General features: G+C 49.1%; 2 protein-coding genes and 1 pseudogene across 4 annotated transcripts; 2 read left to right on the forward strand and 1 right to left on the reverse strand.

The window, feature by feature from the left end:
• Positions 1 to 14,124: 14,124 nt before the first annotated feature.
• Positions 14,125 to 30,079, forward strand: LOC133361158 (regulator of G-protein signaling 2-like). The gene is made up of 5 exons (XM_061580031.1): positions 14,125 to 14,372; positions 19,792 to 20,009; positions 22,203 to 22,264; positions 24,308 to 24,474; positions 26,025 to 30,079. The coding sequence occupies exons 2-5, from the start codon at positions 19,882 to 19,884 to the stop codon at positions 26,214 to 26,216; spliced, it is 549 nt and encodes a 182-aa protein (XP_061436015.1). The 5' UTR covers positions 14,125 to 14,372; positions 19,792 to 19,881; the 3' UTR covers positions 26,217 to 30,079.
• On the reverse strand, positions 15,848 to 80,249 carry LOC133361157 (far upstream element-binding protein 1-like). Of its 3 annotated transcripts, XR_009757334.1 has the most exons (22): positions 80,093 to 80,249; positions 77,708 to 77,846; positions 77,265 to 77,303; positions 77,072 to 77,111; positions 75,927 to 75,976; positions 74,727 to 74,798; positions 73,424 to 73,481; positions 70,599 to 70,851; positions 69,531 to 69,629; positions 68,522 to 68,611; positions 67,190 to 67,292; positions 66,304 to 66,404; positions 64,515 to 64,689; positions 62,601 to 62,764; positions 60,684 to 60,802; positions 59,401 to 59,492; positions 58,077 to 58,217; positions 56,364 to 56,441; positions 54,874 to 54,936; positions 52,103 to 52,368; positions 44,095 to 48,976; positions 38,260 to 43,399 (listed from the first exon to the last, which is right to left on the reverse strand). XR_009757334.1 is itself a non-coding variant. In XM_061580029.1 (21 exons), exons 1-21 carry the CDS (start codon positions 80,204 to 80,206, stop codon positions 15,863 to 15,865), a joined length of 2,280 nt encoding a protein of 759 aa, XP_061436013.1. In that variant the 5' UTR covers positions 80,207 to 80,249; the 3' UTR covers positions 15,848 to 15,862. The 3 variants fall into 3 exon arrangements, 2 of the variants coding, with proteins under 2 accessions (XP_061436013.1, XP_061436014.1); XM_061580029.1 differs by lacking the exons at positions 38,260 to 43,399; positions 44,095 to 48,976 and adding an exon at positions 15,848 to 15,886; XM_061580030.1 differs by having other exon boundaries at positions 38,260 to 48,976.
• A 9,371-nt stretch (positions 80,250 to 89,620) lies between these two features.
• LOC133361218 (synaptotagmin-17-like) lies at positions 89,621 to 110,911 on the forward strand (annotated as a pseudogene).
• Positions 110,912 to 117,184: the final 6,273 nt, after the last annotated feature.

Genomic DNA, 117,184 nt, shown 5'->3' on the forward strand with positions numbered 1-117,184 from the left:
TCTCGAGAGCCTTCGGGCAAGGGCGAGAGAGATCGAGAAGGTGGGCGGGGCGAGATACGGAGCCAGCCCCAGTCTGGCCCGATATAAGGGGGGCACTGTGAGGGCTCGGGGTTCTTACTGTTGGAGAGGCAGGAGATCCACGTCAAGCTTGAAGAAGCCTACAGCCATGCGGTCCAGGACCCCGCTCATGGTCCGGACCGGGATAGTGGAACCGTGTCTAGTTCCACCATAGCGTGGTTAGTTGGGTGGTCACCACCCGTGAGTGTGTTGTGTTAATAGCCTGGAGTATGTTGTGTTAATAGCCTGGAGTATGTTGTGCTAAGAGTTGAATAAAACGTGTTGCTCCCAAGACAACGTCTGCGACTCAGTTGGACTCACTACACTTATTGGCAATTATGGACTCAGACTATTGTCCTATGATCTCATAGAGTCCCTGGCACGTAATAATATCACTATAATACGATTCCGCATGTGTACCGAGGAATGCATGAGTCTCAAGACTCTTTTCAAGAGGGTCCTACCAGGTTTGTTTTGCAGTAGGTGACGATGCTGCTACTGCGTGTAATCCCTATTGAATTTTGTACGTACGCGTTAAACCGTACGTTGATCTTTCACTTCGCACCATACGTAGCCAACCGTGCTGATCGAATGTTAGCATCTGTGATGTTGTTGAGCCAATGCCAGACGACAAAAAGGAACCGATTCAGAACAGGGGGAAGATGTTAGCTGACTCGCCTGGTATGCCGTAGGTCATGGGTTCGATTCCGACCCTGACGCCTCCTGTATATTTGGAACTTGCGTGTCTCTCTCTCATCATCACGGTGGCTATTAGATGTTTACTACCTCGCCTGGTATACAGAATGTCGTCGGATCGATACCGACTATGACGATGCCTGCTCTATATTTGGAGTTTGCGTGTCTCTCTCTTTCATCATCACGGTGGCTAGGAGATGTTAACTAATGCCCTTAGAGCGTTTGGCGGCTATACATTTCTACACGATGAGCCGCTTCGTTCAGCTATAATTTGTGATAGCCAGGTGGTCACTTCTGAAAGAGAGCTACACAACAGGTCAAATAAAATGAAGAATGTAGTGTTACTTGAACACGTAGGCTTTCACGATCAATATCGTCCATAATAGAGTTTTTGTTTGCTTAGATCGCGTAAATATATAAATGTGTCGTTAACCCCGTCACCACCCGACACAACCAACTAGAAAGGGCTGTCACGGAAACAGAACGTGGCAAATTCGTCGCTAGTACAGCACTAGTGTATAGTAGTGTATAGTGAGTATACTAGTACAGCACACTGGTGTGTCGGAGAGACCAGCCACAACATCTACAATTTGAGTACGACGTTTCACCATACTGGCTGTACTAGTGTAGTGACATACGACGTCACTACTGTGTCGGGACTGTACGAGTGTAGGGACACATGACGTCACCACTTTGTTGGCTCGGGATGGGTGCTGTAGGCGGGTGTCACGGGGGTCGTGTCAGGCCGTGACACTCTGTGTGAACCCAACAGGACACGTGACCCGATAAAGGGGGGCTAGGGGCACCAGGGGGGAGCTTTGGGGTCACGTGGTTGGGGGCCCCGACCTTCTCGAAGGATCGAGAAGGGGGGCGTGGCCTGGGGCAGAGCCGGCCAGAACAGAGAGCTGGGCTGTTCAACCCCGGGATGAAGACGCCATCAACAGTCTTGTGAGTATACTCTTTGGTTCTTTTGGTAAAGTCAAGTAGGTATAAAAAATGCAATAAATGTAATCACGATGTTTCGGGCGCAGCACAAGCGCCCGTCAACAGGTGGGACAACCACAGCAAGAAAACAATTGCCGAAACGTGATTAAAATGTAGTTTTTAATATACATACCTACGTGACTCTACCGAAAGAACCAAAGAGTATGGATCCCTGCAGTCACGAAAACTTCAAATCTAGTCTTGGGAGTCTCCAACCTTCGTCCGTGACGGGGCAGCTCGTCACGCTGTGTAGTATTCCTATTCCCCGAGTGTTAGTGAGATTAGGAACGGTGGTCACCACCCTGTGTATAATGTTCCAGTTGGTTATTATGCGTTCATAAATAGTGTTGCCTCCAAGTTGAGTGTGCGCCTCAATCGAACCCACTACACTAGTGACGAATTGGCCACGTTCTGTTTACGGGACAACCCTTACTAGTTGGCTGTGTCGGGTGGTGACGGGTTTAACGACACATGTATATATTTACGCGATCTTAGCCTATACAAACTCCACACAGAAAGGCGCCCGAGTCGGGAACACGTAGTAGTCTTTCGCGACACAATATCATCCATTAAATAGAGTTGTTTTGGGTTAGATCGCGTAAATACGCGGCACAAGTGTCGCCACCCCACCGCCGCCCACACGCCGCGTGTTTTGTTCGAGAGCCCAAAACGCCATCATCATCATCGTCGGGGGGGGGGGGGGCTCGCGAGATCCATTAGCGGCGACAGAAGGTGGAATAAAAGCTGTCTCTGTCCCCACCCCCCCGTTAATTAGCGAACGCCACGCGTCTACAAGCGTCATTTGCTTAACGACAAAAAAAAGAGAGAAACGGCCGCGAGGGCGACAGATGGACGCCGTCGGAGGGCGCGGGAGGCACAGCAGGTGGCCCCATTCATTGCGATTATTTGATTTAACTTGGGATTTTTTTTGCTGCCTCTTGAGAGGGGAGTCTTTCCCTTTTGACATGCCTCATCCTCCTCCTCATCCCCCCACCACCACCAAAGACAAAGATCCCCCGTGTAGCCTTCAGAGATTTGTTGGCGCAAGTGCTGTTAGCGATTAGCAGCACCGACGAAGAGCGGAACCGTGGCGCACGACGGGGTGGTTGGCCAGCGACCACGCCCGGCCGCCTTTGTCTCCCCAGCGGCGATGTTGTTACCGCACCAGGTACTCATTTGAGGCTGAGTCGACCTAGGCGAGGCCCACGACCAGTTCAGATAATCGCCACTGGTGTTGGCCATGAGCGGAAATCGAACTCGTGTCGCTGGGTTCGTAGTGCAATGCGCTATGGGCCGTCCATAAATGACGTCACGCGATTTTGGACGATTTTTGACCCCCTCCCCCTTCGTCACACGGCATCACAAAAAGTCAGACCCCCCCTCAAATATGACGTCACAAAGCTCTGCCCCCCCCCACCCCAAAATGAAACATGCTTCAAATCGCTTTAAACTATTGTCATTGTAGTGCGTATTTCATGTGCCGCTGCACTCTGATGTTGCAGGAGACAACATTTATTCAAAAGTCAATTTAATTAAGTAGAACGTGTTGTCTATATTTATTTAAAGTTGCGCATTTTGATGTGACGTCACATTTCTCAACCCCCCACCCCTCGTCACACATCGTCACAAATGTCTGACCCCCCCCCCCAGGTGCGTGATGTCATTTATGGACGGCCCCTAACCACTACACTACCGCTCCCCCCCTCCACCACCACCGCTACCCGCCGGCTATGACCACACACGAGCTGGAGCAGTTGCTGCGAGTGTGTGTAGTGTATAGTGTGTGTACGTGTGTGTGTGTGTTGAATATGTGTGTGTAGTGTATAGTGTGTGTACGTGTGTGTGTGTTGAATATGTGTGTGTAGTGTATAGTGTGTGTACGTGTGTGTGTGTTGAATATGTGTGTGTAGTGTATAGTGTGTGTACGTGTGTGTGTTGAATATGTGTGTGTAGTGTATAGTGTGTGTACGTGTGTGTGTGTTGAATATGTGTGTGTGTATTGTATAGTGTAGTACGTGTGTGTGTTGAATATGTGTGTGTAGTGTATAGTGTGTGTTGAATGTGTGTGTGTAGTGTATAGTGTAGTACGTGTGTGTGTATGTTGAATATGTGTGTGTAGTGTATAGTGTGTGTACGAACGTTAAACTTATTTCTTGCCGTACGTAGCCAACCGTGATGTGTGTGTACGAATGTTGAACTTCTTTCGTACCGTACGCAGCCAGGAAGCAGTTCTAAAATATGAGTTTGTCAATCTCGATGATGATTCAAAAGTGCATCACAGCTCCCAGTAATTTCCTAATATCGCAAGGGAAGAGCGTTCCAGACGGCCGCAGAAGTGCATCTGAAAGCGGCATGTGATGCGGCTGTGACGATAACTCGGCTTAAACATTTACACACCACACACTCGCTACCCAAATCAGCGTGGCGGTGATTTGAGTAGCGAGAGAGAGAAGGTGACGCGATCGTTTTGCTGACGAATTGAGCCTCGCCTGGGGACTTGTGTTCAGTCACGGGTTTTGCATAATGTTCACAAACATTTTACCTTTTGTTTTTGGCAGGTAACTCGGAGATGTTGACTACCTCGCCTGGTGTACAGGAGGTCCTGGGTTCGATCCTGACCCTAACACCTGCTGGATATTTGGAGTTTGCGTCTCTGTCTCCCTCTCTCCCCGTGGTCGCGTAGATTTTTCACCGCTTTCTCTTCTGGTTTCCCCCCCTCCACATTTAAAATCAACGTCGCGCGTTTGGACTCTTTGGCTGCTGCTATACATTTCCAAGTGATGATGATGAGCCAACTTCGTCGAGTTATCATTTGTGATAACAGCAGCTCAGTAGTTAGGCCCTTCCTGGTAAAATACAAAAAAACGTATATGTTAGTTTTATTTTAGTTGTACAAGTGTAGTTAAGGGGCAGAGTTCTGCTGTGGCAACACACGTGTTGCTGATTTAATATTGGACTAGCTGTACTACCCGGCTTCGCCCGGGACTTGTATCTACCACGGCCGGCCGCCTTTGTCTCCCCAGTGGCGATGTTAATACGCTACAGCAGTTACTCGTTTGAGGCAGAGTCGACCTAGGGGAGGTTCAAATAATCGTCACCGGTGGTGGCCGTGAGCGGGAATCGAACTGGGTTCGCCGGGTTGGTAGCGCAGCGTAGCGTTAAGCACTACACCCACCGCTCCTCACACACCACACACGCACAGACACACACACAGACACACACACAGACACACGCAGACACACACAGACAGAGACACACAGACACACAGACAGCACGCTAACCACTACACTACCGCTCCCCACACACCACACACGCACACACACAGACACACACACAGACACACACACAGACACACACACACACACACAGACACACACACACAGACACAGGCAGCACGCTAAGCACTACACTACCGTTCCCCCCACACAACACACGCGCGCGCGTCCATAGGTACACATACACGCGCTTGCTGCAGACACACACGACTTTCAGGGTGCGTACGGCAGTAAACGACTGAAATAATAAAGCGGCAATGCTGTGTAAGGAACGCCTTAGACCCGCATTACACATTTGTGTAATGCGAGCGTAAACACACAAACACACACAAACACATACACAATACACACACACATACATGCAGACACACAGACAGACACATAACACACATACATACACACACATACAAACACAGAAACACATACACATACATACATAGACACACACATACATACACACAAACACATCCACAGACGTACATACACACATACAAACAGGCACGCAGACATACACATAAACACATACAAAAAAACCCACATACATACACACACACATACATACACACAAACACATGCACACACATACATACACACATGCATACAGACACACAGACATACACATAAACACATACACACATACACATGACCCGGCTTCGCCCGGGACTTGGATCCACCACGCCCGGCCGCCTTTGTCTCCCCAGTGCCGATGTTAATACGCAACACCAGTTACTCGTTTGAGGCTGAGTGGACCTAGGGGAGGTTCAAATAATCGTCACCGGTGGTGGCCGTGAGCGGGAATCGAACTCGGTTCGCCGGGTTGGTAGCGCAGCGTAGCGTTAAGCACTACACCCACCGCTCCCCACACACCACACACGCACAGACACACACACAGACACACACACAGACACACGCAGACACACACAGACAGACACAGACAGACACACACACACACAGACACACAGACAGCACGCTAAGCACTACACTATCGCTCCCCACACACCACACACGCACACACACAGACACACACACAGACACACACACACAGACACAGACAGCACGCTAAGCACTACACTACCGTTCCCCCTACACAACACACGCGCGCGCGTCCATAGGAACACATACACGCGCTTGCTGCAGACACACACGACTTTCAGGGTGCGCACGGCAGTAAACGACTGCAATAATAAAGCGGCAATGCTGCGCGAGGAACGCCTTAGACCTGCAACACATTTGTGTAATGCGAGCATAAACACACAAACACATACAAACACATACATACACACACATACACACAAACACATACACACACATACACACATATACACACACACAGACATACACATACACACAAACACACACATACATGCACACAAACACATACACAATACACACATACATACAGACACACAGACAGACACATAACACACATACATACACACACATACATACACAGAAACACATACACACACATACATACACACACACATACATACACACAAACACATGCACACACGTACATACACACATACATAGAGACACGCAGACATACACATAAAGACATACAAAAAAACCCACATACATACACACACACATACACACAAACACATACATACACATACATACACACATACATAGAGACACACAGACATACACATAAACACACATACACATGACCCGGCTTCGCCCGGGATTTGGATCCACGATGCCCGGCCGCCTTTGTCTCCCCAGTGACGATGTTCACACACGACAGCAGTTACGCGTTTGAGGCTGAGTGGACCTAGGGGAGGGCCAGGTCCGTTTCAAATAATCGTCAGCGGTGGTGGGCGTGAGTTGGAATCGAACTGGGGTCGCTCAAGCAGCTTAATGACTGTTTGTACAAAGAACATATAAAGAATCGATTATAATAACCAGGCAAGAGTCCACATTATAGACTGCCAGTACACGCACTCAGCTTCATAAGCAGGCTAGAGTGTACATGATAGAGTGGCAGTACGCTCACCGAGCTTAATAAGCAGGCTACAGTGTACATGATAGACTGGCAGTACGCTCACCCAGCTTAATGAGTATTTGTACAGTGAACATTAAAGTAATCGATTGTTGGCGCGTTGGGTTTAAAAGTAATATTAATAGCACACATTGTGGTGGGGGTGTAGTGAAGAGTAGGAAAAACTTTGATGAATTTACCTCAGAGTGGCGTGGTGGGTGTCGAGGCCTAGTAGCGTGCAAAGCCTGCGGCCTCGCCTAAAATTGTCGGCTTGGAAGAGGCAGGGTACGGGTGGCGTGCCTTCCCCCCCCCCCCCCTCAGCGCTCCAACAATACTGTGTAATGGCTATTATTTAATTAAATACGGAGCTTATGAAAGTGGCGAAGGCGTGGCTAGCCGTTGCCAGGGGCAACCGTCGTCCAATGAAAGTGCGTATGGGCCGAAATCCACACACACACACACAGACAGACAGACATTCACGATTTTATATATATAGATGAAGCGGGCGGCAGTAACCTGCCTTTCCTAAGACAACTACCAGAGCGCCAGCAATGAAGCCAGATCGGCAGGGATTTGAGCCTGGGCAGTGCCAGGATGCGTGGACAGAGCTCTATTGTATGGAAAAAATAATAGGCGGTGAACCTTTCTCGTTGTTGTGATCGTCGCTCCTCCGCCCTCCGTTGTTGTTGGAGGGCGACTGCCTCCAACTGCCCAGTAGCGTCCTTCACGAGCCTCCTCCACAGAGGCCGATCTTGACACCGCTGGTACCAGTCATCGCCAAGTCCACTCAGCTCCACGTCCTCCTGTACCACATCACTCCATCTCTTCTCTAGCCCGTGCCGCGCCCGTTTAGCCCCCTCGATCCGGCTGAACAAAAGCTGTTTAGGCATGCGGTGGCTGGACATGCGGGCTACATGACCCAGCCAACGCAGCCTTGCCTGCCGGAGGAGCTCACCGATGGGACTTTGACCAGATCTTTCAAGGATTTGTGAGCTCCTCACACAATCCAGCCTGGTTAAACACAGGATGGATCGTAGGCAGGCCAACCTAAATGTTTCCAACCGGCGAAGATGCTGCATTAAGGGGGTCCACACCACACACACTACATACACCACACTACACACACACACCACATACACACCACACACACTACACACCACAACACACCACACACAACACACCACACACAACACACACACTACATACACCACACTACACACGCCACACTACACACACACACTACACACACACCACACACACCGCATACACTACACACACACCACACACACCAACACTACACCACACACACACCACACACATACCACACTACACACACCACACTACACACACACAACACACACCACACTACACACACAACACACACTACACACACCACACACACTGCATACACTACACACACCACACACACACACCAACACTACACGCACACCACACTACACAGAACACACACACTACACACGCCACACTACATACACCACACGCCACACTACACACACGCCACACAACACACCACACACAACACACACCACACTACACACACAAACACACACACCACAGAGTCATCTCTCTTCTGTGCTGAACAGCCTCCAGACTGTGACAGCAAATATTGACTCTTACATCGGGAGGCGGGTGGCTGGGGACGGTAAGGGGACGTGGTAAGGTCGAGAGCATTAACAGTACGTACACAAGAGACAAAGATCACCCGTATAGCCTGTAAAGGCTGTTGGGGCAAGTGCTGTTAGCGAGCACCACGCCCGACCGCCTTTGTCTCCCCAGTGGCGATGTTTACACACCGCCCCAGTTACTCATTTGAGGCTGAGTCGACCTAGGGGAGGCCCAGGACCGGTTCAGATCATCGTCACCGGTTTTGGCTAACCACACTACCCCACACTACACTACCACTCCCACAATACACCACACTACACCACAGTATACACACTACACCACCGCTCCCACAATACACCACACTACACCACAGTATACACACTACACCACAGTATACACACTACACCACACTACACACACCACACTACACCACCACACTATGCACACTACACCACACTACACACACTACACACACCACACTACACCACACTATACACACTACACCACCCACACTACACCACAGTACACACACTACTCCACACTATACACACTACACCACCACAGTACACACACTACACCACACTATACACACTACACCACAGTACACACACTACACCACACTATACACACTACACCAGACTACACCACGCACGCAAGACAACTTTCTCCATCGCTTCTGTAAAGACCGAATTGCAACTCCCATTGTTTGACGAGGTGAACACGTGACGAGGCCGTCACCTCCATTGCTGGACGAGGTGAACACGTGACGAGGCCGTCACCTCCATTGTTGGACGAGGTGAACACGTGACGAGGCTGTCACCTCCATTGCTGGACGAGGTGAACACGTGACGAGGCCGTCACCTCCATTGTTGGACGAGGTGAACACGTGACGAGGCTGTCACCTCCATTGCTGGACGAGGTGAACACGTGACGAGGCCGTCACCTCCATTGCTGGACGAGGTGAACACGTGACGAGGCTGTCACCTCCATTGCTGGACGAGGTGAACACGTGACGAGGCCGTCACCTCCATTGTTGGACGAGGTGAACACGTGACGAGGCTGTCACCTCCATTGCTGGACGAGGTGAACACGTGACGAGGCCGTCACCTCCATTGTTGGACGAGGTGAACACGTGACGAGGCTGTCACCTCCATTGTTGGACGAGGTGAACACGTGACGAGGCTGTCACCTCCATTGTTGGACGAGGTGAACACGTGACGAGGCCGTCACCTCCATTGCTGGACGAGGTGAACACGTGACGAGGCCTTCACCTCCATTGCTGGACGAGGTGAACACGTGACGAGGCCGTCACCTCCATTGCTGGACGAGGTGAACACGTGACGAGGCTGTCACCTCCATTGCTGGACGAGGTGAACACGTGACGAGGCCGTCAAAGTGCGTGGCGGTGATTTGGGTAGCGAGAGAGAGAAGGTGACGCGATCGTTTTGCTGACGAATTGAGCCTCGCCTGGGGACTTGTGTTCAGTCACGGGATTTGCATAATGTTCACAAACATTTTACCTTTTGTTTTTGGCGGGTAACTCGGAGATGTTGTCTACCTCGCCTGGTGTACAGGAGGTCCTGGGTTCGATCCTGACCATAACACCTGCTGGATATTTGGAGTTTGCGTCTCTGTCTCCCTCTCTCCCCGTGGTCGCGTTGATTTTTCACCGCTTTCTCTTCTGGTTTCCCCCCCTCCACATTTAAAATCAACGTCGCGCGTTTGGACTCTTTGGCTGCTGCTATACATTTCCAAGTGATGATGATGATGATGAGCCAACTTCGTCGAGTTATCATTTGTGATAACAGCAGCTTAGTAGTTAGGCCCTTCCTGGTAAAATACAAAAAAAACGTATATGTTAGTTTTATTTTAGTTTTACAAGTGTAGTTAAGGGCAGAGTTCTGCTGTGGCAACACACGTGTTGCTGATTTAATATTGGATGAAGCAGGCTGCAGTGACCTGCCTTTCCTAAGCCAACTACCAGAGCGCCAGCAATGAAGCCAGATCGGCAGGGATTTGAGCCTGGGCAGTGCCAGGATGCGTGGACAGAGCTCTATTGTATGGAAAAAATAATAGGCGGTGAACCTTTCTGAGTGTCGTTAAGATGTTCAAACACCAAATAGAAACCTTCTTCAACGTAACAAGTACCGCATTAAGCACACGCGGTGCTTGTGGTGAAACTGCAAACCAACATGCTCTGGTCATTATTGCAGGGGTGGGGAACGTCCAGGCCCGCGGGCCGTACGAGGCCCACGAAATCATTTGGGCCTGGCCCTGCCAAGGAAACCGCAGGCGGGACTCGAAATCCAATACATCTAGGAGCAAACCTGGAAAAGCAGTTGCGAGTAGCAACATCATCAATACCAGCTAACATCACACGCCTCGCCACTGGGAAGCAGTTCCAGCCATCGCATTAGGGGTGAGCTAATTAAATGTTTGACCAAATATAACAGGTACATTTTTAAGTTGATAATTTTGTATGGCCCGCGAATGATGTTGTAAATATCATTCGCGGAGGAAAAGAGCAGACTGCAGCGTATCATCCGCACTGCGGATGATACGCTGCAGTCTGCTCTTTTCTTGAGGACCTGCACACTTTGAGGACCCTGATGCGAGCGAGGAAGATTGCGGACGATTCCTCGCACCCTGGATACTCTCTGTTCCAGCTACTCCCCTCCGGCAGAAGGCTGCGGTCCATCAAGACCAAAACCTCACGTCATAAAAACAGTTTTTTCCCATCCGCTGTTGGCCTCCTCAACAAGGCCAAGGGCTTAAAATGACTTTTACACTTAAAATGACTGTTACACTTACTATAACATTTTATCTACATAATTACACCTTTCCATACTTACAACGTGTAATCTTATTTGTATTTTTGTATTTTAAGATTGTTTAATACGGCTAATTAACATTTTACATTTCACATTTTATAAGGTCTACTTATTCATAATTTTAAAGATTTTAGCCCTTTAGTATTACTTATACTTTGTAACGTTAGTATAGTTAGAGTGTATACCTTTTATATAAGATTCCTACTTTTTCAATGTATGCACTGTCCCGCCATAGTGAATTCCTTGTCTGTGCAAACTTACATGGCGATTAAAACCGTTTCTGATTCTGATTTCTGATTCTGATTCTGAAATGGCCCTTGGCAGAAAAAAGGTTTCCCACCCCTGATGAATGGCATTATCTTTGAAACGGATTGGCCTACACCAGAGACAGCAGCCTGCTTTATGGCCTAGTCTCACTAGTGTCAGACCAGAAAACGCCAAAATGTGAACAGCACAGAGACAATGCCACTATCAGAGCATTTATAGCTCGCGTGAGCAGCTATATTATGAGACCCTTTGTCCAGCTTCATAGTATGAAAAATGAGAATCGGGTTTTAACCTTTCTAGCAATAAAACAGGAGTGGTGTTAAGATGTTCAAACACCAAATAAACACCTTTTGCAAGGGATCAAGTACCGCATTAACCACACATGGTACATGTGGTGAACATGCAAACAGACTTGGCTCTGATAATGTTACATGCATTGTCTTTGAAACTGATTGGCCTACAACAGAGACAGCAACCTTCTTTATTGCCGAGTCTCAACCAGTGTCAGACCAGAGAGTGCCAAAAGGCGAACAGCACAAGGACATACTCTGGTTCTTTCGGTAAATTCACGTAGTTAGAAATAAAATCAAACAAATCACGACGTTTCGATCGCAACACAAGCGGTCGACTTTACCGAAAGAACCAAAGAGTATGGATTCCTGCAGTCGCGAAAGCTTCAAATCAAACACAAGGACAATGAACTATCATGCATTTATAGCTCGAGGTGAGCTGCTACATGGGACCTTTTTTGCCAGTAACAAAAAAGTATGCAGACATGTTTCATTGCAAAAAGTTTATATTTGGTGTTTAGACATCTTAACACACCTGTTTTATTGCTAGAAAGGGTAAACTTATTCTTATTTGTTTTCATACTTTTGTAATGGTTCGATATAGGTGCACACACTCGTGTGGAGGCAACACTATTTATTTAACACAACTGTTACACACTTTACATGTGTAGAGGAGTAATATGGGGACGTGACGTCATGCGCGCTGTCTAGTGCGATGACGCCATGGGACGTGACATCATGCATGCTGGGCGGGGCGATGACGTCGTGTCTCCTCTAGGTACTTAAGGGGGACCCCGTGACGAGAGCGTGGTCACTGTGGGAGCCCGGGATGGTGGATGGTTGAAGAGCGAGCCAGGGGTAGAGCTGAGAGAGAGTCGATAGAGAAGCTGGCGGTAGTCATGGGAGGTGCTGCTCTCCCCGGTCGGTCGGTCGGTGTTGGCTGATTCCCCGATCCGACTCGAGGGAGAGAGACCGGAGCTAGCCGAGCTAAGAACAGAGAGAGACGGTTCGTGCGAGTTGTCTAAACCCTTAATAAATAACTGGCGACGTGGGGCTTCGGTCTTCACGAGGCGTCTTCATCCCAGGCACGAACAGCCCCGCTCCCTCAGCGGCGCCCGCTTATGAGCTCCCCGGCGTGGCCTGGCCACACCCCGGCCACGCCCCCCTTCTCGAACCCTCGAGAAGGCTCTGGACCCCAACCACGTGACCCCAAGGTCCCCCCTGCGCCCCTGTCCCCCACCTTGATCCGGTCATGTGTCCACTCAGAGTGCCACGGCCTGCCACGACCCCCGTGGCACTCGTCAACGGCCTCCGCACTGCCCGACCCGGCAGTGGTGTCATCTGAACCGACCCGACATGGTAGTCACGTCATGTGTGTACAGACCCGACATGGTAGTGACGTCATGTGTGTACAGACCCGATATGGTAGTGACGTCATATGTCACTACACTTTGATACTGGAAAAAAAAACACATTCCTGCGGAGGGAGCTAGTAGGAACGTTGGGTTGCTCGGTCAATGGCCAGGGTCAACGGCGGCGTGGTGTATTCCGTAAATATGGCCGACTGTGAGGGCGGGCACAAGCCGGCGTGAGTAGGTTAAACGTTGAGCTTTATAAGGGCACCACGGGGTGACCAGCCCCTCCCCACCCAGCCCCACCCGTTCCACCCCCCACCCAGCCCCTCCCTCCCCACCCAGCCCCTCCCTGCACGACGGACAAACGGACACAATAATCCCCTGTGGGCTGGTGTAACCAGGAGGTTCCTAGCAGTATAAGGTCTCAGTGTTCTATAGCTCAGTTTGTGGGCCATACCTGGTTGGTAAAATGACAATAGAAGGCAATCCAGTTGTTCGTTTCGTTTAAAGTTTCATCAGGGCCAGAGCCCAACCCCAACACCGCACCCACTCAAACGAGCTCCTGTCTGCACAAGTGGCGTTTCCCCTCTGAAGAGGTCAAACCAACCCCCACCACCCCCACCACCACCCCCACCGCCCCCACCACCACCCCGACCACCACCGCCACCCCCACCAACCCCACCACCGCCCGACCTCTCCCCCCCCCAGGGGGGTTGGGCCAGGCAGGCGAGGAGGCGGGCAGATTGGCCGCCCCGTGAGTTGTCATTGGCGGCCCCGTGGTCTATAAAGAGAGGGGGGGGCGAGCCGCCTCTCACAGCCGTGGAACACGCCGGGTGTCGTGACGGACGTGCAGGGTGCACGATCTCTCTCCCTGTATCTCTCTCCCCGTCTCTCTCTCCCCGTCTCTCTCTCCCTGTCTCTCTCTCGTGCCCTACAGGGCATCCCTCTGCTCGCCCCCCCCCCCCCCCCCAGCAAGGTGAACAAACTCACGACTCGTGCCGTCACCGGTAAGGGCCACCGCGTTCGCGAATAGCGCGACTCTGTCTGTCTGTGTGGGGGGGGGGGGGTTATTGGATGGTCGGGTGAGATCGCGAATGTACATAGATAATGCGCAAACTCCAAATATACAGCAGCAGGCATCGTCAGGGTCGTGATCGAACCCACGACCTCCTGTATACCAGACGAGGGAGTTAACATCTCATAGCCACCGTGATCCTTAAACTCGCCACCACCAGCCGACACAGCCCACCAGTAAGGGGTTTGTGTCACGCAAACACAAACGTGGCCAATTCCTTACTTAGTTCATCACTAACCGGGTGTGTGTTGGAGAGTAAACCCACATTATTACAATTACAATAATAGTGTAGTGTATAGTGTAGTGTATAGTGTAATATACTAGTTCATCACCAACCGGTTGTGTATTAGAGAGTAAACCCACACTTGTACAATTATAGTGTAGTTTATAGTGTAATATACTAGTTCAGCACTAACCAGTGGTGTGTTGGAGAGTAAACCCACTACAACATATACAATTTACCACAACAACAACCACAACAACAACCCAAACAAACCCTCTGTCGGGGATAATATTGGGCTCGAAAGCTTCCTACTACGACCACTCCGTGTTAATTGCACCATTTGTTTGCCTGTTCACCGCAAAGTACTGTGTGTGGTGAACGCAGACTTGATGTCCTTGCAATAGGCCTATGTCTATTTGGTGTTTAACTCCTGTTGTTACTGCCAGAATGGATGTACAACCGATTCTTATTTTTTCCCATCATTTTGATGCTGCCAATGAAAGGTATCCCACGATATTACTGCTCGACCCGAGCTCTCGGTGTTATGATGCTTGCATTGCCCTTGTGCTGTCCGCCTTTTCGTGTTCCCTGGTCTCACACTGGTGGTGAGACAAGGCTATACAGAAGGTTGCTGTCTCTGGTGTAGGACATTCAGTTTCAAAGACAATGCATGTAACATCATCATTATTATTGTCACCAGAGCCATGCTTGTTTGCATGTTCACCACAGGCAACGTCTGTGGTTCATGCAGACCTGACGTCTTGCAATAGATGTAGTTGGCGTGTCTCTCTTTCTCTCTCTCATTATCATCACGGTGGCTAGGAGATGTTAACTACCTCGCCTGATGTACAGGAGGTCGTGGGTTCGATCCCGACCCTGACGATGCCTGCTGTTGCTGTATATTTGGAGTTTGCGTGTCTCTCTCATCATCATCACGGTGGCTATGAGATGTTAACTACCTCGCCTGGTCTACATGAGGGCGTGGGTTCCATCCCGACCCTGACGATGCCTGCTGTTGCTGTATATTTGGAGTTTGCGGTGTCTCTCTCCCCGTGGTAGTCGCGTCGAGTTGTCTCCGGGTCCTCCAGTTTTCCCCTCCATTTAGAATCAACGCCACGCGTCTTCCAGTGTCTTGGCTGCTGCTCTCCATATCGACGTGATGATGGTGGTGGTGATGATGAGCCAACTTCGTTGAGCTATCACTCGTGATAGCCAGGCCGCTTCTGAAATAGAGCGACAGAGCAGCTCAGTGGAGCCTTAACTGGTAAAAATAATAGTTAGAATTTGGTTCTGTACGTGTCTCTGTGTCTCTATGGTTCTGTACATGTCTATGTGCCTCTATGTGTCTCTATGGTTCTGTACGTGTCTATGTGCCTCTATGGTTCTGTACGTGTCTCTGTGTCTCTATGGGTCTCTATGCGTTTGGAGTATTTGGCTCCTGCTGCAATTGTCTACGTGATGACGATGATGACAAGCCACGTGGTAGAGCTGCTGTCATTCGTGATGGCCAGGTCAGGGCGTCTGAAAACCAGCGACACAGCAGCTCAGTGGAGCCCTTGCCTGGTAACAATAAAAAAATTACCTCGTAGTTTAACACCTGTTGTATTGCCAGCAAATATAAAGCCTATTCTTGTTTTTCTCATCACACTGTATTTATGCTGAACGCACACACGCACGCACGTACACACACACACACTTACACACAGACGCAGACACACACACGTACACACGCACACACACGTACACACATACACACACGTACACACGTACACACATACACACACACAGACACGTACACACACACAGACACGTACACAGACACGTACACACACACACGTACACACACACGCACACACATACGCACACACACACAGACACACATACGCACACACGTGCACACACACGTACACACATACAGACACACACACAGACACACACACATACGCACACACACACAGACACACATACGCACACACGTGCACACACACGTACACACATACACGCACACACATACGCACACACGTGCACACACACGTACACACATACACGCACACCGAGATATACCAGCTCAGCCACTTTGGTCGCATCGATTTAACAAGCTACCGCCCAACATCGGACGACGCGACAAAGACAAAGATACCCCGTGTAGCCTGTAACAGACTGTTGGAGCAAGTGCTGTTAGCGAGTAGCACCTACGAATGCCGGCACGGGACACGAAGGGGTGCGTGGCCAGCCCCATGCCCGGCCGCCTTTGTCTCCCTGTTGGCGATGCTTACACATTGCACCGGGTACTCATTTTAGGCTGAGTCGACCTAGGGGACGCCCAGGACCGCTGCGCCCACCGCACAACTCTGAGCGGTGATTCGACTCATCTAAGTGGGGGTAATGAAACATTATTATTATTACAGGGACTCCTCAAATTAGGAACGAGTTAGATTCCAGAGGTCTGTTCGTAAGTCGAATTGTTGGCGTCCAATGTTACTCCTGTCGATTCCAAACGTGTTGTACGGCATGTACACTTCTTCTTCTTCTTCTTCCTAGCGTTGTTCCCGCTGTGGCGCAGGGTCCGCTTTTCGGCATTGTCTTCTCCATTTGGCTCGGTCCAGGGCATCTTCAGGGGATGCGTTGACCGTCTTCATGTCTTCCTTTATTCGGTCCATCCATCGCTTCTTCGGACGTCCGCGTGGACGGCGGCCCTCTGGCTCAATACGCACGGCAGTCTTGGCCACCGATGACTCTTCACTTCGCATCACATGGCCGTACCACCGAAGCCTTGCCTCAAGCATCTTGTCCGCAATGGGGGCCACACCAAGTCGCTTCCGAACGTCTTCGTTCCTGACACGATCCCATCGAGTGAGCCCGAGGCTCCATCTGAGCATCCTCATCTCCATGGTGTGGAGAGCTTGTTCGTGTACAGTTGTGGCTGGCCAGCACTCGGATCCATAGAGTGCCACCGGTCGGACGATGGTCTTGTATATTTTCCCCTCAGCCTATCCGGCATTTTCCGATCACAGAGGATTCCGGTGACTTGCCTCCATTTCATCCACGCCGCATTGACTCGTGACCTCACATCAGTCGTGATGCTACCATCTGAGCTGATGGTGGAGCCCAGGTACTTAAAGTCCGTCACTTTCTTCAGATCTTCTCCGTCAATACTGATGGTGCCGTCGGTTTGGGGGCCACACTCCATATACTCCGTCTTTTTGATGTTGAACCTCATCCCGTTTTCGTCCAAACGTTCCTTCCACAGGCACGTTTGTCTTTCCACTTCTCCTCTCTCTTCATCTGAGAGAAGGACATCATCCGCGTAGAGAATTGACCATGGAAGGGGCGTGTGCAGGTCGGCAGTGATCGTGTCCATGCACAGGATAAACAGGAGTGGTGACAGGGCCGATCCTTGGTGCACTCCAACGCTGATGGGAAATGGCAGTGATAAGCCCACTGCACACCTGACTGCACTGGTGACGTTCTTGTATAGGAGTTGCACCCAATGCACGTAGGTTTCAGGAACTCCATGGGATCGAAGCGAGTGCCAGATGAGGTCGTGGGGGACCCCGTCAAATGCCTTTTCAAGGTCGAGGAACGACACGTGCACAGCTTTGTTCTTCTCTCTGTGCCTCTCCAGCAGGAGCCTCGCCGCGAATATGGCGTCTGTAGTGCCACATCCTTTGACGAAGCCGCATTGGTTGGGTGATAGGGTGATGATGTTTCTAATCCTCGTGTCCAAAACTCGCTCAAAGATCTTCATCGCATGACACAGGAGCCTGATTGGCCTGTAATTCGAGCATTCTGCCACGTCCCCTTTACCCTTCCAAATTGGAACCATCGTGCTGGTCGACCAGGCTTCTGGGACCTCACTGGTGCTCGTGATGGTGCTGAAGAGCTGGGTAAGGAGGGCAGCACCCTGCCTGCCAAGGATCTTCCAGGCCTCAGCAGGGATATCGTCCGGGCCAGTCGCTTTCCCATTCTTCATTCTCTTGATAGCTTGTTCCACTTCGGTGATGGTGATAGGTGAAACCGGACCGAGGACGTGTTCAGCGCTAATAATAGGTGGGTGGGGAAATTCCTGGTTGCAGATTCCAGAGAAGTAGTCGCTCCAGCGTTGAAGGATGGCGGGCGGGTCTCTGAGAGCGCTGTGATTCTCATCCTTTATGCATTTGACCTGTACGGCATGTACACTAAACACGGGAAATTGCTTTAAAAGTTGAATAATCTCCTGTAGATGTAGATGCCACTGGTTCTTCACGTTCTGCAGATGTAGATGCCACTGGTTCTTCACGTTCTGCAGATGTAGATGCCACTGGTTATTCATGTTCTGCAGATGTAGATGCCACTGGTTCTTCACGTTCTGCAGATGTAGATGCCACTGGTTCTTCACGTTCTGCAGATGTAGATGCCACTGGTTCTTCACGTTCTGCAGATGTAGATGCCACTGGTTATTCATGTTCTGCAGATGTAGATGCCACTGGTTATTCATGTTCTGCAGATGTAGATGCCACTGGTTATTCATGTTCTGCAGATGTAGATGCCACTACTGCCATCTATTGTTTGGCGGTTGAACTTACGACTCTCAGTCCAAACAGGCAACTGGATATACGGACCAGGTTTGTTCATATCTCTGAAAGTTCGTAAGTCGAATGTTCATAAGTTGAGGAGTCCCCTGTATATTTGATTATTGTATATCGTGGTCTGCTATCGGCCCACATCCACATCACGTCGTTACCCTCTCACGGTTTCGCACTCTCAGTCTTCGCTAAAACATTTGCAGCCACTACAGCTCCGTAGTAACTCCCGATTTGCAATGTCATTGACGCATTCTCCCGTGAAATAAATACAAGGGGATCTCTACGTCCCCCCCGTTCTTTCACCAGAGCTACTACTCGTCATTCGAAGCGAATTATGTTTCGCTGCGTTACATTACTGCGTCACAGCACTACGTTACATCACTACGTTATATCACGATGTTACATCACGATGTTACATCAGGATGTTACATCATGACGTCACATCACTACGTTACATCAGGACGTTACATCACTACGTTACATTACTACGTTACAAAATATTGAGTTTTTTTTACCGAATTCGAAACTAAAAATGTCTCTTCTTCTTCTCGTTGTTCTGACAGCGCCGCCAGTAGGGCCCGGCAATTGGCACTTCTCTCGATCTTGGCGAAGGAACGCTCTTCGTGCCACGACGTCAGAGGAGCGCGGGAGCCATGAGGAAGCTGCTGTTCTTGAGGAGGCGTGGGGCCGCCGCCTCCAACGACAACAACAGCAGCCACCACCACCAGCAGCAGCAGCAGCAGCACACGGACACGGCGCTGTCCACCACCAAGCCTCCGCGGTGAGTCCAGTGAAGCCTCTCGTGGAGCCGCCACCGCCAACCGGCCACCAAGCACCTCACGGCAGCGGCCGATAAGAGAGTTCAGTGGGCCGACCGCCTCGTTAAGGACGCTGACGTCAGTCTGGGGGGTTTTTGAGGGCTCGTCCGAAGAGCCACCGTTGAGTTTCACTCGCGTCCCCTTCCCCATCTGTGTTAATGGGTCAGGGGTAGGGGTTGTTCTACCCCCATGTTAGTTTTAACGCTAAGGGTTGTTGTTGTTTTTTTACTTGACCTGGGATTGTGTTGCCAAGCGCTAGCCGGGCCCCCCGTCGTGTGAATGGCGCCGCAGTCCGACTCTCGATCGCCCGCGCTAACGACGCCGATAATCCAAAAACTTTACCATTTTCCACGGATCTCTATGCCAAAAACCACTCGTATACATTCTGAACAAATACCAATGATCGACTGATCAATTATGTGCGTGCTCAGTGATAATAACACTTTCCTGCTCCCGCCCAGCAAAAGAGTCCGCCCACTAAGGGGATGACAGCAGAGCCACAGCCAATCAACATCAATCAAACTCCGCTCCACTGTTGTAAAGATATTGCAACTACTGTACTGTAGAGGCGACTGCATGGATTTCGGATTAACCGGAGCAACATATTTGTTCGGTTTAAGCACCACGTGCCTTGTAGTAAATATTTACAATAATAACAATGTACAACTGTTTGTAGATTATTAATTTGGGCTTCAGGGGAAAATCCACAAATTATGAATTCCCACCTAAATGTCAGGTGCACGGTTAACCCGCAAATCGGATAAACCATGCACGGATAATTGAGAGTCTTACTTTACTCTTTGGTTCTTTCGGTAAAGTCACGTAGGTATTAAAATAAAATAAATAACGACGTTTCGGGCGCAACACAAGCGTCCGTCATCAGGTGGGAAAGCATGGCCTGCTGCTGATGCAGACTGTTTTATTTTTATACCTACATGACTTTACCGAAAGAACCAAAGAGTATGGATTCCTGCAGTCACGAAAGCTTCAAATCAAGTCTTACTTTACTTAGCAGGAGAACGAGGGAGGGGCAGGAGACCGTGGCAGCTGCTACTTGGGAGGTTTGCGTCTGCATGGCGATTTGGCGTTGGGCACGAACAGGATAAGCAAAAGTGCAGTGGCCCTCCCCAACAGCCCAGGGGGTTACTACGCTGACGATCGCGCTCATCACACACACAAAGCGCTTGCCACGAGTGAACCGCGATACCTCGCCGATCTCATCCGGGAGCAATAAACCATCATCACACGAACTCCGGTCGTCATCCTCATAGCGGCCGTTGACAGACCATCGAACAAAGGCGGTGGTCACCGCAGCATCGTCGCACGGCGCTTTCAGATGCGCTGCTTCTGCGGCCGTCTGGAATGCTCTTCCCTTCCAATATTAGGAAGCCACAGGGAGCTATGATGCACTTTTAAATCGAAAACTAAATTCTTCAGAACTGCTTTTTGCGTTTAGTTTGTTGTCCTTCGCCCACACCTCAGATCAGCATGGTTGGCTACGTACGGTGCGAAATAAATTGGCGGTGGTGGCAGCGTTGGCGGCAGCGTTGGTGATTGTGGTGGTGATTGTGGTGGTGTTGTTGTCGTAGAGGTGGGAGATATTTTAGTCGTGGGAAACGCGAGGTTAGGAGAGAGTGACCCCCCCCCCGGGTTGAGAGTAATTGGCTGCTCTAAATTTCCACGTGATAAGCCAACTTCGTCGAGCTATCATTTGTGAGGATCGCTTCTGCAAAAAGAGTTACACAGCCACACAGTAGTGGGGCCCTTCCTGGTAAAACAAAAACCTTTGTTTAATTTTATTTTAGTTTTACAAGGGTAGTTAAGAGGCAGAGTTCTGCTGTGGCAACACACGTGTTGCTGATTTAATATTGGATGAAGCGGGCGGCAGTAACCTGCCTTTCCCAAGCCAACTACCAGAGCGCCAGCAATGAAGCCAGATCAGCAGGGATTTGAGCCTGAGCAGTGTCAGGATGGGTGACAGCCAAACGTAAATGTTCATGTTGCAGGCCGTCGTAAATTGGACTGAGACTACGTCTTCTTTAAAGTTGAAGGAGATGACGCGAATGAACGCCGGTGATGACGCTTCGTCGTGCCCTGTTCCGTTCTTAAAGGCCACGTTGTCTTTGCTCTCTGTCTCTCTCTCTCTCTCTGGACAGGGTGTCCGTCAAAGAAGCCAGAGCGTGGAGCGAGTCCCTGGACCGACTGCTCAGCCATAAATGTGAGTCGAGATCCGAGGCTCTGGAAACGGCTGGGATGCGTGGCGAGATTGCGGGACCACATGCGCTCACGCTCGCTTGTGCATGTATGTGGGGGGGGAGTTGTGGTGCAGCGGTTAGCGCACTGCGCTACGAACCGCTGCGGCCCGAATTCGGTTCCCACTCGCGGCCCCCAACACCGATGACGATTATCTGAACCGGTCCTGGGCCTCCCCTAGGTCGACTCCGCCGCAAATGAGGGCCTGGTGCGGTGTGGAGTATACATTGCCACTTGGGAGACAAAGGCGTCCGGGCGTGGTGCTGGCCACCCACTCCCTCGTGTGTCGTGCTATTCGCGAACAGCACTTGCCCCAACAGTCTGTTAAGGCTATAGGGGCGATCTTTGTCTTAGTTGAGATTTTTTGGCGCCGTACGTAGCCAACAGCCACCACCGATGAGCACAGTTGGCTACGTACGGTGCTCAAAGAAGTGCAGCACGCACGCACAGCTGTGCTCATCGCAGGCGCCTCAACCTGCCGTATCAATGTGCTGACAGGAGATCAAAGCCCGATTTGATTATCTTGGCCTCCTTAGCATTTCTCACACACACACATCACATCGCACCCGCAGACATCTGTAAAAGTTACGGCATTTTGACAAGTGGCTGGATGACGGCGAGCTATAGAGGCTGTGTCGATAACACTTCGATGACCACCCTGGTCAGCACGACTTGGTGACGGTGTGAGGCATAGATGAGTGGAGCACAGAAGTACAGTACAATATACATTTTCCCGCACTGCCGTTTGCTGCCTACAATGTAGCTCGAAACTACAAACTATTTATCTTCTTGGTTCTTTCGGTAAAGTCACGTAGAAGAGAAGTAATAAAATAATAAAAATAAAACATAATAAAATAAAATAATATTATTATATTATTATATTATATTATTTTATTATGTTTCACGTAGAAGGGAAGTAATAAAATAATAAAAATAAAACATAATAAAATAAATTATATTATTATATTATTATATTATTTTATTTTATTATGTTTTATTTTTATTATTTTATTACTTCCCTTCTACGTGACTTTACCGAAAGAACCAAGAAGATGAATCCCTGCAGTCACGAAAGCTTTAAATCGAAATTTACAAACTATTTTTTTATTTTACCAGTTAAGGACACACTGAGATGTGCATTTTAGAGTATATTGCTGCTATACATTTTCACTTGATGGTAGGCCACTTCGTTGGGCTATCATTGTAATAGTCTGGCCAGGGCTTCTGAAAAAGAGATAGACAGCCCAGTGGGCCCTTGCCTGGTCAAATAAAAAAAATAGTTTAGTTTAAGTTTAGTAGAGGTTTTTTCAGAAGCGACCTGGCCACTAACGATAGCTCAACGATGTGGCTTATCGCGTGTAAATTTATAGCAGCCAAATAGCTTGAACGCACGTTGATTCCAACTGTGGAGGGAAAATCCGGAGGACCCGGAGAAAAATCCACGTGACCACGGGGAGAGAGCGACACTCAAACTCCAAAAATGCAGCAGGCGTTCGGATTGGTATCAAACCCACGACATCCTGATTACCACCGTTAAGATGTTCAACTACTGAATAGAGACACCTATTGCAAGGCATCAAGTCTGCACTGCCCACACAGATTACTCGCGGCAAAACATGCAAGCAACCATGCTCTGATTAAAAAAAAAATCACGTACGCATTTGTCTTTGAAACTGACAACAAAGACGAAGCAAGTATCAGAGGATTTGTAGCTCGGGTCGAGTGGTTGTACGGTGTTTGAACATCTAAACACAACTCCTGTTTCATTGGCAGAAAGGGTAAAATCCTACTCTTGTTTTTTTCCATCCAGCAATGATCCAGCCTCAATCCGCTTGGCTTGCGAGATTCTGACGCATTCCCGCGGGAGGACTTTAGGTCGACGGGCGCGTCCGGAATGTCTCAGCTTGGTGGCGAGCGTAACGATTTAAGGAGTTGTCGTCTTTTTTTTTCTTCTCTCTCTCTCTCTCTTCTTCCGGGGGGCCGCGGTTTAATTTTTTTCCTTCCACAGATGGGCGGGTGGCATTCCTCGCTTTCCTGCGCACGGAGTTCAGCGAGGAGAACCTGGAGTTCTGGCTGGCGTGCGAGGAGTTCAAGCGCATGAAGGCCGAGTCCAAGCGCCTGGCGCGGGCACGCAAGATCTACTCGCAGTTCATTGCCAACCATGCTCCCAAGGAGGTGAGCCAAATAAGAGTCGGGACTCCGCGTGCGTGCGCGTGGTGTGTGTGCGGAGTGGTGGTGTAACAGTTAGCACGCTGTGCTACGAACCCCGGCCACCAGAGTTCTATTCCCGCTCACGATTGAAACCAGTGACGATTATCTGAACCGGTCCTGGGCCTCTCCTAGGTCGACTCAGACTCAAATGAGTACCTGGTGCGGTGTGTAGTAAACATCGCCACTGGGGAGACTAAGGCGACCAGGCGTGGTGCTGGCCACCCTTCCCCCTCGTGCGCTGTCCTGGCCTTCATAGGTGTTCGCTAACAGCACTTGCCCCAACAGTGTGTTCAGGCGATACGGGGGATCTTTGTCGTTGGTGTGTGCCTGGCCACGTTTTCCATTTATGGAATGCATTCCCGGGTCCAACTTTCTTACGTAACAAACACAACGCGTTCATCAATGATGACACCTTAAGAAGGAAAAAAAAGTGTATGTATAAATATTGTATACTAGGCAACATTCCAGACAGTGTCCCTTATTCAAAGATGACAACTTGTGTGCGTCAGAACGCGATGGCTTAAAATCTGACTGTCTACTGCTGTGTGTTGTGGTGTGGGGAGCGGTGGTGTAGTGGCGAGCTCACTGCGCTACGAAGCCCCGTGACCCAAGTTCGATTCCCGCTCACGGCCAAAACCAGTGACGATTATCTAAACCGATTCAAGGCCTCCCCTAGGTCGACTCGTCCTCAAATAAGTACCCGGTGCGATGTGAAAAACGTCGCCACTGGGAAGATAAATACGGCCGGGCATGGTCCTGGCCCACCCACCCCCTCGTGTGCCATGCCGGCCTTCATAGGTGCTCGCTAACAGCACTTGCCCCAACAGTCTGTTAAGGCTATACGGGGGATGTTTGTATTTTTTTGTGGGGAGTGGTGGTGTAAGCGGTTTGCGCTGTGCTGCACTACCAGCCCTTTTTTTGTTTTGGTATGGAGATATGAAATGTTTTCACTCGTTTAAACTACTTTTAAACAATTTTTATTTCATCAGGGAAGGCCGACTGAGCTATGTAGCTCTTTTTCAAAAGAGACCTGGCCACAAACGATAGCTCAACAAAGTGGCTTATTGTATGGAAATTTATAGCAGCCAAATACTCTAAATGCATGATTGTAAATGTGGAGAGAAAAACATGGAGAAAAAAATCTATTCGGCCATGCGGAGAGAGACACACGCAAACTCCAAATATACAGCAAACGTCAGGGTCGGGATCGAACCCACGACCTCCTGTATACCAGGCGAGGTAGTTAACATCTCCTAGGCACCGGAATGACGATGATGATAGAGAGAAAAGCAAACTACAAATATACAGCAGCAGGCATCGTTTGGGTCGGGATCGAACCCATCTCATAGCCACCGTGGCACCTTTAAGTATCAACTGGATGTATGTACATTGAACTTGTTTTGCACCACCGTACGTAGCCAAGGACAACCAAACGAGCAAGCGGAAGACAAAAAGCGAGGTTTGTCTCTGCAATATCCCATTTCAATGTCACCATTTATCCCACGCTCCCGCAGGTGAACCTCGACTGCCTGACGAGGGACGCTACGGAGGCCGGGCTCCCGGGAGCGGCTCCGGGGGCGTTCGAGCCGGCGCAGAAGCGGATCTACGGCCTCATGGAGCGCGACTCGTACCCCCGCTTCCTGCTCTCGCCGCTCTATGCCCGGCTGTCGGGCCGGGCCAGCAGCTACGACGATGACGATGCCTGAGCGGGGCGTTGCAGGATTTGGGGAGACACCACCCTGGGAGCGAGCGAGCGAGCATCGTCGTTCTGCCGAACTGTCGTTCTGGGCGGGAATGGCCCCAGCCGCGATGCATCACGGCTCCACCGCTGCGTTCACCCGAGGGAGGGAGCCGCGATTGAACTTTTCAGAGGTTTATTTTTTTATGATTATTTTTAGTTTCTCCCCCGTTCCTCGATCTGGGCGAGCGAACGCACTCTCCGCATGTGTTCGCGGCATGGTGGTGACATTGACGAAACACCACAAAGTCAAAGATCCCCCGTGTAGCCTGCAACAGACTGTCGGGGCAAGTTGTGAGCAGCAGCGCCTATGATGGACAGAATGGCGCACGAGGGGGTGGGTTGGCAAATACCACGCCCGGCCGCCTTCGGCTCCCCCAGTGGCGATGTTTACTACACACCGCACCGGGTACTTACTTGAGGCTGAGTCGACCTCAGGGAGTCCCAGAACCGGTTCAGATAATCGTCACACGGTGTTGGCCGTGCGCAGGAATCGAACTCGGGTCACCGGGGTTCGTGGCGCTGCACCACAACCGCTCTCCACCCACTGATGAAACGTGAACAACACCAACAAACAGCCACCATTCGCCACTAAGTGGCGCGGTGACACTCACCAAGGTGCCTGCGCCAGGCCAGGTGCACTTATGAAGAAACGACCTCCCACAGAAGCAGCAACACGGCCAGAGTCAAGTCCCCCAAGCGTCCTGAAGCTGAAATGCGAACCTCAGGCCCATGCACTACCCATTGGGTAGTCCAGAGCCTGGTGGTGGAAAAAGTCCATCACATTCCTGCGGTGCGTGGGAAAACACCACACCTCTTCACCTCGAATGACAACCGGATTCGTGGCTTCCATAGAGGTTCATCATCATTGGTGGATTCTGGGGGGACGAAGATCTGAACGCATGTACAACATTCCCCCCCCCCCCCCCCATTTGCGAGGAAACGCCCCGGCTCTGCCTCGCCGCTGTGGCTCAGACAATTTCTGTGGAGGTGGCGGCGGGGAGGGGGGGGCATTGAAAAATGTTCAGTTTGGCTTTGGTCTCTTAAAAAAAAAAACTGTGATTTGAGTATCGAAAGGGAGGACAATTCCGCGCGTACCGCCCACAAGAGATGAACAACAAACAGAGGTCGACTGTCACCTTTATTGTCACGGGAGGAACGGGAACCTCCGTAGCTCTCGGCCACTTTGGGAACACGTGCGTGTGTGTACGTGTCTGCGTGTGTATGTGTGTGCGTGTGGGGAGCGGTAGCGCAAGCGGTTAGCGCTGTGCTGCACTACCAGCCCAGGGACCCGAGGTTGGATTCCCGCAAACGGCCACCAATGCCGGTGACGATGAATCTGAACCGGTTCTCGGCCTTCCCCTAGGTCGACTCAGCCTCAAATGAGTACCTGGTGCGGTGTGCAAACATCACCACTGGGGAGACAAAGGCGGCCGGGCGTGGCACTGGTCACCCACGTCCTCGTGTGCTGTGCCAACCTTCATCGGTGCTACTCGCTAACAGCACTTGCCCCAACAGTCTGTTAAGGCTACATGGGGATCTTTGTCTTTGTGCGAGTCAGGACACCGCGGGCGGTGATCCAAATGCTGCTTGTGTTGACACTCGCTCACACACGCACGCACAAAACAGCAGCCCGACTGAAGTCGGAGAGACAGCGGTGAAAGCGGGGGATGTGGCAACGCCACAAAACGAGTTGTCATTGGGAGATTGTCGATAACCAACCAATGATTAAATGAACCCGATAATTGTCGAGGCAAAGAACCACTCCGTTAAGCTTGACATACTTTGTTTGGGCATTGAGTCACAGGCCACTTTGCACAGCAGTACAACTTGTATGTACGAGATCTTTTTTTTATTCCCAGTATCAAAAAAATGGTGATAAAAATAAGAATCGGCGTCATGTCCTTTCTGGCAGTAAAACAGGAAATTGATAGCGGCCAAATTTACTCTAAATGCGTGTGTTTATAAATGTGGAAGGACAAAATCGGAGGACCCAGAGAAAAATCCAAGTGACTTCAGGGAGAGAGACACGCAAACTCCAAATATACAGCAGCAGGAGTCTGGGGTCGGGATCGAACCCACGACCTCCTGTATAGCAGGCGAGGTAGTTGACATCTCACAGCCAACGTTAAGATGTTCAAACACTAAATAGACACACACCTATTGCAAGGCATCATCAAGTTTGCATTAAGCACACAGTCCTTGTGGTGAACATGCAAACAAACATGGTTCTGATCATTATAATGTTTTGTGTTTGAAACTGGTTGGCCTACACCAGAGACTGCAGCTTTCTTTATGGCCTTGTCTTTGCAAGCAGTTGTAACAGGATAAGATGAATCCGTGACAGAATGAATGATACATTATGTTAATGTTTAGGCCCATATGTGGAATAATTGGACATGGCTTTGCCCATATAAGGAATACTTAAACAGGAATCGATAGATTTTTGTTACGATACAAAGCTTGATCCATGCTTGATCCGTGCTCGAGCACCGATGGAGCACAGATAAAGCATGAATGATATCTGGATCTAAAGTGACGATTTGTGGATCGAAAAAGCCCACATTAGGCCACCCTTGACGCTGATTGGCTTCCTTATACATTAACATAATTTATCATTGATTCTGTCGCGGATTCATTGTATTTTGTAACAGTGCCCTCTCAAAACCCCCCTTGCAAATCCCACCCACCACTGAATGGGGAAGTCGCTTCTGTCGTTTGGAACTCCACCCCCTCTCCATAATAGAGGTGCATTGCATTTCAAGATCTGGCTGTCGCCTGCTGATGCTGGTTGTAATTATTGGCGAAACGTTGTACTCGAATTGTAAATGTTGTGGGTTTATCCATAACAGGTTTTTGGGTTGTAACTAATTGTCACGTTTTGTTCACGTGACAAACCTTGCTAATTGGCTGTCGAGTGGTGGTGAGTTTAATGACACATTTATATTTACCCGATTTAACTCAAACACTTCTATTATGGTTCACCCCCTCTCTCGGCAAACTCCACCCCCTCCCCACACACACAGACACACAGACCTGTATGAGTCTAAGTTCTAGACCGTTTTTTCTTCCACTGAAGGTTCGAGACCACTGTTCCCACACAGCACGCTAATCTTGTGCAGCATCATGAGGTTAAACGTTGCATTTAAATGCGGTGTAAATTTTAATTTCCATTGCATCGTTTTCACATACAATCGTCAGTGGCACCATGATCTTGTGTGTGTGTACGTTGAATTTCTTTCGCACCGCCGTATGTAGCCAACCGTGCTAATCGGACTAAACACAAAAAGCAGTTCTAAGAAAATAAATGAGTTTGTCAATTTAGATGATGATTTAAAAGTGCATTGCTCCAGGGGCTTCCTAATATCGGACAGAAGAGCGTTCCAGACGGCCGCAGAAGCACATCTGAAAGCACCACTCGGTTAGCCAGAAGCCACGGTTGTGGTTGTTGACCGCACAGAGCCAGGCCGGGTATTTTTTTTTATGATCCGTTAAACTGGGTAACGTATTTGCTTAGAACACTTGCCGATGTTGGTGGACAGAACAAAATTGAGGCCCTCGTTTCGAATGCCGAACCACCCACGCACGCTGGCTGCATAGCTGAACCCTCGTTAGCAAAACACTGGGAACGCAATGAGCTGCTTTATTTAATTACCCTCACCAGATGTTATTGTGTTTTTTATTATCTCGAGAACATTTTGTCTCTGTTGTTACGTACGTGAAACTCAAGTGTAGATCTGGCTGTGCCAACCTATGCTGCGCTCGTCAAACGGTGACATGTTGCGTTCGTGTTACAGCATTTTGTACATCCTGAATAAATTTGAAAAAAAAACCAGCTGAGAGAATTACCCTCCGTCTTGGTTGACCGTGCACAATGTATGTCCCCTCGACCAAAATGAGTACAGGAACTGCTCTACTTAGGACTTAGGAACGAGTTCGGTTCCAGAGGTCTGTTCGTAAGTCGATTTGTTCGTAAGTATAAACGTTACTCCCGTCTATTCCAAAAGTGTTGTACGGGGAATGGCTTTAAAAGTTGTATAATCTCCTGTAGATGTAGATGTCACTGGCTCTTCACGTTCTGAAAATGTAGATGACACCACCGCCATCTATTGAACTTATGTATCGGTTCAAACAGGCAACTGGACGTACGGACCAGGTTTGTTTATATCTCTGAAAAAGTCGAATGTTCGTAAATAGAGGAGTCCTTGTACGTTGAATATTCTCACCATTATTACTGGGTCAATGAGGAGGCTATCATGGAGGCTCAATGCTTGACCGATAAGTATTAGCCTGCCTGGAGAGGAGAGATGTTTTAAGGTGATTCTTTCCCCAACGATATAAACTGCAAACTATTTGTTTATTTTACCAGGTAAGGCCCCACTCAGCTGCTATCACAAATGATAGCAGGTCAGCGAAGTGGGCTTATCATCATCGTAATCACGTGGAAATGTATATCAGCAGCCAAATGCTCTAAACCCGTGATGTTGGTACGAATTGTGGAGGGAAAAAACCGGAGCAACCCAGAGAAATACCCACACGACCACGGGGAGAACGTGCAAACTCCAAATATACAGCAGGCGTCAAGGGGTGGTATAGAACCCACGGCCTCCTGTATACCAGGTAAGGCAGCGAACATCAAGCTACCGTGATGATGATGAGAGAGACACGCAAACTCCAAATATACAACAGGCGTCAAGGGGTGGTATAGAACCCACGGCCTCCTGTATACCAGGTAAGGCAGCGAACATCAAGCTACCGTGATGATGATGAGAGAGACACGCAAACTCCAAATATACAGCAGGCGTCAAGGGGTGGTATAGAACCCACGGCCTCCTGTATACCAGGTAAGGCAGCGAACATCAAGCTACCGTGATGATGATGAGAGAGACACGCAAACTCCAAATATACACAAGGCGTGAGGGTCGGGATCGAACCCACGACCTGTATACCAGGCGAGGTAGTTAACATCTCCGAGCCACCGTGGAGCACCAGTTGAATGCCTGACATGCATCCCTCCCGCTGCTCATGATCTTTAAATTTGACGCCAGCACCAGGGTACACGAAGTGGCTTTCGTGCAACTAAATTTTCGGATGCTCTATTTGAGGACACCTCCGCGTTCCGACACTTCTTGCTAAACGTGAACCCGACACGGGGAATGTCCAGCGTGTTGCGTGGCTACGTAAGAGGTGCAAAGGGATTACTCAGGCTCGCACGATTGGCTTCCCGATAGTATAGATGGGTGCCTCAATCTATGGCAGGACACAAAGCAGGGCTGTGTGTGTGCGCGCGGAGGGCAGAGGAGCGACGCTCACAACAATGAGCAGAGTGCCGGGTGGATAAAACACAGCAAGTTGGCACAGTGGGGGGTACAGGTGGTGCATCGGCCAGTCATCTCAGTCAACCCATGGAACCTGGGTCTGTCCCGTGACCTCCTGTCAGCGGGTGTTCGACGCTTCACGTGGCCTTAACGTGCACATAGACTGGCACAAGCGCCGTCACCGCCACTTAGTGGCGAATGGCGGTTGCTGTTGTGCGCACCTTGGGGGCGTCCATAAATGACGTCACGCGATTTCGGACGATTTTTGACCCCCCCCCCCCTCGTTACACGGACGCACAAAAAGTCAGACCCCCCACAAATATGACGTTATGACGTCACAAAGCTCCGCCCCCCCTCCCCCCAAAACCATATATCCATTTTGAAAATAAAACATGCTTCAAATCGCTTTAAACTATTGTCATTGTAGTGCGTATTTAATGTGGCGCTGCACTCTGATGTTGGGGGAGAAAACATTTATTAAAAAGTCTATTTAATTAAGTAGAACGTGTTGTCTATATTAAAAGTTGCGCATTTTGATGTAACGGCACATTTCTCACCCCCCCCCCCCCCTCGTCACACATCGTCACAAATGTCTGACCCCGCCCCCCCCCCCCCCTTAGGTGCGTGACGTCATTTATGGACAGGCCACTTGGTGAAGAGTGTTGCTCTATGCCACGTGGACACGAATCTCACAACTGGAGCATAGAAAGTGGTGAGGATGATGCAGCCGCAGGTGACGTCAATCGTGAATCATCGCATCATCATCATCAATGTCGTCATCATCGCCGAGCACGTGGGGGCCATGACGTGTCGGGTTGTCTCTGATCGCTATTGCAGATACACAATATGCCCTTCTGGAATAACGTTTTTGTCGATTCACAAACAGAACACACCGCAGGCACCACTCATCGTCTCCGAACTTTATTATGTTCATTGCTGTTGTTATTGTTGTCTATTCAACCGACGGGAGGAAAGTGAACGGGGCAGACCTGGTACGTACGCTTGATTTCAGTGTCAAATATTACTGGTAGGAACGAAGTGGACCAGCCTACAATAGATTATATCGTCCGTCCGATGTCCGATTACGTGTAGCAACATCGCCCCCTACTGAAAACACTTGGCATGACCCTAGAGAGGCTTTTTGTTTTCTCTCTCTGCCTGTGTCCTCTCTTTGGAATTTTCACACTTAAATTCTAACTCAGCAATCTTTGAAATACGTAATCAACCGGGCTATGGGTTGTGTTGACCAACTCTCTGTGTTGCATTACATTACATTTCGATATTTTACTAGGTTATTTAATTTTAGTGTCTTTCTCCTAATTTTCAAGCTTGCGTACCGTACCACGTCGTCGTCCACTCATTGACATGCAAATTTTTTCTCTGCCCCCTCCCTCTCTATATTTAAGGCCTCGTCACAGAAACGACCTCTCTCTTTCTGCCGATACGTGTTCTCTCTGTGTGTCTTTGTGATGTCTGTCTGCTTGTGTGTCTGTCTATAGTTTTCTGGTTAGATTTTTGTTGCCATTTCTTTTATACCTGATGATGATTGCTTGTGTTGCAATCGAAACGTCGTAGTATGCTATTATTTAATTTATTATTTTATCTTTATACGTGACTTAACCGAAAGAACCAAAGAATAATTCCTGCAGTCACGAAAGCTCCAAAATTGACGTTCTACTTAATTAAATTTACTTTTTAATAAATGTTTTCTCCTCCAACAGAGTGCAGCGCCACATTAAATACGCACTACAATGACAATAGTTTAAAGCGATTTGAAGCATGTTTTTTTTTTGGGGGGGGGGCAGCTTTGTGACGTCATATTTGAGGGGGGGGGTCTAACTTTTTGTGACGAGGGGGGGGGGGGGTCATAAATCGTCCAAAATCGCGTGACATCATTTATGGACGGCCCCTTACGTGACACAAACCGTTACCAATTGGCCGTGGGGTAGTGGTGGCGGGTTTATCGATCACGGTGGCCTGCGGATGTCAATTACCTCGCCTTGTGTGCAGGGGGTTGTGGGCTCCATCCCGACCCTGACGATACCTGCTGCTGTAGATTTGGAGTTTGCGTGTCTCTCTCTCATCACCATCACGGTGGCTAGATGTTAACTACCTCGCCTGGTATGCAGGTTATGGGCTCGATCCCGACCCTGACGATGCCTGCTGTAGATTCGGAGTTTGCATGTCTCTCTCTCATCACCATCACAGTGGCTAGATGTTAACTACCTCGCCTGGTGTGCAGGAGGTTGTGGGTTCGATCCCGATCCTGACGATGCCTGCTGCTGCTGTATATTTGGAGTTTTCGTTGGCGCCAAACCGCGACGAGACCTCTTTGCGACAGCGTTGGCATGAACCACTCTCGCTGCCATCCCAGTAGTGGCGCGTCTCCAGCGGTTTGTCGGTCCACGAATTACGGGGGGTGGTGGGTGGCGCCATACCCGAGGGTCGAGGTCCTCACTTGGAATGTCCACCGCCAACAACCAGTGCGCTATTCGTGTGTAGTGTAACACATTCCTGCAGAGGGAGCTGCTAGGAACGTTGGGTTGCTCGGTCAATAGCCAGGGTCAACGGCGGCGTGGTGTATTCCGCAAATATGCCTGACTGTGAGGGTGGGCACAAGCCGGCGTGAGTAGGTTAAACGTTGAGTTTTATAAGGGCACCACGGGGTGACCAGGGCACCCTCCCCACCCAGCCCACCCACCCAGCCCACCCTCCCCACCCACCCAGCCCACCCTCCCCACCCACCCAGCCCACCCTCCCCACCCAGCCCACCCCTCTCCACCCTCCCCACCACTCTCCACCCAGCCCCTCCCCACCCAGCTAGTGTAGTGTATTGGGGCCGTCCATAAATGACGTCACGTGATTTTGGACATTTTGACTCCCCCCCCCCCGTCCCCTTCGTCACAAAAAGTCAGACCCCCCTCAAATGACGTCACACAGCTCTGCCCCCCCCCCCCCCAAAAAAAACATCCTTCAAATCGCTTTAAACTATTGTCATTGTAGTGCGTATTTAATGTGGCGCTGCACTGTTGGAGGAAAAAACATTTATTAAAAAGTAAATTTAATTAAGTAGAACGTGTTGTCTGTCTGTATTTAAAGTTGCGCATTTTGATGTGACTTCACATTTCTCATCCCCCCCCACCCCCCCGTCAATCGTCACAAATGTCTGACCGCACCCCTAGGTGCGTGACGTCATTTATGGACGGCCCCATAGTGCAGTGTATTCATTCATCACGCAGTCAGCGAAGGACTGCTGTGCCAAACGCGTGACCTCCTGCGACACCGTTCGCATGAACCGCTCCCGCTGCCATCCCAGTAGCGGCGTCTCCGCTGTCGCCAGCGATTTGTTGTCCGGGGGGTGGTGGGGGGACCACGGGGGAGGGCAGCGACATTCTCTCTGAGGGTGCGGTCCTCACTCGGAACGTCGACCGCCAACAACCCACGCGCGTTCTTCGAGGGGGGCTCTGCTTGCAACCCTTCTAACACACTCGTTGTATGTGGCTGGGCACTGCGTTGTTGCGACGTTTCTAATGCATGCAAGTCGAGTGACCTTTTCCCATTCTGTTTTTGTTGGTTAAACACGTCGCAGTAGGCTGTCGCGACCATGGGTTACGTCACGTAAATTTTTAACTATTTTTATTTCACCATGTGAGGCCCACCGAACTATATCGCTCTTTTTCAGAAGGGGCCTGGCAATCACAAGTCACAGCTAAACGAAGTGGCTTATCGCGTGTACATGTATAGCAGCAGTCAAATACTGTAAACGCGTGTTTCTCAGGTGCTAAAAAAAAGTTGTGAATCCAAATGGCAATCATGGCAATTCCAGTTTTACCACGATGGCCTTTTCTTATATATCCAAGTGTTAACATCAACAAATTCCATGTATTTTGAAACAAAATGATGAATTAAACGAGTAATCAAGGTTCAGTATATGTCAAAAAGTGAACACCTGGTTTCATTAGCTCAATTAAGGGAATAATTAAAATCAGGTGTTTAAATAACTAAGTAGACCTTCAGGGGTGAGTTTCGGAGGCCCCACCCGATATGAAGATCAGGAACTTTGTGAGTTTGGTCTTCACCATACAGGTGTGGAAACAGGTCATGCTACGGATCAAACAAAATGAGGTCTTCAGAAAGAGTAATTGACGCTCAGTCAATTAAGGACCACAATCACTACCCAGGAGTGGTCGTCCTACCAAAATCTCTCCAAGAACAGGAAAATCATCCAAGAGTCACAAAAAAGCCCCAGAAAAACATTCAAGGATTTGCAGGCCACTCTCGCTTTGGTTAATGTGAGTGTTCATGACTCAACTATCGGACAAATAATTAATAACAATGGTGTTCATGGAAGGATAGCAAAGCGAAAACTGCTCGCCAAAAAGAACATTGCTGTTTGGCTGCTTTTCGCCAGAGCACATCAGAGGATCCACAAGACATTTAAAACAATGTTCTCTGGACAGACGATTCACAAGTATAACTTTTTTGGCCTCAATGAGAAACATTGTTTGGCAAAAATCAAACATTGCTTTCAAACACAATAACGCCATCCCAACCGCAAAGCATGGTGGTGGGAGTGTGATGGTTTGAGCTGTTTTTGCTGCCTCAGGACCTGGACGGCTTATCCATCGCCGACACCACCATGCATTCTGCATTGTATCAGAAGATTCTAGAGAATGTCAGGCCATCTGTCCGTGAGCTGACACTGAACCGAAAGTGGGTCTTGCAGCACAATCATCCTAAACATACAAGCAGATCTACAAAAGAATGGCTGCAGAAGAAATTCCGCGTTTTATCATGGCCTAGTCAAAGTCCGGATCTAAACCTCATCGAAATGTTGTGGCAGGCGACCCTCAAATGTCCGAGTTGAAGGAGTTCTGTAAAGAGGAATGGGCCAAAATTCTTCAAATCCGATGTGAGAGATTGACCAACCGGTTACAGGAAATGTTTCGTTGCAGTCATTGCTGCTCAAGGGGGTATCACCAGTTACTAAATCTAAAGGTTCATATACTCTTTCACACATGGTTATTGAATGCAGAATCATGATGAATAAATGTTGAGTTTCACTTTGTGTCATTTGTTTAATCAGGTTATTTTGTTAAATGTATTATTAGGACTTAGATTCATAGATTCAATAACATTTTAGGTTTGAAATATGTGAAATGTGAAAATCCTAAGGGGTTCACAACATTTTTTGGCACTGTAAATGAGAGAAAAGCCGGAGAACCCAGAGAAAATTCCACGCGACCACAGGGAGAACATGCAAACTCCAAATATACAGGTGTCAGGATCGAAACCCACGACCTCCTCCATACAAGGCAATGGAGCCAAAATCTCCTTGCCACTGTTATGGCGAGGAGGTATGGTTTGTCACGTAAACAAAACATGCCAATTAGTTACTAGTTCAGCACACACGAGTTGTAAGAGTACTGTAGACATTTCGACCAGCCCTGTCAGGCGAAAGCCAGAGTTGTGGAGAAATCCTGTTACGGAGTTCTTAATAAAGAAACGGAGGGTCATTATTTTGATTAATTTATAAACGAATATTCATTTCACGGTCTTGTTCGGCGACCCATAGGTGGGTTCACGCCCCAGTTTTGGAACCGCCGCTGAGCTCGCGGTGGCTAGGGGATGTTAACTACCTCGCCTGGTATACAGGAGATCGTGAGTTCGATCCTGACGCCTGCTGTATGTTTGGACTTTACATGCCTCTCCATGTGGTCGCGTGGATTTTTCTCTGGGTCCTCTGGGTTTTCCCCTCCATTTAGATACATGCGTTTAGAGTATTTGGCTGCTATAAATGTCCACGTGATAAGCCACTTCGGCGAGCTATCAATAGTGTTTGCCAGGTCGCTTTTCGAGAGATCAATGTAGCTCAAAGTTTGTTTTAATGGAGGCTCCCTTCTACTAGTAGTGGAGGCATCACAGGTATGGATCTTTAACTTGAATATTGATAAGACAAACTCCCAAATCGAGAACTTAACTGAATGAATACACAAGACAAACTTGCTGCCTTAAGACCAGATCCCAACCATGGTCCATCCAGTGCTCACGTTGCTGCATCGGATTCCGGTTGCCAAACAAATTCGTGATAAGATCGCAATCATCACACATACAAAGTGCTTGCCACAAATTAACCACGATACTTCGCCGATCTCAAGGAGCATAAACCATCACGCGAACTCCGGTAATCCTCGCAGCAGCAGTAGCTTTTGGATAACCGTCAAACAAAGACGGTGGTCACCGCATCACTCGGAGCAGTCAGATGCGCTTCTGCGGCTGTCTGGAACGCTCTTCCAAAATTAGCAAGCCGCTGGAGCTATGCACTTTTAAATCAGCGAGATTTAAAACTAAAATTATAACCGCTTTTGGTGTTGTCCTTCCCCCACACATCCGTTAAGCACGGTTGGCTATGTAGTGCGAAAATACGAACATACCACCACCGCCTATCAAGCCACTGGAGCTATGCACTGTTAAATAAACGAGATTGAAAACTAATTTCTTTAGAACGGTCCTTCCCCCCCGCGCCTCAAATGAGCACGGTTGGCTAACGAAGTGCGAAAGTTCACTCAAATCTGGGTTTTCCTGGCTTGTGGAAGGCTGCCTTTCTTCACATAAGCCACACTGCTGCACACTGCTACAGGAATTTGCCGCAATGCATCGAAAGCTACAGAGCAAAACAGATCGAGAGAAAAATAATCGTCAGTCCCCAATTTATTGATTTCACACATGGACAGACATACAAAGGAGAATGATTTCATGTCCTAGGCAGTTAGTTCATTTAAGCATTTTAATTATTGCATTTAAGACTCGAAACATTCAACTTTAGCCAACGTGTTCAATAACTGGTAAAGCTACGAGTAAATTAAATCGCAAAAAGACTTCCTAACACTGTCCATATGTATGTGCGGTTCTGCATATTCACTTCTAATGCAACTTTATAAATTGAAATTCAGTGATCAATATCAAACAAAAAATTTTCACTCAGCATTTTTGTTAACATGCCATCGTGTATACGACTCATACTTTTAGCAATTTTGGATAAAATAACGTAAACGCAAAAGTGTTGCACGACTTGTTTTAAAATGTGTTCATGCATTTAAATAATTTTAACTTCAGTTATCTCGAAATATTTGTATGTTTTCCACCAACCTGAGAGATGAACGTTTCTGGGCAAAACCTTTTTTTTTTTTACCCCCAAGGACTCCTAAGCATTTCAAAATTGGTGTCATTTTTTAAGTGGCAATAAATGTTGTGCTGGCAAGTGTAGAAGCGGGAAGGACACAGTTGACGCTACACACAAATACTTCCACAAGCCGACCTGCAGACTCAAAAAAATAAAGGAACAGTCCTGTTGGTCTCACACAAACAATGCAGAAACACACTTCAGTGAGGAGGGCGAGTGGGAGATATAAGAGGCGATGAAGTAACCGTGCAAGGGTTGAATCGCGTACGGCAGGAAAGAGAACTTCCAACGTTCATCCAAGGGGCATTTACCACCAGCGAATGATATTTCACCACGAGTTTACCCAAGGAAAGCTTGACCGACTCGCAAGGGACCTGCTCTTCAGAGCAGGACCGACTACTCTCCCAGCCTCAGCTCTTGCGCTCGACGCTGGGAATGGGCTTCTCAAGCACTCCACCAAAAAATTTGGAATGCCTTGCCGGCAGTGATCTGGCATGCTATGGGGGGGCGGGGGCTCGGTGTGTTTAAGAGGGAGCGCAAGACTCACGATTTTATCACGGCTTTAATTGCAAAGACATTTCATTGTCTTTGCATTTTATTTGTGTAAAAATTTTCAATAGCCGAGTGGAGGTCTTATTACATTTAAGATAAATACGGTTAATATCATTGTCAGGAGGGTCCTGCCAGGTTTTTTTTGCAGTAAGGGAGCGATGGTTGCTGTGTAACAAGAGTTATTTGTAGATACGTTTCAGCTTTGGGATTTTCTGGCCCAAACCATGACATGAAATGCGTTTTTTTTCTCTTTCGCGAAATGTAATTAACCACCGCTTAAGTGTAATCGGCACAAATAATTAAGTACATTTGGCATTGGCGCCATTGTTATAGCTCAAGGCGTTGTTCATAGATGGATAGTCTGCCAGAAGGGGGTGGAGAGGGGGTGGGGGCGCTAAGTAGATTTTAATTCAGTAATTTGCAAGAAATTTTTCACAATTGGTAAGTTGTACCCATGACGCCAGCGCGAACACTCGTGAGCTTACCTTTCTTTTTTTAGAACTGTCATGGAGATAATTAATTACCAAGCAGACGGCGAGTTAAAATGTTGGTCTATACGTTGTTGATTTACTCCAACACACCGGTGGGCTGTAGTTAACTTTGTTTACACGGCAAACCTTACTAATGGGCTGTTGGGTGGTGGCGGGTTCATGACACATATACTTACGCAATCTAACCCAAAAAACCGTGATAAGTACAGTTTGGTTCTCCTATAACGTGGTGGTGGTAGTGGTTACATACCTGAAGAATACTGGTAATATATTGTTATAATATAGGGGGTAAAGCACGCAAGATACGCACGCAAGATACGCACGCAGGCTGAACAAAGACTGTGGGCACGTGGTGGGGAGAATTTAGATGTATCCAGCAGTATCCAAATGTCTCCTGCGATGATTCTACCCCGAAAAATCTGCTGCACGACCACTTATTTCTACTTGCGCGAGGTAGTTCCGTTAGCTCGGATTGCATTATATATCCATTTCGCATCCGTGTTACAAAAACCGTGTTCTCCAATTACATTCATCACATTGTCTAAATCCAATTTGCGTTCTGAAAGCGACACGCGGCGTTATAGAACAGACTGTGTACACCTCACTGGAACTGCATTTGCAACAACCAAATGGGCGCAGTGTCCATACGCAAGTGAAGGTGACGCTGCCGAGGATTGCATTCGCTTGGTGGATAATTTGTGTCGCCGTGTGGGAATTTTGGTTCGTCTTAAGTGATTTTGCTCTCTTGCTACAGGATAGTGAAAGATCCACCAGTGGACGCAGGTCACATGGACCCCTCCGTGTAATTTCCATGCTCGAGTTTTTTTTTTTAAGATGTGTTTTATGCACGCGTTTGCGTCTGCAATAATTGGTATGGGGAAGTGGTTGTGGTGTAGCGGTTAGCCCACCGTGCTACTAAACCGGTAACCTGGGTTCGATTCACGCTCATAGCCAACACCAGCGACCATATGAACTGGTCCAGGACCTCCCCGAGGTCGAGACTCGGCCTCAAATGATGCGGTGTGGAGTAAACATCGCCACTGGAGAGACAAACGTGGTCGGGTGTGGTTGCTGGGCACCCACCCATCAGTGTACCCGTGCCAAGCTTCATAGGTGCTGCTCCTCGCCAACAGCACTTGCCCCATCAGTCTGTTGAGGCTATACGGGGGATCTTTGTCTTTGCAGTCATCGGTGATGCAGTTGGACCCTTAAAAGGCGCCCAAAAACGCCTTAATACTTTGTGAGGCTGTTGCCAATTCCCTTTTTTTAGAGGTTTTTCATTTGTGTGCTGAGAAAAATCCCACACCGCCCCCAATAAAACTACACCGCACCTTTCTGGAGGAAAACGCTGCCGCACAACTGGTTATATTAGCCTGTCTGCAACCTTGCTGCACAAGCATATCACTAGAAAGGCACCAAACCATGCTGCCAAGGCAGGTGCCTAACATCATTCTCTGGCAGTGGTAATGGGCCCCCCCCCTATGGTGTAAAGAAAAGCCCTCTCCGTGCGATGCTCCCAATGGCATATACATAAAATATATGGCAAGCAGGAAACATCGACGCCTTTACCGTACGAGTCCCTATGAAAACCGGTCTACAGCTCTGTGTCACTGCTGTGCACGGTTGGGAATGGCCACACATTCTTGGTGATCGAAAATGACATGGCCACAAGCAATTCTCTTTGGAGCTGTGTACATGCAATGCTGTACACCTGTTTGTTGTTAAATCTCCAATGCTGCTGCTGCTGTTGCGTAGGTTTCCACAGGTTGTGCTGTATAGCTATCAGATGCTTTTTGGAGTTCGGCATTGAGATTTCACTCCGCACGCGAGGAGAGCCTTATCAGTTATTCGATTTCAAGAGGAGGAGCTTTCCCAAGTGTGCAGAGAAAAACAAACGTCGGGAGATAGTGCCGCTCAAACCTGAAAACGCATGGGAGAGAAAACGAGGTGATGATGATACTAACACTTCACTGTAAACCAAAGGGGGTCTCTTGTGTGTGTGGTGCAGGTCAGAGCTGTTGGCTCTGTAATTCACCATTCCACTTAGAAAAAATATATGGGCAGCTCGGAGACCAAGCATTGGAGGGGTGCCCAGACCAGTCAACCACGGGGATGGCGGGGGGGGGGGAAGCCATAAAGCCCGATATGGTGGTGACCACAAACCAAGAGCGGGTTTGCCCTTTACAAGCCGAGGTGCGGCGGTGACAAAACCGAATTGGCCGTGACCACCTCCTGGGAGGGACGTGGGGAGCCCCGCTGAAGCTACGTTACTTACACGCATCGCGAAATTCCCCGTGCGGCTTTGCCCGAGGTCTCGCTTGTTAAAACGGCGTTATTCTAAGGCACGATAAGCAAAGTCACAGGGCGTTTGAAGATGATACCCAGCTGCTGCCCTGGCCACTATTTCGCTTTCGGTCCGTACAAAGGTATGGTGCATCTGTCAAAACTTGCACTTACTGGTAGCGCACGCACACACATGTATATATTACACATGTATACACATCATGTATGACAAAACCTTAAAATACCGCAACGTGAAATATCCAACCAAATACCCATAACTCAACATGCACACACTACATCAACTATTAACGCAACTGAAAGACATTCAAATTGGCTCTAGCTCTACGAGGAGTTTCAAAAACACTGTGGAACTAAATAAACATTACGACTTTCCATCCAGTAGCACAAATGCGAACGATTCATTGCTTTTAAACTGCCAAGTTTAAAGATTATCTGAAAGACTCGCAGGCACGAACAGGTCACAGCCAGAAAGGCTGCCGTCAATTTTGGTGTAAAATTACCAAATAATTTTGATAACTGGCACAATTCACAAAGCTGGGTAGTGGCACATTTAAAACTTAAGAGAACCAGGCAATGCATCTGCCAAGCACTGACGACAATTACTAACTTGATGGGCACGTGGGATTGGTCCCCCTGAGGTACGAGGGCTTGGGAAAGGAGGAGGAGGAGGCATTGAAATGCACACAGTAGTTAAGGAAGAAATAATCACAAGTACTTTTTTTTCCGTTTACGAACTTTTCGGGGGCATATATGCACAAGGCATTTGTCAATAGTTATTTTTTTAAATAAACACTACAAATAACATTGATAAAAAATAAACACTTGCATTATTGTAAGCATATTAAAACATATTTGCTGTGGAAAGTTAGCATTTTCTAGACTATAACAAGAGATTTTAAACCGGAAGAACTGGACATTACTTTGAAGATCTAACATTTTACATACTTAAGACAAGCATGAAATATAAAATCAGCGCAATTGGAAAATACTGCAACAGCACTTCAATAATACTTCAAATGGCAACAGCTGTATTGCACATTATAACTGCAAAGACTTTTTAAGAATCATACATTACAGATATTCAATTCGTCACTGGATAATTGCAACTGTTAAAGATACTCTACATAGACTATAACGGCAAGATTCAATGCACACTGTTACGAACAATGCGGCATAAACATTAAGGCGGCGGTGTTAGAAATGCACAAGTATGATTGTGACGATTAACTTTTGTCGAGTCCATACTCACAGAACTCCCTATGGGGGGGGGGACGGCTCCAAGATTGGAAAGCTACTGCAACATCTGTGCCAGAACAACAACGCTCGCTGTGCCATCGCGACTCGACACCACAGCAGCAGCACCACCACCACCACGCTGACCCGAAGCCACTCTTTATCACTTGTTTTTAAATACTCGTCAATTGAAGCAGGTTTTTTTAAAAGAGCAATGCGGAGGGGGAGGGGGGAACAAGCCAACACGCTCGTATGCATTCACAACGATGTTCGATCTTAAAATCTTCGATTAAATTTAACGAAAAAAACTTTTGGTACTTGGCGCATGTGAAAAGCAACGCTTTGCAGTCTCTACGGCAACATAGGCAAAACAGCGACATTCTAACGTGAAGTTAAACAGGACATCAAAACACAACCTGCCGAAACTTAATGACAGTAACTATGCTCAACCGAGCGGTCATGCTTTTAACGGCACATCACTCTCACCTTGATGCGTAGATGGCTCAAAGGTAAATTAACAAAACTGGACAAGATCTAAAAAAACATCTATGAAATACGTTAAAGCGTTTCGACTTGGCGTCAAACTGAAAGGTAGCAATTTCACAGTTGTCTTTGGCCACACAGACCACTTAGGAAATGGAATGAGACAGCAGCATCAGGCTGGCGTCACGGCAAACCGTTTATCAAGTTATAAGTTGCGTGACGGAAATGATTACGAGCTAACATTTGTTTAAAAAAAACGTCAACCAGGTGACCACAACTCACCTTGAGAGAAACTTGAGAAAACAGCCTAAAAATGGAATTGAAGAGACCAATTGAGATGAATTGTACTGACGCAAAAAAATATGCAGTTACTGGAATTCGACTTTTCTTTAAGATATACTTTGCGTAAAAATGTTTTACTTACACCGATCACAGGCAACAGCATTAAACTAATCTGTACGATTTCCGCTGACGACAGCATTTTTCTAGTGTAACAATATCTACTTTCATAGGCATTGAAACAACGTACTACTGTTCTCACGAAATTAGCACTATGCATTTGAAAGACTTTGGAAAATATTACATTCGTCAAAATTAAACTCTCTGAATAAGAGAAAGCATACATTGGAACTACGATTGCACTGCATGCTGTATATATGAATACATTATATTGAATACTAAAAAATGCACAGGATTCCAAAATATTGTAAACAAAATCTGAAATTTTAAGTGCACATGCATACGTTTCAAAAACTGTCCTGCATTAAAACAGCAAATTATCGAATGCATGTCATCAATTTAAGGGCACATAAACAAAAGCATTAGTGGCCTTTGTTACCAAATTAAAATACTGTGGGGGTAAATTAAGCTATGATACTCACCTCCCTAAAAAACACGAAATAAAAACAGAAAATAAAGACTATAGTTAGTAATCAAAGCATTGATACACTGTTGACTTCAGCAATAACTAGTAGGTAATATTAAATGTGAATATATCTAATGTTAAATTGACTGGGCAAGACACTTTATACAAAAGGGCTAATAATGTAAGCAGTGGTAAGGTAAAAATTCACAAAAACTGTAGCATTTTTCTCAATTAACTGCACGCAAAACAATACTGTGACTAATTCAAACTATTAAGCAAACTACTGCCACTTTCAATCAGTCACAAGCATGGCATTATACTCAAAGCACAATGACATTGTCGAGAAATTAGTCATAAAAGTCTGCAAATAACTCCAACATGTCAATAATTCTACAAAATGGCATCAAAATGCATTCAATAAGCATGGAACTTCGGTCACAATTATCTAAATATGCATCACAGAGTGTTAAAATAAGTCCGTCGCTTTACACCAAGTCCGAGGCACGAATTAAAACTGTAGAATTGGACAACTGTAATCAGCGGCCGCGACGCATAACCACTTTAACGCCGTCAATGTTTTCAAAACGTTAAAAGGGACGCAGAGCGACCCGTCAAATACTCCAAAGACGTGCATGGGGCTTAAGTTAGCGACAGGCACAAATTACTCGCCGGCGTGAATTAAAAACTCCAGACTTTTGACGATGACTGCAACCAAGCTCGACGCTCAAAAAAGCGGAGTGACAAAACTGATTTTAGCGCGGCAGACAGTAAAACATCACATCTCCGATTAATTAGTACGGTCGGCTATGTACGGTGTGTGAAAGTTCACACAAACATTGGATGGATGTAGCATAGCTAAATTTGGAGCCACAGTGGCGAGACGTTACCTCCCTTGCCTGGTACATACAGGTCATGGTTTCGATCCCGACCCCGACGCCTGTTCTCCCTGCGGCCGTCTGAACTTTTCTCCGGATCCTCCGGTTTTTCCCTCCACATTAAGTCACAACATCAAGTGTTTAAAGAGCAATTGGCCGCTGCTATAGATTTTAAAGCGACGAAAAGCCCACGACGTTGGGCTGCTATCGTTTGTGATAGCAAGGTCGATTCTGATAAAAGATACACAGCAGCTCAGGGGGCCTTACCTGGTAAAATAAGAAAGTTTATTTTTAGTTTACCTGGAAAGAGGCCAAAAGCCTGCACTAGTTGTGGCTACAGAGTCCCCGATAACCCATTGTGGGGGTGGGGGAGAGGAGGAAGGGGGGGGCATCATCGCCTGTTTCAAGCACGTTGCCTCCACTGGAAAAACACTCGCGGCACACGGGCGGGGTTCGAACAGAGAATCACTTTGCAAAGTGGAACATAATATAAAGCTTTTTCAATTTACGTTTCGGCATGAGGGCCGCGTAGTTTCTTAGATGTTGCTGAGCAGGAGGCGAAACACACGTTTCTTTTGATCATTTCCTACATGAGTGTGTTGACATGTTAAGTTTAAATCAATGAATTTCAATCTGGTGTCCACTATTAAGATTGGGGGAATTCACTGTTTGTATTACCTGAATCATGAGGACCAACATAATTATTGTTACTAGTTCCTTCACATGACCAATGACAGTACATTAAATGCTCCACAATCTTTACACATTGAGTTGGGCCCACCACGATTCGATTGTCTACAGAGAAATCGGCAAGAATTAATTTTTCCAACTCAAGCGGCCACCCCATTTCTCCTCGAGTCCATGGACGAGAGCGATCGTAAGCTGTACAAAGACAAGCCACTTGTTGTGCATTATTCTACTTGTAGGACCACGAGTTAATGTCCTCGAGGATAGCCCAATGCTGGTGGACACGATGGATATCTCTCTCGTTAATTGACGCTATCGGAAACCTTTCGTTTAACATAGGCTTTTCGCTGGGTACGGTGGAGTGGCTTCGCATAGCTCACGGATAAGCCACACAACATATACATGCGCCCAAAGCTAAATTAAGTGCTCCAAATGTCCCTGCAGCAGTTTGGCACGAGGAGGCTCTTGCGTCTCTGTACAAGGCATCCCATTGTCCTTGTAAAGGAGAACATCATCTGTCAATCCAATTTTACGACTGATTTGGTGATAAAATGTCTACACGTGAGATCACCAACACCAACGTTTCACCAATAGAGTTAAACTTAAGCTCCTTAATAAACTGTGCTCACACACGCACACATACGTGCTGCATATATAATGCTCAAGCTATGTCTAGACTTTACAAGGCAAACAAAAGCTTAGTAGGAATCTTAAAAAAGCTCGCACACATACATGGTAAGGTAAAAACTTTTGAGGCCAATTTTGCAACCGGCGGCAGCGGCATGGAAAAAGACCTTTTACGCGTTAAAACGGCCTCGGAAAGAGGCACAAGGCACATCGCATGGCAGGAGACACGCACTGGAAATGACTTAAAACACGCTGCAGAGAAAGACGAAAACGGGAGAGACCTCACTTTAATAGAACGCAAACACACTGCACGGAGCAGGGGGTGGTGGGGGGGGCAGGTAACACACCGCAACGTCACACAGTCGCAGCACCGCCAACGAGCACCGACTCGGGGGGGTTAAAACCGGGGTTTGTTTTGGGACAAACATATTTATTCAACGACATAAAACGCATCATACACACAGTCGTGTCACATTCTTTTTTTTGCTACGGAACCTCCCAGCCCTTGTCTGTGTGACCGGTGCTGCCGCTCTGTCAAGATGTGGTGCGCGGTGCGACTGCCCCCCACCCGCCCATGGCGCCATTCCTGAAACTGTTGTCCCACCGTATAAAATGTCAAAGGTTGAGGTGGTGCTGGATGGACAAGGACGTGGAGGGGGGGGGGAAGGAGAAATGAAAAGAAATCGGCAAGAAAATAACACCCTAAATACAAAAAAAATACCTCAAAAGAAATCCCCGTGTTGTAACCGAGTGGAATTACCGCGACGTGTGGCACACACGGGCAACCACCCAACCCCCCTGTGTGGCTACTCTATTGCTCAACGAAGTTGAAATTAAAAAAGGTAAAAGGTGGGGCGCCCTGCAATTTCCTGCTGCTACCTCTGCTGGCAAAAGGGGGAAGGGGAGGACACCTTCCACCGGGTGTATTTTGGTCTACTCCTCAACGCTGGCAACACGTCTTGGGGAAGAGGTGGGAGTAACCCACACACTTTACTCCACCCACACAGACCTGCCTAATCGCCGAGTCGGGAGATCGCAGATCGAACCGGCGACCCTCTGGATTGCAAATGCAGTGCGCGTTAACCATTACAGCGTCCTATGCGGGCGCGTGTGCACACTGCGCGCGTTGTGTATTACTAAAAACGGGATTTCAGTTGGAATGTTTAATAAGAAAAAAAGCCACTCTTAACCAAGGTTCAAAAATCCGTGCCTGACAACCCAGTGCTGTCCGCCACAGGTTGGGGGTGGGGGCCTGGGGTGCACTAAAAGATTACGCTGCATAGTCTCCTAGACGTTGCATCGTCGGTAGTTGTACAACCACGCACGGTGCTGTTGGCACGACGTCCGTCCGTTTTTGCTTTACTTGACAGGGAGAAGCTTCTATCAAGAACCGAATAAATGCACGAGAGAAAAACTGATGGGGCGGCGGGGGAGGGGACGTCGGGTTTCCAAACAGCAACGAGTTAAACACAACCCGACAAGGCATCGAATGGGCGTGGGGGCGGGGAGCTAGTGTCGGCGTGAAAAACCTACGCGCACAGATTTACTACACCACGTTCGACGGTGCCTCGCACTGCAGTAAAAACACTGCCGACTGCCAAAACAGAATTAGGGTTTAGGGGATCACGCGGTGTAATGGACGAGTTCACAGGGGGGAGGGTGGAGGGACCACCAAAACGGGGGGGGGGGGGGGGAGAGAAACTTGAGGTGAGGGATGGGGCTGCCTCTTAACCCTATTGCTAAGAACAGGCAAGCAGCAGTATCTTGCACTACCCACGCGTTTACCCCCTTATCCGTCCCTTCCCCATCACAAAAAATAACCTAATGCTGCTCAACTGGTTCACCGAGCATAATGCCGATAACAAGAGAACGAAGCAAACGCTGGGGATTGAAAATTAACGGTGCTGTGATAAGGCTTCCCCGACTGCATTTTTATTCAAACAGATGTTTTCTACAGAGAAAGGGATGAGGGAGGAGAGAAGCCCCAGCATGGTGAAGCGTGTAGGTGTGCGGTGTTTGTTTTTGTACACTTTCTATTTTTTGTATAAAACTGCAATCCCCAAACGGCGCGCACATCAGCCAACAGCAACGCCCCCAAAATCTACTGGCCCTGCACAACACGAACACACACACACACAAGCACACGTCATTAATGCAGCGTAGTCGATGCGGGAGACACGGCGAGGAGACACGGGGGGGGGGGGGGGGGGGCAGTGTGGCCCTTGGCATCTCCATCTGCTCCAAACTCTGCACACACACTCTCGCACCACCTGATCATATCACGCACACACGGGTTAACTTCTCTTGCTAGGTCAACTGTCGCCACACACATCGGAGGGGGACATCCTGTTACAAGCAAAAGCTACTGTTGACAACGCGACGTCCTCCTTTGCCCTTGATCATTTGCCATCAGACGTTGATGGCAAATTACTCCAGCTGTGTTCCTGCTCATGCATTTGCAAATAATTTCCAGCCACTGCCTGTAAGCGAATATTAATAGCATCCCATAAAAACGCACAGAGACAATCCTCAAGGCTTTTATACTTGTTTGAACCCAGGAACAAACCTGATTCTTAAGTCTTTTTTTTCAACGGTATCCTGCCAAAGCCTTTTAAAAGTAGGGAAATAATATTGTCATGTGTAAATCCCAATGGCGTTCAGGAGATCGATTATAATCAATATATATATGAATTATCCGGCAGCTTCAGGGGGAAAGGAGGTACCGGATTTTCAAAAACGGCAGGTAAGCACTAATCAGTAAAGCATTAAAAAAGCTTATTTCTGCACATTCTTAGAAAACATGTATTTAGTTGTTGTGTATGTTTTTTCGTGTTTCCATTTGTTAATTGTGAAATTGGCATGCCTCCGATGGCTGGGCCGTCTCACATTGACATGCCAATCTCTCACATTTAGGTACAAAATCCTACATAAACTCTTGTTGCAGCAGCTCTTTCTCCTACGACAGCAGTCCTCCTGCTGTTTGTTTCACACCTGATGACGGTTGCTTGTGTTGCGATCGAAACGTCGTGATCTATTATTTTTACTCCCTACGTGACTTTACCGAAAGAACAAAAGAGTATGGATTCCTGCAGTCACGAAAGCTTCAAATCAAGATTGACTACTATAAAAAGTTACTGTATTTACTGTACCGTACTCACTACTTAAATCTCGGGGTCATGTACGTACTACTACGCTCTTGTTTCAACAACATGTGTTTGACGATCGCCGGACTGGTTACAGCCTTTGGAAAGGTTCTTCCCGGGACTGCCGGATAATGTTGTAAGCCGGATAATCGCACGCCGGATATGAATGATCAACATTCATTTGCAGGATTTTGCTTAGCATTGGCATGTTTTCACCAAAACCAATTGCATTGTACGAGTTTTTTATTGTTTAGCTACGGAAGAAAACTCATGCTGGACAAGGGGAGAACATACAAAGGGCGCCACTGCCCTCCTCGTGCTGTGTCAGCACTGTCAGCCCTTGCGGCACCCCCGACCTTAAAACAACCTCACCAACCCCACTTTTCCTCCCGACCCTCTCAAATGAACGAACAGCACAAAAAGAACATAATTCAACAGTGCGCGGCAAATGGCCACGGCAACACCACCTGCACATGCCTGTCAAGGGCACTACCACACATTTAGCAACGGAGGGGGGGGACCAAGGGGAAAGGTTAAGAATCTTGAGTGCCAACAACTGTAAGAGAGGTCCATAGTGATGGTGTAGGCGTTGATGTTGCTGCTGTTGCCACCCAACGCATATTTTGCCGCTTCTGGCGAGCACTTGGAACAGTCGCCACAATGCAACTGTTTCTATTGATGTTGCTAATTTAACCGCTAGTGCCGCTCGCCTGCCGCGGGTTTGCCGCGGGTTTGCCGCTGCTAATGATGCAGCAGCTGCTGCTGCAGCTCATTACAAGGGCGCTGGCGAGTGGATATTGCTGCCATACAACTACGGATGCTGCTGTTACCAGCTATTGAATGTTGCTACTGGTGACATGGCTGATAAACATCGACTAAAAAACACCACTGCAGTAATACCTCGATATGCAAATATTCCATATATGCGAAGGTTCAGTATAACGAACCTTGGATGCGTTACCATTACATTACATGGTAGCAAATAAAGTTATATATCAAAAACACTGAAATATATAACTCTTACAACTGTCCATCGACAGTACGATATAAGAATAAATTGTAATAGCATTGCGCATCACAATGGGTCGCTGAGTGTTTACATTCTCTCGGCCAATAGACACTGCAGCAACCCACCAAGTTACGTTTGGTGGGCAATGCAACCTTGTGACTGCACCCAAGACTACACCGGTTAATTTGAATTTATCTTACAGTACAGTATAATTTAATTTATTTATTTTTATTTTTTACTTTTCACCTACGTTACTTTACCGAAAGAACGAAAGAGTAAAGTCCATGGTGTTTCAATTATTTATGTCAGCTTTTAGTTTAATATACAGTACAGTATAAAATATGTTATCTTCAATATAAATAGTTTTTGTTTACCATAGGAATGGAAAGTGATTAAGTGTTTATAGTATGAAATGGTAAGCTACGAGAGGATGGGAACACATCGTCATATTATTAACGTTATACGTTATTCAACATACGACGCTTTGGGATACGAATTAAGCTCCAGGAACACATCCACTACGTATAGAGATATCACTGTTTTACATCAACTGCTGCAAATCCTTATTTTGCTGCTGCTGCCAAAACGGCATCCGTTTCTGCTCCATCTAGCGACGACGCTGATGCTGCTACACAATTAATGCTGCGGATGCTTATTAGATTGCTGCTACATCTACTAGTGACACCTGCTGCTTGTAGAATGTGCACTCATTAAAGCTGTTTATTATTTAGCTGCTGCACCTATTGATGACACTGCTGAAGATGGTTAGTACATTGCTGCTGAAGCATTGATGACAATGCAGCTACATCTATTTTTCTGCCGCTTCTATATCCATTTCTGCTCCATCGACTCATGATATCTACTGGACATCTCATCGGGATCCTCCAGTCTAAGTAAAGATTCGGATTATGATATTGCTGCATTAAACTGCTACTGCGTCTATTGCTGATGCATTGGCAAATTATACTGCTGCTACATTTGCTGCTGCTACTGCTTCTACTGCACCTTATTAAAGACACTGCTCAAGATGGTTATTACATTGCCGCTGTTACACCAGCCGCTGCTACCAGACGCCCGCGGTTACCGGTGGTGCCTGCTGCCCGGGCGGGGGAGGCTGCTGATTGGCCGGCGACGAGGGGGCGGCGGCGGCGACACCGGGTGGGCCTGTGACGGGCGCGGAGCCGGGCGGGCCCTGGAGCTGCCCCTGCCCGTAGTAGGATGCCTGCTGCCGGTAGTACTCGGCCCACGCCGCCGAATAGTCCGGCTGCGGAGCGGCCACCGGCGGCGCCGATTGCGCCGCCTGGGCAGCCTGGGCCGCCTGGGCCGCCTGAGCCGCCTGGGCGGCTTGGCCTGTTGTGGAGGTGGGGGGGGGGGTGGAAAAAAACCCACACGCAACTTATTAATGGGGTTACACGTCCAGCGCGCGTTTCCGACGTTTCCACGCGCAGTCCTGCGGTACTTTCGCAGCCCTGGGGAAATGTTGCCGCGTGTGTATCCCGACTGATTTATTTGCGGTTGGCGTATATTTTTCGAATTTGCTAAATTTGTATGGAACGGGGAGGCGGTGAACGTACAAAACGACACTGGCACACACACAATAGACTTTTCCTTATGAATTACTAGCTTGACTTCCCGGCTTCGCCCGGGACTTGGATTCACCACGCCCGGCTGCCTTTGTCCCCCCCCAGTGGCGATGTTCACAAACCACACGAGTTACTCGTTTGAGGCTGAGTCGACCTAGGGGAGGCCCAGGACCGGTTCAAATAATCGTCACCGGTGGTGGCCGTGAGCGGGAATCGAACTCGGGTCGCCGGGTTCGTAGCGCAGCATGCTAAGCACTACACTACCACTCCCCCCAAACGCACACGTACGTCAATAGGTACACATACATACGCTTGCTGCAGTCGCACAACTTTGAGGGTGCGTACGGCAGTGAACGACAGAAATAATAAAGCAATGCTGCGCTAAGAACGCCTTAGACCTGCAACACATTTCTATGGCACTTTACTCGCGGAGGGTTGAGGGTGGGGGATACGCTTCCGCATGCGCGGGTCACATGACAGATGTGACGTCACAGCTCACTTGCCGTGCAAAATATATGCATTATTGCACCCTCCCAACCCCCCCACAAAAAATATACAAAAGTCAATTTTTATAATTTTTGCATGGTGTACAATCTGGAAAGTACCCGCCTGGAAAATTTCAAGTTTGTTGCATGTCGGGAAGCACGCTAAACATTTTGAACAAACACACATTCACAAATTTCCCTTTCATATATATAGATGTCCACGGTCATCTTGAAACGTCCGCAATGAAGCGGGAGGGCATACGATTGTTGAGGTTAATCTACACCCACGGACGATGACCAGGGGACGGCCTGCTGAATTTAAACCGCGAAGCATATGGAACAAGCGTCAATCGAGCTACCCATGGGCCACATCACCGCCCTTTATAATGTATTGAAGTAGACGGTGCCCACAAATCGCTTGCAGTTATGAGCTACTTCGGATACCTCACAAAATGGACAATTGGTTAAAATAATGATGCTCGTTATTCGTACATTTGTATCTCCGAACCACGTTGGGTCAAGGGGGGTAACGCAGCCCACCGAGCTAAATAGCTTTCTTAATTTTGGAGCTTTCGTGACTGCAGGAATTATTCTTTGTTTCTTTCGGTTAAGTCACGTCTAAAGATAAAATAATATTATTTTAATTTATTATTTTATCTTTAGACGTGACTTAACCGAAAGAAACAAAGAACTAAATAGCTTTGTCAGAAGCAACCTGGCCACAAATGATAGCGCTCACCAAGTGGCTTATCACGTGGAAATTTACAGCAGCAACATACTTTAAAAGCGTGTTTCTAAAACGTGGAAGTAAAAACTGTAGGACCCGGAGAAAAATCCACACGACCAAGGAGAGACCATACAAACTCCAAATATGCAGACGTCAGGATTGGGATCAAACCCACAAACTCCTGTATACCAGGCGAGGTAGTTAACATCTCGCCACCATGGCACCCCTATATAACAACACACACTTAGTAGTTTTATTGGTGGTGCAATGGTTCACGCTGTGCTACGAGTCTGGCAACCCCAATGAGTAACTGTTTCGAATGCTTCTGCTACGTGCAGAAGACCACTCAAACTTTGTCTCGTTTGTTAAGTTATCATAGCTTCATTACTCTAAGAGGGGTCATTCATATATCATATGCATGTAAAAGATGAATATCACAGGCAATATTTTGTGCAGGTATCATTTGCATAATAACATATATTAATACATGTATTCACGCATAGTTATGTAGCTAATGAAGAGGATATGTGGCGATGGTATGTTTAGCCATTAAAATCCCCTGGACAAGAAAACCCAATCAAAAGGCTGAAACCTGAGACCTCACAGCCTTTGCGGCCGACGTGGCCATTATGAACCATCCAAAAGAACAAGACACTCAGCTTCGGGTTAAACCCTGGCGCTGAACACCCCGGTGGTCATTACTCTTTGGTTCTTTCGGTAAGTCACGTAGGTATAAAATAAAAATAAAAAAATCACGACGTTTCGGGCGCAACACAAGCGTCCATCATTAGGTGGGACAACCACAGCAAGAAACAATTGCTGAAGTGGGAAAAAGAGCTGCTGTAACTTGAGGCTATACAGGTAAGAGAGGGGGGGAGGAGCCAGGGAGGAAAGATAGAGAGGGGGGGTGTGGGGTAGGGGGAGTGGAGTGCTGACAAGTGGAGCTCTACTGGAAGGGATTAAAGGGCGAGCAGAGAACAAAATATCGGGGGGGGGGGGGGGGGGTCATTGTGGACCCAAAGGAGAGTGGTTGGTGATAGCTAGAAATCAGCAAACTTACCCTGCTTCTTGTAGTACTCTTCCCAGGCTTTCGTATAGTCAGTCTGGCCAGCACCAGCCTGCCCTGTGGGATGCATTCGCGTGCGCACACACAGATGGTGTCAAAGCAAGGCTTACAGCCAACACTGCAAACAATGACACTGCTACAGGCAAACGAAACCCGGCTCTTACTGCTGTTGTCAGGAACGACTAATGCAGAGCCTGCTCCTCCTGCCAACACAAATGATTAGAATGCTGCTGCCACAAAATAATAACAATGCTACCTTTGCAGCTTACTCCTGCGGCTGTGCAGTCAGAGTAATTATTGATGCAGCTACTAATGCTGCCAATGAACCAAATACCAAATAATTCACAATGCCATAAACCACCACTCCCATGGCACCATCGTATTCTCAACTCCCAAGATCTCCCTATCACCTTAAAGGTAATCCAAGAATTTGCCTCTGCCTATCTCACCCCCTCCCCTTATCTTACCTCTCCCCCTTCCCGTCAAGTGCTCTCCGCTCGAGGATCCAGGGCCTTTTGTAAAAGAGCAGCTAATAATGATGAGAGTTTTTTTGGGTTAGAGCACACAAGTATAAAGTTGTGTGATTAATCCACCACCACCACCCGACATCCAACCAGTAAGGTTTGAAAGTAAATCGACAACATCCACAATTTTAGTACCGTGACGTTTCGCTGGTAATTACATCCGGCATTATCGGGCGGGTTAATGACACGTTTATTATGCTTACGCAATTCTGCCCTGTTGAAATTTTAGATCAACACTTGTGACTGTCCCCTCCATCACCGTCTCCTGAAGTGTCGTCTTCATCGATAAGCAGTAGGACAACGCGGTTGCGCTGCGTAGCTCTCCGATATGTTCTCAGGTTGTACCGCGCGTCGTTTCGGAACGATGTTTTGACGTCTCTCGCACGTGCAGGGTGCGCCTTCTTCAGGAAGCGAATTTAACGTAACTGAATTTCAGTTCCTGAAAAGGCTCCCAGCGTGCATCTTCATTCATAACTCCAAACCGATTCTTATTTTTCATACTTTGACACCGACACAAAAGTCCCATGGACATAATTCATCACGTTCGTACATTCCTGCATAATATCTCAGCAGTGTTGGCCCAGTCAATCATAATGGCTCAATACATTTGAAACATTTGGTAGAAGCACACTTCTTATAGCGCAGGAATATCGCAAGGGCGCCATCTTTCACAGGTGGATCTAGTCAGTGGGGAGCTATGTTGCTCCATGTAACCTTAATGAGTAATTTGTAAAGAACTGTTTTTTAGCATGGACCATGATGCTAGCACACAATGGCCTAGTATTTATGGTTAATACACCCACGGTCATGACCAGGGTGGCATGCCGGATTTGAACCGCATGCTACAGCTGGGCCATGTCACCGCCTCAGTGTATCCCGAGCTTCCTCGGTGCTGCACGACTCAATAGCAACCCCCCCCTTGCACTGAAACACAGCCAACTGGTCATCGCTTTTACTTACCGACTTTTTTGTAGTATTCCTCCCATGCCTTGGTGTAGTCGGGCTGGGCAGCTTGGCCAGGGTTTTGGTTCGGATCAGCTGTTAAAGACAAGCATTTAACAGGCAAGAAGGTGAAGGTGTTTGTCAATGCCACTGATGCCAATAGAGCCAGTGACAAGATAGCCTATTTTCCTTTGCCCAGTGGCCATGTGTCAATACTCTGTCACACCCCACCAAGTAACGGCCATGCTCGCATAATGACGCGAATTGTATACAACGCGATGAATGTAATTGGGGAACGCCTATTGTTATAACACGAATGTGAATTGTATCTATAACGCGATCGAGCGAATGCAACTACATCACGCGCAAGTAGGAATAAGCGGTCATACAGCGGCTGCCTCGGCATAGCATCATCATCATAATCGCACAAGGCATTAAGATGCTTCTAGCTGCTTTTACCCACGCGCCTCAGAATTTGTTCAGCCTGCGTACGCATCTCACGTGTTATAGCAGACTGTGCTTTACCCTATAATATATTTATTGTAACCCAATTTGTCCATAACGCGGTGTTCTGCAGGAACTGCATCTCTACTGCCGCATTATAGAAGACCAGGCTGTATTAATTTTAAGCCAAGTGTGCATGTGGGCACACACAAAGGCAAATACACTCAAGTAGACAAACGCAGACACTCAATGAGAAAAAAGATCATGGTGTGAACTTTAGGAGATTGGTTGGGAAAGTGCCGTTAGCAAGCAGCTAGTAAGGCAGGTAGGCAAAAGTGTATTTATGTTCAACATTTTTTGCACCGTGCGTCGCCAACCGTGCTAATTGGAGGTGTGGGGTGGAAAGGACAACGAAATAAACAACTGTTCTAAAGAGATGAGTTTGTCATTGCAGACGATTTCAAAGTGCATAGCTCCAGTGGCTTCCTAATATCAGAAGGAAGAGCGTTCCAGACAGCTGCAGAAGCACATCCGAAAGTGTGCAATGCAATGACTGTCTTTATGTCTGTGAAGTTGCCAGCAATATGCCCAGCCACCTTTGCATTTCCCAATGATCTTTACACGAGAACCACAAAGGGTACCTGATATAAATGCTGTATAAACCCAAGGGGAAACACAGAACCCAGTTGAAATAATTGCCACGAATATTAGCCTCGGCCAATTCACCAGTTTCCCGCCAGTGCGCTAACCACTATGCCACCGTTCCCCAAACGTATGCAAACATATGCATGTGCAAAGTAACACAATATACACAAACAAGCACACAGGCATGCAAACACAAATTAAAAGCACACAGCATGTGCCCTCACAAAAATGCACAATCAGCATGCACACAGACAAGCACGCTCAACACACAAGCAGACACAAAGACAAAGATCCCCCCCTCCGTATAGCCTTAAAATGATGTTAGGGCAAGTGCTGTTTGCGAGGAGCACCTATGAAGGCCAGCACAGCACACGAGGGGATAGGTGGCCAGCACCACTTTTGTCTCCCCAGTGGCGATGTTTACACACCACACCGGGTTCTCATTTGAGGCCGAGTCGACCTAGGGGAGGTCCATGCCCAGTTCAGATAAGCATCACTGGTGTTGGCCATGACCGGGAATAGAACTCGGGTGGCAGGGTTCTCATAGCACAACGCGCTAATCGCTACACATGCGCGCACACACACACACAAACACGCCTGTAGAGTGAATCAAGTGCTCCAGCGCAGAAGTGGTTCTGTTACCCTGCACAGGGGGAGCTTGTGGAACAGGTGGCACGGCCGGCACCGGCTGGGCTGGCGGGGGCTGCTGGCCAGGCTGTTGTTGGTAGTACTGTGCGTAGTATGCCGCCCACGCCGCTGCATTTGCATCCGCCGCCGCTTTGTCTGCAGAGGGGGGGGAGAGGAGTGGATAGGGCATGTATAGAGGTGGCAATACTAAGGCAGGGGATAGTATAGGATTGTGTAGGGGGTTGACAGTAACGCCTGCCAGGACATATGTTTCAGAAACATGGTCATTCACAAAACATATTTAACAAAAGCTGAAAAGCTGTGCAAAGAAGCAGAGAGATGCATGCTTGGAATTACAGACAAGGACAAAAATAACAAAATAAAAAACTTATGTTCATGACATAATCTGAACTATTAAGAAATGCATGTGGTGTTTGGCAGGATAACGTCATGGTTATTAAATTATGCTGGGCGATGGTTAAGAAAAATAAATGCACTGGCAGCCAAGGAATGGACAGTGCCCGAGAGGATGTGCACGGAGGAGATGGAGTCGAGAGATCAGTTCATGTGCCATGTGCTAGAAAGTTGCATCGCAGGACCGTGAGATTTTGTGGTTGTGGTGCAGTGAGTGTGGAGGTATGGTAAAGATGTTAAAGTGGGACACTGTAATGCTGAGATAAAGCGTGGACTTTTCGGGCTGACAAGTTAATGCAGAGATGGTAGTGGGTGAATCCGCGATCTGCCGTGCACACATCAATAACAACCTCCATTCTCCACTAAGTGGTGGTGACTTAATATCATCAAGGAAAGTGATTGTGCCAAACTAAGTGCACTTTGAGGCTATCATGTGGAGCAATAACAACCACCATTCGCCACTAAGTGGCGGTGACGTCACCATGGCACTTGTGCCAGGCTGTGTACTTTAAGGCCACATCAAGTGTCCAAACGCCCGCTGGCAGGAGGTCAATGGACAGACCCAGGTGCCATGGGATGACTGTGAATCAATACCAACAAAACAAAGATACACCATGTAGCGTTAACAGACTGTTGGGGTAAGTGATATTAGCAAACAAATTTGAAGGCCGGCAAGGCACACGAGGGGGGTAAGGTGGCCAAAACCACGCCCGGCCGCCTTTGTCTCCCCAGCGGTGATGTTTACACACCACACCAGGTACTCATTTGAGGCCGAGACGACCTAAGGTATACCCATGACCGGTTCAGATAGTCACTGGTACTGGTCGCGAGGGGGAATCGAACTCGGGTGGCCGGGTTCATAATGCAGCGTGTTAACCGCTACACTACCGCTCCCCGCAATGCAAACACACGGAAGTAAACTTACTCGGATCTGGAGGAGCGCCTGGTTGCTGCCAAGGCTGATACTGGCCGGGCCAGCCTTGAGGGTTGGGGTACGGCTGTGGAGGAGGGGGGCCACTGTGGAAGTGCAATCGAAGAACACGCTACGATCAGTACGAGGAGCAGCGTTTCAATTACCCGTGCAGTGTTTTCCCATATCCGCCAAATACTCATGTGAAAGGGGCTACATCTAACGTGGGGTTTTCAGTTAAAACCTATCTCTAAATCGGTTTGTCAAGGAGTTTGGTGGCTAGTTTTATTTAAGACATTCGTTGCCAATTTGTGTTTATGAAGTTTGTAAATAAGGAACAATGAGAAAAAAACATTTCCGTATTTCTCAGCAAGAGACAGCATCGTGTTCTCAGCGAGATAGGTACCACAACATTTTGTAGGATTCCCGTGATAATTTTCAACATACGATGTGCTGACCAGGCTGAGGCCATCAAACTTCTCACTGCACTGGAGAACCCGGTTTAATCACAAGAAGCTGACAGGATTCGAACCCAGGGCTCTGCGATGCCAGCTTAGCGCTCGCAACCACAAGACCCTGGACTCTTTAACAGCCACTTTCCCCTCTGAGCAGAATTCTCTGTCGACCCCAGATGACAAGGCTGTACCGATGCTGGATGGTGCTGACAGCAACAGCTATTTATTTGGTGTAAAACTAAACAGCAAGGGCTAATAAGGCACCGAGCCAAAAACTGTTTGTACATCGTCTCCGATAAAATTAATCTACGCTGCTTGTTAAAACATGTGAAAGCTTAGAACCAAACATTTCTTGCAATACTTTTTTATGCTGTTGGAATGATAATGGAGGCCGAGGAATGGGTCATTCATTAGTTAACGTTAATGATGATTTTGCGTTAAGTAGACACAGGGACATTGTAACTCATAACGCCATGTGCCAGTGGCATTTAATAATTTTACTTTTAATACAAGTGAGTTTGTGTAATAATACAATTTTGTTCATTGAAGGGTTGCCCGTAACTTAGTAACTTCATATTCCAATTTAAAACTGTTCATCGGGAAATATTGCTATAATTTAGTCTTAACAGGTTTCACGGTGCCGTGCAGTCTGCAATTACTATTATCACTCTCGTCTCTATTAATATGCTATGAAGAAGTGTCATAGCCCAAAACGTTGTTGATTATATATTTTTAAGTTGAAGGCGGTGTGTTATTGCCAGCTCTGTCGAGTTTTTTTATCGCAATGGTGCATTCAAACATATGATCAAAGTGGCTGTGTGGATGCAAAGGCTTCACACTCACTGTTGGGGTGGGGGTCCATATGGCCCGTGAGGACCTGGGGGACCAGGTGGGCCGGGGTATGGGCCAGGATGGGGGTAGGGAGCTGGGCCGACAGGTGCACCTGGCGGGCCAGGCGGGCCCTGTGGCAACAGAAAAAAACAAACAATTAATTATGTTACACAAAAAAAGACAACCCCCAAAAAGTCTTAAACAGACTGTTGGGGCAAATGCTGTTAAGGGAGCATCTATGAAGGCCGGCACAGCACACGAGGGGGTGGGTGGGCAAGCACCACGCCCGACCGTCTTTGTCTTACTAGCGGCGATGTTTACACACTGCACCAGGTACACATTTGAGGCCGAGTGGACCATGTGACACACACACAATCAACAAAACACCTTAAAACACACTCACATCTGATCCAGCCCTACTGCCTCATCCCCCTACGGGTAACTCGACACCCGCCACCCACTTACATGCCACTTTCCAAAATCTAACGCCGTCGACAGGGTGGCGCAGTGATGACACTTGTTCTCTAGAAGGGCCGAGGTTGGATTCCCAAATCCGGCACCTCTCCGTGCGGCGTCTCTACGTTTTCCCTGTTCTGTTGACTGTTTGATGAGTGAACGTGATTTTTTTTGCAATTGTTGGCTCGCGTTCTTATTTTTTAAACGTTTTTGGTGTGCTTTTTGCGTGTGTTAGTATGCGTTGGCATGTTTTAGCACGCCAACATGTGTTTGTGTATTTGCGTGCATGTTTTTTTACATTTATATGTAGAATACAGTACACTCGATTCGTGTATTGTACTGTATGGGTCGAGTGGTGGTGTACAGTAGTGTGGTAAATATTGTAGCGTGGTCCGGCGTAGTGTAATGTGCTGTGTACAGTACAGTATGTGCGAGACGTAGTGTGGAGGGAGAGTGAGCGTGGTGAGATTGAGGTGTCAATAGGGGTGAGCAAGGGGTGAGTGTGGCGAGGCTAAAGTGAGCGTGAGCAGGTTGTATTGTATGTCTGTGTTGAGCAGGGAGTATTGTATGCGTCTGTGTTGAGCAGGGGGTGTCTGTGTACGTGTCCGTCTATGTAGTTGGTGTGTGGGGCGTGTAACCCCTCCACCTTAACATTACCAAATAGCCACAGTAAACACGTCAAAATAAGCTTCTGCAAGAGACCTCGGTGTGGAGGGGGACAGGAGTCTATGACGTCTCCTGGCCAAATCCCTACAACACCGTATAGCTGAGGGAAAGACGCTCGCACTAACGAGCTGAGTGCTGGATGGCTAAAACGCAGCAAGCTGAAAACAGTAGGTAGCACAGGTGGTGTACCAGTCAGTCATTCGAGTCAGTCAACCCATGGCACCTGGGTCTGTCCCGTGACCTCCTGCCAGCGGGCATTCGACACTTCACGTGGCCTTAAAGTACACTTAGCCTGGCACAAGCGCCGTGGTGATGTCACCGCCACTTACCGGCGAATGGCGGTTGTTTTTATTGCATAAGTCAGTCATTGCAAGTTGGTCAATCGATGGCACCTGGGACGTCACATGACCTCCTGTCATCTAGCCTTTCAAACGTCACGTGGCCTCAAAGTGCACCAAGCCTAGCACAAGCAACGTGGGTGATGTCATCGCCATGTTGTAGAGAATGGCGTTTGTTTTAGTGTGTGGAGTTTGTATAGTCCACCCTCGTTTTGCATGGGTTTCCTCCCATAGCTAAAACCACAATGTAACTGGTATTGGCCAAAAAAACATCCGAATGCTAAAGAAGTGCCTGTGACTTATTCAATCGGGATAACATGTCGCAAACGTCGACCCCCTCCCCACCACAACTTCTAAAACTTGACAGGACCTTCCTGAAAAGTCGTGAAACTCAAAGACATTCCTGGGTAAACAAAGCGCAATAATAAGATCCCTTACTAGCGCACTCCCATCCCCTCCTGGCGCTCACCCCGTGGATGATGCTGTCGATCATGTGGCGCGCATGGTCGATCTGCTGCGGAGACCCGCGCAGGATGAACATCTTGAAGTTGGGGTCAGCGTTGGGCGGCTCGTTCCTCTGGAGCTCCACGCGGGCACCCGACGTCTGGTTGATGTTCCTGATTGTCTCTCCACCTGGCGAAGGGGGATCGGGGTGTCGAAGAACCGGCACACACGGAGATAATAAACCAAAGAGGCCCTTCTCTTCAGCATAGCCCACAGCGAAGTAACCAATTGCACAACCAAAGTGAGCAACTTAATTACCTGCAACTACTTAAAAAATTATTTTTTTGATAAAAGTGGCCCTTCAAGAAGGTGTATCTCAGTGTGCTGTACACATCCCATCCAACACATTCTAATAAAAATGTTACCAAGTAAGGCCCACTGAGGTATACAGCTCTTTTTCAGAAGTCACCTGGCCACAAACGATAGTTCAACGAAATGGCTTATGTGGAAATGTGAAGCAGCCAAAGACTCTAACCGCACATTTATAAATGTTGAGGGAAAAACCAGAGGACCTGGCGAAAAATTCACGCAACCACGGGGAGAACATACAAACTCTTAAATATACAGCAGGCATCAGGGTTGGGATCGAACCTACGACCTCCTATATACCAGGCGAGGCAGTTAACATCTCCTACCCACAGCATCGCAACAAGGTGACTCGGCACCAGACCTGCAGCCTTAGTCTGCCAAGGGGGCCCATGCTTGCTACCATGTGTAATCCCAATAGAATAATTTGCAGGTATTCATAGCAAAGGTTTTTGGGTTAGATCGCATAAGTATAAATGTGTCGTTAACCGTGCCACCACCCGACAGCCAACCAGTAAGGTTTGTCACGTAACCAAAACGTGCTAATTAGTTACTATTTCAGCCTACTGGTGTTCTGGCAAAATCGCCCGATGACGCAGGATGTAATTACCAGCGAAATTGTAAATATTGTGGGTTTACTCTCCATACTCTTTGGTTCGTTCAGTAAAGTCACATAGGTATAAAATAAAAGAAATCACGACGTTTCGATTGCAACACAAGCAATCATCATCAGGTTGGAAAACCAGAAGCACACTAAATTCACAGCACTCCAGATTCCAAAAAATGGCTCTTCTTGATATTTTGGTTGCCGACCCCCCACTGATCTAGCCAAACGTGTCGGTAGATCCTCCACCACCCCGACATTTTTATGTGTACAGGCATTTAATGCATCAATTATTATTATTTGAGTTCAATGCGGCTAAGTTGAAGAACAATTATTACACCTCCGGTTAGCACGGTTGGCTACGTAAGGTGCGAAGGAGGTTCAACGTACACACAATTAAGCAGTGAGATACGAATCGTTGATTTTAACGTAGGCTTTCGCGACCAATATTATCCAGAGGTTTTTTTGGGTTAGATTGCATAAATATCAATGTGTCGTTAAACCCGCCACCACCCAACAAAGCCAATTAGTAAGGTTTGTCAGTAAACACAAAACGTGCCAATTTGTTACTACTTCCGCACACCAGTGTTTTGCAGAGTAAACCACAACATTCACAATTCGAGTACGACGTTATTTAAGACTGAAGCAGACGGATTTCTCCACAACTATGGCTGTCGCCTGCTGATGCGAAGCGTCACGGTACTCAAATTGTAACCGTTGTAGTGGATTTCCTCTCCAACACACAACTGGTTAGTGCTGAACTAGTTGGCATGTTTTGTTTAGGTGACAAACCTTACCAATTGGCTGTTGGGTGGTGGCGGGTTTGACATGTTTACACAAAAAAAACCTGTTATAGATTGCTGCTTTGTTCATGTCCCAAGGACATTTCTCCTCCTTGGCGTGTTACACGAGTGAGAGTGAAATTAAGTGGGGGGGGGGTCTCTGGGGATGGGGTCGAACGACTCTCACCTCTGCCGATGATCAGCCCTACTTTGTTGGTGGGCACTGTGAGGTTGAATTGGTCGTGCATTCCCCCGGGGGGACCCATCCACTCGTTGCGTCCAAAGCCACCGCCACCACCGCCGCCACTGCCACCCCTGCCACGGCCACGACCCATTCCTCCAGGCCCGCCCGGTGGCCCGTTCTGCATACACACAGGGAAACCGTTTCGTGAGTAGTCCTCTGAAAAAGTACGAGTTTCACTTCCCTCGTTTATTCAACTATCGGTCTCACTCGTTTCATGAACCAAAACAGAAAACAATTGTATAATACCAGGTACGGCCCACTGAGGGGGGGGGGGGGTGGCACGTGCCCCCCCAATGATCCGATCGAAATCCCTAATTTCGATCGAATCATTGGGGTTTATTAGTAATAAATCGGCATTTTGCGCCGCCCACTGCCACTCTGTAGCATATTATTACGTGCCAGGGACTCTATGAGATGATAGGACAATAGTCTGAGTCCATAACTGGCAATAGCTAATGGCAAAGCAGTTATAAGTGACTCACATAATTGTGCGCAGTTGCGTATACAGGACACGATTTACCTGAAGGCATTCACCTTCAGCGAGCGCGATGCCGATCACACAACGCGGTTCGAATTCGACCCTCGATCGATGGCTGCGCCATCGCCGCACACGCGTCGAATAAAAAGCAAGGGACAAGTCCTTACTTAGTTACAACAACTATCATTTTTCATTGCTGGAGGGGTTGCCCCCCCTACCTGAAAATCCTGGCTCCGCCATTGGAGCTGTGTGTTGCTCTCTTGCAGAAGTCATCTGGGCTATCACAAATGATAGCTCAACGAAAGTGGCCTATCAAGTGTAAATTTATCATAGCCAAATTACTCTAAAACGCATGCTTTATTCTAAATGCGAGGGGAAAAACCAGAGGACCTGCAGAAAAATCCACACGACCACGGGGAGAACATGCAAACTCCAAATACACAGCAGGCGTCAGGGTCGGGATCGAACCAACAACCTCCTTCATACCAGGCGAGGTAGTTAACATCTTCTAGCCACCGTGCCACGCCTTATGCTGGGTTTGGTTTGTGCAATTTCGTGCATATGCGGCTAACCTATTTTTACCCAAAATTTGGCCAAGCAGTTTGAATGCACACTCATTGTGCGGCTGTGCGGTCGGACGTGGGACAACATTGTTGCGTACTGTATGCACTACTCGGAACATCTACCGCATTAAGCTAGGGAAACCTGAATTTCAATGAGTTTTTTTTCATTTTATGCAGCTTGATTTTAAGTCTGTTTCCTGCTCAAGATATCTATGAATTTGGATGGTGAGGTCTTCGAGCAGCAACAGTAATATACCCATAAACAACCATAGGAAGCCGCCGTGATAGAATGGTTACCACGCTGGACTTGCAATGCAGAAATCGCCAGTTAGATTTGATCTCCCGGCGATGCAGTGGAAATAATGGTGCACATTATTTTAATCCTCCCCTGCCTCTTTTCCATTCAGCAGCATATATATATATATATGGCCGGCAGGTTACATGTGGCGGGGTTAAATGTGGGTACGTTTATAAATGTGTGGCCAGCGTGGCAAAGTAGACCAAAGTACCCTCAAGAGAGGGCTCCCTTTGGTAGTCAGCTCTGTTGGTGGCCCATCTCCCAGCAGTGGTGAGCAAGCCACTGCAACGCTGCACTTGTTATCTTTAACCATGCGTGGAGACAGGCTGCTTTGTGCGTGTTGTGGGATGCGTGGTGGGTTCGTGGCCAGGAGAAAAGCGACGTCCACCTCACCTGCACGCTCTGGATGAGGTCGTTGATCATCTGCGCTGCATGCTGGCAGCACTCGGGGGGCCCCATAATGGCAGCCATCTTATCAGGGGACGAGGAGTCATCTGAGGGAGGGGAGGGGGGCAGGAGGGAGCTGTTAAAAGAGCTTAAAATTAACGAGCGTGGAATGCTTGCAACTTAAAAAAAAAATTGCAGACATCACAAGCTTTGGATGTTTGGACAATCCCAGTTACATTGTACTCTGTTTTTTTGTTATAGGAAACCAGAGAACCCGGAATAAACCCCACGCAGAACAAATGGAGCACAATAAATGTAAAACTATAAAAAATTATAAACTTTTTATTTTACCAGGTAAGGCTCACTGAGCTATGTAGCTCTTTTTCAGAAGTGACCTGGCTATCACAAATGATAGCAGCTCAACGGAAGTGGGTTATCACGTGGAAATTTGAAGCAGCCAAATGCTTGAAATGCATGTCAAATTCACGGGGAGAGACACCGCAAATTCCAAGGCGTCAAGATCGGAATCGAACCCAGAACCTCCTGTGTACATACCTGTCAACCTATACATTTTACTTTTATTCTTTTACAGGGAAATTGAGTTTTCGGGTCCATACGGAGTACAGCCATTTCAATAGGGGCAAAAAAAGGTTTCTTTGTTTTTGTTTCTCCCTTGTCATGAGACTTTATAGGATGAACGTTGAGATTTGTAAGTGCACGGGGTGACCAATAAGGTCTGAATTGGTCTGTAATAAGGTAGGAACTGATAAGGGGTTGGTAGGTATGTGTTTACCAGGTGAGGCAGTAAACATCTCCTAGCCACTGGGTCACCCGTAAAAGATTATTCGATTATTGTTAAACACGCCCTGGCCTACAGGGAGCTTGAACTCACCTGGCTTGAACTGGATGCGAACTCCGGCCTCGTTCTGAATCTTCTTGATCATGTCACCGCTCTTGCCAATAACGACACCCACGGCAAACTTGGGCACAGGTACCTGGTGGCACAAAGACAAAGATCCCCCCCCACCATTATAGCCTGTAACAGACTGTCGGGGCAAAATTGCTGTTAATGAATAGCAGCACCAATGTAGGCCGGGACGGCACATGAGGGGGTGGGTGGCCAGCAACATGTCCAGCCGCCTTTTGTCTCCCGAGTAGCAGAGGTTGCACACCGGCTCCGGGTCTTCATTTGAAGCAGAGTGAATCGAACACGGGTCGCCGGGTTCGTAGCGCAACGCTAACCGGTGCACCACCGCTCGCCACCATGGTAGCACACAAACGCTCGCACAAATAATGGTCCCTTCAGTTTACGCTGCCATCGATTGACGATATTTCAACTGACGATCCGCCTCCCATAGGGTCCCCCCCCCCCCCCGTTGTTTCGACTCGCGATAAATTTGAGTAATTATACGTTTACGATATCACGCAGCCGCCAATCTCGGCCAATCGGAGCGCTCCTAAGTGGACTGAACCCATTTAAGCCACGCATCCTTCTCAGCCTAAGGTAAAAAAAATATGTTCATGCTCTATTCATGCACGTTGTTACGCTCTATTTATCCATTGTTTATCCATGTTTCTATGAATATTAATGCTTTAATGTTCTTAAAACGTGTATTTATTCAAATTGCATGTTTAAATATTATAAACTATGTTTTTAGAGTGAAAAAGATCAACTTCCGATTGCCTTAGAACAAATTAAAACTTTAGCATGTATTTCCTATATTCGACTAGCGATAACTTCAATTAACGATGGTTTTCGTGGAACCAATTAATGTCGTCATAACATGGCTATCACTCATTCCCCATTCCATTCATCATCATTTACCGTCATCAATTTCCCTTTCACCAAATCCACGCATCACACAGATTCACCCCCCCCATTGCTTCATCTATTTCGTTCACCTCACCTCCACCGTTACATTCACACACGTTGTTGTTGTACAGTTGTTAATTATCTGTAAAGCGCCTTGGTTAAGGTGCTCGATAAATTCCATTAGGTTAAGATTTTTGGTTGAAGAGATAAGTTTTAGAGAGGTATGGGGGGGGGGCTGTTTTAGCTATGGGTACCTGAAGGTAAACCCATGCCAAAATAGGGGATGACCATATGAACTCCACACAGACAAGGCACACGTCGGGAATTAAAACCCAGGCACATTTTGCCGAGGCGCAAGATTGCCAACTGCATCACCCCACCGCTCTCATGTGGTGGCTTTCCCGATCTCACCTCCACATTGTCTCCCCCTCGGTTGGTGAAGTCCCCGGGCGCAAACTCATCTTTGTCTCTCAGCAGCTCCAGCACGATGTCCTTCGCTTGCTGTGGGTAAGGGTGGATAGATAAGTGTGGTTGGGTAGGTAAGGGTGGGTATGGGTGGGTAGGTAGGTAAGGGTGGGTAGGTAAGGGTGGGTGGATAAGGGTGGGTGGGTAAGGGTGAGCGAGTGGGTAAGGGTGGGTGGACGGATAAGCAGGTTAAAGGACTCATCAGGAACATGGCCAGTAAACAGCGCTGCCAAGTCAAAAATAATGCACACAAGCAGCAGCAGACAGTTGTGCAAGCTGGTCCGACAACTCCCCACTACCCCTTTTCCTCTACCAGCATAGCTGAGCAGGCGAAGCATTAAGAGATGTTATCTCGACTACTGAAAGCTTTGCTTTCATCATCAACTGGTGGGTACGCTGCACCGCTATAATTCAGGACTGGTAGGGGGGGGCAGCGAGGGGTTGGTGAACTGGGAAAGTCCTTCCCCTCCCCGTGGCCATCGAGGTCACAATGTCCAGGCTTGCCAGGAGAGGGCGATACAGCAAGAGGATTAATTGACATTCGTGCAGCAGGGTACCGAGTGTTAAATTGTGGGTTTCGCTAGGTTCTCCGGTTCACCTCCGTGTGTTATGAAAATGGTGTTGACCAGACATCCAAAAATAAGGCAAGAGCTTTGGGCAATTGTTTGCACCGGTTCTGGAACAGTCTTCCTTCCCGCCTGTCTGCGGTTTACCTGTGCCTCCCTGCGTTAACATTCTACACAGCGTCTTAAGATGCCATTCGCACGAATTACACGACATATAAAACGCTACAAACATTTAGTCCTCTTGCCATATTGACGGATGCCGGCACATCATTCCACAGTGAAGGCGAGCAACACAAAAGTAGTAACAATGGAAACAAGAGCCCATCTCAACGGCCAACGATGGAATACGAAACCGACGAGGCTACATCAACCTTGGGCTAGCCGTATACCTGAACTTTGTAAGGCTCCCCCATTATCCTAAGTGGCTTGTCGACGCCTGTGGGCATGGGTCCATCCTGGATCATGATCATCCTCACCCCCGCACGCTCCTGCATGTACATACAAGTACACACGCGCAATTGTTATTTCGGCATCAGCACCAGTTTTCGTGTTCTTGGCAATCATCAGTGAGCCATAGCAACATTAACTTTGGAGCACACTCCAACACACCTGTGTGTACAGTTATACACGTACAAAGCATTAACACAAACACTCCCCAGTGCAACCCTTTGTATTACACAACAACCCATGGAAGTGATGTAGTGGAATGTATGTAAAAGATGTATGTAGAACTTCTTTCACACCGTACGTGGCCAACCGTGCTAAATGGAGATGCGGGGGAAGTACAACAAACTAAACACAAAAATCAGTTGTAAACAAAGTACTTTTCAATCGACGTGATGATTTAAAGTGTAAAGCTCCAGTGGCTTCCTAATATCGGAAGGAAGAGCGTTCCAGACTGCCGCAGAAGCGCATCTGAAAGCGCGTGATGCCGTGACCGTCTTTGTTTCATGGTTTGCCAAAAGCCGCTGCTGCGAGGATGACCGGAGTGCACGCGATGATTTATGCTCCTTGACGAGATCAGCGAGGTATCGTAGTTAATTTGTGGCAAGCACTTTGTGTGTAATGAGTGCGACCTTATAACGTATTCGGCAACCGGAAGCCAAAGCAGCTCAACGAGCACCAAACGAAAATGGTCAGATCTTGCATTACCCATCGCAACACGTAGCCAAATAGTTTTGTACACGCTGAAGCTTGGGGGAAGAAGGGGGATTGTGCCCCGCACCACCATTAAATAACCAAGTAGACTAAATGTTTGACTCCTTTAGTCAACCAGACGAGGAGAATGACTAACATAGCAATATAGAGACCGTGGAGGCTCCACTAAAATTCCCAGATTGGCATTGACCAGACAAAAAAATTTAACACTGCATCCAGACAAGTGAATAATCCTAAGTTCAACTTCAAAACCACTGCACGCGCGCATCGCTCACTCCCAATCGCACCCCCCAACGCACCTGCAGGTGCTTGATGGTCTCGCCACCTTTGCCGATCACCAGCCCAACCTTGCCCGCGGGAATCATGAGCTCCTGAAAGGAGGGTGCCGGCGGTGCCGCCGAAGCCGGCGGGCCGTTGCCACCACTGCCCCCAATACCGCCCCCAATGCCGCCGCCGCCGCCACCACCACCACCGTTGTTGTTGGGGTCGGCCTGAGAGCCGGGGCCATCCCGCGCGCGCTCAATGATCTGCTCAATGAGGCGCTTGGCATCCCTGTTTGTATGGGAGAGGTGGGGGAAGGACAGTGAGGAGGGAGCGGACACCTGAGTTAATAAATACCTTAGCGGGCTTTAACTGGTAGGATGATGGTTTAAGTAATATTTGTATGTTTTTTGGGCAATTTGTTTGCCTTTCCTGTACTTTGCACTGTGGTGTTTGCAGTTATAACATTCTGACCATGTGCCCCTTCTGGAAATTTGTGAAAGAGCTTTATAGCTTATCGGATTCCTCCAGCATAAACAAATATCCTGATCTGATTCTGATTTGCTGAAAGTTTTTTTTAATCAGTGGGCACTACCTAAAAATGTTACTATTTTTATTTTAGCAGGTAATGGACCACTGAGCTGTGTAGCTCTTTGCAAAAGTCACCTGGCTATCACAAATGACAGCTCAACGAAGTGGCTTATGTGGAAATTTATCGCAGCCAAATGCTCTAAACGCACATGGATTCTAAATGGTGGGGGGAAAACTGGAGGACATGGAGAAACATCCACGCGACTACGGGGAGAACACGCAAACTCCAAATATACAGACAAGGTCGGGATCGAACCCACGACCTCCTGTATACCAGACAAGGTAGTTAACATCTTGCCACAGTGGCACCCCACAGTATGTCAGAACTGCTATGACATACCGATTAGAAACATGGCCACGGATGAAAACTATAGAACAAAAAAATGAAAATTCTAGATTTGAAAGTTTTTGTGACTGCAAGGGTCCATACTCTTTGGTTTTTTCGGCAAAGTCACGTAGGTAAAAAATTAAATAAAAATAAATTAAATCACGACGTTTCGGAGGCAACACAAACTTCCGTCTTCAGGTGGAACCGTCACAGCAAAATTACTGTGACGGTTCCACGTGAATACGGAAGCTTGTGTTGCCTCCGAAACGTCGTGATTTAATTTATTTTTATTTCATTTTTTACCGTTAAATTACTGTGACAGTTCCACCCGAAAAATACAAAGAGTAAAAAAATGAAAAGTACGCAAAGAAACATTAAAAGAAAAGCACGCTTAGAAAGATGAACACATGGATTAGAGAACATTCGCAGGCTAATGATATCAATACTGAAGGAAAACTAAATAAGCTTGGACGATAGACCAATGGCCAAACATAACAGTAGCTATCAAGGAACAGAACGCAATAATTGTTTTTTTACCATTTTATCTGGCAACAAAACTGACACCTTTTTTTTTACAAGGAGTCATGTTTGCATTGACCACAATACCTGCGGTCGGAATGCAAACAAAAACATAACTCTGATAATGTATGCACTGTCCTTGAAATTGATTGGTCCACACCCGAGACAGCTTTCTTTAGAGCCTAGTCTCGCATGGTGTTGGACCATGCACCATCAGAGTATGAGAGCTCGAGGTGTCAGTTTTGTTGCCAGATAAAAGGGTAAAAAACCAATTATCATATTTTGTTACTGGCAAATGAGGTTCCAATGGTGAACAGAACGCGTTCGAGAGAAAGTCGACCACGGAGCTGGGCACATTGATTACAGTTCATGGGTCGGTGCTGAATGGATGCGATGGGTTGCTTGGGATGTCACCCAGCAGATCAGGGCAGATGAACTGATGAATCTATGCAATCATTAAACCCCTGCTAGATACACACCATCTAGTTATCCGAGAGGCCAATCAGACAGAGGGCAATGGGACATCGCTTTGCTGCAAAGCGATCCCGAGACTTCATTCCATAAGAGGTGATCCTGTGTGCCGGCGTCACGGTCAATTTGCCAAATGGACATAATTGGCAGAACCACACCAGGTGCAGCAGCATTACAACAACACACCGGGTCCTCATGACAAGTCTGTCGATGTCGCGGTTGCCCGTTGAGTGGCGCTGCAGAAATCTGCATCAGAAGTTGCCTAAAGATTCAGCAGCAGCAGCTTTTCCGTTCAAACGTGCGGTGGTGATACCACCATGAGCAATCGTACATCTTTGCAATGCCACCGTCCGCCAATAAATTATTCCGGAAATGAATCAACGGCCCGTCCGACCAAGTTTACAGCACGAGTCAAATCTTGCCTTTGGAACATGGAGCCAGTCAATCGTCATCAGGGCTGGGTGCTGCTATACTGCAACAGACTGTGAAGATTGGTGTTCAACCGCTCATGTAAACGTTCCGTCTTCCGATCGCTTCCGACATCACGAGAACTGACTTTTGAGGCACCATGACCACCCCACAAGATTTTCTGACTGGGGTTGCGAACCGCGGGAAATTAAATGATTGTGAAAATTTATATATTTTTTTTTTACTTTCCCACGCACCACCGGTGTACCGCCAATACGTTGAAATGTAACAAAGTGATCCGCAGGCTGAGAAACACAGCACACCTTCCTTCGCGACAGCCTCGCACCACAGGAACAGCACTAATGCCCAATGCTGTCCTTCCCCCGCACCGCCGATTGGCAGGGCTGGCTACGTTCGGTGCGAACGAGGTTCAACGCACAAATGTATATTCATTTACCAAAAATAATTACAATGTACACGGGTAAGTGCCGTCTGCTTTTGCGGGCTGTGCCCGTCATGGGTGTGCGTGGGATCATGCGTCTTCACCTGATGGCTTCTGGCGTTCCAGTGAGGGAGCAGGGACGCTCCGGTTTGCCTCCGCTGTCTAGGAAGACCATAGAGAAATACGAAAAACACAAAGACGAGTTCAGCGGCGGCGAGACACAAGAGTGCACTCACAATCAATGCCGACCGAGCCGTTCCCTCCCTGTTGGGGGGGTTCACCCTCCAATCATTCCTACAGGGGGCGGCAGGGGTCTGTGAACTGGATACCTCACATTGAAGGAAGTTAATATTAAAGTAGAACATCGAGGGGGGGGGGGGGGCAGCGATTTTCAAAAACGCAGGATAATCACCAAATCATTATTTATAACTGCTTATTTTTGCACATTCTTGTATGACATTGTGTTTGTAGGTGTTGTTATATGGTGTTGTTTTAAATTAGTTTACTATACGAAATTGGCATAAATAAACACACAAATCCTACTTTAAAAGGTACTGTTGTTACTGTACCGTGCTTACCACTCCAATCTCGAAGACTCTGCATGGAGTGATGTATATACGTGCAGAATTTTCAGTAAGTTGTATATAGTGTATATTTAACACCGAAATCAAGCATAGCTACTTTTTTTGTTACGCGCATTGTGCCGATCGCCGTATTGGAGCGGTTTTACCGGAGCGGCCCGGGACCGCCAGATAATCGCGCAGCGCCGGATAATCGATGATCAACTGTAGTTGTCGTATTGGTAGGCTGGCCCATTCCTCGGGAATGTGAAATTGTCACAAATGACTCGGGGCCACCGATGGAGATAAATCACCTTTCTAAGCACGTAAGCAGAAAAATTTGATATACTTTTACACATTTTAGAGCAGTGACAGTCACAATATGAACGTATTATCACTTAACTTGTTTACCAAGGGGAAGATTTAGAGTCTCAAGACTTTTTACAAAGGGTCCTGCTAAGTGTTTGCAAGGGGGGGGGGCGACGTTTCTGTGCATTACGTTTTCCTCAGCCAGCACTACAACACGTTCTCATTCCGAAGCGATTTTTTCGATTTTTTAAGTATAAACTCTCCCACACACAGCGCTATAACAAATCGGCACTCTATGGGGGTAGCACTGAGCGATGCCTGCCTGTACCAATCACATTGTTACGTGTTTTTGCCTTCACAAATTTTTACTTTCATCAAATGTTTTGCCATCTCATTTCCATGGTTTGTTAGCTGTGTGTATCGCAAGTGCAAGGATCTATTTTAACTCGCAAGTCATCAAATGTGTAAGCCTCCCCAGCCACCACAGCACGGCACGGATACGCATGCAGAGGTACGGAGAAACGAACCCCCCACTCACCAGGTGAGATCTGAATCTTGCAGCCCGACTCATTCTGTAGCTTGGAAATGTTTTCACCTCCCCTGCCGATGACTACAAGGAGCAAGCAGACAGCACAGGGTTAGTCGGGGGTTAAGGGCTGGGGATTTGGGAAGATTGGTGGGGTTTTAAGGACTGGGTAGGGGTTACAGACGGCAGTGTAGGCAGGTCTTGATAAACATTCGTGTTGTCTAGGATAAAATTTTAGTTTTTCAAAAATACCTACTGACCATCCAATTTCATAGATTTTCATCAAATAAATCTTTATTAGTTTGAGCACTATAATGCAAGGTTATCATGAAGTTGCTATTTTTAAGACGGCAGCAATTTCGCAGTGTTGCTTTGTGTAATCTAAATTGAGTATTTGGCAGGTAAATGTTCAAATGTTGACCGTGATGCCGGTACACGATGGCATCTTCATCGTAAATGAAGGCAAGGAACATCCACTCTGAAGCAGGCGGTGCATTGTATTTTATAGTGACTACACCCGCAGTAATAACCATGGTGGTCTGCCAGATTTGAACCACGAACCAGTACAACAAACAGCAAAGAATCAGAATGTTTATTTATACTGTAGGGGCCGGTCAAAACTTTACAACAAAAAATAAAAAAACAACAGGAGTGCATCTTACAGGAAACGTAAAGAAAGTAAAATATATATACAAATAAAACTGAACTATTTTTTTTATCTTACCAGGTAAAGCCCACTGAGCTATTAGCTTTTTTAGAAGTGACCTGGCCACAAATGATAGTTCAACTGGCTTATCACGTGGAAATGTATAGCACTGGGCCATGGTCACCGCCCCTTGTTTCACCAGTAAGAAACACTACAGACAGAACGATTGGTCGACCACATTGCTAAAAATTCAGGAAATCAAGCTCGTTTAAAAATAGCGGCAGGTCCCACATCCCAAAGGCAGGAACCTCCCCATAAGCCACATTCAGTGTGATGCACCATTAAGCACCATCCATTACTGGGAGGTAATGGATGAGAATCCAGCATCACACCCGAGGCCAATACTTTCACTCCCCCCCCCCCAACTCTTTTCAGATTATCCCCGTAGCTGAAAAATCCAACTGATAATTGGTAATCGATTAATAAAACAATTGGCTATCCTGGCTGTAGAGCCGAGTAGACAGTGGTGGTGAGTGGGTAGTGATAACGGAAGAGGCGATACTCACTGAGTCCCACCATTCTGTCCGGCACTTTAAATTCTTCTGTCACTTGTGACCTGCCAATAAGATCGACAAAAAGAGTCCCCTTCTTAAACAATTGGACACCCTCAAGGTAATTCAATACCTCCGTCGCAATGGTAACAGACTATGGTTATATATAGACATTGTCAAGATAATAAAATACAGCCATCAATAATTTTTATGCTTTCCAAAAAGGCTGATATTGTTCATGCGTTAGCTCTGTCCATCTGTCTCGAACACAGGCCCACAATTACTCTTAAAAAATTATCCAATGTTATTGAAATTTTACTTTAAGGTTGCACCGTTATTTGGGACCTCACATGCCACGTACACACCTCTGCTCCTCCCCAATGATGAGTGGCGTCATTATAATGAATAAAAACTACTGAAAACGCATGTTAGAAAGCCTGACGGAATCCATACGTATGTATTATTTTCTTCCTCGTTCTACCGTTCAACTTGCTAAAATACTGGCAGACAATAACATTCCTGCAAATTACGCCAAAGGGATTATTATTAAATCTTACTTAACTTTAAACTAAACTTTTTTTTATTTACCAGGTAAGGCCCACTGAGCTATGTATCTCTTTTTCAGTAGCGACTTGGCCACAAATGATAGCTCAACAAAGTGGCTTATCATGTGGAAATTTATATCAAATACTAAATGTGGATCGAAAAACAGGGGACATGGTGAAAAAAAATGCTCCAAATATACAGCAGGCGTCGTCAGGGTTGGGATCGAACCCACAACCTCCTGCATATCAGGCGAGGCAGTTAACATCTCCGAGCTATCGTGGGGCAGGACAAGTACTAGTAATGGAAGAACTCCATGACTTCAGGAAGTGGCCCCGAAGCTTGCCATAACGTAAGGGGACCATGGTAATTTACAGCCAACATCAGTTTACCATGGACAATTAGAACCAAGCCGAAACATAACGTAAAAATATAATGTTTTATAATGTTTTTTATTTTTTATGATAGAATATAGTATTGTCATCAGTATGACATAAGTATACCAAGTTTGCAGTCGATACCACATGGGGAAGTGGGTAAAAATTGAGTTACAAGATTTGAGGCTCCAAAAACGACAACAACAGCGAGTTAATAAAAAGCGTGTAAAATAAATGCACCTTTGTTGCGCCACCATTGCTGCAAGCTGGGCACCGATGGCTGGGGGAGAGAAAAAGATCAGGGTAAAACTACTCAAATAATACCCACTTTTTTTCTGGAAATGATTGCAATGAAGACAATTGTGAACATTTAAGTCATGATGGTTTGCCTCTACTGCATGAAACGGGAAACTTAAAAACAAAAATGCCTTACGGTCATTTTTCGCAGCAAACTTTTTACACTCCGGTCCATCTGTGAAAACAAACCCACATGTCAGACTTAGCGTTTAACTGAAAACACACTTGGCTGAATAGTAACACAATCATAATAATTTATAAAAATCTGAATCTTTATTTGTACTGGGGGAATCCGATGAGCTATAAAGCTCTTTTTCGCAGATGTCCAGTCGGGGTGGGTCAGTGTAACAACAATAATACAAAAATGCCACCTCTCGACTCTTAAGACACGTCACCCCTCTGAGCAGATGCTTGGTCAACCCAAAGTGCTTCAGACTAGGACAGTTGGCTAGGTACGGTGCAAAAGAAGCTCAGCATACACACATAGATAGCAGCAGGAGTAAAGTCTCTCCATGCAAGTTGCTGACCGAGCTGGGAATCATCATCAGGTTAAATCCCAGCTGGCCATTCCTTCCTTACCCACGTCCTCCAGCATGGGCCGCTTCTGTGCCACGAAGGGGAACATATTAGCAGCCTCTACGGCGGGGGGAGGCAGCACTCCCACGGTGGTGTTGACAGGTGGGCCCGTGCTGGCCTCCACGCCGATCTTTGCCGCAACCTGCAGCCGCAAACAAAGGATCCCCACCCCACCATGAAGTCTTCCCTTTATCGTGCTTCTACTCAGAAGTGGCCTTCATTGCAAGGCCGCCGCGAGCCACTGGCGGGAGACCCCTGGTAGCCTTTAGTGCGGTCCCTCGACAAGACACAAATGTGAACATCCCCCCCCCCTCCACCCCCATCATCGTTGTTGTGCTGTCAAACCCCAATGGTTTCAAATGCGTGGCGGCTCTCACACCGATGGCTTATCGGCAAAAATTTGTGAAGAATGCCGTCTTACAGCTACGATGGCTACAGTTCCCGTGAACTTTGCTTATCGATTCCTCCTCCCATTTTGACCTGGCCTCCCACTATTTGACCGACAGTCTGCAGCTCACAACAATCGTCTTTACCACACCTCCGAAAATCACGGTTGGCTACATACGGTGCAAAATGAGTTCAACGTGCATGTATGTTGAACTTCTGGATATGGAGGTCAACAAACTAAACACAAAAAGCAGTTGTAAGGAAATTCGTTTTCAATTTAGTATAGTAGTGCAGTGTATTTTAGTGTACAGTGTAGTGTGTGTAGTGCAGTATGTTGAACTTTTCGCACCGTTGGTAACAAACCGCGGTAATCGGAGGTGCGGGGGAAAGGATAACACAAAAAGCATCTCTAAAGAAATGAGTTTTCAATCTCACATACAAATACATACACTGCTTCAATTTGGAATCCCCCCACTCCGTTCTTACAAGCCACGCACAATTTAAGAAACTTGTCAGCTCTCATATATTACAACTCTGAAACTGTGTCACGTTTGACGTTTTGTGCCAGTGCCCAGAAACCGTGATGGCACAAACTTAAAGAGTGTAGTCGTTCGGGCTGGTTGCTGCCGAAGTGTGCGAGCCACCTATGATGGTGCAGAGGCAGGTGTGAGTGAACCAGCAAAATTGGGACTCCTCTACTTACAAAGGCATTAGGTAACAGAGGTATGTCCGTAAGTCCAACTTTACTCCTATTCCAAAGATTGTACGGCATGTACACTAAAAACGGGGAATGGCTTTAAAAGTTGTATAATCTCCTGTAAATGCCGCTGGTTCTTCACGTTCTGTAGATGTCACCACCGGACATCTATTGCGAGGCGGTTGAACTTACAACTCTCGGTCCGTATCTCTAAAAGTTCGTAAATCGAATTTTCGTGTATAGAGTCGCCGCCTGTACCGAGACCGACTGGCAATGTTAATTTTAGTTTTTATTTTACTCACTCCACTGGCACACACACAGACAGAGATTGCCGTCATCTGGGTAAAGTGGATTTGTTCGGTATATTATGGGTTGGGGCTTGCGAGGGACGATGAGGACATGGTGGGGTGGGGGGCTCATCCAGCAGTGGACAGAGAGGTTGGCAACAACTTCTAAAGTGGCCATCTCTCATTTCCTCGTTGAATGATGGCCGATGGCGTGGGGGTCTCGCACAGTAACACCAAGGCCACGCCGCCGAGCCCTGGACCAACTTTTTATCCACAATTACTCTTTTAATACAATAAACACACACGGGACCGAACCACGTCTTAGACGGAAGAAATGACTTACACGTTTAACTTTTAACCCGATTTGCTGTCCAGCTCAGGCTTCGCTAGGCCAGCACGGCAGCTATAGGCCTCAACACCCCCGTCTGAGTTTTTAACACCGGAGGATGTTTAATTTTAATTTGAACGACCACCCATCGAGTGTTTAAGGTGCACGAGGTAACGTCCAGCCGAGACCACACGGAGCGGTGAAATCGATTGAATGCGTAAAGTTGCCGCGTGGATTGTCAATATCGCGGGGTCGTGCGGGTGTGCAGGGCCTTCACCCAGCAGTGGATTGACCATCACGAATGAGTAAAACGATTGACGAGTAAAGCAAAGTGGATTGTTTGGGGAAAACGCTGGCTCCGATTTCAGCGCTCCGTCTCCATGAGGGTTGAGGTGGGGGGTGGTGGACATGACATGGGACGCCTTCCATTTAAGCAGAGTTTTAATGATAATTAAAACCACAACAAAAACCGTCTCGCAATAAAGACGCAACCGGGTTTTTTTATTCTATGGATTTCAAATTTCGATTCAATTCCCGTCGCCTTCCGGCGACTGAGCGAGGGAAGCGCGGCCGTCAGGGCCGAAGCGTCAGCCCGAGGCAAAAAACAAACAAGCCACGAAGAGTAAAGACATTATTATTATACAACAACGCTCTGTATCGTAACAACGGCAATAAGCGACTCTCGTTACCATCCTGGCGCGTTGAACGGCGTCAGCGAAGGCGTCGCTCTTGATTCCTCCCGCGTTCGCCATCCCCGCGCCGCCCTGAGGAGTCACCACACCGCCCAACGCGAACTCCGCCATTACAGCCGCGAAATGGCGGTGGAGACGCTTCGCCCACCTCCCACAACCGTCAAAATCCCCGTCGGGCGCGCACAATGCGCACGCGCGGGACAGTCGACGCGTTACCAGCCCCGCCCCTCAAACATCCCACCCGCCGCATCCCACTCCCCCCCGTTCTCCCCCCCCGCGTTCTCCCCCCCCCCCGTTCTCCCCCCCCCCGTTCTCCCCCCCCGCCCCCGTTCTTCCCCCCCCGTTCTTCCGCCCCCCCCCCGTTCTCCCCCCCCCCCGTTCTCCCCCCCCCTCGTTCTCCCCCCCCCCCGTTCTCCCCCCCCCCCGTTCTCCCCCCCCCCCCCCGTTCTCCCCCCCTCCGTTCTCCCCCCCGCCCCCCGTTCTTCCGCCCCCCCCCCCGTTCTCCCCCCCCCCCCCCGTTCTTCCCCCCCCGTTCTCTCCCCCCCCCCGTTCTCCCCCCCCCCGTTCTCCCCCCTCCGTTCTCCCCCCCCTCCGTTCTCCCCCCCCCGTTCTCCCCCCCCGTTCTCCCCCCCCCCCCCCGTTCTCTCCCCCCCCCCGTTCTCCCCCCCCCCCGTTCTCGCCCCCCCCCCCGTTCTCCCCCCCCCCCGTTCATCCCCCTCCCCGTTCCTCCACCCCCCCGCGTTCTCCCCCCCCCCCGTTTCTCCCCCCCCCCGTTCTCCCTACCCCCCCCCCCCCCCGTTCTCCCCCCCCCCTCGTTCTCCTCCCCCCCCCCCCTCGTTCTCCCCCCCCCCGTTCTCCCCCCCCCCCGTTCTCCCCCCCCCGTTCTCCCCCCCCCCCCCCCGTTTCTTCTCCCCCCCCACCCCGTTCTCCCCCCCCCCCGTTCTCCCCCCGCCCGTTCTCCCCCCCCCCCGTTCTCCTCCCCCCCCGTTCTCACCCCCCGTTCTCCCCCCGTCTCCCCCCGTTCTCCCCCCCCCCCCGTTCTCGCCGCCCCCCCCCCCCCGTTCTCACCCCCCCCCCCGTTCTCCCCCCCCCCCCCCCGCGTTCTCCCCCCCGGCGTTCTCCCCCCCTCCCCGTTCTCCCCCCCCCCCCGTTCTCCCCCCCCCCTTCTCCCCCCCCCGTTCTCCCCCCCGTTCTCCCCCCCCCGTTCTCCCCCCCGTTCTCCCCCCCCCCCCGTTCTCCCCCCCCCCCCCCGTTCTCCCCCCCCCCGTTCTCCCCCCCCCCCGTTCTCCCCCCCCCCCCCGTTCTCTCCCCCCCCCCCCCCCCCCCGTTCTCTCCCCCCCGTTCTCCCCCCCGGCGTTCTCCCCCCTCCCCGTTCTCCCCCCCCCCCCCCGTTCTCCCCCCCCCCCCCGTTCTCCCCCCCCTTCTCCCCCCCCCCCGTTCTTCCCCCCCCCCCGTTCTCCCCCCCCCCCCCCGTTCTCCCCCCCCCCCCGTTCCCCCCCCCCCCCCCCCGTTCTCCCCCCCCCCCCCCCGTTCTCCCCCCCCCCCCCCCGTTCTCCCCCCCCCCCCCCCCCGTTCTCCCCCCCCCCCCCGTTTCTCCCCCCCCCCCCCGTCTCCCCCCCCCCCCCGTTCTCCCCCCCCCCCCCCCGTTCTCCCCCCCCCCCGTTCTCCCCCCCCCCCCCCCCCCCCCCCCCGTTCTCCCCCCCCCGTTCCCCCCCCCCCCCGTTCTCCCCCCCCCCCCTCTCCCCCTCTCCCCCCCCCCCCGTTCTCCCCCCCCCGTTCTCCCCCCCCCGTTCTCCCCCCCCCTCTCCCTCCCCCCCCCCCCGTTCTCCCCCCCCCCGTTCCCCCCCCCGTTCTCCCCCCCGTTCTCCCCCCCCCCCCCCGTTCTCCCCCCCCCCCCCCCGTTCTCCCCCCCCCCCCCCCGTTCTCCTCCCCCCCCCGTTCTCTCTCCCCCCCCCCCCGTTCTCCCCCCCCCCCCGTTCTCCCCCCCCCCCCCGTTGTCTCCCCCCCCCCCCGTTCCCCCCCCCCCCCGTTCTCCCCCCCCCCCCCCCCTTCTCCCCCCCGTTCTCCCCCCCCCGTTCTCCCCCCCCCCCCGTTCTCCCCCCGCCCGTTCTCCCTCTCCCCCCCCCCGTTCTTCTCCCCCCCCCCGTTCTCCCCCCCCCTTCTCCCCCCCCCCGTTCTCCTCCCCCCCCCCGTTTCCTCCCCCCCCCCCCCGTTCTCCCCCCCCCCCCCCCCGTTCTCCCCCCCCCCCCCCGTTCTCACCCCCCCCCGTTTCCTCCCCCCCCCCGTTATCCTCCCCCCCGTTCTCCCCCCCCCCCCCCCCGTTTCTCCCCACACCGCCCCGTTCTCCCCCCCCCCCGTTCTCCCCCCCCCCCCCCGTTCTCTCTCCCCCCCCCCCCGTTCTGCCCCCCCCCCCGTTCTCCACCCCCCCCCCGTTCTCCCCCCCCCCCCCCCGTTCTCCCCCCCCCCCCCCCCGTCTCCTCTCCCCCCCCCCCCCCCGTTCTCCCCCCCCCCCCCCCCCCGTTCTCCCCCCCCCCCCCCCCCCACGTTCTCCCCCCCGCTCTCGTCGATCAGCACCACTGCGCACGCGCGGTGAAGTCCTCCCAAAGAATTTCCCGTCGGTTGTCCTTAGTGCGCATGCGCGTCGGAGGAGTGAAAGGGAGGTATCGCTCCTCCGTCGCTATGCGCAGCACGCTGATCGTGAGAGAGCAAGTTGGCGCATGCGCGAACACAGGTTTGGCGGGAAAATTGAGCCGAGCTGGCACAGGTGGGGAGGGGGTGGAGTTTGGTAGTGACCGAGCAGTCGTGCCATATTAGAGGCTTCACCTCTATGCTAGCCGTGGTCACATCAGAGGTTTAACCTCTAGATTGGTAGTTTGCTCAATTATACGAATACTCGCTTTTTGCCCGTCCAAGGACGGGTGTAGATTGCAGTAAATCTGAAATATTCAATGGAAAAATTGTTCAGCTCATGATTATTGAGTGGGGGGGTGCCCCATCTGGAGTGACGTCACCCGCTAATGGTTATTGCGGAGGGGTGCGGGCATGTGGAGTGACGTCACCCCCTCATGGTTATTGTCGAGGGGCGCAGCATGTGGAGTGACGTCACCCGCTCGTGATTATTCATGAGAAGAGGGGTGCGGCATGTGGAGTGACGTCACCCGCTCATGATTATTCATGAGAACGGAGGGCCCGTGCGGCATGTGGACATGTGACGTTCACCCCCACCCCCCGCTCATGATTATTCATGAGGGTGATGTGCGCAGGCATGTGGAAGTGACGTCACACGCTCCATGATTATTCATGAGGGGAGGGCGCGGCATGTGGAAGTGGACGTCACCCGCTCATGATATTCATGAGGGGAGGGTGCGGCATGTGGAGTGCCGTCACCCGCTCCATGATTATTCATGAGAAGAGGGGAGCGGCCATGTGGACAGTTGAACGTCACCCGCTCATGATTATTCATGATGGGGAGGGTTGCGGCAATTGTGGAGTGACGTCACCCGCTCATGATTATTCATGAGGGGAGGGCGCGGCATGTGGAGGACGTCACCCGCTCATGATTATTCATGAGGGGAGGGTGCGGCATGTGGAGTGACCGTCACCCGCTCAGATTATTCATGAGAAGAGGGCGCGGCATGTGGCGTGACGTCACCCGCTCATGATTATTCATGAGGGGAGGGCGCGGCATGTGGAGTGACGTCACCCGCTCATGATTATTCATGAGAAGAGGGCGCGGCATGTGGAGTGACGTCACCCGCTCATGATTATTCATGAGGGGAGGGTGCGGCATGTGGAGTGACGTCACCCGCTCATGATTATTCATGAGAGGAGGGGCGCGGCATGTGGAGTGACGTCACCCGCTCATGATTATTCATGAGGGGAGGGTGCGGCATGTGGAGTGACGTCACCCGCTCGTGATTATTCATGAGGGGAGGGGTGCGGCATGAATATGAATAAAGGGGGGGGACACTTTTGAAGTGACGTCACGCATGGATGTAGCATTGTGCTGCGTACATTAATTTTTTACCGTCACTTTCTGTCAGGAAACGTCATATTTGAAGCGACTTTGCGTAATAAATTATTGAATTCAGCTCGACCTTCCTCTGCGTTTGTGTAAAATCCACCAATCATGAATATTAATGAGGGGGGTGGGCCCCATGTGGAGTGACGTCACGTGCGGGACGGACAGACATTTCTGCTATTTCTCACATTAACATCATTCTAATCTCTCATATTAACATCATGCTAATTTATCGCATTAACATAGCCACTTCCATGCCCTCGTTGAGGAGGCCGCTCTCCTATCTTATGTCACTAGCTCCGCCCACTTCTTTATGACCCTTGGGCTACACCCATTTCCAGAGGTGTGGACTCGAGTCATGTGACTTGGACTCGAGTCAGACTCGAGTCATGAATTTGATGACTTCAGACTCGACTTGGACTTGCATAACAATGACTTTGTCCCACCTCTGCCCATTTCAAACCTTTTACAACAGTCTCCCTCAGCAGCAGGCCACGCTTTCCCACCTGATGACGGACGCTTGTGTTGCGCCCGCAACGTCGCGATTTATTTTATGTTATACCTACGTGACTTTACCGAAAGAACCAAAGAGTATGGATTCCTGCAGTCACGAAAGCTTCAAATCAAGATTTCTGGGTGATTATAGTAGGTAATTGTATTTATACTGCAGGAGGAAATCCGATGAGTTATGAAGCACTTTTTCCCCAATGATGTCAAGTAGGGGCACTGGGTCAGAATATAACAACAAACATAACTGAACCACTGCCATCTCACCAGGCAAAGCCCGCTGAGGTATTAACCTATTTTACTGGTAGGAACCTCCTGGTTACACCAGCCCACAGGGGATTATTGTGTCCGTCCATCGTGCAGGGAGGGGCTAGGTGGGGAGGGAGGGGCTGGGTGGGGAGGGGAGGGTGGGGCTGGGTGGGGAGGGGACTGGGTGGGGAGGGGACTGGGTGGGGCTGGGTGGGAGGGGTGGGGCTGGGTGGGGAGGGGCTGGTCACCCCGTGGTGCCCTTATAAAACTCAACGTTTAACCTACTCACGCCGGCTTGTGCCCGCCCTCACAGTCGGGCATATTTGCGGAATACACCACGCCGCCGTTGACCCTGGCCATTGACCGAGCAACCCAACTTCTAGATTTAAAGCTTTCGTGACTGCAAGGATTCATATTCTTAGGGGTTTTCGGTAAAGTCACGTAGGTAAAAAATAAAATTACAAGTTAATAAAATAATAATGAAAATAAAATAAAATAATAAATCACGACGTTTCGGAGGCAACACAAGTCTCCGTCATCAGGTGGGACCGTCACAGCTAAAATTACTGCATCAAGTGAGGAAAATTCCAAAAGACTAGCCCTTAAATACAAGTTTAGGGGGGAGGGGCTTATCTGAATGTGGTAACCAGGGAATGGAACGTGGGGGTGGTGGACGGGGCTACAAGAGAAATTGGTCAACGTCGTGTGCAAGAAAACGGAGCTACAAGAGAAATTGGTCAACGTCGTCATGTGCAAGAAAACAATCGTTGTACCTCGACCTAAACCGATGTTTGTTGAGAATCCAAATACAAAAAAGCAGTACTGTTAAACGCTGGGGATGTCAACACTCGGTAAACTAGAAAAGTACCTGTCAAATAAGATGGTACAAATATGTGTAGTTAAATCTTTTTTACATGGTTAATAACATCTTTCCAATGATTACTCAGTTTGTACCCATCATCACGGTTGAAGTTATGTATATGTTTGTATATCTGAATGGCTTCGTGTACAAACCTTTGATGGTAGCCAGAGGGTTTGCAGAGCACCTTGGTCTCGGAAAAAACAATATCATGAGAGCCCACAGCGTTGTAGCAATGATCGGCAACGGCGGAAGACTAAATTTTGCCGTGTTTCACATCTGACTTGTGCTCGCGGACACGATCAGAGACATGACGTTTCGTTTCACCAATGTAACAATCACCACAGCTGCAACTCAGTTTATAGACTCCAGGGTATTGCAAGTCAGGGATGACATCCTTCACAGATGGAATTAGATCACGGATTTTATGTACTGTACTGAATCGGACTTGGATCTTATGTTTGTTTAGAATTTTGGAGATCTTTTTGGTCACGCCTGCTATGTATGGCAACGTGATAGTTTTGAACGTTCCTACCAGCTCCCTCCGCAGGAATGTGTTTCAGAAGTGACCTCGCCACGAATGTGTTGTATTTGTGTTGTATTTGTATGTGTTTGGGTGATTTGTTCACCTTTCGTGTACGTTGCACTCCTATCGTGTTTTCGTACTGTGTCTGTTGTCACGTTCTTACCCAGTGCCCCTACTGGACATATGTGAACAAAGAGCTTTATAGATCATCGGATTCCTCCTGAAGGATACATACAATATTCTGCTCTTGATTGTTGCCAGACAGTTATATGTGTGCGCGGCAAACCGGGTTTAACCAGTTTCAACCGGTTGCCTTATCGGTTTAACCGGTTTTTACCGGTTTGTCATGCAGTTGCCTGGTAGTCGGGGAAAAAAAACACCACCCAGATGTAAGCCGCCCGAATGCAGAACCAACACAGCTCGTAGTCGAACCATGGGCTGATAGTTCAGCGGCTCAGCCACCTTAGGCATCAACTCAGCCTCATGGGAATGAGGTGATTATTTAGAATATTTGTATGCTGCTTTGCATTTCCGCCAGGTCGCTTTGTGATAGCCAGCCAGGTCGCTTGTCAAAAAGAGCTACAGTATGTGGTTCAGTGGCCCTTACCTGGTAAAAGAAAAAAAATATATAGTTTAGTTTAAATATGAATCTTGCCGAAGATCAGAGACAAAAGAGCCAAGGCCATGCAACGGAGTAGCAACCAGCGAGCTCGCGGCCCAGATGTCATCTCAGTCGAGCTGTTAAATCGAGAAGATGAAGTCCGGAGGTGATGCCATCGAATCTACGTCAGCATTTGCGGAATATCAGAGATTTGGCCAGAGGAATCGCGTGTTCTTCCAGAATCAGAATATTTATTTATACTTGAGGAGGAATGCGATTAGCTATAAATCTATGTCCAGCCAGGGGCACGAGGTAAGAAGGTTACAACAAACACGAAGTAGTGCAAAGTACAAGAAAGGTAAACAAATCACACAAACACGTACAAATATAACTAAATCATTAACATCCTACCAGGAAAAGCCCACTGAAGGTTTGAACTTATTTTCCAGAAGCGACCTGGCCACAAATGATAGCACAACAAAGCGGCCCATCATTTGGACATTTATAGCAGCCAAATACTCTAGATAACCTCAATGCATGTTTCTAAATGTGGAGGGGAAAAAAACCCAAGGTCCCGGAGAAAAGAAATCCACGCGACCACGGGGAGAACATGGAAACTCCAAATATACAGGAGGCATCAGGGTCGAACCCCTGTCCTCCTGCATACCAGACATGAAAGATACCATCTTAACCACCGTGGCGCCCCTTTAATAAACAAATAACGTTTATAAGTTCAAATTGCCATCATAAATTCCCAAAGATCGGAAAGGCAGTAAAACGACAGCAAAAACAATCCCAGACCACACGAAGACAACACACGGTCCCTCAATAAAAAAAAATTGTACATAAAAATTGATCAATTGATCATTTGCTCACCAATCCGCTCACTCATTCACTCACCAATTCACTCACCCATTCACTCACCAATTCCCAAACTATTAACCGTATAGAGAACCCAGAGAGATACATAGACGCGTAGTGACACGTAGATACACATAGATAGCAATAAAATACACAGACACCCATAGTGACACGTGGAGATAGTGATACATAGCAAGGCCGTAGCCATGGAGTCAACATGGGGGGGGGGGGGGGGAATCTTCCTGGGGATTCCCTCCCAGAAAAAAAAAATCTAAATTTGAAAACTAATTTCCTGTCTAAAATATAAATATATTACTAACACATAGAATGGATCTTCTTGGTTCTTTCGGTAAAGTCACGTAGAAGGGAAATAATAAAATAATACAAATAAAACAATAAAATAAAAATGTTCACGACGTTTCGGCCATAACACAAGCAGCCATCCTCAGGTGAAGAAACAGAGCTGTCGGAAAGACAGCGTCCCAATGAACACCGCCAAGCTTGGCAGCATATATTTAAGCTGGGTCGGGGGAGGAGAGCGCCTTGACAAAGGAGTTTACATATCAACATCGGAATTAAGCATATTGATAGAAAATGCAGATATGGGATTCGTCACTCCTTGTGGAATGTGTAGGTGGTGGGGGGTCCCAAAGTCATATTATGCTAGAAGTAGGATTAGCAGTAAAATTATTACTGCTAATCCTACTTCCTCCCTTTATCACTGGTAATCCTACATATCTATTATAATTACGCCTTGATACATCGAGATACATAGATACCCATACAGACACATAGACCCATAGTGACACATAGGGGACACATGGATACGCATAGAGACACAGAGACCATCGTAACACATAGTCACACATAGTGACACATAGGACACACGAAGACCCATATAATGTACATTCACGGAGATATATTAAAGATTTAAAGCTTTCGTGACTGCAGGGATTCATCTTCTTGTTTCTTTCGGTAAAGTCACGTAGAAGGGAAGTAATAAAATAATAAAAATAAAACATAATAAAACAATTCTCACGACGTTTCGGCTACAACGCAAGCAGCCGTCTTCACCTGAAGACGGCTGCTTGCGTTGTAGCCGAAACGTCGTGAGAATTGTTTTATTATGTTTTATTTTTATTATTTTATTACTTCCCTTCTACGTGACTTTACCGAAAGAAACAAGAAGATATATTAAAGACACAAGCCACCGGTCGTGCGATTGTGGCTATGCAACCCAAACTACGGACCGCACAGTGAACCCAGAGATGTCCCTTAGAGACCCAGAGTGACGCAGAGATACACAGATACCCAGAGAGATACATGGAGATACTCACAGAGACGCCCATAGAGATACAGAGATACTCACAGAGAGACTCACAAGAGCTACGCGATGACCTCCCCCACCTCATGCCACCCAGACTCCTCCACGCATCGTCCCTCACAGGGCAAAGACAAAGATCCCCCGTGTAGCCTTAACAGACTGTTGGGGCAAGTGCTGTTAGCGAGCACCTATGAAGGCCGCACGGCACGCGAGGAGGTAGGGGACCAACACCACGCCCGACCGCCTTTGTCTCCCCAGTGGCGATGTTTACACGCCGCACCAGTTACTCATTTGAGGCCGAGTCTACCTAGGCGAGGCCCAGGACCGGTTCAGATAATCGTCACCGGTGTTGGCCGTGAGTGACAATCGAACCCGTGTCGCCAGGTCCGTAGCGCAGCGCGCTAACCGCTTCACCACCGCTCCCCACAACTCCCCCACACACCACACAAAGCCATGCACGGCGGCTCTACAGCTACGACGACGCGAGGTGGACGTGCTATGGGGCAACACCACCCCACCGTCACCGTCACGGCTCATGTGCCCACCGCTCGCCAGCAGCTCGCTTGGAGGTATCGATAAGCTCGCCAGGATCCGCGCATTCCGCCAGGGTGTGGTGGTGGTGGTGGAGGATGAGAAGGAGGCTGCCGCGTCTCCCCAACATCAAATCTTGAGCGCGACAGAAGCCGTCCGCGCTGGCGGCGTGGGTCTCGTTCTTCTCCGCCTCCCCCTTCTCGTTATCCTCGTTCTCATCTCCCTTCTCCTCCTCGTCCGAGTCCATGTTCAGCTTCTGGAGGAGGTGGCTGTCTCGATGGTGGCGCAAAGCGGCCAAGAAGATCCTGCTGGCGCTTTGCAAGAGGACTGTGGCGTCGAGCCTGGGAGACTGAGGATGACGGTGGTGGTGATGGTGAGCAATAGTGATGACGGTGGTGGTGGTGATGGTGAGCGGCAGTAGTGATGACGGGGGTGGTGGTGGTGATGGTGGTGATGGTGGTGATGGTGAGCAATAGTGATGACGGTGGTGGTGGTGGTGGTGGTGATGGTGAACAGTAGTGTTGACGGTGGTGGTGGTGGTGATGGTGGTGGTGATGGTGAGCAGTAGTGTTGACGGTGGTGGTGGTGGTGATGGTGGTGGTGATGGTGAGCAGTAGTGATGACGGTGGTGGTGGTGGTGAGCAGTAGTGATGACGGTGGTGGTGGTGGTGATGGTGAGCAGTAGTGATGACGGTGGTGGTGGTGGTGAGCAATAGTGATGACGGTGGTGGTGGTGGTGAGCAGTAGTGATGACGGTGGTGGTGGTGGTGATGGTGAGCAATAGTGATGACGGTGGTGGTGGTGAATGTGAGCAGTAGTGATGACAGTGGTGGTGGTGGTGATGGTGAGCAATAGTGATGACGGTGGTGGTGGTGGTGAATGTGAGCAATAGTGATGACTGTGGTGGTGATGGTGGTGAGCAGTAGTGATGACGGTGGTGGTGGTGATGGTGAGCAGTAGTGATGACGGTGATGGTGGTGATGGTGAGCAATAGTGATGACGGTGGTGGTGATGGTGATGGTGAGCAATAGTGATGACGGTGGTGGTGGTGATGGTGAGCGGCAGTAGTGATGACGGGGGTAGTGGTGGTGGTGATGATGGTGAGCGGCAGTAGTGATGACGGCGGTGGTGGTGATGGTGAGCAGTAGTGATGACGGTGGTGGTGGTGATGGTGATGGTGAGCAGTAGTGATGACGGCGGTGGTGGTGATGGTGAGCGGCAATAGTGAGTGGTGTCAGCGGTTGAGCGCGCTGCGTTTCGATACCCGAAGCGACCCAAGTTCGATTCCTGCTCACGGCCAACGCCAGTGACGAACACCTGAACCGGTCCTGGGCCTCCTCCCCTAGGTCGACTCCGCCTCAAATGAGCACCTGATGGAGCTGTGTGTAGTAAACATCGCCGCTAGGGAGACAAAGGCGGTCGGGCGTGGTGCTGACCACCCACCCCCTCGTGTGTCGTGCCGGCCTTCATAGGTGCTGCTACTCGCTATCAGCACTTGACCCAACAGTCTGTTAAGGCTACACGGGGGATCTTTGATTATTATGGTGAACGGTAGCGGTGTCGTGGTTGGCTTGCTGCCCTACGAACCCGGCTGTATATTTGGAGTGTGCGTGTCCCCCTCTCTCTCTCTCAGCATCATCACGGTGGCTATGAGATGTTAACTCCCTCGCCTGGTATACAGGAGGTCGTGGGTGCGATCCCCACCCTGACGCTGCCTGCTGCTGTATATTTGGAGTTGACACCTCTCTCTCTCTCACCCCCCCCGTGGTCGCGTGGAGTTTTCTCCGGGGCCTCCGGTTTCTCCCTCCACATCTTGGAATCGACATCACCACGCGTTCAGAGTGATTTGGCTGCTGCTATGAATGTCCACGTGATGGTGATAAGCCTTCACGTCGTTGAGGTGCTATCACTTGTAGCCAAGCCGCTTCTGAAAAACAGTTACGCAGCTCAATGAGCCTTACCAGGTAAAATAAAAAAAATTAACCCGTAAAAACAAAGTTTTTCACTATAAATCCTTTATATGCGTGGCGGCTAGAGTCCTCTCGTCCTCTGGCTTGAGATGGCTGCCACCTATGGGTCAGATAATTGCCTGCCACCATTAAGCAATTGGTAATTAAATATCTTTTTTTTTTCCTAAAAAGTGTAAAATTTTGGAAAAAAAATTTCACGAAAATTAATTGTCACGCACAACGAGTCTGTGTGGAAAATGTCAGCTCGATTGGATCACGGGAAGTGGGTTAAAAAACGACCGAAAGATTTGCACAGTCGTAAGCGCTGCAAGCAAGCAAGTGAACTTAATATAAATGATTTAAAAACATGTGTTTAGTTTAGATTCCCACTCACGTGGAACACCAGTGGCGATCATCTGAACTGGGCCTCCCCTAGGTCGACTCGGCCTCAAATGAATACCTTGTGTGCGGCGTGTAAAACATCGCCGCCGGGGAGACAAAGGCGGTCAGGCGTGGTGCTGGCTGGCCAGCCACCCCCTCGTGTGCCGTGCCGGCCTTAATAGGTGCTGCTACTCGCTTACAGCACTTGCCCAACAGTCTGTTAAGGCTACACGGAGGATCTTTGTCTTTTGGTTGTGATTGTGGTGGCCAGCGAGTTAACTCGTGGACCAAAGGGTAATATATAAATAAATAGAGTGATCATTGCCATAACAACAACAGCCATTCGCCACGAAGTGGTGGTGACGTCACCATGGCGCTTGTGCCAGGGCAGGTGCACTTTGAGGCGCTCAGCTCGTTTTTGTGAGCGTCGCTCCTCTGCCCTCTGTTGTTGTTGGGGGGCGACTGCCTCCAACTGCCCAGCAGCGTCCTTCACGAGCCTCCTTATTGTAAACGAGGATCCCCCGTGTAGCCTTAACAGACTGTTGAGAAAGTGCTGTTAACGAGTACCTATGAAGACCAACACGGCACACGAGGGGGATGGGTGGCCAGCACCACGCCCGACTGCCTTTGTCTCCCCAGTGACGATGGGAGGAGGTTGAGAGAATCGTCACCGGCGTTGGCAGCGGGTGGGAATCGAACCCCCCCTCCCCCCCGTTAGTCGCCAGGTTTCGTAGCGCAGTGGCGGTGCTAACCGCTGCACCACCACTCTCCCTCCTCATTTTAAGCACAGACACACACACAGGTGCCACGTGTGTGGGCCCCTGGATTGTGAATCTCTGGGCTCCAGGGCCAAGCTTGTGTCCTCCTCACCTGTGGACTGTGTCGCCAGTGAAGAACCAGTGACATCTACATCTGCAGAACATGAACCAGTGGCATCTACATCTGCAGAACATGAAGAACCAGTGACATCTACATCTGCAGAACATGAAGAACCAGTGGCATCTACATCTGCATAACATGAAGAACCAGTGAAATCTACATCTACAGAACATGAGGAACCAGTGGCATCGACATCTACAGGAGATTATACAACTTTTAAAGACATTCCCCGTGTTTAGTGTACACGACGTACAACACTTTTGGAATCGACACGAGTAAGTTGGACTTGCCCTCAAATCGACTTACGAACAGACCTCTACAACCTAACTCGTTCATAATGTAGGGGTGTTAGAGAGAGAGCCCGTTATGCATGGCAGCTTATGGCAAACAAACACAGTGGGCGGGGCTACGTGAGTGCACGGGGAGGTGCTCTCTACGACGTCCGCGCCAGGCACCCTGGGGGGGCTGATTCGGAGTTATGATCCCCCGGGGCCCCACCCCTCAGCGGGGGGTTGGGTATAAAAGGGGATGTATCGGAGGGCTCGGGAGTCATGTTAAGCTAACCAGTGAAGACTGAAGACGTCTTAGCTAGAGCCCTGGACTCCCCTGGTTCGCCGTCCTTATCAGGGCCGAACAGGACCGAGCCAGCGGCGTGGTCCCGAGATCCAGAGCCGGTGCTCTTGTCAGAGCTGGTCTGGGACTCAGGGTACCGGGCCCGATTTACCAGTGTCGGGCCAGATAGCCTCCCCTAGCCCGTTAAAGGAGGACTAGGAGGCAGGCTAGAAGTAGCTAGCGTGTGTATCCCCAGCTAGCCGGGTGAGGGGGCCGACACCCCCTCTAGTGTTGTATGCCACAACCGTGCTGTGTGAAATAAACCCGTGTGCCTCCAACTCCGGCGTCCAAGAGTCGTGAACTCTACTACAATAAGTAGAGTAGGCCCTGTATTGTGGGGGGGGGGGGGGGGGCTCTATCTGGGAGGAGCGAGCTCACCCCACCCCTATGCAGCTTCGTTAAACGTTCGAGACCAGTGGGAGCTTAATGACGTGATGCGTTTCGGGAAAGAAGAGTCTGCGATAAATTAACCTTCTGGCGGTACCCCGGGGTACCAAATAATACAAAATGACCGAGGAAATTAAATATTTTATTTCTGGGACACTATTTTTTCCAGGGGTGTACTTAACTCCGCGACTTGGGGCACCAATCAATACGAAATCGGTGCTACTCCGATTTCGAAACACCAAACATTAGCATAAAAAATCCGTTATCTAAAATGTTTACTTTGAATAGTGCATCGTGTATAGCTGGTCGAGATGAGTCGATTGCCGCATCGCTGAGAGAGACAGAAAATAAAGTGATGAGAGTGAAAGTGATGAGAGATAAAGTTATAAGAGAGATCAAGCAATGAGAGCAATAAAGCGATGAGCAATAAAGTGATGAGGGATTTGACTGGTTGTGGTGTAACTACCCGAGTTAACACCTGACATGCCACTTGCCCTGTGCAGGACCTGACCAGCACGTCATTGCTTGGAGGGAGCAGCCGCTGTTCCAGACCCGGTCTGTGTTGAGAAGCCCCATGGACCCATCAATGCTTGACCGGAGCCTCTACACCGTCGTGGTCAGTGATGCGTAACGCATCGCTCTCTGTCTCTACATCAGCTCAGGCCTCCAGTAAACCACGAGACTCCTGCGTGACCACCCCCACTCTGAGCCCCCTCTCTCAATGATCGCTCCCTAATGTGCAAACAGACTCCGTTCCTCCACGCAGCTCACTTCTGCTGCTCGCTATTTTCGCCTCTCTTCTGCCATTCTCTTCCCTCCCCACTCTTCGTCGGCATCGCCCTCTCGTCCCTGACATGGCGGCTGGGAGATTCACTACCTTGCCTGGTATACTGGAGGTCGTGTGTTCGATCTCGACCCTCGCGCCTGTTGTATATTTGGAGTTTGCGTCTCTCTCTTTCTCTCCCCGTTGTCGTGTGGATTTTTCTCCGGGTCCTCCGGTTTTTCCCCTCCACATTTAAGAATTAACATCGCGTGTTTAGAGTATTTGGCTGCTGCTATAAATTCCCACGTGATAAGCCACTTCGTTGAGCTATCATTTATGGTAGCCATGGGCTTATTAAAAAAAGTAGGCCTTACCTGGTAAAATCAAAGTTTAATTTTTGTATGGGTCTCTGTTAGTCTCTGATATGGGTCTCTGTGGGTCTATGGGTCTTTACAAGTGTAGAAAGATGCGCTTCTATTATTTGGCTGCCGCTATACATTTCCACGTGATGATGATATCAGACGCTTCGTTGAGATATCATTTGTGATGGCCAGGTCGCTTCTGAAAAGGCACTACATAGATCAGTGGGCCTTACCTGGTAAAACAAAATAATAGTTTCTAGTTTAGTGGTTTAGTTATCTCTGTTGGGAAGGTCTCGTGTTATTGAAAACTAGCTGGGATATCCCAGCATTGCCCGGGATAAATTAATGGGTGCCAACATTGGGGGCGGGAGCAAAATTGAAGAAAGAAAATATGATTAAGTTTTCTACATATTGCATGAAGTTATTTTTCTGAAATGTATTACCTGGCCTTTGAAAGCTATTTTATTGCAGGGCCTGTGGGTAAACCACATTTGTGGTCTTTCCATTGGATGCAAGTATGAAAAGGTTGCTGCTTGCCCCAATCCTGGAGCATGCTATGTAAAGCTGCCCATGGGAGAAACAGGGAGTTAGAGGGTGAACCTCCCTGAAACCTGCAGCGACTGTCCTTGTGGCTGCTTGATGGACATTGCAAAGGACAGCCGAACATGCAACTTTAGTCGTTTGAACTCACAAGGGACATCGGTGGGAATGAGTGGTGTGCAAGGAATAAAGCTATTTTGTTCTGGCACACACCCTGTCATTATAGTTGCCTCAATGACACGAGGTCGGCGCTGTTTCACGCAAAGCTGAGTCCCGTTGCAGAGTTTGGGAGGATCCAGATTCCTTGGCAGCATGACAGGAGACATTTTCTTTAGGACTAATTTGTGAGGTGGCATTCCTGGTGGCTGCAATGAGTTGAGGAACTCTGTGGGATAATGTACTGCCTGGCCTGTTTCAGGAACAGTGTCAATTGACATGTATGTCCATTCTTGACCATGTAGCTGCTTTAGGATGTAGTCATTACTACTGCTTAGTGTATAATGTTTAGGTGCAAGGATGGCTCGTTGACAGACAGATATAAAGCCACAACAGCAGATATTTTTTTCTCACCTGAAGACGGCCGCTTGTGTTGCGACCGAAACGTCGTGTTTTATTTTATTATTTTTTCTATCTACGTGACTTTACCGAAAGAACCAGAGAGTATGGATTCCTGCAGTCACGAAAGTTTCAAATCAAGATTGACACAGACAGTTGAGCCAGTTATGATAGATGGAATCTGGGAAGTGATTGAGTATGTGGGGGGGGGGGGGAATACTTTAAGAAAACAACTCTCGACCTGTCTTGACGACAGTGCCACCATTGGCTGGAATTGTCACCTGTCCACTTTGACCATCTCGGTGATTTCCATTGCCAATTCACAGCAAGAGGTCTGAGAATGTCCCTGCATTAACATCTCCCTGCAGTCTCACACACGTTGGTTTGTGGTCAGACTCAATTTCTGAACACCAGACCAGAGATTCGTTTTCTTCTAACGGGCCTTGATTTCATCTGCAGCAGGGTTCGCTTTGGAACAATTGGCAGTGTTTGCCTAAAATCTCCAGAGAGGCTCAATGTGACTGCCCCCATACATCTGTTATTGTCTCTCAGGTCCGGCAGAGTGCGATCCAGTGCTTCAAAAGCTGCTTTATTGAACATCGTACATTCATCCCAAACAATTAATTTTGAGCTCTGCAGGACCTGAGCTAAACCTCTGCTCTTGCTGATGTTACACACCGGATTCTCTGATCGGTGCAGATTCAAGGACAATTGAAACGCTGAGTGGGCTGTTCTTCCACCAGTCAGAAGAGTTGCAGCATTTCTTGAAGAGGCGGCAGCAATGGCAACGTGCTTTTCGGATCTAATTGTGGCAAGAAGTAGATTTATCAGAGCATCCAAGAAGATAATTCTACAAGTGTTTCTGTCAACCATATTCACAATTATTTGTGTAGGCTGCTGTCTGATCCTGTGACAACAGAGGTACAGTTTTGGAAACCTCCTGTGCCAACTGGATGGCATTATAGCACGTCCTGCAACATTTCTCTGCTGAGCCTGTTGGCATCACCTCTTTGTGGCACAGGAAGTCCAAGCTGCAACTGCTGCAGAGATTTCCCGACCATAGGCATGATCTTGTTCTCAATCAAAATTAGTTTTTGATTGATTGTGTCGCTACTGTGCTGCAAATTTACATTAGAGCTGTCTTGTCTAGCCCTATGCAGGATGTCCTCGGTCATATAGCAGTGTTTGTGAGTTTCCCACAACAGCCTGGGATTGGAGGGAGAGAGCAGGTTGTGATATGTACAGCAAACAGATTTCTCAATTTGAACGCAGATCTGGTTGCTGCTGCTTCTTCCAGGGTAGCGTTCCAGTGGTCATCTTATCGTATCTAGCATTGTGTAAGGGATGTCAGGGGAAGGATTCCCACCAAAAGGAAGGGGCAGTGGGATGGTGACAGTGGAAGGGGGAGGAGCAGGTGAGGAGATATAAGAGAGAATGGGCAGGAACAAGTATAACCCGTAAAAACAAAGTTTTTCACTATAAATCCTTTATATGCGTGGCGGCTAGAGTCCTCTCGTCCTCTGGCTTGAGATGGCTGCCACCTATGGGTCAGATGATTGCATTGCACCATTAAGCAATTGGTAATTAAATATAATATTTTTGTCCTAAGAAGTGTAACATTTTGGAAAAAAAATTCACGAACATTAATTGTCACACACAACGAGTCTGTGTGGAAAATGTCAGCTCGATTGGATCACGGGAAGTGGGTTAAAAAACGACCGAAAGATTTGCACGGTCGTAAGCAAGCAAGGAAACTTAATATAAAGGATTTAACAAGTAAACCCGTAAAAACAAAGTTTTTCACTATAAATCCTTTATATGCGTGGCGGTGAACTTAATATAAAGGATTAAAAAATATATTCGACGCGGGGATCGATCCCGCGACCTTTGGCATGGGAAGCGAGGGCGCTACCAACTGCGCTACTCCGCCACGGCCTGTGGAGGGGTTACGCTCTGGGCTCTTACACTCTGACGTTCAGCCAAAGCCATGAATGCGTTCTATTTGAATATATGTAAAATAAATTTTTTTTGCCTAAAAAGTGTAAAATTTTGGGAATTTTTTTTCACGAACAATAATTGTCTGGCACAACGAGTCTGTGTGGAAAATGTCAGCTCGATTGGCTCACGGGAATTGGGTTAAAAAACGACCGAAAGATTTGCACGGTCCTAAGCAAGCAAGCAAGCACGCGAACTTAATATAAAGGATTTAAAAAGGGGGAGAATTGGCGGGAAGCGGATCGAGAAGGCTGGGGACGAGTGTGGACTGGGGGAAGCAATAAAAGACCCCCTGCAACTTTGTGTCGGCTCTCCTTCACAATCGTATATAGCGCTTTTGTCAAAGCACTTTACAATAATTATAAATGGTACATTAGTTATTGGCTGATGGGGAAAAGGATGGGGTTTTAGTTTTGGGGAGGGGAAGGGATGGCAAGCAAGGGTGGTGATAGGGAAAGGGAGCGCTTTAAGTCGTAGGCGTCTTTCTTCACTCGATTCCTGCCTCCTTCTTGCCTGTGAGGAGGAGCTACGTCCCAATGTGGGATGTTTTTTTTGGGACCCCCATATTGTCTGTTGAATTGCTCCTTGAAACGGGATGACGCGATTTTGTATGAAGATTGGAACAAAGTGTTTTGTAATTGAGGTTTTGCCCTGTATAAAGGACCAAGGGTTTTTTTTGTAGGTATTGTTTAGTCAAGAATAGGACTGTATGACTTCGTGTGAATATTTTTCCTTCAAAAAGAACAAATGTATTTCAGTGGATAGTGTGTAGTCCGGAAGCAAATTGTACGACTTTTGGAGCTTGGAGAAGTTTGTGTGGTTGCTTGTGGAGTATATTAATCTGATAATATACCCAAAGTTGGTATGCTTTGTTGTTTACCACTGAAACCTTTGTGCAGTTATTTCTGTTATGCAATTAGTTCTGTCATGCAGTTAGTTCTGTCCCATTGTGGAATCCGTCAAGTTTTGTGCACTTAGTTCTGTTCTGCAGTTGGTAATGCCTTGGAGATCATCATCATTGAGACCGTATGCTTCTCCTAGTTACCCTGTACAGAATGCAACCACACTGAGACACAATGCATAGCAAGTTTCACTCCCTTGAATCAGTCGTGAGCGTTGTGCGGCACTGAACAACCATTGCTGCATCCGGGGACTTTCCGGGGATGTCTGGGGAGCGGCCTGTTAGCACAGCGACCTTGCTGTGGGTGTCCCTGACCACCCCGCCAAAGATTTCAGCTTCAAAATCCACAGTCGGCCGTTGCCATCCTTCTCTGGGGCCACAGGGACCACCAACTGGAAAATGGAGAGAACTTTTTTAAATATCTAAAATAAAGGGTGCCAAACCACTTTGTTTTTATAATGTTTCCCGATATCTGGATTTTGTGTAGTGGGTACTTTGTATAGTGGACAGGACAAAGAACCGCTGCCGCCAATCCGCTCCCTTTGCCTTATGAAGTGGTTTTGATAACTGGACTCCTTGTGGCTACTTTGTTTAGTGGGCGGGACAGATGGCAACACCCCGATTCACCCCTGGTCCCAGAACAAACCCCGACCACTTCCCACCCTAAAAACTGAAGGCGGTCATCCTTGACCACCCTGCGAAGGTTGCAACTGAAAACTTCCAAACCCACAGAGGGGGGTGGGGGGGGGCAGACCCCACGGTTTTAGCCAAGTAACATCGAGAGGGGGTTCTGGGACCTCTTGCAACCCCCAATCCGTTGTTCACACATTTGTAGGTGTCCGCGAACATCCATTTCCAAACCAGGGTACCTCTGGGGGGATGCCCGGGGGAGGGGGTGCTAGCTTCGCCTAAGATCTGAAGGCAAAAAATCCTGGATCACCCTGCAAAGGTTTTCAGGTCTCTATCTTCAAAACTATGTGAATGCATCCTGGCAAGCAAATATCAAGACGAATACCAATATCCGCCATTCCCAACTAAGTGCCGGTGACGTCAACATGGCGCCACATGTCGAAGGCCACGTGGAAAATATATGAAGACAAAGATCCCCCGTGTAGCCTTAACAGACTGTTGGTGCAAGTGGTGTTAGCGAGCACCTATGAAGGCCGGCACAGCACACGAGGAGGTGGATGGCCAGTACCACGCCTGATCATTTACACACCAGACCAGGTACTTATTTGAGTTTGAATCGACCTAGGGGAGGCCCAGGACCGGTCCAGATAATCGTTACTGGTGTTGGCCGTGAGCGGGAATCAAACTCGGGTTCCTAGGTATGTAGCGCAGCGCTCTAACCGCTACACTACCGCTCCCCAAGTAAATATACAGACAGACACATCCTCCTTTATTGATATAGATGATCATTTTTCTCCCCGCACTGGTATCCCTCGATTTCGGTTTTAAAATAAAAACTTGTTTATGGTTCACAGACAGTTCCCACCTCTTTCAGAGCGGAGGCGATGGTGATGATGACGATGACGACGAGGAAGACCGTGGGCGTCGATGCAGCTGCCAGCTGTGCAACCGCGTGGGTGAGGTGCTGCTGGCACTCCACTATTGCCAGGTATGCTGACAAACGCCTCCTCACCGCTCGCTCACCTCGTCAACGCTCGCCTCATCGCCGCTCATCACTTCGTACGTCACCACTCACTCACTCACTCACCTCGTCAATGCTCACCTCATCACCACTTGCTCACCTCGTCACTGCTCACCTCATCACGATCACCTCGTCACGCTCACCTCATCACGATCACCTCGTCACTGCTCACCTCGTCACGCTCACCTCGCCGCCACTCACCTCGTCGCCGCTCACATCATCGCACCTCACCTGGCGTCTCCTATCTCGCCTCACTCCAGTGCTGTGGGGGGGGGGGCTCGGGGGGCAGTGGGGGTGTTTAGCCCCCCATTGAGACCTTGCTGTGTGTTTGCTGTTGCGAATTGCGATGCATCCGAGGTGGAGGCATTGAAAGGTTTTAAGTTTTTTTGATAATCGGAAGTGTGCAGGTGGGAAGGACAACAATCTAAACACATAAACAAGCAGTTCTAAGGAAGTACATTTTCAATGTAGTGTAAAGGAGAGCCGACACAAGATTGCAGGGGTTTCGTCTTTTAATCGTTTTCTCCCATCCACACCTGTCCCCAGCCGTCCCAATCTCGTTCTCGCCAAAGGCCCCGTCTTCCCGCCCGTTCTCCCCTTATAACTCCTCGATCACCCCTCCCACTAACCCTCCTATTGGTGGGAATCCTTCCCCTGACACCCCTACAGTAGTATAGTCTCAAGTGTATGGTAGTGTAATGTCTTGTTGAGTGTAGTGTAGTGTATAGTCTAGAGTAGTGTCGTATATAGTGTCGTGTATTGTAGTGTATAGTAGTGTATAGTGTAGTTTATAGTTGTGTGTAGTGTATAGTGGAGTAATGTACCTTGCACTTATTTTTCACTGTTCGTAGCCAACCACGCTGATCTGAGGTGCGAGGGGAAGGATAACAAACTAAACACAACAACAAGCAGTTCTAAGGAAATGTGTTTGTCAATCATATATCGTCTTGGAGGGGGTTGGGTGCCTCTTTAAAAACCTCGACATTTCGGGCTCAGAATCTGCGTCTGCCTCGACCATTCCAGTGACCCTGCTGCTGTGCGGCCGGGGGGGGGGGGGGAGACCACCAGTGGCAGTTGTCCCTGCATGGTGCAAGCTCATCGTGGGCACTCTGCCCCAATGCCCATTAAAACTGAAACCATGAACTATTTTTTATTAATATTTACTACCAGCAGAAACTCCTAAGCTGTGTAGCACTTTTTGACTAGTGACACTAGCCATCACAAATGACAGCTCGACCAAGTGGCTTTTCACGTGTAGTTTTATAGCAGCAGCTAAATACTCCAAACACGTGCTTCTTCAAACCGACAGAGACTCATACTCATTGAGACCCATAGTAAAAACGTGAATTTTATTTGACTAGGTAAGGCCCACTGAGCTATTTAGCTCTTTTTCACAAGGGACCTTGGCATTCACAAATAAAAGTTCAACCAAGTGGCTTATCGTCATCATCACGTGGAAAATTAGAGCAGCAGCCAAATAATCTAAACACGTGACGTGGATTCTAAATGTGGAGGCAAGGGAGTTAACATCTCACCACCGTGGCACCGCGTTGACTTTGACCTTTCCTACACGGCCGATTCAGCAGCAATGGATACTTTATTTGTCTGCTGCTCTGGATTTCCGCATGATGATGATAATGATAAGCCACTTCGTTGAGCTATCATTTGTGAATGCCAGGTCGCTTCTGAAAAAGAGCTAAATAGCTCAGTGGGGCCTTACCTGGTAAAATAAAAAATTGTTTTATTTCAAGTAAAGATTCTGATTCTGGATGGAGGCATGCCACACCGCCTCTCCGTATGTGTGCGTCACGCAGGAGCTCCAGACGCTGCACGTCCGTCTCATGGAGGTGCTGCTGGACGAAACCCCCCAGGTGACCCCCATCTCTGGCGGTCACCTAGGGGGCGTCGCGTCCCACTGGGCTGCCCGGAGCGCCGCAGGGCACTGCACGCTGGCGCTGATGCCCGGTCAGTGGTGGCCAATTGGCGGTGCCCGCGGGTGGTTCCCGGGCAGTGTTGTATCTACGTGCGTACGTGCGTGTGTGTGTAATTGGCTTCTCTCCTCATGGCGGTTGTAGCCACCACAGTGGCCAATGGGGGCTCTGGACGATTGTGAGGGGCTAGTAACCCCTCCATGTTCAATTAAAGTACCACAAAAACACGTGTTAAAAATCTAACTAAGCTTGTGCCAGAGGCCCCGGGGGGACAGGCATCCATGAAATCTCCTGGCCAAACTCCATTTGGCGGAGCCAGGAGACTAATCCCGTACCTTCAGGGTTCCTCCAGAAATGACAAAAAATCACTGTGAGTGGCCGCGTGGAATATCCGAAACACTCACTACGAAGGAAAGGGTGCCACTCCTCTGTTGGGAGCTGGACCAGTACCGCCTGGGTCTCTGTGGCATTCGGGAGGCCCGGTGGACCGGCTGTAGATTCATCATGAGGGGTGGACAGTCCTCTACTTGGTGGAGGAGACTACTAAACAACAGGGAGTGGCTCTTCTTCTTAACAAAAGAATGAAGGGGGCGTCGGAGCGTGTTAGTGAGGTGTGGGAAACTGCAAGCCCCAGGCTACTGAGGGCTCACCTCCCGATCAACAAGAACCGAGGAATAGTGGTGGTTGTTTATGCCCCCTTTGAAGATGAACATCAGTGGATAGTTGCAGGCAAGGTCGAGGAGTCAGATGCCTTCTATGACCTCATGTCCCAGGTGCTAGCTAAAGTGGCCCCTCGGGATATTGTCATCTTGTTGGGTGACTTCAATGCCCGAGTTGGTCATGATGCTGGCACCTGGTCTGGAGTGATTGTAAGGCATGAGCCAGATCAGCTCAATAACAACGGTAGGAGGCTGCGAGACTTATGTGCTGCCCATGGGCTTGTAATTGCCAATGCGCTGTTATGACATTGGTGCATCCACACAACATCATGGATGCATGCCGGGTCCAAGGAAGAACCTCTACTGGACTACATAGTGACAGAGCAGAGGATGCAGGCCCATGTCCTTTACACCAGGACCTACCGTCGAGCTTATCTGTCCACTGACCATTAGATTGTCATCTGTAAGATGTGCCTGCCATTCTTCCACTCTGGTGGTGTGTGTGCATTCAAGACCCCATTCAAACCCACAGTGCCTGGTCTCAGCTAGCTGATGAAAGTTGCAAGCGAGAATGTCATCATCGCTTGCAGCTGGGGGTTGGCATCGTCGCCCCCCTCCTGATGCCGAGGTGAAATGGGCAAGGTTTAGGACTGTGGCTCATGCAGCTGCATCGGCTACTTTGGGTACGCAGTCTCGACCTCCCCAGATACCCTGGCTGATGGAGGAGGTGTTCTGGCTGGCTCAAAAAAAACAACAGACCCATGTCTACAGAATCCCATGTCGGTGAATGAGGAGGCTTACCACCGCCTCACTCGGAGGTTCAGAGAGCCATCCAGTGCTGCAAGGATGAGTGGTGGTCGTGGGTTGCTGAGGAGATGGAATCTGCCTCAGTAGCCCATGATCACATAGCACTCTTCAATTCCATAAAAATAGTAACTTGCAGCACCACACCATACTTAAGGGAAAGAATGGTAATCTGATCTCTGACTCCCAGGAACAGGTCTGTAGGTTTTCTAAGCATTTTTGTGAGATCTTGTGAGAAGGGACATCATTCAGTCCAGAAAACATCGTGGAGGAAAGTGGGGATAACCCTGCTGAGGCTGCCGTGCCTCAAATATTGGAATAAGTAAATTTCGATTTAAAGCTTTCGTGACTGCAGGGATTCATCTTCTTGGTTCTTTCGGTAAAGTCACGTAGAAGGGAAGTAATAAAATATGTTTTATTTTTATTATTTTATTACTTCCCTTCTACGTGACTTTACCGAAAGAACCAAGAAGTTGGAATAAGTAGTCATACCCTGTGAGTGGCTGGCTGAAGTGTCATTTGTTGAGAAAGTACGGAAGGCATTGCAGAGTCTGAGACCAGGAAAAGCACCGGGTAGAGATGATATCCCAAGCGAAGTTTTGAGGGAAGGTAGTGTTTATGTCCAGACTGCCCTATATGACATAATAATAACAATCTTGAATGGAAGCTTTCGTGACTGCAGGAATCTATACTCTCTAGTTCTTTCGGGTAAAGTCGCATAGATAGAAAAAATAATAAAAGAACACGACGTTCCGGCTGCAACACAAGCGTCCGTCACCTGATGCCGGACGCTTGTGCACCAAAAGAACCAGAGAGTATCATAACAGTCTGGACCACTGGGTGGGTTTTTCAGGATTGGAAGGATGCCCTGGTCGTCTCTCTTTTAAAATAAGAGGGAATGCACAGACTTTAACAACTACAGGGGCATCTCCCTCCTCAGTGTGCCAGGAAAGGTCCTGGCAAGGCTTTATTCAACATCGCCTTGCCAGCATGCTGAGGAGAGGCTTGCGGAGGCCCAATGTGGTTTCAGGCCAGGACAGCCTGCACAGATGCCATATTTTCTGCCCGTTTGCTAAAGCAGAGGTGTAGGGACCTACATATCTGCTTTATTCACCTGGTCAAGGCCTATGATACCATCAATAGGCCTGGGCTCTGGGTTGTTCTCTGCTTACAATCATGGCCCGGGTAAAGCTGTGTGGCCGGCAGTCAGAGCCACTCCCTCTTCACCTTGGGGTGCGACAGGGATGTCCTCTGGCTCCCACATTATTTAACATCTCTATCAACCACGTAGTTCGAGAAGCCTCCCATGGCTGTAACGGAGGAATCTCCATCTGGTCCAGATACAATGGGAGGTTGATTGATGCTGGGGGGCGGTTGAGGGATGGCTCCCTATTAATCATGTTATGTATGCTAATGACCTGGTGATTGCTGCTCACTCAGAGGAGGAGTTGGAGGTGCTGCTGCTAGACCTGGACCGTGCCACTAAGAGGTGGGGCCTTTCCATCAGCCCCACTAAAACGAAGCACCTGCCTGGGTATTTTGTGCCATCAACCACTCTACCCCCTCAACTCCCCATTGGTGATGGGTCAGTTGTGGAGAGTGGAGAAGTGTCCGTGCCTGGGGAGTGTGCTTATGACCAGCTTCAGTTTTACAGCAAAGGTCTCACTCCGAATCAGTCGAGCGGCATTGTCTTTTCATCGGCTGCGTAATGCTGTGTGGAAGCTACCTGGTCTGTTGAACCACATGAAGCTTGGGGTCTTCTTGGCCACGGTCATGCCCTTCCTTCTCTATGCTTGCGAAACATGGACCCCCTAATGGAACATCTTCGCCGGTTATAAACAGTTTGGCTTGCCTGCCTACGATCTATCCTGGGTTTAACCAGGCTGGATTGTGTGAGGAACTCATAAATCTTTGAAAGATCTGGACAAAGTCCCATTGGTGAGGTCCTCCGGCAGGCAAGGCTGTGTTGGTTGGGTCATGTAGTCTGCATGCCCAGCCACCGCATGCCCAAACAGCTTTTTGTCCAGCAGGATAGAGCGGGCTAAACGGGTTCGGCACGAGCTAGATAAGAGATGGAGTGATGTGGTAGAAGAGAATGTGGAGCTGAATGGACTGGCCAATGACTGGAACCAACGATGTCAAGATCGGCCTCTGTGGAGGAGGCTCGTGAAGGACGCTACTGGGTAGTTGGAGGCAGTTTCCCTCCAGCAACAATGGAGGGCAGAGGAGCAATACTCACAACACTAAGCAGAGCGCCGGGCGGATAAAATGCAGCAAGTTGGCACAGTGTTTATGTTTAACTTCTTTCCCACCACTGTACATAGCCAACCATGGTAACCGCAGGTTAAGTCCACGTGCTCAGCTGCTTTTGTCCGCTGGCTGAGTGAGTGGTTGGGAGCGCAGCAAGGAGGTCAAGGTGGTGCGGTTTAAAATTGACAAATTGTGTTTTTTACATATTTTTACCAGGGGTCGGTTAGGCTGCTGCGTTAATGGCCTGGGACTAAATTGGTGCCGTGAAGGCCCTACACCACCCAGTTAAGGTGTGGGTAGGTGGTTGGGTCAGGGTCAGGATTATGGATCAAGGTCTGGATTTGGGATAGGCTCATGGTTTGGGTCAGGGTTAAGGTTAGGGTCAGGATTTTGGTCAGGCTTAAGGTCAGGGATTGGGTAAGGGTTTGGGTCAGGGTTAGGGTCAGAGTCCAGGTCAGGGTCCAGGTCACAATCCAGGTCAGGTTTAGGGTCAGGGTTCAGGGTCGTCCGTGTCTGCGTGCCTGATGTCCCGGCTGGCCATGGCCTCCGTGCCGGGGGGCTGCAGGCGACGGCTCTGAGGAGCGCAGCGTGGGGCGCTGGGGCCCTCCGGCAGGGGGGGGTCTCGTGTTCGAGGAGAGCTTCTCCTTTGCGCTGGCGCCACCGGAGCTCAGCCTGGCGCTCGCTCCTCGTGCGCTTCTTCCAAGCCGACTCCTTCTCACGCCACCAGCTCGCCGGCCAGGCCCAGCGTGCCACTGGTGCCGGACACCGGCGCTGCGGGGCGCCACCGGCGGCTCGGCATGGTCCCTCATGTCGTGCGGCACGGCCTGCTGCGAGCGCCTAGCCAGGTGAGAGCGCACGCCAGCTTCACCGCGCCGGCTACGGCCGCGTCACCTTTGGCCACACGAACTGCACTGCGCCGGCTGCACCGTGCGCAGGAGTGGAAGTGGCAAGAAAGTCCTGGGTTCGATTCCCGGCTCCGGTGCCTTTCTGTGAGTTGAGTGGAGTTCGTGTGTTTTACTCCTATCCTATGGAGTGTGAGTAAGTGAGTGGAGTTCATGTGTTCTATGACCTCCTGCATACCTGGTGAGGTAGTTAACATTTTCCAGCCACCGTGGGCTGCGTTCTCTGGGTGTGAACGTCTCCCATCTCTGGGTGTGAGCGTCTCCCATATCTGGGTGTGAGCGTCTCCCATCTCTGGGTGTGAGCGTCTCCCATCTCTGGGTGTGAGCGTCTCCCATTTCTGGGTGTGAGCGTCTCCCATCTCTGGGTGTGAGCGTCTCTGGGTGTGAGCGTCTCTGGGTGTGAGCGTCTCTCGTCTCTGGGTGTGAGCGTCTCTCATCAGGGCTTCTTCTGCGGGGAGCTACTGCTGTCGCTGGGCTATTGCGGGCGGACAGAGCGCCTTACGGTCATTGTCCTCAAGGCCCGGGGTCTCGCGGCTGCCCACGGCAACTTCACTGGTAGGTGGCATTGGTGGTGTTCGTGGCGGCGGTGGCAGCGGCGGTGGCAGCGGCGGTGGCAGCGGCGGTGGGGGTTGACAGTGGAGGCAACGGTGGTGGTGACGTAGGTGGTGATGGTGGTGGCAGGCGGTTACAGTGGTGGTGACGTGGTTGTGGTGCTGGTGGAGGGGATAACAGTAGGGGTGGCACCGGTAGGGGTAGTACCAGTCCGGGGTACTCGTAGGGTGGTACCAAGTAGGGGGCGGTGCCAGGAGGAGGTACCAGTAGGGGCCGTGCCAGTAGAGGGTGGTGCCAGTTGGGAGGACCTATTAGGGGGCGGTGCTAGTCAGGGGGGGAGGTCCAGTGGGTGGGGGGGGTCCAGTAGGAGTGGGTTTCAGTAGAAGTTGCTACCACTAGGGGGCGGTGTCAGTAAGAGGTGGTACCAGTAGTGGGGCGGTGCCAGTAAGGGTGCTTCCACGGCATCTGTGAATCTGCTGATTTGCCGTGGAACTCTCTTAAGCTCTGCACATGTCGACCATGAAGACGTCGGCACTCGGTCGCCAAACTCATCTCCTAATAAACGGCGGGGAGCTACCGCTTGTGCCGTGGTGACAGGCTGTCCATCACCCGCTGGCAGGAGGTCACGGGATTAGACCCAGTTGCCGTGGGTTGGCTGAGATGTTTGGCCGATGCACCACCTGTTGTTGCTGGAGGGCGACTGCCTCCAACTGCCCAGTAACATTCTTCAAAAGCCTCCTCCACCGAAGCCAAACCTGACACTACTGGTACCAGTCATTGGCAAGTCCAATCAGCTCGACATCCTCTTGTGCCACATCATTATATCTCTTCTGTAGCCCGTGCCAGGCTCGGTTAGCCCCCTCCATTCGGCTGCACAAAAGCTGTTTGGGCATGTGGTGGCTGGGCATACGGGCTTCATGACCCAGCCAACGCAGCCTTGTCTGTGGGACGAGCTTGCCGATGTGGCCGTGTCCAAATCTTTCAATGATTTGTGAGCTGCTCACACAATCCAGCCTGGTTAAACCCAGCATAGATCGTAGGCAGGCCAGCCTGAATATTTGTTACTGGCGTAGATGTTCTATTAGAGGGGGCCACATTTCGCAAGCATAGAAAAGTGAGGGCATGACTGTGGCCGAGAAGACCCAAGCTTTGTGTGTAGCAGCAGACCAGGTAGGTTCCACATGTTATGCAGTCAATGAAAGACGCTGCTCGACTGATTCGGAGTGAGACCTCTGCTGTCAAACTGGAGCTGTCATAAGCACACTGCCCAGGTACAGAAACTTCTCCACTCTCCACAACCGCTCCACCAATAGGGAGTTGAGGGGTGGAGTGTTTGATGATAAAAAATACCCAGGCAGGTGTTTAGTTTTAGAGGGGCTGATGGTAAGCCTCACCTTTTAGTGGCACACTCCAGGTCCAAAAGTAGTGCATTCAACACCTCCTATGAGTGAGCAGTAATTAATCACCAGATCATCAGCATAAATCACATGGTTGTCCAATAGGGAGCCATCCCTCGACCGCACCCAGGCATTGATCAGCCTCCCGGTACAGCCATGGAAAGCTTCCCTAACTACGTGGTCAAAAAATGTGTTAAATAATGTATAAGCCAGAAGCCATCCCCGTCGCACCCCAAGGAAAACAGGGAATGGCTCTCACTCCCGGCCACGTAGCTTTACCTGCAAACCTGTTCCTGGGGGTCGGAGATTGGATCACCTTTCTTTCCCCTAAGGATGGTAATAGGTGTGGGACTGCAATTTACTTTTTGATGGGATTAAAGAATGATTTGTGATCACAGGCTACTGAGGCAAATTCTATCGCATCAGCAATCCGCGACCACTACTCATCCTTGCAGCACCACACAGCTCTTGGAACCTCTGAGAAAAAGCTGCGGTAAGCCTCCTCATTCACCGACTTGGAATGCTATAGACGGTGGGAGTGGGCCTGTCACTGTTTCTCAGCCAGCCGGAACACCTCCTCCGTCAGCCAGGTCTCTGGGGAGGTTTGGACTGCGTACTGCGTACCTAAAGCAGCCATTGCAGCTGGGGTTTACAGCTTTCCACATCTCACTGCTATGCTCCCACACCCCCTTCATTATATTCATAAGAGTCACTCTCTCTAGTTTGGCAGTCTCCTGCCCCAAAAAGAGGACTGTCCACCCCTCATGCTGACTGGAGCCAGAGCCAGTCCACCGGACCTCCTGAATGCCACAGAGATTCAATGGTACCGGTTCAGCTCCCGGAGTGGCAGTCTCTCCTCCGCAGTGAGTGTTCGGACATTCCACGTGGCCACTCGCAGTGGTTTTTTGCCGTTTCTGGAGGAACTCCGAGGGTACAGGATTAGTATCCTGGCTCCACCAAATGGAGTTTGGCCAGGAGACTTCATGGACGCCTGTCCCCCCGGGGCCTCTGGCACAAGCTTAGTTAGATTTTTAACACTTGTTTTTGTGGTACTTGAATGGAATGTGGAGGGATTACCAGCCCCTCGCATCCGTCCAGAGCTCCCATTGGCTGGGGGCTCTGGACGAGCACCATCAGGGGAAACGCCGATTGGAATCAGCCGTCCCCCGTCCCACTCCCCCCCCCATGGCATTGTTCGCATCCACCACAGCGTTAACGTCCAGCACCACCGAGGAGGTAGGGAGAGGTTTTTGCCGCCGGGCTGCCAAACACCACTATCACCACCTCCCCCACCACGACCACTACCACCACTAAAACCGCCACCACCACCCCCCACACCGCCCCGCACCACCGCCCACAGATGCCCACGTGAAGGTGACCGTGCTGGAGAGCGGCCGCCCGCAGCGTGCCCGGAAGACGAAGCGGGTGCCACTCTCGACCGCCGAGGCCGCCTCCGAGCCGGAGACCCTGCAAGAGGCAGCAGCGGCAGCGCCGGTCTTCAACGAGAGGCTGGCGCTGCCGCTGGCCACGGGGGCCCTGTGCCGGGCCCGGCTGCTGGTGCGCGTGCGACGCCGAGAGGAGCGACGCCACCGCCGCTCGCTGCTGCTGCCCAGGGCGCCGGCCGTCGAGCTGGGCAGGCTGATGTTCGGCGCGGAGGCTCGTGGTGGGGGCAGGGGGAGAGCTGGGGGAGGATCCAGGGGAGCCGGGGGAGGAGCCGGGCAGGAGGAGGCGGATCACTGGCGCTCTGCCGTTCTGGGTGGCCGCGCGGAGGCGCGATGGCACCGGCTGCGGCTGCCCGATCCAACGAGCTGACCGCGCGGAGGTGGTGATGGTGGGAATGGTGGATGTGGTAAAGGTGGTGGTAATTGTGGAGATAGTGATGGTAGTAATGGTGGGAGGTGGTGGTCGTATATGTGGTAATGGTGGTGGTGGATGTAATTGTGGATGTTGTAGTGGAGGTGGAGGGTGGTAACATACATACTCCACTCACTCAGTCAGGAGACCAGGGGTAGAACACACATACTCCATTGATTAAACTCTGTAGAACACATAAACTCCACTCACTCTGTAGAACAGGGGTAGAACACACAAACTCCACTCACTCACTCTGTAGAACAGGGGTAGAACACACAAACTCCACTCACTCACTCTGTAGAACAGGGGTAGAACACACAAACTCCACTCACTCACTCTGTAGAACAGGGGTAGAACACACAAACTCCACTCACTCACTCTGTAGAACAGGGGTAGAACACACAAACTCCACTCACTCACTCTGTAGAACAGGGGTAGAACACACAAACTCCACTCACTCACTCTGTAGAACAGGGGTAGAACACACAAACTCCACTCACTCACTCTGTAGAACAGGGGTAGAACACACAAACTCCACTCACTCACTCTGTAGAACAGGGGTAGAACACACAAACTCCACTCACTCACTCTGTAGAACAGGGGTAGAACACACAAACTCCACTCACTCACTCTGTAGAACAGGGGTAGAACCACAAACTCCACTCACATCACTCTGTAGAACAGGGTAGAACACACAAACTCCACTCACTCACTCTATAGAACAGGGAGTAGAACACACAAACTCCACTCACTCACTCTATAGAACAGGGGTAGAACACACAAACTCCACTCACTCACTCTGTAGAACAGGGGTAGAACACACAAACTCCACTCACTCAGTCAGGTAGAACAGGGGTAGAACACACAAACTCCACTCACTATCTGTAGAACAGGGGTAGAACACACAAACTCCACTCCTCACTCTGTAGAACAGGGGTAGACACACAAACTCCACTCACTCACTCTGTAGAACAGGGGTAGATCACACAAACTCCACTCACTCACTCTGTAGAACAGGGGTAGATCACACAAACTCCACTCACTCACTCTGTAGAACAGGGGTAGAATCACACAAACTACACTCACTCACTCTGTAGAACAGATGTAGAATCACACAAACTCCACTCACTCCTGTAGAACAGGGGTAGAATCACACAAACACTCCACTCACTCTGTAGAACAGGGGTAGAACACACAAACTCCACTCACTCACTCTGTAGAACAGGGGTAGAACACACAAACTCCACTCACTCACTCTGTAGAACAGGGGTAGAACACACAAACTCCACTCACTCACTCTGTAGAACAGGGGTAGAACACACAAACTCCACTCACTCACTCTGTAGAACAGGGTAGAACACACAAACTCCACTCACTCACTCTGTAGAACAGGGGTAGAACACACAAACTCCACTCACTCACTCTGTAGAACAGGGGTAGAACACACAAACTCCACTCACTCACTCTGTAGAACAGGGGGAGAACACACAAACTCCACTCACTCACTCTGTAGAACAGGGGTAGAACACACAAACTCCACTCACTCACTCTGTAGAACAGGGGTAGAACACACAAACTCCACTCACTCACTCTGTAGAACAGGGGTAGAACACACAAACTCCACTCACTCACTCTGTAGAACAGGGGTAGACACACAAACTCCACTCACTCACTCGTTAGAACAGGGGTAGAACACACAAACTCCACTCACTCACTCTGTAGAACAGGGGTAGAACACCAAACTCCACTCACTCACTCTGTAGAACAGGGGTAGAACACACAAACTCCACTCACTCACTCTGTAGAACAGGGGTAGAACACACAAACTCCACTCACTCACTCTGTAGAACAGGGGTAGAACACACAAACTCCACTCACTCACTCTGTAGAACAGGAGTAGAACACACAAACTCCACTCACTCACTCTGTAGAACAGATGTAGAACACACAAACTCCACTCACTCACTCTGTAGAACAGGGGTAGAATCACACAAACTCCACTCACTCACTCTGTAGAACAGATGTAGAATCACACAAACTCCACTCACTCACTCTGTAGAACAGGGGTAGAATCACACAAACTCCACTCACTCACTCTAGTAGAACAGGGGTAGAACACACAAACTCCACTCACTCACTCTGTAGAACAGGGGTAGAACACACAAACTCCACTCACTCACTCTGTAGAACAGGGGTAGATCACACAAACTCACTCACTCACTCTGTAGAACAGGGGTAGAACACACAAACTCCACTCACTCACTCTGTAGAACAGGGGTAGATCACACAAACTCACTCACTCTGTAGAACAGGGTAGAACACACAACTCACTCACTCCTGTAGAACAGGGGTAGAACACACAAACTCCACTCACTCACTCTGTAGAACAGGGGTAGAACACACAAACTCCACTCACTCACTCTGTAGAACAGGGGTAGAACACACAAACTCCACTCACTCACTCTGTAGAACAGGGGTAGAACACACAAACTCCACTCACTCACTCTGTAGAACAGGGGTAGAACACACAAACTCCACTCACTCACTCTGTAGAACAGGGGTAGAACACACAAACTCCACTCACATCACTCTGTAGAACAGGGGTAGAACACACAAACTCCACTCACTCACTCTGTAGAACAGGGGTAGAACACACAAACTCCACTCACTCACTCTGTAGAACAGGGGTAGAACACACAAACTCCACTCACTCACTCTGTAGAACAGGGTAGAACACACAAACTCCACTCACTCACTCTGTAGAACAGGGGTAGAACACACAAACTCCACTCACTCACTCTGTAGAACAGGGGTAGAACACACAAACTCCACTCACTCACTCTGTAGAACAGGGGTAGAACACACAAACTCCACTCACTCACTCTGTAGAACAGGGTAGAACACACAAACTCCACTCACTCACTCTGTAGAACAGGGGTAGAACACACAAACTCCACTCACTCACTCTGTAGAACAGGGGTAGAACACACAAACTCCACTCACTCACTCTGTAGAACAGGGTAGAACACACAAACTCCACTCACTCACTCTGTAGAACAGGGGTAGAACACACAAACTCCACTCACTCACTCTGTAGAACAGGGGTAGAACACACAAACTCCACTCACTCACTCTGTAGAACAGGGGTAGAACACACAAACTCCACTCACTCACTCTGTAGAACAGGGGTAGAACACACAAACTCCACTCACTCACTCTGTAGAACAGGGGTAGAACACACAAACTCCACTCACTCACTCTGTAGAACAGGGGTAGAACACACAAACTCCACTCACTCACTCTGTAGAACAGGGGTAGAACACACAAACTCCACTCACTCACTCTGTAGAACAGGGGTAGAACACACAAACTCCACTCACTCACTCTGTAGAACAGGGTAGAACACACAAACTCCACTCACTCACTCTGTAGAACAGGGGTAGAACACACAAACTCCACTCACTCACTCTGTAGAACAGGGGTAGAACACACAAACTCCACTCACTCACTCTGTAGAACAGGGGTAGAAACACACAAACTCCACTCACTCACTCTGTAGAACAGGGGTAGAACACACAAACTCCACTCACTCACTCTGTAGAACAGGGGTAGAACACACAAACTCCACTCACTCACTCTGTAGAACAGGGGTAGAACACACAAACTCCACTCACTCACTCTGTAGAACAGGGGTAGAACACACAAACTCCACTCACTCACTCTGTAGAACAGGGGTAGAACACACAAACTCCACTCACTCACTCTGTAGAACAGGGGTAGAACACACAAACTCCACTCACTCACTCTGTAGAACAGGGGTAGAACACACAAACTCCACTCACTCACTCTGTAGAACAGGGGTAGAACACACAAACTCCACTCACTCACTCTGTAGAACAGGGGTAGAACACACAAACTCCACTCACTCACTCTGTAGAACAGGAGTAGATCACACAAACTCCACTCACTCACTCTGTAGAACAGGAGTAGAACACACAAACTCCACTCACTCACTCTGTAGAACAGGGGTAGAACCACAAACTCCACTCACTCACTCTGTAGAACAGGGGTAGAACACACAAACTCCACTCACTCACTCTGTAGAACAGGGGTAGAACACACAAACTCCACTCACTCACTCTGTAGAACAGGGGTAGATCACACAAACTCCACTCACTCACTCTGTAGAACAGGGGTAGAACACACAAACTCCACTCACTCACTCTGTAGAACAGGGGTAGAATCACACAAACTCCACTCACTCACTCTGTAGAACAGGGGTAGATCACACAAACTCCACTCACTCACTCTGTAGAACAGGGGTAGAACACACAAACTCCACTCACTCACTCTGTAGAACAGGAGGTAGAACACACAAACTCCACTCACTCACTCTGTAGAACAGGGGTAGAACACACAAACTCCACTCACTCACTCTGTAGAACAGGGGTAGAACACACAAACTCCACTCACTCACTCTGTAGAACAGGGGTAGAACACACAAACTCCACTCACTCACTCTGTAGAACAGGGGTAGATCACACACACTCCACTCACTCACTCTGTAGAACAGGGGTAGAACACACAAACTCCACTCACTCACTCTGTAGAACAGGGGTAGAACACACAAACTCCACTCACTCACTCTGTAGAACAGGGGTAGAACACACACACTCCACTCACTCACTCTGTAGAACAGGGGTAGAACACACAAACTCCACTCACTCACAAAGACTAAGACCCCCTCCCCCCGTGTAGCCTCAATAAACTGTTGAGGGCAAGTACTGTAAAGCTCAACGTGCCACACGAGGGGTGAGTGGCCAGAGAGCACGTTTCCCATGCGCTGATGCTTACACAGCGCCCAAGGTACTTATGGTCGTTCTTGCTGTGATGCACCTCCGATTAACACGGTTGGCTAAATATGGTGCAAAAGAAGTTGAACATAGAGTACATACATACGAGCCATAGAGTCAACACTACCCATAGTCTCGACACTGCCCATAGACTCAACACACCCATAGTCTCGACACTGCCCATAGACTCAACACACCCATAGTCTCGACACTGCCCATAGACTCAACACACCCATAGTCTCAACACTGCCCAGTGACTCAACACTACCCATAGACTCAACACTGCCCATAGACTCGACACTACCCATAGACTCGGCACTGCCCATAGACTCGACACTGCCCATAGACTCAAAACTACCCACAGACTCAACACTGCCCAGTGACTCAACACTGCCCAGTGACTCAACACTACCCATAGACTCAACACTGCCCATAGACTCGACACTACCCATAGACTCGGCACTGCCCATAGACTCGACACTGCCCATAGACTCAAAACTACCCACAGACTCAACACTGCCCAGTGACTCAACACTGCCCAGTGACTCAACACTACCCATAGACTCAACACTGCCCATAGACTCGACACTACCCATAGACTCGGCACTGCCCATAGACTCGACACTGCCCATAGACTCAACACTACCCACAGACTCAAAACTACCCACAGACTCAACACTGCCCAGTGACTCAACACTACCCATAGACTCAACACTGCCCATAGACTCGACACTACCCATAGACTCGGCACTGCCCATAGACTCGACACTGCCCATAGACTCAAAACTACCCACAGACTCAACACTGCCCAGTGACTCAACACTGCCCAGTGACTCAACACTACCCATAGACTCAACACTGCCCATAGACTCGACACTACCCATAGACTCGGCACTGCCCATAGACTCGACACTGCCCATAGACTCAAAACTACCCACAGACTCAACACTGCCCAGTGACTCAACACTGCCCAGTGACTCAACACTACCCATAGACTCAACACTGCCCATAGACTCGACACTACCCATAGACTCGGCACTGCCCATAGACTCGACACTGCCCATAGACTCAACACTACCCACAGACTCAACACTGCCCATAGACTCAACACTGCCCATAGACTCAACACTGCCCATAGACTCAACACTGCCCACAGACTCAACACTGCCCAGTGACTCAACACTGCCCATAGACTCAATACTGCCCATAGACTCAACACTGCCCATAAAACTCAACACCGCACCTCCGATTAGCGCTGCTGGATACGAATGGTGATCAACATACAACACGCACGAGCTTCACTGACTGCGCTGCCACCTGAACGAGCGATTGGATGGCGTGCGGCCACTTTCACCGTCTCTAAGTGGAGGGGGCGGGCGGCGCTTGTTCAAGCCTCACCTGAAGTTGCCTCACGACGTGCCTCATCTCCATCC

The sequence above is a fragment of the Lethenteron reissneri genome, chromosome 71 (assembly GCF_015708825.2).
Source record: "Lethenteron reissneri isolate LAM-NWPU_2019-01 chromosome 71, ASM1570882v1, whole genome shotgun sequence".
Classification (NCBI taxonomy): domain Eukaryota; kingdom Metazoa; phylum Chordata; class Hyperoartia; order Petromyzontiformes; family Petromyzontidae; genus Lethenteron; species Lethenteron reissneri.

Bases quoted from the DNA above. Each gene is read 5' to 3' on its own strand.
- LOC133361157 (XM_061580029.1), bottom strand. From the start codon at position 80,206: ATGGCGGAGTTCGCGTTGGGCGGTGTGGTGACTCCTCAGGGCGGCGCG. The intron at 77,304-77,707 runs GTAAGGAAGGAA...TTGTTTTCACAG, and splicing joins GCCCATGCTGGAGGACGTGG to ATGGACCGGAGTGTAAAAAG. The intron at 74,799-75,926 runs GTGAGTATCGCC...TGCTCCTTGTAG, and splicing joins GGACAGAATGGTGGGACTCA to TCATCGGCAGGGGAGGTGAA.
- LOC133361158 (XM_061580031.1), top strand. From the start codon at position 19,882: ATGAGGAAGCTGCTGTTCTTGAGGAGGCGTGGGGCCGCCGCCTCCAAC. The intron at 20,010-22,202 runs GTGAGTCCAGTG...CTCTCTGGACAG, and splicing joins TCCACCACCAAGCCTCCGCG to GGTGTCCGTCAAAGAAGCCA. The intron at 24,475-26,024 runs GTGAGCCAAATA...ACGCTCCCGCAG, and splicing joins CCAACCATGCTCCCAAGGAG to GTGAACCTCGACTGCCTGAC.